This window comes from Amblyomma maculatum, chromosome 11, assembly GCF_055883805.1.
Source record: "Amblyomma maculatum isolate TAMU_Amacu chromosome 11, ASM5588380v1, whole genome shotgun sequence".
Taxonomy (NCBI): Eukaryota; Metazoa; Arthropoda; class Arachnida; order Ixodida; family Ixodidae; genus Amblyomma; species Amblyomma maculatum.
In genome coordinates this window covers 80468449-80593773 of record NC_139354.1, presented here as the reverse complement: position 1 = coordinate 80593773, position 125325 = coordinate 80468449, and the positions used below count along the sequence as shown (strand labels likewise).

Here is a 125325-nt window from a genome sequence, read left to right as displayed (position 1 = left end):
GATCGGTTCTGGCCCCTTGTTGGACACCGTGAACTCCGACCCGGCCTGTGATAGCTGCTGCCTCCTCCAAAACCAGCTTCGTGCCTCAATACCGCTACCGCAATCCTAATGACTAGCGTACCACTGACGATCGCCCAATCTGCTTCATTTGTTCCCGCGTTGGCCATATATCCCCTCACATCCTCAACCGCTAGTACTCGCCTTCGCGCCCAGTCTACTACTACATCAACCGCACTCGAATCTGCACCGCGCTATTCCTCTCCTCATCCCAACCCACCCCGTACTGATCTTGCTACACTTGCGTTCCCACCCGGTCCCCTTCCCCGCATGCCCAACGTTCAGCTCTACTCTTCCTCGCCGCAATTATTCACCGTCATATACAGGCTGCTTTTCGGAAAACTAGCCTATGCAGCTCCCCAGGGCGACGCTGCATTTGCAACCCGGACTGAAAATGCTCTGTTCACCGCTGCCACCGTCGAAGTGCCTAAGGAAACGGTGTTCCTATTACAGCCATTATTGACAACTGCCCATTCTCAGCTCCTCATTTCTTCACCGTACACTGTCCGCGTCGCTAATGGCAGCACCGCTGTCATGCTTGGCATTTGTGCTGCCCAAATACCCATTCCTGGTCTTCACTAACCAGTGTTATTCACTGTCCTCCTGAAATGCCCTCATGATCTGATCCTTCACCTTGGTTTGTTGACCGTTCACTCAGCTCTTATTCACTGCTCGACTGGAATTCTTTGCTTGCACCTTCCCGACTGCCATCACGACCCCGCCTCCTCATCTTGCCATCGCTCAAATCAAAATTTCCTCTTCCCTCCTGAAGTTGTTTACACTCCTATGTTCCCTTTCGTACCCATCCCTGATGGGGACTATCTGGCGCGCCCTATTACAGACGTCGTCCTGTAGCGTCACATCACTCTCCCTCAACTTACTGTACACGTTTCTCAGAATTACACCATTCTCCTAATCATCAACTTCAGATTGTCGCCTGGAATTCTCCCCAAAGGAATTTCTTTACCTAACCTGTCTCCGCTGAGCGACTCTGAACTTTAAGCACGAACACTCGGGCCTCCCCCGCACCCTCTGCTTTACCAGCCCCTAATAAGTCGTCCTCTTCCCATCCTGATACTGCTTCCAATATGATTTCGGCCGACCTGCAAACCAATTCTGTCGAGAAGCTCTACAACCTGTTGCTTTTCTATAGCGGCATTTTTAACTGGAATATGACCTCTAGACCAAACTTCTTTAATAAACCACCGCATCGACACCGGTGACACCGCTCCTATTCGCCAGCAACCGTACCGTGTCTTCCTTACGAAGCGTCAGGTGATTCAGCGTGATGTCGACAAGATGCTGGCCGATGATATTATTGAGTCTTCGAATATTCCTTGGGCGTCACCTGTTGTGCTAGTGAAGAAAGATCATAGCTGGTGATTCTGCGTAGACTACGGCCACCTCAAAACGTTGACAAGAAAATATGTGTGCCTTCTTCCGCGCATAGACGATGAACTTGACTGCTTACATGGAGTCAGCTACTTTTCCTCTATTGAGCTTCTGGAAACTGGCAAATTTCCGTCGATAAACTCGACCGTGAGAAAACAATGCTCGTTACTCCTGATGGCCTTCACCAAGTCAAGCCTTTTGTAATTATTAACGCCTCCTGCCACTTTCGAGCGGATGATGGACTCGTTAATACGCGGTTCCAGGTGGACGACTTGTTCCTGTTTCTCAGACGACAACATTGTTTTCTCGTTCATTTTCAATAGCCATCTCTCTCGCCTTTTTAACATTCTCGAGATTTTTGGACGGGCTAGCCTTGAACTCAACTCCAAGAAATGCTGCTGTGGCCACCGAAATCAAAGTTCATGGCCAATTTGTTATTGCTACCGGCGGTCAGCCTTTTATCCACATTTATCCAGCAATTACCCACATTTTTATATATATCTGCCGCCCTTTCCAAGCAGCTGCCACATTGAAATTCGGAATAATTTTATATCGTCAGTGTAGTTTCAATGACATAATTTTCTACATGGTACAGGTAGTTAAGTTGTGTGTTCTGAAAGCTATTGGTGTACGGAGAGTTGCAGGCTGTTCATGGCTACAGCAAAGAAGGCAAAGATATCCGTGTGTTGTGGGCGATTCCTCTGCCCGAGGGATGCGCACGACAAATACACAGCAGGCCGTGTAACAAACATCTTTAATCTCACAGAGGGTCGTCCAAGGCGGTGCGGGGTCATCGTTAGGGGGGCTGCAGCCTGCGGGTCCTCTTCCGTGGAGAAGCGCCAGGAGCGAAGAAGCAGGAACGAAGAGAGGGCGAGACGGCGGCGCGTGCCTTCCTTTATAGCCCCTTCGCGCGGGACCGGTTATTCCCGAACGAGTGGGGAGAGGGAAACAGGCAGCGCGCAGGGAGCATTGGGAAGTGGCGCGGCCTTCGAATGCGCGGCGCGCCACGGGCCCTACAGATATGTGGCGCAGGGCCCCACATCTCCCACCCCCCTCAGCGCCCGACCCGGGCTCCACCAACAGCCGGGCCGTGTCCATGTCCGAGCCCGGGTCGGCGTAAAATATGAAGGCTTATCGCCTGGCTCTGGCGGGATGCCATCTCAGCTGGTCCGAGGGACGGGATAAGCAGCAGGCATGGCGGGACTGTTCCGGCTGGTCCCTCTCCGGCAGCGGCCACATCCTCGGGGTCACAGCGCAGCTGGGCTCGGCCACGGATACACCTGGCAGCGGCCCTGAGCTGCTACTCCACATCGCTAACCCCTTTCCACGTGGTGCCGTGCTGGATGCACTGCGACCCCTTTGCAGTAGTCGTTTCCGCCCCGGGCACAACTGGCTTCCTGAGGCCCGTACTCCAGGACTGGGCAGCGGGCTCCAACCCAGACTCGTTCAAGATGGCCAGCATGGCCGCGCTGGTCACAATGATGGGCCACAAACCACTATAAACTAGGGGGGTACCCCCTGTTTAAGTGGGCCCTCCTTGAACCATGCGCTGGGTGCGGTTTCCCAGCCCGCACCGCGTTGGACGACCCCCTGTGAGATTAAAGATGTTTGTTACACGGCCCGCTGTGTATTTGTCGTGCGCATCCCTGGGGCAGAGGAATCGCCCGCAGTGATGAAGATTGGTTTTGGTTTTGTGGGATTTAACGTCCCAAAGCGACTCAGGCTATCAGAGACGCCGTAGTGGAGGACTCCGGAAATTTCGACCACCTGGGGTTCTTTAACATGCATTGACATCGCACAGCACACGGGTGCCTTGCTTTTCGCCTCCAACGAAAAGCGGCCGCCTAGGCCGGGATTCGGTCCCGCGTCCTTGTGAACAGTAGCCGAGCGCCGTAACCGCTGCGGCAACCCGGCGGAGTGTTTGATGACGATATTGTAGCGCAATTTACATGAGCGCCGCAGCCAGAGCTATAAAATGTTTCCATTCAAGTAAAGGTGCTTACACTTGTCAAACAAATCCCCTATTAGTAACAAACACATGACGGCACCATTATAAATTAGGCGTAGAAAGAACGTGTGCACATATATATGCAGACCCTCTGGTGGGTCAAACACCACTACGGTCAATGCGGGACCCACAACGGCATTGATTCGGCAGGCCTATAGTGGCGAGCGCTATTTTTCGCGAAAAGAGCTCGCATTTAGATTGCGTCACCACTCATTTAAACAGTTCTGATTAATGCAGTTATCATGCGGACACGCGAGGTTTAATAACCGCCAAAGCCGCTGAGGGACTTAAATCTATTTTGTGTTGCCAGCCTCAAAAAGGATCGGTGTTGTTTTTGCACCTAATGTCCACTTGCAGCTCGATGTGCCTTTAAATTGTCTCCAAACGACAGCTGTGAGTAGTATTCGGCCGCCTTCCAGCTGCATTACTCCTCGCGTGGATCTAAAGCGTTTTAGCCAGGCGTGCTCATTTGAGCTTGCCTAAATTTACCTCTCATTCTCTGTACTCTACTCTGTACTCTGTACTAGCTGTACTCTGTATAGTTGATCTCTGTACTCGATATGTGGAGTAGCAGGGGAAACTGGAGGGACGCGGTCGCACATGCCCTCAAAAAAGAGCCTACAAAAGATCCAGTTAGGCATTGTGTGGGCACATCCTATAGTTTTACCCCACTGTGACAAAAGTAGGGTGCACAGTGGTAATGTGGGTGGCCTCATTTTGGACCTTCGGGAGCTTTCCCACATAAATCCCAGATTTAGTTTGGATATATACCGAAAAATATCCGACAATTAGTTATTTTGGTCTGGATGCAGAAATGAACTCTGCGTTAGCGAAAGCAAAGTCGACATGGGGCCCATGTACAGAAACAGGGGCAAGTCAAGTTGGGACTCTCACTTCTTCCCCATTGCAGACCGATGCAGGTATTTTAATGGTTGCTCCAGCTCCACTTGCATACATAAAAGCAATTAGAGGCCCACATGGCGCGCTTCATGTAATCATGATTTTAGTTTGCTGTCTCGCACTTGTGATGTTTTCAGCTTAGGAAAAGCAAATTGGTCTTCGCTATTTATTGGCCTAATAACGTCGACCGCAATTTAATAAATGGGGAGAATTAAGTTCATTTTTCGGACTATTTGGAAGCTTGCACCCCTGGCGTTTAGAAGGGTACTAGTTTTTTGACGATGGAATCGGTAAACGAGGCAGGTCATCCGACGCTGCTGCCAGCCATACTTCGATTCCGGCGAAATGCTAAAGTTAAGAGTTTGAGGTTAGCGAAGAACGACGAGCTCCTTCACATCCTAGATTTTCTTTAGTATTGAACTTTTGGAGGCCTAAATATAACCCGTCCATTCTATAAATTTAACTGAGATGGGCACCTGATCTTTTTAGCTGCTTGCTGTGCGGTAAAGCCAAAAGGTGGGCAGTATCGCTAGGTAAGAAACAGGTAAAATAATTTTTTTCGTTAGCCGTTATATCTCGGATAAAAAAAGTTATCAATGTAAATGGGCATATGCTATTCCAAGAAAAGAGCACTGAGCGAAATTATTACCGTTGAGAAACCTACAGACTGAAAGGCGGTTTTTCAAAAGCCAACTAAGCATTTATTCATGTTACTTGGGTTTTGAACAGCAACAAGCAAGAAGCTGGTACCAAAGCCATTCGCTTTGAGGGTTCTTGATGGATGAAAGGTGGCACCACCACGTGTTTTCTAAAATTACCCACATTTCGTTTTCAAGCTAACACATGACGAATTCTCGTCTTGGTGGGTATACATCCGTGTTACCACTCCCATTCACTGGCTTAAATTAGATTTCGCGATGCTAACAAAAAATTGCTCACTAGAAATAATAAGCTTTATTATAAAAAGAGTACGGAATAATTAACTGCTGTAGCCGCATGCCAGCGGACAATGTCCGCCGCCGCACATTCTACCTCCGCAGCAGCGATTGAAATACACGCAGTTATAAGTCCCTGGTTGCCTCCACTTGTCCCTTGGACACACGCACACTTCTTCACCCGGCGAACAACGCCTTTTTTTTTTAATATCTGGACATATGTTTTCCGGATATTCATTTCCAGTGCATTTGGCCTTGACCTCGTCGCTTGAGCAAGCGAACACCTGCAGAACACAAAATACAAACATTACTCAATTTCAAAAGCAGTCAGCCGCTAATGGTTAAGCGTACCCCATTCCTGAAGAACATTTCTGCGGCAGTAAATTCCTTCGTTAGACGTTTTAAACGAATAAACGCTTTACGGCGCTTTCCTAGAGTAAAATCCCTGAGTATAAATTGTTTTCTGGAGTGGTTTACTCAGAGATATTCAGAGGTATTACAGCATTTTCCCCTTGAAAGGAAGACATTCCCTAAGCCCGCTAAGGGTCTTATTAAATCAGAAGAGGGTCACCTTCGAAGGTTACAAACTATGTTATTTAATAATCCAGCAACACTCCACGCCATTGAGCCCGAATCCTTTTCGGCGCAGTGCAAATTTTGTGGCCTGAAGGCAAACTTATACCATATGTTATGGGCTTGTCAACAAAATACCAGTATTTCTATAACAAATCAGACAACGTGGGAAGGCTGGGAGACGGCCCTGTCCAGCTCGGACCCCGAGGAACAACGAACCCTCGTCGAAATAGCACGGGCAGCAACTTTACCAACGGTGTCCCGGACTAGGGACCCGACCAACCTTCCCTTAATGTAAGCCAATGTCAATGAATGTTGTCATCATCATCATCATCCACCTTTTTTGTATTTGCCAAGATCCATTTTATTTTTGCTGTTTTCAACAACACTCGGCCGAACGGGGAGTTATTAATTTGAACATTTTGCTTACACCGCGCGGAATAATATTAGGATATTGTTTTTTTCACGCTCAGTGTAGCAGAGAGATGGCTTCATCACTCTCCTTGGAGTGCAACATACGCCGAGATGTGTCTGGAATCACTGCGTCTCTTGCGCCGTTGTTGCAGATTGCACTCGTCACCTTTAGTCAGATTAACTAGATGTTTTTCGCAGATTTTAAATACATGGCTCTCTAAAGCAACCGACATTCATAGTTCGAGGGATGCCGAGCACTCTTTCTGTTCTTGCCGCCACCAATTCGCTAGGTTATTAGCGGACGCAAGCCAGCCATGAAAAGGTACTTTAAGCACTACTCCAGTCCCCTGATTTGCCACCTTCAGCATTCACACATGAAACATCCATCTTAAGAGACTTGCCTATTAATGACGTAATGCCGAAGCTTTACAATGCGGAATGCTCCACAGTATAAACTACGAATTATGAGCCCTGCAATGGTGGTGCAGTGGTTAGGGCACTCCACTAATGTTCCTAAAGAGAGGGGGATCGACTGCAGGCCGCGGTGGGTGCTTTTTGATCGAAGCAATAAGCTAGGCGCCTGTGTGTTGTGCCATGTCAGTGCACTTTAAAAATCTCCAAGTGGTAAAAAATTCTGGAGCCCTTCCCTACGGTGACCCTAATAGCCTGAGTCTCTTTTGGACGTTAAACCGCTAAACCCAGTCCTAAGTACTAATCAAGAACAGGTATTTTTTATTATAGGCATATGTTTCAGTGTAACCCATATATTTCACAACAGATTTGAAAATCTGTTCTGTAGGAAATGTGGCTTAGATTTTGCGAGCTTAAAATAATGCGCATGCTTCTATCAGGTAGAAGCTTGAAGGCGATTTAGTAGGGAACAGGTTGGGCATCGTTGTTTGTGCCGTAACGAGCCCACGTCCCATGGACGTGTTGTTGGTAGCGGCAAGTTCCGAGTACGTCTTTTAGTTGACATGAGAGGAATGAGGTCATCTAGGACCTTTTTTTTTATCTGGAGGCAAACAGGACACTTTAGGTCCGAACTCCTTGGTTGAGAGACGTTTTATATGTATCTCTGGTGATCTTTCACAAAATGATGTAGCTGTATGGAAAAGCTTACGTCAGGTAATCATCATCATACAAACAAATACTAAGACGTAGCTGGATTACTCGCAACGCGCGGCATTTTGCTCGTGTTTCGGCGTGTTTTCGCGGACATACGAGTTTATTTATACCTATGTGCTGGTTATTTAGCGGTAATGCAATGACAAAGCCAAAGAACTGCTTTAAAAAAACGTCTCTTCTCCGGAAACCGGCATAAGTCGATCTCCAATGACACCAATTCTCCGCGACACAACCCAGGAGTGGGGGCCGCGGCCACCACGTCTGCGTCTGCACCACGTGCGCGTCTGCAGCGGTCCTTGAAGCAGTGAAGCCGGTGTTTCAGCAGCTCTCAAAGCCTAAGCTTCTCCGGAAATGTCTCCACGGAAAAACACAGAACGCGAATGAGGCGTTCAACAACGTTGTATGGGAGCGTGCTCCGAAAAATGTCCTTCTTAGTCTCAAGACGCTGAAAATAGCGACAAAGGATGCTGTGCTAACTTTCAATGATGGCAGCATTGCTCGAGCCGAGATACTGAGGTCATTGAGACTTTCTCCGGGACGGTTTACAGTCCAATGGTTGCGCGAAGCTGACCTGCGGTGACTGTACTTTGCAGAGAGGGCTACACGACTGGTCACTAAGGAGGCCCGGAAAACAAGGCAGCTAGGGCAGAAAAGAAGTGTTGATGATGGAGGGTACTACCAGGCTGGTGGCTATTGAAAAAATGCGTGAGAATTTGTTTCTATAGTCCTATATTGCAATAAAGCTCTTTCTTCCACTTCAAAGCCAATTATCTCAAAACACCAATGTTTGCTGCATTTGACCCTTTTTTTAAGAAACTACAGGCGCAAGGGAGATAAAATTTTCCAGACATTGAGCAAACATTACAGATAGTCTACTGAACTAGGATTATGAATATTGTTGCAGATGATGTTTATTTACAGGCTATTTACTGCAGATTATGGCTCTAAAATTTGGTGGGTCCAGTAAAAAAAACGATAACAAAAAACTAACCTTTAAAAAGAAATTATCCTAGTTCAGTAACACTACCTAACATTGCTGATTACAATGCCACCATTGTTAATGTTCTAACCCCAGCAGATCATGAGAAAAAGGGTCACGAACATAGCCTAAAATGCATGGCAAGAATAGGACCTACCCTGTTCCCTTAATGGCTTATGTGGTGAATCTGATTACAACACGTGCGTTTCAGCTAGTGCATTTTGGTAAGCATACTTTGCATTTCGGCTCGGTCTAGGGTAGTTCAACTTGCCTGATTAGCGTTTTTTTTTGCTTTACCTTTACTTCCTACTGTTTCAGAAAGAAAAAAAAAAGAAATACCTTGTTACGTGTTATTGCTTCACCAGAACATCAACTGCGTGCTAGGTTCTTTACCGCATACTCAGCCAGATTTGAAAGCGTGGCTTTCAAAGTGGAGCTTCTTCAGCAAAGTTTCTACCATCATTAATGGTGACTCATCTCCGATCTCATCGCTCTCGGCACAACTCGCATGCAACAAGTTCTAGACGTTAAAAAACTCAAACCTTTGTCCTGAGCCATTATCAGAAGTAGACCAAGCCCACAACGAACGTATTAGCAGTTTCTGATAGTGTTAATCAGCCACGCCAAACAAACTGAAATTCGCTGCGTAACATATGATTCTTGTTTTCTTCACCGCATGTTAGGAAAATAAGATATACGTGAGATTCGCAACAACCACCGTAAGAACTCACTAGTAACTCATTTCCTCTACAGTATCACGAGGTGTTTAATACAGCTAGGTAAACTAGGTTTCTACAAGTAGGAAAAGTTGATACTTCATATTATGAATGATTTGGTACTATTGTGATTTATATTTACATATTTTTTTCTTGTTTGTATTTTAATAAGCATGTCATCAGAACAATATTTCATGCGTGATGTACATTATCAAAACGAAATGAATGTGCTTGAAGAGAGTATAAATATCATCATATACCTTATTTGATAACAGTGGCGTATAAAATTTAATGCAGTAAAAATTCTCGACAATTCTGAACCAACTGTATTTTTCCCAGCTCCGTATGTAAGCTATAGGTGAAAGGTAGTTTGGACTAAGCAGACAATGGCTGCGAATTACATTTCAATAAAACAAAAACATAACAGATGTTTTTTAGGAAAGCCCTGCTGCTTTTATAAAAAGATTTTTAAGGTCAAAAAATTATTCTTTCGTTAAAAGTGTAACCTGTGCTGCCTGGCTTTATACAGTTGTGCTTCCCAGTCATTAGTGAGAAGGTTAACTATTATTTATTAGTCACTTTCAACTATTCTAGATAGCAGCTGGATCCAAAATGAGTTGTATAACAGAAGTCATTAGCCTTGGCTTTTTAGTGCATACAAGAATGCGAAGAAAAACTGCGAAGGAAAGGAAAAGACAAGCCACACATAGCACTGTTCGCTGATCGGCGTAATTCCGTCTTCTCAACGGTAGGGTCCCGCAACTTCTTTTTCGTCACTGGTTGGTTCTGAGCTGGTTAAACGGCGATTGTTACTGAGAGGTGTGTCTGAACGCAACCTAAAGGTAATATACACTCACTAAAGGCAGGAAATGATTACGTTGAAAAGTATTAAATAAAGTAAGCGTTGTCATTGTGTAGTCTCGCGGCTGTGTTCACGGCAGGTTTTGTGGCTATTAAGAATTAAAAACATACATGATGCAACCTAAAGGGGAACACCCTCCAGAAAGATATTAGTAGCTTATTTTGATAATACAATATAAAAAAAAATTTTTTTGAAAAAAAAATATACAAACGCATGATTCGAACATACATTTTATTCGCTAAGTGCTCAGGTAAGTTATGTTAATCCAATGCGCCACTGAGGCAACGATCACGCCAAGCTTAAATGTGCTCTTATTCATTTTTACTATATTTCCGCTATATGTTGCCAGGTGACGCTGCTCAGAGGACCCTACCGTTGAGAGAATGGAATCACGCCGCTGATCGTCTTGTTTCTGTGACTGAATTTTGTTGCGAAAGTAAGACTACGCTAGTCGCTGAACCGTTTCGCACAGCTCTGGAAACGCCAAGCTGCGCGTGCGCGAAGAGCGGGTGACGTCACGCGACGCACAGCTAGCGCACCAGGGCCGCCGCCGTGCGCTCTCCATCGCCTCGCGGGTAGTCGCCCTTTACCTCCCTCTCTGATGCACAGTAGCGATTGCGCATCGTCATTTGCGTGGCGTGTGGTGCATATATATGGCTGGAGGCCCGCAGCAGCTTTTAAGCAGTCAGCCATGGAGAAGAAAAGTAAAGAGGGTGCTGAACGGCATAGGAGAGCCGGAAAGTTTAAATATCAGATCCCGAAGTGGTTGCTTGGCAGAAGGCGCGGTGGATCGTAACCCTCCATTACGACACCTCTATCTCATCTCTACTTTCACTCCCACCTTTATACCTTCCGGGGTGGCGCAGTGGTAAGACGCCCGACTACTGTGCCTGAGTTCCCGGATTCGAACCCGACCTCGGCGGCGGCGTTTCTATGGAGGCGAAACGAAGTGGCGTCCGTGTGCGGTGCGATGTCAAGCGCACGTTAAAGATCCCCAGGTGGTCGAAATTACTCCGTAGCCCTCCACTACGGCTCCCCTTTCTGTCTTTCCGCTTTCACTCCCACCTTCATCTTTTCCCTTACGGTGCGGTTCAGGTGTCCACATAGCAAGTGTGACAGATACTGCGCCTTTCCCTTCCTGTGAACCCACCTTCTTTTATGGCATGGTACATGTGTCCGTGTAGAAATGTGAGATATATTGAGCGTTTTATATTCTGTAAATCATTTTTAAACACCGCTGGTACCTGCTGCATAACGCCCCCTAGACATCTTGGTCTGCGTCTGTTTGCTGTGTGGTGCGGCGTTTGAGGAAGCGGCAAAGGAAAGAGGCCGCACGGACACCTGGATCGGATGCCTGGCGGGGTCAGCTGCGCATATCCTTCAATGGCCTCGTGACGTCAACACTTGTCGTGACGGTACATCACGCTCCCCTTGGCGAACAGTAGTATTTCATTGAAGGCATCAATATTCATCGCCGTTCTATAATTCGTTTACAGGGAAGGAAAGGTAAAATATCTGTCAATAGCGGAATCCAGCTACCATTCTTACTGTAGACAAGCTGAATAATGAAGAGCGTTTCACAATCCTGGACGTGGCGCAGTTGGCAAAGCACTGGGCTCGAACTCCAAGGGATGGAGGTTTTAAGCAAAGCAATCCAAAATGAAATATGAATAAATCAATTCTATAATCACCATGTCTAGCCTCTTCAATGAAAGCATAAGCTTCAACCATACGAAACAATTTGGCCTAGCCATAACAAAACATAAGCGTAGCTATGCTGATGTTGCTTTCGCAATTCTGCAGGTTTAACCAGAGAAGGAAGAGGCGTCCGTGTGCGGTGCGATGTTAGCTCACTTTGAAGATCTTCAGGCCGTCAAAATTACTCCGTAGCCCTCCACTACGGCTCCTCTTTCGCTCTATCCACTTCCACTCCCACCTTCCTCCCTTCCCTTACGGCGCGGTTCAGGTGTCCACAGAAACAAGTGTGACAGATACTGCGCTTTTCCCTTCCTGTGAACCAATTATCATATCAATTAGTCGCAGATATACTACAGCCAATTTCTTGCGCTACGTGTTTTTGGTTTCATTTCGTGCCGTCAGTAATGGCCATAATTGGATATATGCTTATATGCAGCGCGGGTATGCATGAGCCAGCTGCCAATCGTGAGGGTGGCATGTTATCGGCGCGGAAAACGAAGGTAGATAAGGAAGTCTGAAGCAAGGTTCGAGGCTCTTGCCCGGCAGGAGGCCGGCGAGGAGCGGTGGCGGCAGCTTACGTGACGGGCCAGCGGGTTGTGCACGGAACACGGCACGGACACCTAGCTTTAGGCGTATTTGCGTGCGTTGCTGCTACGCGAAAAGCAGTGTTTCTACAGTGTTTCTACACCGCAGTGTGTTTTGTCGTGCCACGTGCCGCGACCGTCATACTATTTTATTGTTGATGTTGCATTTTCGTGAGACTCAACCGTATGTTTGCAGTGCAGTGGCGACCGATGTTGTTTCTTTCCTGAATTTTTTTTCTTTCACCCGAAAAAACTGGTGCTTTTAAGGAGACTGGATTTCTCACTCGTTGGGTGAGACCATGGCTCGCATACTCGTTTTCTAGAAATTCGAAACTATCCTCCTGACTGCGAGCGGAGAGCGGCATTCCACAGCTGGCGTCTTTCCGCGGCCCACAGACCACGTCTTTCGATCGCAAACTACATTGAGGTACTTGCTGCCAATTACAGCATATGCCAAGGTGGCGATGTTGAGTAAAAACAACACATGACATCTCTAGAGGAGCCCTTCGTCATAAACATAGCAGGAAAAAGTTTCGTTAAAATTCTTGGCATGCATTTTTTAGTTTATATCGAAATAGTTCTGAAAGTGTGAGAATTACCTTGCGCCTTACCGTTCAGTTGCACTCAAAAGCTGCGTCGGCAAAGTGAAGAAAATAATTTTATCAAAACGCGTGAAATGATACCTGGAGCAATAACAAGTTTATTCAAAAAATATTTTCCGTGTTTCAGCGTGGCTACTCCTCTATTGGCAATTTTGTTTACCGCTTACCGTCTGTCCAGGACCAAAACGTTTGGAGACGAACAGTCGTATTCTTTTTACGGCGCCACCGACATCAAGGGCGCCACCGATATCGTAACCCATCGGGCCATTTTGAACGCCCTGGTAGCTTCGGAGACCACATGTTAAGCTGGATGCACACCTAGCTGTACAGCGCATCGAGGAGCCTTTTCCTCCAGAGTGAAGGCGGACCAGCTTTTTACATAACGTTCGCGCGGAATTCCACAGCGTGGAGTGCTGAGACCAACACCCTTTAGCCAAAGCCGCACTATGCCGCGGGTCCCATAGCAAATAGTTCAGATCCACTGCTTCACCAAGGCCCCATATCTAAAGGCCACGGGATTATTTTTCAGAGGCTGTTGGACATTGCGGTATAAATGTAAATCACCTGTAGCACGAAGGAGACTGTTCTGCCCACAACGACGGAATCTTTATATCGAAGGTTGATGCAGCATGTGTGCTTCAGGCGTTGGCGCTTGAACACGCCCGTTCAGCGTGTAACATACGGGGGAGTTTTTCAATCGCCTACTCACGGCGTTGCTACTTGGACTACTCCTTTATTCTTCACCATAACATAGCGCATTGAGAAGCAACGTTGCTGCTCTGTTTGTGGCTAGATATTGGTTACGCATGAAATGTTTTCCGGATTAGAATGGCTAGCAGCCCTGACCGTGACAGTAGGCCTTTAACGGTGGATAAAGTCGTTGTTCTGTGGTCACAACAGTCGACTACCTCAAGGCCTACAAGACACTGTTGTTTTGCATGACATCCACAAGCTTGAGTGAGAAATTGTGAATGGGCTCCTTGGCCTTTTATTGCGACAGCAATACTACTCTAGGATTCGAGCCTTCAGCTTAGCGTGGCGGTAGCCAGATATTACCCACGTGACGCTGTGACGTCACACCCCACGTGGGCTGGCAGGAGCTGCCAACTTGGGTCTCTCGTTTCATATGGGACGGTTATGTCAGAATCAGCCTGCTAGGATACTGGCATTCACGTTACCCTTATAGGCCACTAAGGCAAGTTCATATCGGTTGGTTAAAGCGGAGCTTTATATGTGGGCTGAGGAACAAGAAAAAGAGAAGAGGAACGCTCGGTCACCCGCAGGTAATGCTTTCGCTCAATATTTGGTTCAGCAGCGTTAAACCCTTGTAATCTTTTTTTGTCCTCCCACTTCAATCCCCTCATCCTTTTCCCCGGTGTAGGATAGGCAACGGAAAGCCTTTATTTTTTTTTTCATACCGGCGTTTATTTCTCCTCTCAATGTATTTGTCTACCTGTAAATGCACCGAAATGTGTACTTAATTTCTTAAATACGGCATTGACATGTTAGGAGAGAACAATGTCAGCGTCAAAGCTTTAAAAAAATGCCGAGTTTAAATTTGCACTATAGAAACATCGTACTATATTCAAGGTATATGTATTAGTTTCAATATTGCGAATACCATTGATCAGTTTGCACAAACTTTCACATAGGTTGAATCGAGATTATATGGTGCAGTCCATAGAGAAGCTTTAAAATAAAATTCATATTTCAATAATACTGGAGAGTAGGTTAATAAAAACAAAATTGTCCCTAATGATTTAAACTGCAAGTCACAGTACTTTAGCGTATCTCATCGTGTGGATAAAAAAAGAAAATAACACCGAACACAAGCCTACCTCAGAGGTATTGACATGTCTGCATGCCACGAGGAAAAGCAGAAATACGCCCTGATATCGTTTCATCTTGTGGCCTAGCAACCTGAAAAAATAAAGGGAAATTTTTCTGCATTCAGATATAAATTCTCTTCCGTGTTCTTGAATATTTCAAAATCATGTCAACTGAAAACCAAAATATCATTTTTCTTTTTTTATACACGTGGCATAATAAAGTAACCAGTAAGGCATCTTCCAATAATTTCTCTTACTTACAAATTTATGGAAAGGAGTGCAAAGTAAAGAGTCAATAATAATAAAAGGAGAGCTTTATCCTTCATTTAAAAAAAAACGCGTGTAAGATAAGGGCTCTAGTTCCGGAGTTGCTGTAAGTGGTTCACCGGTTGTATTTTAAGTTTTGTTCATAACGATGCAAATATAAAATGTGTTATGTTATAAACGTTCTCATTTCTTTGTTACAACTAGTTTAGAATAAGGTCTGATTTCTAGTATCTAGCAGCTTTTATTAATAATTTATTTTAGAGGAAAACATACAAGCAGTACAGCGAAGCACTGCAGATTGAAGGAAGTGGCGGCCATTATAGCTTCGTGAAACGAAGCTTCTGCGCATTCCATTGCAGCAGGGGGCATAACAGGGCTTATTTGAAACAAAATGGCATATGCTATCCTCTGTCTAGACGATCAATTTAATGTATGATTCCCATTCAAGCTGCGGCGAAGGGAGTTCTATACTGGTATTTAAATTATCGGAGTTATGCAGTGGCATATGGACGCTGCATTGTATACCCTTACGTGCACGTTAAAACAATATAGATTCAGAGTTGAAATATTCAGCGTTAAAATACATACGGAGAGAAAAAAGGCTAAACATTCAGCTGTTTTACTGCTCCAACCAGCGCAGCTATCCTTTTTTAAAATACAGATTCATGAATTCTTAAAGCAAGAAACGCCTCCTCGTTGCAGAATAGTTTCTCCAGTGAAGCTGAGAGCGGGTAGCGTATTTTAAGACAAGTTTGAGTTAGTTCCTTTATGAAATAGTAGCTGCTTTCACCAGTGCTTCAAAGACTTGTTTAAACTTCACCTTCGGCACATCTGAAGCGACGGCCGAGATAAGAGAAAAATTAAAACCAATGGTGATATTCAGGTGCTCTTTTGTTCCCGCATAAGGCTACAATATATTTCGCTACAGTTGTGGAGCAGCATACATAGCGGGAAACTGAGGTGTTTGATATCACTACTAAAGGAGCCAATAGCCTCTGACTCTAAAGAAACCATACTGGATTGATTAGTTATTCAATGGGTAACAACTTTGTTATAATGCAAATACATAATCAGAAGTATACAAAAAACCAACCAGACACACACTGGGTACTGTCGTACACTATCCACAGGTTGCATCTCGTCCCCTGCAACTGAGTTATGGTGACGCCAGTTTAAACTTTTTTCAAATGTACTTATGGTACTTTCATGGATGGATGGGGAACATTTATATCCATCGGCTTTGAGAGGTGAGTGTTCAGTTCGCTTGTTGGCCGCGCCAGATGACCGCCAGTTGCGTCCTGTCGGCGATCTCTTCGGTCCTCTCTGTAGCCCGAGCCTGGATGGCCGGGTCCGAGCAGCGCAGCATGGCCTCCAACTCCTCATGAGATGGAGCTGGCAGCAAATCGGCGGGTGGCGGATAGGCCGCACACCCCCATGTCATCATCATCATCATCATCCTGACTATATCCACTGCAGGGCGAAGGCCTCTCCCATATTTCTCCACTCAACCCGGTTCTGTACTAGCTGCACCCACTTGACCCCTGCGAACTTCTTAATCTCACCCGCCCACCTAACTTTCTGCCGCCCCCTGCTACGCTTTCCTTCCTTGGAATCCAATTTGTTACCCTAAGCGACCATCGGTTATCCTCTCTTCGCACTACATGTCCTGCCCATGTCCATTTCTTCTTCTTAATTTCCACTAGAATGCCGGTAACTTGAGTTATTTCTCTGACCCACTCTGCACGCTTCCTATCTCTTAATGTTACCCCCACCATTTTTCGTTCCATAGCCCTCTGGGTTGTCCTCAACTTAAGCAGAACTCTCTTGGTTTAGCCTCCATGTTTCAGCGCCATAGGCGAGTACAGGTAAGATGCAACTGTTATATACTTTCCTCTTTAGCGATACCGGTAAGCTGCTAGACATAATCTGCGAGTGCTTGCCAAATGCGCTCTATCCCAATGTTATTCTTCTTGTTATTTCCTTTTCATGGTCCGGATCTGCGGTTACTACCTGTCCTAAGTAGACATATTCGCCTACTACTTCCAGTACTTCGCTACCTAATGTAAACTGCTGCTCCTTCCCGAGGCTGCTGAACATTACCTTAGTCTTCTGCTGGTGGTTTACCCATGGGTATCTCTGGATAGAAGGGAAATCATCCGCGGCTGCGATGCCGTGGAGGCAAAACAAAGAGGCCTCCGTGCGCTTTGAGACCCCAGGCGGTATTGGCTGGCTGCAGACCAGTGGCCGACCTTCAGCATCTAGTCGGCAACCAAACTGACCGAGCAAGGATGCTCGGCCAAATGACACCCAACGGTATGCCACGTACCAGGTCGGGCGGAAGTAGGCCATCGACGAAGGCACACGTTTGGGCACCCAACTTAAAGTCGACCAAATCGACCGCGGTTTCTCTGCCATTGGGCGACAGAAGAAGTCGGCCAGAGCTCATGGTTCGACCTCGTTACCGCGATTAACGCCTACCTGTTTGGCAATGGTTGCCTGGGCTTTTGGCGGCCCACGAAAGGCCACATTCCAGGTTAGCCAGCAGCCAGCCAGCATTCGCGACTCCAATATATGCCCGTACTTGATTTCCAATGCGGCCGTAAGACTCTGCAGGAATTCTTTGGGCGCCATTTAAAACGGCCATCCAGGCCAGCTTTTGAAAAAACCTTGGAACGCACAATGTAATCATTATCATTCACTGTTAAGTTTAATTCATTTTTTTTTTGTACGTAGTATGCCTTAAAACTGCAATTTTTGATTGGAGAAACCAGTGTAAAGAGGTATATGCACTTTATTCTACCAAGTGGACTGAATGAGTAGTATTTGGTAATGTGTGTTCCAGTAATATAAATGATAATTTGTGGAACGATCCCTCGTAACGAGGAAAATATTTGCGACCAGGAGCGAAAATTGGCCTACGGAGCAGATTTTTAAATTATGCGCGAAATAAGCTGCAGTTACGTATATTTTTTAATATTTCTCACCTCACTGTTCTTTCAAGTAACTACATCAATGGAGCATTACAATAAGTTTGGCATTATTTTCTATGACTAAAATGTTAAAACTAAAAATATTTTTTTAGTTTTTCACTTGTTGCTGTGTTGAATATCACAAATTACTTAAGTTGAGTGAACAAAGTGGTTTTCAACAGACATGCTGACACTAAGCAGAGTGACTTCTTGCTATTCAGTGACTTGAGATGGCTCCCATTGTACACACCAACGTCTTAACATCTAATCTGTGAAAGTTTATGCGATTTAGTTTTGTTTGATGAGATAACTTCAGTTCAGTTCAGTCGTTCAGTCGTGTCCGACTCTTCATGACCCTATGGACCATGTCACGCCACGCTTTCCGGTCTCTCACTATCTTTCTAACATCACATAACTTCATCTGCAGTGCCTAGAGGATGCCATCTAACCATCGCGTTCGCTACCGACCCCTTCTCCGGCGACCCTCAACGTTTCCCAACATCAAATCTTTCTCCAGCGACTCCTCTCTTCTCATCAGATGACGAAAGTAGCTGAGCTTTAACTTTAGAATTTGACCCTCCAATGAGCAGTCAGGGTTTATGGTCGACAATATTGACTGATTTGATCTTCTGGCAGTCCAAGGAACTCTCAAGAGTCTTCGCCAGCACCACAATTCAAACGCGTCAATTCTTCGGCGGTCAGCCTTTTTCACAGTCCAACTCTCGCATCCATACATCACAACTGGAAAGACCATAGCACGAGTTATACGGATCTTGGTTGGCAAACTAATGTCTCTGCTCTTTACTAGGTGGTCAAGGCTTATCATTGCTCTCTTTCCCAGAAGCAGGCGTCTCCTAATTTCATGGCTGCAGTCTCCTTCCGAGGTAATCTTGGAGCCCAAGAAGAGAAAATCTGTCACAGCTTCCACTTCTTGTCCCTTGATGCTCCAGGACTTGATAGGGCAAGACGCCATGGTCTTTGTCTTTTTAATGTTCAGTTTAAGCCCCAACTTCTCACTCTCTTCTTGTACGCACATCAGAAGTCTCTTGAGTTCCGCTTCACTTTCTGCCATTAAAGTGGTATCATCCGCATATCTAAGGTTGTTGATACGTTTTCCAGCAATCTTCACTCCAGCTGAAGACTCGTCTGAAGACGTAAAACCCCACAAACCAAACCAAACCAAAAATTGTTTGGGACACGCAGTTTGTCCGAATATAGTACACCTCACATTTTAGTAGATTTCACATACCGATGACTAGAACACCTTACCTCAGCACTGCTCACACTCACTACACTTTTCAAGGATGCAATATCGAATCACGGCCTCGGCGACAGCTTTTTGTTACAGGCGAATAGCAATTGGCGCCCGCCTGCTGTGCGATGTCTCTGCACAATAATAAATCCCAGGTGGTCGAAATTTCACAAGTCCTCCCATTCGGCATCCCTCATAGTCTGAGTCGCTTTTGACGTTAAACCGCACAAACCACACCACCACTGAAGATCCTTATAATAATGACCTGAGTGACAGCATTTTATCACTTTTCATGGGCTGAAAAAAACATTGTTCCTGTGAATGCAAAATGAAATCTGATTTTTTTCTTTTGTATATTTCCAAGGTGAGGAAGGAAAACAATCCCCTGTTTGTAGCCCTGTTCATTAATGTTGTAACGACCGCAGTCTAGCCACGGCCGCTCGATGGAAGCGCACTAGGTGCGGCCTGCTACGTCGCCCGAAACCAGCGGGAGGCGCTTACTTCCCGTCGCCGCCGCCGCGGCGCCACCGTTCGGGGACAGCCGCGCGCGGGGAGCTGCGCCTGGCTGCGCTTTCAGGGAGGCGTCGGCGTGGTAGAAGCCTTTTATTTTAAGGATATAAGAGCTCCGCTACACAATGAGGCAACACGAATTAGCATATACTGTCATGTCTAGTGTGACCATGTCAGCACCTAGCGCTTGCTCGGAAACGATGTATACTGGAGTGTACCCCGAAAATCTTAATGTGATGGTGGGTCAAGGCCACTCGATTGGAGAGCTCGCATTACCGGGATGTTGCATTCGGATCAAGTTGTTTGTCACACGAAAATGTCACCAGGCTGTGAACAATTCGAAGTTGTCCAGCTGCTATGGTAGCCTAATGCATAACCACTTAACTATGTCGCGAATTCCGTGGGTCATTTTCATACCATTTACTCCTTCCTGCATACAGCTTTTATACACAAATTTATGTAAACCTGTTCTAAGCTGACAGTTTCCTACTGTGAGCAACCTCTGTGAAAATACGACATGTAACTAACCTTTCTATCTCATTCTGACAAATGTTACGTTGGAAATATGAAGATGTTTGTTCGGTTAAATCTACATGATAACCTGGAATCTTCGACTCAGTTGGAGACATTAAACTTTTTACGCCAGAAGGCTATCCATCATGGCTTCTCGCATTTTGCATCACCGAACTAAGCGTGCTTCATAGAGCCGGTCTGCCTCAAGGTGCTACGTATATGCGCCGAAAGTTTTTATTACCATTTTTATTGGCAGCTCCCAAACCCGTAAAATTTTTGCAGGTTTGTAATTTCCAATGGAAGAACGCGCATCGATTGTTCGTGTTGTGAAACCCTTAGCTGCGATGACAAGAATGTTCACGCTTCAGAGCGCAACTGCAGCCGAGATTCAGCGAGCAGCCGAGTACGTTTATTAAATGGCCACACAAAAAAGGAAGAAAATTACCAATCGCAGATGGAAAACCTTTCATGAGAGAGGTTTATGCCATAGCCATAAATGTCGTTTCACTGTTGAGTTGACATTTCCAGCCCAGCTCGCAGTCAGTGGGTGCTGCAACTTAACCATATCTTGCATAGCGCCTCAGCATGGGCACGATCATTGTTTTCATAGATTAGCTACAGGTACTGTGTACAGTGAGAAAAGAATGATGAAATCAAAAGTTTAGACACCTTGCTACTTCGCCGGACCTCTTCAGACTTCATCCTCCTGTTAATGAAGGTACTCGTAAGCTGACAAAGCTTGATTACTTTCTTTGCGGGGTACATCAAGCCTCATTGTCTTTGGTTTTCATCAACCTGTAACTGGTTCAGTTGACATATTTCCTGCAACAGGCTTTTGCATGACTGACATGTCGCCTCAAAACCATCACCAAATATCGCATAAATTAAGCAACAACCTGGTAGTGATAAACAAAACTTGGGGTTCTTAAATCTCCTTGCAGAGCCTCGTTAGAGTACCCGCTCTTTGCTACCTGCTTATTCACCGTCTCCCGTAATTGCTGCCTCTGTCGCATATATCATTAGAATGCAGCCTTAAGCCACCGCATTATATGAAATAGAACCCTACACATAGCTATATAAAGCCCCTTTTTACTGAAGCCGTACGAACATGCCCTATAAGAGTATAGTGTGCCAGACTTGGGATTTAAGGGTCCCACTTTCAATAATTCCAATTTCACCCTTACATCATATTGACTCTCTCCAATTTGGCAACCACATTGAACACGTCGCGTTCTCAATGCGCCAAAGGTGTCTGGCCATATCACCAACGAACGTGCCTCTTACAAGAGAGGTATTTTTCCAACTTTCCGCCGGCAGAGCGGGCGCCGGATTTTCTGTGGAACGGGGCTTTTCAGTTTATCGCATCGGCTCAAACAGTCTCAAGAGTATAAACAAATGTTGTATGCACAGACTACTTTGCCTGCAAGGCCACTCAGACTAGCGCGGCAAAATATAGAACAAATTCTATGCTTATATAAAAAAAAAACGCTTCGTACCGTTTTCTGATATGTCCTCGCAGCATAACCTGCGAGAAAAGCTTCTGGTGCTACCTCATCATGCTCATCTGCTTCACAACACATAGGTAAAAATCTTAGTTCACTGGCCAGCTTTATGGTAACTAAATAGGTTAACAACGTGACGGGTACACAGGAAAAGAGGACGACACAACTAGCGCGGTTGTGCCGCGTCTTCTCCTATGTTCCCGTCACGTTGTTTGTACTGTTAACCTATAATTTATCACCAACAAGTCCAATCTGCTGTCCCTTGTAGCAAATTTAATGGCAGCTGATAGGGCATTATGCTTCAGCATCTGGAATTTTAACCTCAGCGCCGCTTTCATTTCAAAGGAAGCGAGTGCATTTCCACTCCTCGCTACAGCCTTTGTCTGAAGCGAGTTCAGCAGATAAAATTTGAGGGTCTCTTAGATGTCTCTTAAGCGGAGGACGGCGAAAGCCTACCCTTGTCTTAGAAAGCCTACCCTTGTCTTATCATTTGCCTCTCATCGTTTGCCACAGTTCATTTCAAGTCGTCGTTTGATATATTGGTCGTTTCCCAGTCATGATGCGTCTGCCTGCGTAGTCGTTGTAGCCCTTACCACTCATAACTAAGAAGGTTACTCATTTAGAATCAGCAGTGGTCATTAAAGATCATCCTTTCACATATTAGTAAATTCATAGTCATTAGCAGTAATGATGAGTCATGCCTAGCTATTATAGTCATCACCACACATCGCTAAGCACTTGTACTCATTTCTAATCAATTGTGGTCATTACATACCATAGTTTGATATACTGGTCATTACAAATCATTTTAGTCATTATTACCCATTATTAGTGATTAGCATTAGTCATTACCTCTATTAACATTAGTCATTACCGCAGACACGAGGCGAACGCGTCCAGAAAGGAAGCAAACCGCGCGCTCAGAGTCGGCGACCCCGGCGGCGACGTGTCCCCGAACGGTGGCGCCCTCAGCCGAAATAGCGGGCGCAACTGTAAACTCCCCAAGGACGCGCTTGCCCATTGACGGCGGCGCGACGCAACAGGCCCCACCCAGTGCGCTTCCATCGAGCGGCCGTGGTCTAGCGATGGCTTCCAACAGCGACGTAATAGGACGGCGGGTGCCACGAGCAAGGCAAAGTGGCATCTTCAACGCAGCGCGGAAGATGAAAACTGGAATACGGTGCTGTGAAGCCTCGAAAGCTTAATAATTTATGAAAAATGCTGCTTTTTATAAGAAACATTTTTGGCCTGTTTCGAGTATCTGAGAAAATAGCCAATGAAAAGGGCTTTTTGAATCCACCTTTATCGATGTGCAGCACTTTATAAGCTAGACAAGTACGGATTGCCTTTCACCTGACCAAATTTTTTTTTTACTTTATATTCCTCAGGCTATAAATACAGAGCCCGCTTCGACGAAAAGCTGCGCATCTAAGACTGCTGCTGCAGCAGCGATTTCTTTGCACAATCGAACTGCAGATGTTGCATGGGTAAACCAACGACTAGACCAGGCAGGAATGCATAAACCACAGGGAAGTGAGTAACGCTGACGTTATCTTACTGCGGCCGTTGCTGGGCGATGCATGGACATCCTTACATGATATGGAACTGCAAAGAGCAATTACAGAAATATAAAGGTCGAGTACTAAGTCAGGCGAACCACTAGACATAACCACATCCGACCAATCTCTCTCACATCATGCATGGGCAACCTTTTCGAGCATGTCATCCTTAACAGATTGCACAACCACATGCATACTCACAATCTCTTCCTACACACGATGCTGGGATTCAGAAGCCACTTTCCACACAAGACATCATGCTTCAAGTTTCCGAATAAATTCTACATCCGCAGCATCGAAACCGCACGAGAGCCTTACTGGCTGTGGACCTCACCAAAGCATTTGACAATATACAACATGGCTCAATCCTTGACGCCCTCTCCAGCCTATGGGTAAGAGAACGCACCCACTCATATATCGCAGCCTTTCTCTGAGACCGCACCGCGGAACTCAAACTCGGTCCTATAGAATCCCCCACCTTCTCTCTAGGTAATCCCAGAACACCAAGGGATCAGTCCTCTCCCACCTACTATTTAACATCAGCCTCATCTCGATGGCCCACAAACTAACACAAATCCCAAAAGACATTACCCTGTGGACAACCACAGGAAATGTAGGAAACATAACGGACGCTTTTCAAGCTGGAGCGGACGTAGTGACAACTCACGCAGCATCCATCGGCCTAGCGTGCTCCCCCACTAAATCCTAACTCCTGTTGCTCCACCCAAACCACCGCCTTACCAAGCAAAATCTTCCCTCCATACACATAACCATAGGTGGGCTCCAAGTGTGCGAGGTCCGCGAACTTCGAGTTCTGGGAATGTTCCTGCAAAACAATGGACTCAACACAGAAACTATCTTGAACTGATTATTACCACCCATCAAACTGTCAGACTCGTCAAACGAATAGCGAACAAGCACAGAGGCATGCCAGAGCACGATTTCCGGCGGTTTGTACAGGCATTTGTCATCAGCCCAATGGTCTATTCACTCCCGTATCTATCTTACAAAGGCAGAAACTGAGAAAGTGGACGCACTCGTTCGTCAGGCATACAAAACAGCACTTCACCTCCCGAAACATACTCCTACCACATGCCTCCTAAACATGGGAGTGCACAACACAATCCACGAACTAGAGGAAGCTCATTGTACTGCCCAAATCAACATACTTTCCTCCACAGAGACGGGCAGGTTAATTCTCGTAGCGCTAAATCTCCAACCAATTGGTCCAGCCTTTGAAAACAGCCACCTAGTCCCCCAACAGATCCGCGACAACCTTACCGTACAACCCCTACCTAAACATATGCCCCCTGCTCACCACAAGGCTCGACGAGAAGCTCGAGCCAAGGCGTTACACAAAGCATACGCGACTGACACCAAAGCGGCCTACGTAGGCGCGGCAGAATACAGTCACCCCATGGCATATGTCATCAGTGTGATTTCTTATAACTTCAATCACATAGTTTCTGCGTCTGCCAAAGCAAAAACGTCGACAGAAGCCGAAGAGGCAGACATAGCGCTAGCCATCTCCTCTTCCACTGCCACACTCATTTTCAGCGATTCTAAAACGGCCATTCAAAATTTTGTAGAAGGGAAAATACACCCAGTCGTCCATCAAATCATAACCTCTGGTTCCACAGCTCCCCTACCCACTCAGATCATCTGGGCACCAGGCCATGCAGGCAACCCCGGTAACGAGGCAGCCCACTCAACTGCTCGAGCGCACGTCAACCGACCGGTGCATACCGAGGACTGGGAAGCACGCGGGACAGACTTCTCACCTATCATGACATAACACTTCACTAACGAGAACAACGACTCTTATATCCCCCACCTCACACCTCTCTCAAAACCGCAACAAATAATCTGGTGACAGTTACAAGCCAAAACCTTTCCCTCCCCAGCTTGGTTGGCTTTGGCACACCTGGACCGGTACGACCCCACATGCTCTCTATGTGGCGTACCTAGAGCCACCTTCAATCACATAATGTTTCTGTGCAAAGATTTGAAGCCATCGCCAAAATGGGGCCTCACGAACCAAGAGGGTTGGGAGATTGCGGTCTCCAGCTCGGACCTTGCAGCGCAAAAGATGCTGGTTGACTGGGCTGAAGCGGTCGCTGCCAGGCACGGCCTGAGAGACACCAGCCGGGATCACGAACCGCAACAACCCTTGTAATGTACCGTGGTTCCCAAAAGAAATGTTTTACCACCACCTATGAGCAGCGCAGCCTGCTCACCAGGGCCCGGGATACAGCCCAGGCCAATGGTATCCTGGAATGAGGAAACCACCCACGCTATTTTGTTAAACGATTAAAGTTTACTCTCTCTCTCTCTCTGGTAAGCCTCGGCCTATATCTGGCCCGACCGCCACAGTGCGCTGGCCAAGTCGGCCGTACACGTTGCCCGAGGTCGATTGCCGAAGATCGGCCATTTTAAAGTCCCGACCTCAGGCTCAGCTGGGCGTCCAAGCTCAGCTTTTTGAGTTTCAGTTGGCTATTTTAGCAAGGATCGAGAGTGGTCCAACCACAGGCTTGCCGCTTGAAATGTCAGTGCCCGTTAAGATCCCCAGATAGTCGAAATTACTTCGCAGCCCGCTATTACAGCAAATCGTAAAGATCCTTTCTCTCTTAAATCTTAAAGATCCCTTTCCTCTTTCGCTCCCATATTTCTCCTATCTCTTGCGGCACGATTCAGGTGTCCACCGAACAAGTGTCACAGACACTGCGCCTTTTCTTATCTGTGAACCCATCATAGGAAAAGTTATGACCTTGAATTTTTTAATGTCAAATTTGCTTCCATGATAACAGCTTGAAAACATGTGAAGTTTTCGCTTCAAAGCATGGTCCGACAAGGCATCTAAGCCGCCAGTTCCCAAGGGATCGCGGCCGTCTCATGAGGACAGGGGGGCAGATCACCTCGTGATAATGGATCTGATATAATAAAACGTTTCTATGCTATGCTATTCGGAGCTGTTCAGGCACCTGGCCAATGCTTCACAGTGTGCAGGAGCACTGAGAAATGCGCGCCTTGTAAAGCCACACGACAGAATGGATTGTGTATCTTCCAATCTCATACTTGCACGAGCACAGCAACGAATACGCGGCAAAGAAAGCAAATTTCCCCTGTGCGGCATGAGCCCAGGCCTTGCTAGACGTCATCCTCAAAGGGTGCTCCTGGACTGATTGATTGATTTATAGGAAGGAAAAGGCACGCTAACTGTCTCACTTGTTTCCCGTGGACACCTCAACCGCCGCGTAAGGGAAGGGGGAAGGCGGGAGTGATAGTGGAGAGAAAGAGGAGCCATAGTGGAGGGGTGTGGAGTAATTTCGACCACCTGGGGATCTTTAACCTTCCGGCATGGCAATGTTCTCTGTTGGAGAAGAGGCGGGCGCGCTATCGCAGCTGTTTTGCTTCGCGCCACGTGCTCAGCACAGAAGGCCGATATACTTAATAGGTTCTGTTGTGCGGTGGGGGTGGTAGCAACTTCTAATGACACAAATGAAAGGAATTATTTCGGGCTGGGCGAGTCTAGGGTGGCCTCCAATCGGGGGCGACCTCTTGAGCTCGTGTGACGAGGGCCAGTTGAGTAGTTTTTCTTTGGCTGGCCAACAGCTTGTCCCATTCCTCCGTTGAGAGAGATGGCAAGACTGTCTTTGGAGGGGGATTGCTGGCGCATTTCCACAGTATATGGTCTTGATTGGCTTGCGTCCCGTCACCGCAGTGCCGGCATGCAGAGTTGATTTTTCTGTTAATTACGATAATCGGTAGCGGCTAAGAATGGCCTTTGTTGGTAGGCATCTAAGTGTTGTGGCTTGTGCCCGGTCCAGATCGGGGTGAGGGGCGGGGTACGTGCATCTTAGCTCGCGATAAAAGTTTATCTCCGCGTATGTGCGCGGCGCCTCGACAGGCGCGTCCGTTCCCGATATATATCCCGTCTCCCGGTTGGTTAAGCTTCAGGCTAGATGGTCGACCCCTTCGTTCCTGGAGTTACCCGCGTGAGCCGGAACCCATAGGAGATTAATGGGATTGAGAGATCGGATTGCTCAGAATTCGCGCCGTGAGTGCGCTTACAGAATTTTTGCCGAAATTTTGAACGGCGCTCTTTGAGTCGCTTAGAATAGTTTTGGTGCGGCGATCCACGATGGCCAGTGCGATATCTACTTCCTCTGCCTTGCATATGGAGCTAGCATGAAATGTTATGGCGTTAATGAAGGTTGACTTTGGAGTGGCCATATATGCCACGTATGCTCCGTTTTTGATGTGTTGAGCTGCATCCACGTACACTGCTTGTGGATCGTCCTTGTACTGTTTCTCAAGGTCCGTGCCCTTGTCTTCTGGCGGGCATCATGCCTGCCTGGTAGCATGTTTTTGGCTATTGGTTTAACAACTAGTCTACTAGTAATGTCAGCCGATAAATGGGATGTTGCGCACACCTCCTGAGTGGGGTGTATGTGGATCATTCGAGAAGTACGCGTCCCGCAAGGCTGCCTGAGAAGCGGGTCACCTGTGCTGTCTTATGGGCTTCAATTAATTCAGGTAGCGTGTTAAAAACTCCAACCGCAGTAGTCGATCTGAGTTAGCGTATACTGGCAAGGCAAGGGCCGCTTTTTATGCTGTTCTAATTATGCTATTAAGTGCGTCTTCGTCCCTATGACGCAGATGATAATACGGGCAAGCATACATGATTCTGCTTATCATGAAGGCTTGATTGATCCTGCAGAGGTCGGCTTCTCTCATACCCCTGCGACGTGTGGCAATACATTATTAATATAAACAGCTCGAACACGAAGACAAAGGACAAGATAAAAGAAAGCCACAGTACAAGCGCTGCGCTTGTACTGTGGCTTTCTTTTATCTTGTATTTTGTCTTCGTGTTCGCGCTGTTTATATTAAAAATGAATAAGTACCAACTCGCCCAACAAAGTATCTAGGTGTGGCAATGCGCCTCATCAGCCCACCTATCTCGTGCGCCGTGATGCGTAGCCGGCGCCCGAGACATGACGTTAGCGAGATTGGGCAGAGGTTCCCCATCTCGAGGATTTTGCCTGGTTTAGGTACGAAAATAATTTTAGCGTGCTTCCATTCCTCAGGGACTCTGCCCTTTGTCCAGTACCTGTTGAAGAGGTCCGTGAGAGCCTCTACTGATCGTCCTCTAAATTGTGCAACATCTTATTGGTGATGCAATCTTCCCCCGGCACCGAGGTGGTGTTAATTTGATTAAAAAAAGCTCTGATCTCTGCTACGGTAGAGACGCTATCCCTGTAAGGATTATCCAATCCTGACTTCTATCTAGCGTGGGGATATCCGGGGAGGTGTTAATGTATTTATCTTTTAATGTGGTCATGAGCTCTTCGTCGGTGCCTTGGAAAGATTGCGAGATCCTATGTAGGTTCTTGTGGGATTCGGCCTTAGTTCTCGTAGGATCCAGTATTTGTCAAAGTAAAAATCACGTGTTCTTTTTGCCCAGTAGCCCATTAAGGCGGTCGCAAGTCTGATGCCACTGTTCTCTGCTAAGTTCCTACGAGTAAGCCTCGATTTCCTTTTCAAGCCTTGTTAGCCGAATTTTTAAACGTCGGTAGTGCTTATTTTTACGCCATCGAGCATGGATACTTCCTTGTGCTTCAATCATGTGCACTAGCTTAGCGTCCGGGCTGGGACTGCTGTCTTCAGGAGCAGCAGTTTTTGAAGCGTTTGCGGTGTCTTGCAACAGACGCTCCATCCATTGTTTTATATCTTTTATACCTGCCGCTGGCCTTTGCGAGCGGACATATCTAGAGGCGTCCCAGTTGGTGTGTTTCATTTCCTGGCGACGCATTTTGCAATGCGTGGCGCGGAAAGTGGTACATAGTACATAGCGGTCGCTTCCTATGTTTATATTTAGATTTTCCCATGTCGTATGGGGGATATTCCTGGTTTGGTTTGGTTTGTGGGGTTTAACGTGCCAAAGCAATTCAGGCTATTAGAGACGCCGTGGTGGAGGACTCCGAAAATTTTGACCATCTGGGGTTCTTTAACGTGCACAAAGAACTGCATAAACTGCAGACTGCAGAACGAAAACTGCATATTCCAGAGCCTTACGCTCGGCTCGGAATCCCCTGCAGTTCCGCTGCCACACTATAACAGGTGTACTAGCCATCACGTATCGGGTAAGGTTCCACTTGCGCAGGTTGCATTACGCTGGGTCTGAGAATGCTGCTCGGGGATGGACGCGCCGAAGCGCTGTCGGCTGGTCTGAGAATGCAGTGTGGGCGGGAGGCAAAGGGTCTGCATTTGCGTTGGAGATGTTATAATCAGGTTGCTAGGGAATGCTAGGGGATGCTAGTGCGTCAACCCTGGTTGTAAGTGGGTCGAGTTTAGCTAGGACAGTTTCGAAAGTAGTTGGAAACTTGCCATTTGTCAGTTCCTTTGTTAAGCTGTGGTAGTAATTTCTCGATTGTTTCTTCCACCTTGGCGAGTCGTTGGTCTATTTTTGCAAATCTCTCTTCATAATTACTCTCTAAGTCATCTGTATCTGGCCGAGGTACCAAAGGTGCATTTCGTTTGTTACGGCGGTTTTGATCCACTTCCATGTCCTCATTGCGGGTTACTTCAAAGCGAGCGCAAGCCACAGACGACTTTTTTATTTTTTGATTGCGCATTTGCAGTTTCTAGCTGTTTGATTTTTGCGTTAGACTGAGCTAACTGTTGTTGCAGTTGTCGAACTAGCTCTGCCAGGTCCCTTACCTGTGGGTCGGGTGCTCGGCGTTGCTTGTTGCTGCAAGTGGCGTCTTCCATGCCAAGTGTTTGGTAGGTCTTCCTTATTCTCCGGAGTTGGAGTTGGTCCGCGAGCTGCGCCTTTGTGACGACGACCTGTTGCTATCTCTGCTCCCACTGCGTCCAGGTAGAGGGGGAAAAGAGTCATCCCTTGGTTCCTGTGGCTTAAGTGGTTGGATTGGGGCTGGGTCGGTTGGGGACTGCTGCTTTGCAGTGGCGGGAATCATTCATCCCTTGGGGGGGGGGGGGGGAATTGTTGGTGGCCGCGTTCTCAGGGACGGGACTGGCGGCCGCTTGGGTAAGTGGCAGTGTCCGTGAGGGATTGTGAGGATTGGGGCCTGTAACTAGGCGCGAAGCGGTATTTGCAGCTTCTGCTGTCTGTTGGATGTAAGCTTTTGCATACAATGCACACGGCTTGACAGGTAGGTGGTTGGCCGGCTTGGGGGGACTCGTGGGCGACGCCGCAGCGGCGGCAAGTAAGTATTCGTTGTTGGGGGCACACGTCCGCTCGGTCACCCATCTTGCGACAGTTGAAGCACGCCACTGGGCGAGACTTCAAAGGGAAGACTTCGAAAGTAAACCTCAAGTACCGCGCGTGTCGGGCAGCTCGGTGTTGGCGAACGTCACGACAAAGGGTCGTGTCTTGCCCATACGACGCGCAACAACGATGGGGAGATGGGGATTACGAGCGCGGAGCTCAGCCAGGATCTTGGCATCGTTTTCGTAACTGTAGGCTCGGTACAAAATCCCCCGTACGGAGTTGTCCGGGGCTGGGGCGTAGGCGGCAACCGGGACTACTGTTTTGTCGATAGTAATGATGCCGATCTTGGCGTAAGACACAGTTACGGGCATTGTCGGGCGTGCTCACTGTGATGGTGTTGTTAGTGGGGTGGACACGGACTTGGTCGGCAGTAACCGCCAGGCGGTGGTCGACCTTGGCGGCTGCGTAGATAGCAAGTGCGAGTAGTGCGGGGGCCTACGGTGTGGAGGTTCAGTGTGCCCTGTTGGCGAAGGACGATGTTTAGGTGTTCCGAGGGCAGGCGGGGAAGCGGACGCCTTTTGGTCAAAGGTGGATGGCATCCGCATGGCCGCGGAAGCGGTGGAGTCGATCTGGTGACTGGCGTCTGGGCCTCGCCAGGTTGTTTCTGGGGTGGAGATGGTCTTCGGTATCGGCGTGGCATCTCGAACGCCATCCATGAGCCATCAGATAATTCCACGGTAGTAATGTCGGTGCCTTCCACAGTGTAAGGCATAGTCAAGGCGTTGTTGGGCTTGGCGGGGCACGACGTCGCCACCGCCGCTGCGCGCGAACGCGCCGATGTCGTGAGGCAGCTGATAGGCTTAGCTGTCACAGCTGCTGCGGCCAAAAAATATTTGGTCGAGATATTATCAAATTTTGCTTGCCTTGGTCTGGAAATCACCACACCGGGTCCGGAGAGATAGATGAACGTCGACGGCAATGTTGGTGAATGCAAGTGGACAAAAACACGGAAGTTTGCTGGGAAATCAAGGAGCTCATGTGAGATGCATCCGCGCTCTCCAGCTTCCTCGTATATGATTCCGCAACCGGGTACTCTGGCACTGTTATCGGGCTTATTCTCTATACAAAAGGAAGCAAAAAATATTTGCCAGCCCCGATACCTGCTATATGGTATCTAAAGCACCTGAACTGGGGCGGCGATATAAAGAAGTAGTGAAGAGGTGGTATCCCCATCAAAGTCGGTGAAGTAAGGGCTGAAATTAAGCGCCGCAGAACCAAAACAGCTGCCAGACCGGACAAAATCAGCAACTTAGTGCTCAGAAATCTTGACGACGGTTCCATTCGAGATTTTGCGAGCTATATGCAAGAATGCTGGGACAACAGAGAGATACCGCAAGCGTGGAAAGCTGTGAAGCTGTTCTTCATCCCGAAGTCAGGGAAGAAGCTCAACTTTGAGTACCTCAGGCCCATTTCCGTCACAACGTCTGTTGGGAAATTGATGGAGCATGTCATCCAAACAAGAATGCATAGATTCATGGAATATCAGAACCTTTAGCCTGATATCATGATAGGCTGCAGATCAAACCTATCGGCATGCGATGTCATGTTACAGCTTAAGGAGCAGATTATTGATAAAGTACTGTTGATATTAGGGTCGCTTTGGTACACTCCTGATCTGGTTCCACATAGGTTCCAGTATTAAGCGGAACATTTTTAAATGTTCCACTTGCTATGTGAAAGCTGATTAAGAGTGTACTAAACGTCGCCAAAGCTTTTGATAATGTTAAACACGTAGCCTTACTTGAGAACCTTAATGCGCTAAATGTTGGCGTCAAGACATATAACTACGCAAGGGGCTTCCTCTCCAGTCGGACTGTAGCCGCCAGTATTGGTGGAAAGTCATAAGTCAAATGCAAATGACACCGGCATTCTTTAGTGTAGCAATCACTGGGCTACCAGGGCAGCTCGATGGAATCACAACCGGTATCACACTTTATATCCGGAAGATGTGACGCAGTAGGTGAATGGGGTAGTGATGGACAAATTGAAAGCACACTGCAGATGGTCATAGATGCCATAGTGATATATCACAAGCTATTTGCATTAAAACGTTCTGTACAAAAATCAGAGGCTCTTTATCTGTCACATCAAAAAAGGAGAAGACTCCCTCTTGCAAGTGCTCTGATACTATTTTAAGAGTCAATGGGCAACGCCACTTCTACCGTAGAAAGTATTACAGTGTTAGCACTGCGCATACAAGCGAATGATACCTACAATATAAATATTTAGACTTTAAGCGAGTACCAGCCAGACGTACCGGCTACTCAAACGCATCTCTACCAAGCATGTGGGGATGGAAGCCAATCTTCTTAGATTGGTACAGGATTTTGACATTATCGGTGGGCTATACGTTGCCCATATCTCAAACTGAAGAAAGCAGAAAAACCCAAAATTGAAATCATAGTCCGAAAAGGGATCAAAACCGCACTAGGTCGTCCTCCAAACACTTAGAAGGTAAAGCTTCTATGGCTGGGTGCCTCCAACCCTCTAAATGAGCTCAAAGAAGCCGCCACGGTGTCGCAGCATCAAAGACCTTTAAGAAGCAAAACGTGAGGAACAATCATTTAGCGCCTTGTGTTCGGACCTTCGGAATGTTCGGATAACGTGCATAGAGAAACTAGAGGTATACTCAAAATTTCACCGCGGTCAAAGAACATGCATTCGGTATTTCACAAAGATAGATGCCAAGATAGGGCTGTGGCCCTACAAGTCATATTAGAAGGTAGATCTAATGTGCTCAACACGGACGGTGCCGAATACGATTGCAGGGCAGCAAACACACCGCTAGTGGTTCGAAGGAGTGGAGACCTGGTTTCGTACTACGAAATTAAAAACACAAGTTCAACTGAGAGAGAAATAGTTGCCATTGCTCAAGCAGTAACACATTAGGGTACAAGAGTGATAGTGATTCTAACATAGCTACTCGGAATTATGATATGGGCAGAATCTTTGCTAAAGCCGCCAAACTTCTCACAGCTCCAGTACCAGCAGAGAAAATCGCGCCGATCTGGTCTCCAGCTCATCAGGGCCTAGAAGGGAACGATAAGACGCAAGCGACCGCCCGACGGCTTACTCTCTGGACAGTCGCTGTTGAAGCGCTGCCTACACGAGAAGAACCATTCCCTTCTGGTGACGAACTCCGAACGCTCATTCAAATTATTTCTCACTACATGGTCGGTCGTAAAGCCTACCGAGCAGCGGATAAACAGCTCTGCAAAATAGAAGAAATGGTGGGGAGGAAATTGCAAACCGATGTGTTTCCAAACCCTCAATTGTGCACTAGAAGACATCCGCAAGATTTTAGTCTTAGCTGTAATCACTGCAATAGCATAACAGATCTAGCGAACATAGTCTGGAACTGCCATTCCTATAACGATCTGAATAGAAAGGTAAAAGTCTGGGTGACCTTAATACTCATTCACTAAGCAAAAGAGCAACGCAGTCATCCGTCTCGCCCTGGCCGCCGCCGATTCCCAAGACATTCCAGCTGACGGTTAGGGCAATGCATGGCGGTTTAGGCTAAAGCCTTCTCTCCCCCTCCCCTCTGTCATTCTTGACAGGTGCGAATAAATGGTATTTATCTCTCTCTCTATCTCTGTCTCTCTCAGACTACACTCATATATAAGACGGATGACAAAGCGGTGTTGTTTGCGTTTGATTCGACTAAGTTATCCCTTTTTTAAGGAATAACAGCGCGGAGACGAAGGACAAGGAAGAAGACAACACCTGCGCTTCTTCCTTGTCCTTCGTCTCCGCGCTGTTATTCTTTAAAAATATGTACCAACTAGCTCAACTTTCTGTGTTATTGAACTTTAAGTTATCCCTGATTGTACTTCTAGACTTGAAATTAACATTGGTTGTCGTCGGCGGGAAAGTGACAGCTACTGGTCCTTTACTTTCCCTAAACCAATTGAAGGCCACGGATTCGTGCTTTACTGGGTCAGCTACTGTATGTTATGTGGTGCGGCGTTCGAGAAGGCGCAGATGAAAGGTGCATCACGGGCGCCTGGATCAGACACCCGGCGGCGTCCCATTCTTATTTGCGAAAACCACCAAGTGAAGTAATCAGTCATGACTAGATACATCGTCGTGATGATGCGATTGTTAAAAACAGAGTAAATGATTGTCTGCTCACTACACGCAAAGTGGTAATAGAGCATGCAAATTGTTCTTGACTGGAATTACCACATTACAATAGACGCTATAAAATACTTAAGTGCCAGACGCGCATTCATCAGCCAGCATGTTTACCACCTATTTTAGCACACGTAAGATGAAGAGCAATATCATCTGGAACTAACGACGATAAAATTGGAAACATTGGCATTTTTTTATTGTCAGATCACTCTGCAGGTTATTCATTTGCAGTTGAGAAACACGATGGACAGTGTTTCTTTTATGCGCAGTATCTTCCTGCACAGCATTGACCTAGATCGACACAATGCATGGTTCCTGGCTCCCTAATTTTGCCTTCTTTGCAAGCGCACAGCTCTTTTCCTTTTGTGCATGGTCTCTTTTTTATATCCGGACATACCTCTTCTGGGTATTCTCCAGTGCTGCATACCGTTTTCACTGCGCGCCGTTTTCGCAGGATGAGGCATGAGAAAGAGAACGCAACAATCATTATACTAAAAAAACATAATTTGTTTGCCGGCTGCACTGGTAGTTTCAATAAAACGGTAGGCAAACATTTTTCCTAAAGACACCAACAGTGATAACGCGCGGTTAAAACGCGATGCATCGCTCACTCTTGTTTCGCAGGTGAATTTCCACTTGAGATAACGCTGCAACATTGCAGTGACAGGAAAATTTCAAAACATACACTTCTATGATTTCAAAGGCCTGTGACGTGCCTTAGAGGTGAAGGTTTCTGAACCTAAGGACGCTCAACTTGTGCATTGTAGGCGTTGAGAAGGAAATTGTACGTCATTAACCGTTCACGCCAGAACTGGCATCAAGTATGCGACGATCATGTCGGACTGCGTGGAAATAAAAACACGTGGAAATTACGAAATAAAACTTAAGCGAAAAGTAGACGAACACAAGACAGGAGACAGGACAATGTACAAATTGGCAACTCATTCTTTTATTGAAATACACACATAATATATAAGGACATATTTCCACCACCTACAGCTGCCGTGAACGTCAGAAAGCCATATACATATCTAACGATTTACGTCTATTATTATTATCATTGTCGTTATCATCTGCCTGAATATACCCACAGAGTAGGGTGAAGGCCTCTCCCATAGTCTTCTAATTAACACGGTCATGTTCTAGCTGCCTCTACTTGACCCCTGCTAGTTTCTTAACATCATCCGCCCACCTAACTTTCTGTCGCCTCAGCTACGCTTTCCATCCATTAGAATCCAAATTGTTAGCCGAAGCGACCATCGGTTATCCTCTCTTCGCACTACATGTCCTGCCCATGCCCATTCCATTATCTTAACATGTACTTCTCTTCTCTACGTACCATTATCTTCAGGAATGGTACTTAAAATGGCATGCGGGAGCTGCTCGCACGGATAGATCACTTTATAGCAGCAAAGATGTCCTCTTGGCAACCAGTGTGCTTCTTATTCACCTAAGCAGGGTACGTTAGTACACAGCACTGTAGCTAGCAGTTTGATGAGGGAACGAATGTAAGCATAGCTTTTATTGAAATCCAGAATCAAAGCTCTGTCTTGCATTTGGTCAATCGCGGATGCCGGCTACTGATAAATATAACTACTTTCTATCCCAGGACGCAATTTGAATACATTCCAAAACGATGTTATTATCGTGTCCACGTAAAATTGCAGCTGCGCAAAGTAACATACCTGTATGAGTAACTGAAGTTCATCCTTTATTCCTTAGCAAATATTGCTCTTAAACGGTTCTATCCAGGAACAAATCCTGTGGTGTCAAAGCTTCTCAACCCCCCGCCCCCCCCCCCATATCAAGAATCCTAAAAAATGTTCCCCTGCCCGTTTTCCTTCCCTCGGAATCCGTTACCGTAAGCAACCATCAGTTATCCTCTCGTCGCACTTCTGTCACTAACTTCAGTTATTTTTATGACCCACTCTGCACGCTTCCTATCTCTTAATGTTACCCATACCCTGTTTTCGTAGCATAGTCTTTTACTAACAAGGTTACTAGGATACGATTTCACAGATCAGTAGTTAGACCCTGACATGCGTATGATATTCCCATCTCTCGTGTTAGTACATCTTCGGCACAGGTAATTTTCAGAAACGGTCATTTTCTTCAGTCTATTCCTTCATAACACAGGCCTAGCGTGGTCTCCAAAACTAATATTGATGCGAGACTCAACTTGGCTGTTTCACTAACATGTTTCACCATATTTTAGACAAAGCATTAGAGGTTGCTTACATTTACATTTACATTTACGACATCAAGGAAGAAAAAGCGGGCAGTGGCGCGGACTGGAGCGCTCGTGCCAGGCCCGGCAACATTTTCATTAAACGTCATCTCACTGCCATCGACCATCTCTCTGTCCTCTGTTCTCCTGTTTTCATCGGCTTGCCGTATCGTAACAATATATATAATGCTTTCGACAAGGCATATAAGTTGAACATTGATCAATGCGATCTGAAATGAATCGAATACTTCCTTGCTTATCCAGCACAATTTCTTTAGGTCAAAGTTATTATTCATAGTTAAGTAATGTTTATTCCGGCGTGCCTCAAGGCTCAGTCAATGGTCGGCTATTCCTTCTCATATACATTAACTATCTCGATTCCAAAAACGTGTAACACTCGCCTGTTTTCTAACGATTCCGTGGTTTTTCAGTAAATAAAATCTCCCGATGATGTTAACCTTCTAACAGCGGTCATTCCTAGATCTAGTTTCGGTGAAACGATTGGCTCATACAACTGCTCATTGTCAAAGGTAAAGTTATGAGAGTATGCCGACACACTAAACCACTTCCAGATATGTGCCTAAATAACCTACAGCCCAGTCCTAAATATACAGCCGACCGCAAAGGGATTCTGAGCGGATACGGGTGAGATCGGTGGGGTGATTGTCTATCATGCGCATTTTGCACAAGAGTATAGATTATGAGGGGAAAGGCCATAAGGCTACCTTTCTCTCGAACGAGGAATGGAGATGCAGTAGGCACCAGTGCAACAGCGCATTTCCAAAACTTTCAGCTCGGGATCACATCGTTTAGAGATGAAGCGGGGAGAGAAAATGTACAAGTTTTTATTTATGCCTCTGGCACCAGAGTAAATCCGAAAATGAACGTTCTAATTTTGCGGGTCATCGGCGGTGTGCTAGTATGATAAGGCTATCTGTAACGTAATATCGCTACTGAAGTTATAATTGCCGGAAACAACTCTTGCTGCAAAGGTTTGTACGCGTTCAACATTTTCTATACGTTTAGTGCTTTGAGTGACCCATACCGCGCCAGGCAGATAAATTAAGAGGAAATGAGGGTGCTCGTTACAATACATGAGGGAAAGAAGCCAACCGTCGGCGAGGTTAAGGAAAGCAATCTAGTACCGGAAGAACATTTCCTATGTAAAGCAGCTCTTTTACCTTCTGGGGGCATTATAAAACTTAGGTCTAATAAGGTTTAGCACATGAGATGACTTTAGGTTAAGTATTGAAAATGTCTGTTCGATATTAAATATTCTGAACAATATACCCCGAGATACTTGTAATGTTGGGCATTTTCAAGTAGTGGTCTGTCGAAATATTAGACTGATCTCACAACAAAGTGTTCAAGGGTGAATGACACAAATTGATATTTAGCACTGTTCAAAGACATGCCTCACTTAGTGCACCAAGCATAAGTTTTGTTGAGATCATTCTGCGAACTGCTAACACTAAAATCATCTCGTACATTCGTCTATATGCAACAATCATCAGGGCGAAACCTCATTTTGCATTGTAAATTTTGGGCAATGTCATTTAAAAAGACTCAAAATAGCAAAGGCCCAAAATAGAGCCTTGGGGCACGCCGGCGATTACAGTGAGATGTATTGATTTAGTTCAGTTCCTAAAACATGCTTTGTTAGTCCAGACAAGTTATTTATAATGCAATACACTATTCTGGGGTGTATACTGAGACAAGATAATTTGAATAACAGCAAGGGATAAGGAACGGTGTCAAAAGCTTTCCGGAAATGCAAATATCTGCAGTCTACCTAAAATATAAGGTCAAAAGAGTAAAAGAGGTGATGGGAGGGCTCTACCAGTTGATTTGTACGTGACAAGCGAGGCCTGAATCCGCGTAGAGTATCCGAAAAGAAATTATTTCTTTGAAGGTGTTTCATCACAGCCCTGTATTTAATGTATTCCTTTGTTTTGCAACATACGCATGTTAGAGAAAGAGGCCTGTTTCTTCAAGAAAACTTACAGGATTTATGAATAGGAAAGACATGGGCTATCTTTCACCGTGCTGGTAATGAAATAGTATTTATTGATTTATCAACCACAGGTATTAAACAAGCACAATTTCTTGTGAGCAGGATTTTAATACCAGCGATTGAATACCATCAGGACCGCATCGATAATTTGTTGTTAAAATTGAAAAGTAGCTTGAGAACATCTCTATATATAGTAACCATAGGCATATTCTGGTAGAATATCTCTTGTATTTAGGCAGTTCACCAGTGCATGTCTCGGAAAAAACAATCTTAAAATAGGAATTCAGACAGCAAGAATTCTCATACCCACCACGCAAGTTTTTCATGCTAACTGGTAAACTAAGGAAAAGTGGCGTTTTTTCTGAAATTTGTTTTCACAAATTTTCTAAACTGTTTAGGATTAACCTTCAAATTTGCGTTAACCTTCAAAGAAGGGGAGTCTGAAGGGCAATGGCGATGGCATAATTCGGAGCTCCTAACGCGAGAATATGTCTCAAAGTTGTCTCTTGTTGGCGTTTTCATCCAGACACGGGGTTTTGAACACATTGTTATATCTTTGCCTAGTGTTCAAAGATAGGGGGCTATATAAATGAGAAAGAGGCTGGTATAACTTCGTGGAGTTTGTGTAGTGCCTGCTGTCTGACCGATTGAGTTTTTAGCGTAAATGCAATGCTTCTAGCTACGACTAAAATCTCGCCGGAAGCTATTTTGCACAGTGCTTTAGGAACCAGTACGTACGAAGGAAGACTTCTGGCTGACTTCTGACTTGGGTCAAATAAAGCAGTGAGTCAGAAGACGCCACGTAGCCGCATCATCCGCGACAATGCATCTGGACACCGAGGGATTGTCGCGATGATGCCGCTACCTCGCGTCGTCCGCCTCCTTGCTTTCCTTGACGCCAGTCAACCAGCAGTCTTCCTTCGTACGTACTGTGCGTGATCGTCTGCTGTGAAGGCCTCCCAGGCACTGCTCCGCTTTAAGAAAAGCACAGGACTGATCGAAAGGCTATACTTTTTTTGTTATTTTAAGTGATATGAATGTGAAGTGATGTGATGTGACATGTCTGTGATGTGACAGTACTGACTTCACCCATTCCTATATTACCCACAACGTTTATATCCACTTACCCCTTTCCGCCTGTGCAGTACAGCAAATCGATTTTTTACCGCTTAACCTCCCTGCCTTTCCTCCTCATCTTCCTTCTCCTCCTCCTGGACACCGGATGCAGTTCCCTGCCTTTCGGTATCTCCTTCCTTGGGCGGGCAATCTGTTATGATCCGCGACCGTCACCTACGAGCGCCGACGCGGCCGCAGCGAAGTGCAGCTGACGCAAGACCATCACACCAAGCAATGGGCATTTCAGCCATTCCAGCGCCGCACATTCGGATGCCCGACGCTCCCTCCCGTCAGTTTATTGCGAACTATTCAAACTACACGTGTCGTTATGCGTGTGCGTGCCTGTGTGTGAAAAAGCTGGCCAAGCCCAGTGCTCTATGGAGACAGCGTTTCATCAACCGGTAGTAGGAGGTTCCTCCACGCCGCCGTGACTAAGTCAGTAAACCTTGATTTAACATCAATTCTTACCCCTTTCCCTCTAAACTGGGAAGTGTTTAAAAAGCAGCGGCTGCTTCCGCTGAGGGGGACGACGCCTAGACACCAGCTCTTTGAGCGCGTCAGTTCTCTATTCAGGCCTGCTTCTGAGGCCGTTCCTACGTGATGCAGTATTAAGCATTGTTCTTGTTTGTCGACGCCTCGTCATTTTCCGGGAGGGCTGATGCTTTCCGCTGGGCCCCCAGTTGCAAGACAGACACTTATGTTGGCGTTTCGAGCTTCATCTAACAGTCTATATACGTTTTTTTTTTTCATTGGAGTTCGGTGGGGAAGATAATGGTTTAGTGAATTTCGGATCAGCATGGTGCTCACAGCGCACTGTATGTTCGTTGTCTCTTTGCTCCTATCTCTCCTCCCCTTGCGTACACGAGTTTCCTCAACATGTGTGCGTGGCTTGAGGGGCCCTTAGGTACCTGGTTGGGAAAGTTAACGGGGCGTCGGGACCCATGCCTCTGCTTCTGCTCCCGACCCGAGATCGGGCTTGTTTGTCGTTGCCTGCGGGGCTGGAGAAAAAAGGAAATGCACTTGATTGCCGAAACGTCGAGGCCGTCCTTTGCTGCGCTTCTCGAGTAGTTATGTTTTAGACAGAGCAATTATGTGTGTGCCATGTCTTTCGCCACTCGCTCCTTCTGTAATTCAAAACTTAGTTTTCGTTCAGTTGACGAGCGCTTCCCCGTGTCTTCTGTGCATCCTCCAGCAAGATTTAAGGTCGCACGATTCAACTCAGTATACACGAGGCTGTTCCTAGTCTGCAGAAGCAAAAGCCATCTTTGGCTTGTAGCGAAAGCTCTAGCGTGCCTCATAAACCCGTCCTGCAAGACATTATGTGTAACACCTTCCTTTCGTCGTTTACGTTGTTAATTGTTTAGAAATTAATGTATTATATGCACCAGTGGGTTTTTGTTCGACACGAAGAGATTTTGAGACGAAAAGCTGAGAAAATCTTTTTATAGCAACTCTGCGAAATTTAGAGCTTGACGTCATACGTAAATCAGCGCTGACCAAGTGGTGAGAACTTCATCTCTCGTATTTAATATTATTTATTAATACTAATATTATTCATTATTATATTCAAATATTTATTATTTTACTAAAAATAATATCACAATCAATACTATTCCTCAAAACTGAAAACTTTTACCCTGTCATCAGCCATCAGTTCTGTACGTTGGTGATCTACTGTTCGTATATGAGAGGAATAACAAGCGCTACCTCTTCTAATGCAGAAGTCAGTAACCTGTTTAGTTCACAGGCAAGTTAGCAAATTTCTCCACAACCGGCATCAATAGGCCAAAATACTTCAAAGTAGTGAGACCTCGTGGTTATTCCAGCCTGAGTTGCTGCAAACACTCGGAATACCTTTTTTGCGACGTAGCCGCAGAAATGGCGACCGCGTTCACTTGCATGCGAAATAGCTATAAGGAAGTGTTTAATTCTTTCAACTTGTTCCTTTTCTTGCATGCCGACTTTTTGGCGCGCAATTTAGTTTTCCAGATTATTCTGGAGATATGTTCTACTGTCTTCCCCCATGTATACTCTATGACACATCATATGAAGGCCGTAGATGTGCTATTTACTTTCGTTTATGCTACACAAAGCGAACCTGCTCTCAAATTCATGCGTTCAGCTAGTGTACACAGCTGTGCTGGAGTATTTGTATAGAAATAACAAATAGTTCAAATAAAGTAAAAATGTAATGCCTATACATGGTAAAAGAGTGTCACAATGTTGAGACACGTAGTTCGGCATTTCGGTTTGCAAATGGTAATTTGGGTTTGTCACACAGCCAATTCGGTTTGGAAATCGGAGGGATTAGGCACAAGACAAAAATATATTGTTTTCAACTGCCGTAAGCTTGAATTTCAAAAATACCAGGAAATATTCACTTGTACAGAATTTAAAAGTTTGCTGAGATAAGTTTTTTTGTTAACTGATTTCTCACACCTGCAATAATTTTTTTTACGGCATGATAAATGTTGCCCTGGTGCAATTAATGATACAGTTGTTACCTGAGATTTTACGACTCGATACAAGATAACTGTGAAAGAGCTGATACTCTTCCAGCAGAGCAGAAGCTTTCAAGCCATTTGAGTTCATCTGTTGACAGCACACTGTAGCCGACTGCCTTGCACCCGCCAGCCGCCTACTATGTTACCTCGACATCATTAAATAACAGCATACCCAACTAGCGCAAGAATCTATATTAGTGGTGGTCACCGCGACGCTACTGAAATAGCTCAACGCAACAGTGTCTCATAAGTTAGCGTGAGAGTCTACTGTACGTTGCCAGCAGGATATGATTATGCGCAATAACACGTACAAACAAGCTATCCATTTTTCTTTGCCTGATATGCTTGTCTATTTAAACAATCAATCTTATTTTTACTTGGTGCTGTAAGGCGTGCGTTTTGATTTTGTTATGTATATTTTAGAGATGCTATGGCACGAACGCGGAACAGACATTTTTTGTTTCCGTGAGTTTCATCCAAAATGGTCTCCAGGTATTTCGTTATATCATGGTGCTCTAGAAGAATGGGGAGCACTGTAGTTGGGTGTAGCGTTAACCATCAGAAAGCGAGGAGAGTGGGTCAGAGAGCCCACTCAAATTAGTGACACTATTCCAAATCAAGAAAAAGAAATGGGCATGGGCAGAACATATAATGTGAAAAGAGAACAACAGGTGGTCGCTATGTGCAACAAAATGGATTTCAAGGGAAGGCAAGCGGAGAAGTGCGTTCCGAAAAACATAGTACGGCTGATGAGCTTTCCAATTTGGCATCAATAAATTGGTGTAGCTAACTGAGGACTAGGATAATTTAGAGCTTATTAAGAAGATTTTGCGAATTATGATTATTATACAAAAATATCTCCTTACTGAGGTGAAGCCAGAAACTTGTTTCCAACCACTGCAGATTTTTATTCTATGTGGATGAAGTTTATCGAAGAGTAGATAAATAGATCTTGAATTGTTTGTAAATATAACTTTTCCACACTGTACCCCTTTATATTCCTGCTTCAAAGGCCCCTAGATGGAATATAGGCTAATTTGGTCCGTAGATCCCTTCAGTACTTTACACGTGTTAAAGATAATACTCTCTTAGCTTCTTTGAATGGCCCTTTTATTACTCACAAATTCGGTGTCGCTAAGAAGAGCTATTAATTCTTCCTATGTTGATTTCCGCAGGCAGCAATCATAAACAATGTCTGGGTGCACGATCATCGCCCTTCAACGAATATCTACCAGTCAATGTTTCGCTGTAATCTAATGAGAGGTTTTGTATTTCACAGCCGTAGAAATCTTGTAGCCTCTGTCGTTTGGTATTTTATATGCTGTCCTTAAGGTGGAATTGTTTTCTTGATGGCAAAGGTTTGTTGCAGACACATTTGGTGCGCTCTTCAAAGGTGAGAAAAAATGCATCCTCAGTGGGTGCTGTGAGGGTTTGGTTTCTGTGAATCAAGCTTTGCAAGGATGGTTACTGCTGTCTATATAATAAACCAATATCCTTCAGTAGTAATAAATTTTTCGCCCGCTCCACCTCTCATGCCATTGCATGACTGTGTTAACGGCTCCCATTTTCTGGCTCAGGGTGAGGATCTTTGTTTCCTAAAGCGTGGAACAACGTTTCGATGTCCATAAAGTAGTAGTCTTTAAACTGTGTCTTCTAATTACCCACCTATACTCATTACCTTGCATTCGACAATTAGCCTATTATTTAGGCGAGCATGCGTCACTGATGAAGCAAGCCGAATCAAGCTGTCTGCGTGGCCTTAGAGTAGCTGTTCTGACACCACATTCACGTCACCTAAAAAGCTGAAATTTGGTCTCACCGTCTCACCTCAATAGTGGGAAACAAATTTGTAGCATCTCCAAATTCGGTCGCGTCATCTCGTGTGGTGACGCCAGAAAACACGATGACCAATCACTTCTCCTTCATGTCGTATACCGGCAACCACCGGGGATGAGTTGTTCATTTTTGTTTGCTCACAATGGCGACTATAAAACGTCAACGCAGATTGTTCTAAAAGGGACAATGAAAAGCTAATATTACGGACGAGGAAGAAGAAGCGGGCAGTGGTGTGACCAGGAGCACAAGCCAACGACCATTTCTCGTAGCGCCATATCTGCGACATGAACAACCTGTGTAGGGGCAGGGGTCAGCACTTTTCGCATTTTGCAGCGCAGTTCAGGACTCATTACAGAAACTCTCGGACCGGTATCAATGTGGGGTCCAATGCTATTCTATCGACGATTACGTTGAGCGTTTTGCAGCACGCACGATAAGCTAGGCGACGATTTCAGATGATTTTACCTATTGTAGCATCATCTCTAGACGCTGCAGCACTTAGTTTTCCGTCGGGGAGCGGCCATAGAGACTTGGAGGTTAACTTTGACGGCGCTGTGGCGAATGGGACCGAAGCGATGTGGGCAAGGCGTTCAGGTTTTGTGGGAGCGCTCGGTATCCACGGCAGTGCTTGAAGGGTTGTGATGAAGCAAGAATGGACGGGAGCGGTCATCGTAGATAGACGAGGGTTGAAGGCATGACGTTTTTGCTTAGAACCGTTCGTTTTGGCAATAACTGGTGATATGGCCGACACAGGAGCAAGCAAATCAAATTCGCCTGTTATCGGAAGTGCGCCAGTCGTCTGGATTATGTCGACGTGGTTCGACATAAGCAGGTCTGCCTGGATAAACTGTGCGAATGTCGGTGTCATAAGGAGGACAGCCAGGATAAACTGCGCGAACGTCCGCTGCAGTAGGCAGGCTGATGGCAACAGCGAAGTTGAGACGCAAGTTGGCCAGCTATTGGCGGACAACGGCCTAAATAAGGCCAACGTCCGGATGGGGGCCGTCGGCAAAAATATTTTACTAAACTTAGAAAACGCAGACAATCAATAAATATCACATCTATTCTCTCCGCACCAAAAAAAATGTTTTGAATCTTTATTAGCACCGAAAAAGCGAGCCATACAAAATGACGCTCCTCCTCGAAATCTGCTAGCGCAAGCATGTGGTAAAAAAAAGCAATCAACTGGCCTGTTTCAGTCGGCGTACGTTGGACGCGTCTCATGATCGGGCACGACCAGCAAGCCCCAATGACTTGATTGGAGAGGTTTGCGAGCGGGAACGTGTCGCCGAAATCATTTCTGGCGGTCGCCAAGAGCACATTTTAAACATTATTTGCAAATTACATTCTGCAAGGAAAGCTTTTTAATATCACTCGAATCCTCACAGAGGCCACCTGTTTGGAGTTCTTGCATTAGAAAATAACAGCAAGTAGATTTCAACGGGTCATTAAGGCAGTCGCGTGAAATGGCATAGACTGTCCGGCAAGCTGATTTATATTGACAAAATCATTTTACCCGTACATAACCAACTTTCCGTTTCAGTGGCATAGCTCACCCTGCAAACCAAGCCGAATAAGACAACAAAGCAAGTGACTAAACAACAAAAAACGAGGCGAGTAAACTTGACAAGAAAATAGTTTAGAACTAACCACAAAGCATCATAAACCTAGTTCAAATAAGCACTGAAGCAAAAAAGATTAAATTGCTTACCTTTTCCGCTCCAGGTTTACCAGCAGTAATTCTTTGTGCCTACGCAAAAAAAGCTTAGCGGAATGGAAAATGATGGTTAAGTTGCACCATTTATATTCGCGCATAGTCGGTTATATGTATTATATATTATTTATTTATTAAAGGCATTTACATAAAATAATATATATATATATATATATATATATATGAATCCACATTACACACTTAAATTTCCGTAAGAGTGAAGCAAGACAGTCTGACTTTAATTAGGTAATATCTTATGTGATTCTAATAATTTATGCAAATACCTACCGGCGGTACCGCAAGAAGACTAAAATATTTTATTATGTAAAAGAAATTCTTTAAGTACCGAAACATGAGATCAAAGTTTTTGCTGGCGTTTTTTTAATTGGGGTAATTGCGCAAACGCAATAAAATTTGCGTTTGCGCAATTAGTCGAAAGACTCCTGGAACAATCGTAGAGTATGATGCAGTGTTTGCGAAGATGTATCAGTGTAAGTATTATTGGAAGTATTTTTTGCGAGGTTCATTAATGACCTGTGGCTTTTGGAATTTGAGTTGTGTATTGAAAATTGCACATTTTCTCTTCATCTTGTGAGGCTAAAGGCAATGCAGTAAGGGTGACCCTTTGACAATTTGGACATTTCAAGCTTATTCAAAGCCTACTCGCGTCAGACAGGAACGTGGCCTCTAGAGATTTCACATGAATGAAATCAAAGTAACCCCGCTAAAGACGTTGTGACGAATACATGCACTTGCGCCTCAACGTTTTTGTGTTTTTCACAACCGCAATGCGCCAAGATTCAAGTTATTGAAAATGGAACAACTATAGGCAGAAATGTGCACACAGCTACATATACATTTCTTTTATTTGTTAGTTGTGCAGTTGTTAGTTGTGCGTTTTACTTGTGTTCTCCAAAAGTTTAGAGAAAATAATTTTTAAACGCCTCACCTCTTTCACTGAACGCTACAACTTAATAACATCTGCTCAGTTTGGCTTCCGCAGGAACAGTCTACGGAACTCGCACTGCTGGCCCAAGAGCAGTTCATTCTCGAAAACTTTGAATGTAAAAATATGGTACTTGGATTGTTCCTGGTATTTTCCAAAGCCTTTGATCTCATTAATCATAAAATTCTCCTTCAAAATATCGAACACCATAGCATAAGCGGCATTTCGCATCAATTAATTACGTCTTACTTACAATATCGTACTCAATTTGTCGCCATTGAAGGAAAACACTCCACAATAAAGTCAATTAAAACAGGTGTCCCGCAGGGAAGCATCCCGGGCCATTTCTTTTCATACTGTATATTAACCAGATAGTTCGCGTTGATGCAACGTCATATTACATAGCTATGCTGACAACACAAGTTTATTCTTTGCAGGCAAATTGTGTATTGATCTAGGTATCCGAGTGAATAAAACGTTGTCCGAGATTATTGCCTGGGCTCAAATTAACTGCCTAAAGCTAAACATTAATAAAACGAAGGCTATTTTATTTCACCCCCGACAAACACATGTCGAGCGAACTTCCATTTTCATAAATAAACTGAAATTGAAGTGGTAAAGTGCTTTAAATCACTGGGCGTGTATTGCTCAGAAAACATGACCTGGGATGATCATGTAAACTATATTGTTGGTAAGCTATCTAAAACAGCTGGCATTATGCGCCGTTACTGCTACAATTTTCCTATACATGTTAATGTGCTCATATATAATTCTTTATTTTCCTCTTTATTAAACTATGTGTTTTATGTATGGGCAACAACAGTCGGAAATATTAGCAAACTCACTGTTTTGCAGAAAAGGGCTTTACATCTGGTCTGTAAAGTTCCATATCGCTTCCACACAGCAGGCCTATTTAAGAAGTACCACATTATACAAGGTACATCGATGAACGATCACAGACTATGCCGCTTATATAAACTGAGTTTAATAAAAAATAATGATGCCATCACTACACTATAGCATGGCTAGAGAAAAACATCTCTGCTTATAATGTGCGCCATCCTGAGGTGTGGTATGTTCCAAATTGCAGAACCAATTATGGAAATCAAATGTAAAAATTTAAATTGCCTACACTTCTGAATCACATGATAAAAGATGCTAACATTGACATATCAGATATATCACCAAAAGAGCTGCGTTTATTGTTTGAATAATGTTGTCATTAGATTTTCTTGTTCTTCTTGCCTGTTTTATTCTTACTTTTTTTAAGCGATCTCATATCTGACTGTGTTCTCTTGCCGCATGCTTCTGTACTACCCCGTGTGCTAGGGGGTCAGGGCTTTTCAAGCTGTTCACACAACTTTTTCCTGTCCTCCTCGCAGCATCTTTTTTGTTGGGGAATAAAATTTCAAATTTCAAATTGTGTTGAAAGTCAGGACTTGATGCCCTTGCTGCGTTGCGTTTGCGTTTTTATATAATGCACAATATGCTGCCATTAGTATCAATGTAGTCATTCAATACATTACTGCTCATGACGCTCAGGCATTACTCTCTGAGGTAGCTCTCTGCTGTGCCGGCGGCCACCATGTGGCGTCGTTGCGGTCCGGCGGCCAAATGTAGCTGCATTGCCAGTGCGTCGTATCCTGCAGCGTCAGTAGGTAGTCTGCCCATTCTGCCCTGTCGTGTGCCTGATTTAGTGCATTATGGTTAGTTTCCCAGCAGAGTACCTGCGGTGTCGTCTGCTGCAGTGAAACAAAGCAAACTAGCGGTGTTTTGCCTATTCACTGATAGCGATAGCTGGAAATGCGAAAGAGCGCTGTACCATCGGATAATAACAGTTGTTCACAACAATGATTCCCCGTAAACGCGTGTCTTCAAAGAACAACCTAACACGAGTGACATTTTTTGGTGAACCAATGACTATAATTTAAAATATGGTTCTTACGTCAACACGGTGTTCGAACTCGCCCACTACACACATAATTTTTCTGGGCACCAAGCTTAATTCTGAACTTTAAAGCAGGCTGGAGCAATCCCACCATCTCACACAAAAGTGTGTGTCAAGTCTAGCCAGGAACCGCCAGACCTTCAACGCTGCTTCCACTGTGAATGAACCAATCTGGGAAATTTACATGTGGCGCGGCTAATAAACTTTACAGTGCAGGGTCTTTTGCTCAATACTTTATTCATGGAGGGCAAGTGCAGATAGCAATGGGACGCTCCAATGATGTCCCATCCCTAAACGATGCCTATCTCACATCGGCTTATTAGACTTTTGTAATAGTGCTTTTCGATGCCGTCGCTGTGCCTCTTCAGAGGCGAAGCATTCGCGAGGCCTACAAACTGATGCCTTGCTTGTAGACGGTTCACTTTCTATTACGAGCACATATGGCTATCTGAAAACGACTGAAATGGTCGAGGGAGTGTGTGACCTGGCTGACAACCTCCTATCTCCAGTACCAGCAAAGCCATCTAGTGCATTGCCTGCGTGAAACCTTGCCAGTTCACCCCTGTCCGTCCCTCTCCAGCGCGCCAATACAAGTCATAATCACATGCACCTCGGCTGCGTTTACTCCACCTCCAGCGGTGCAACTCGTCTAGGAGAAGATACTTTAGTTTTGGGTTACTATCGAGTCTGCAGGAGCGTACGACGGAGCTGCATCAATTGTTAGGTCTGCTTTGCACGTTCAGGCATTTCCTCAGTTGAGGTAGGCAGCGCAGGTGCCAGACTCTTGCCTTACTAGTTGACGATCAAGCAACGACCTGGACGCCTTCAAGAACATTCGTGTGTTCGGTAACGCTGTTAGCATCTCTCGAAACCCGGACTCTAGTAACACATACATACATACATACATACATACATACATACATACATACATACATACATACATACATACATACATACATACATACATACATACATACATACATACATACATACATACATACATACATACATACATACATACATACATACATACATACATACATACATACATACATACATACATACATACATTTATACAATAAATATATATGTATATACATATATATATCGTAATATTGTAATACCAGAACAACTATCAAGCCACCTCTTCCCGCAAAAACTCTTGTATTTGCTGAAGAAGCACCTGGTGATACTGAGGAGCACCGGGAAGATCCAGTGTCGATATAGTGTTTCATCCGAGGAAATGGCACGGCGCGTCATGAGACGCTTTTTGCGAAGCTCATCATAGCTCTGGCACGAAGAAATGACGTCAGAAACGGTTTGGGTGGGATTTGGCGGCGAGCATGTGGAATGCGTCCCAAGCAATTCCTTTGAGGACATGCTTGATCTTCTGTGCTTCAGTCATAGATGGATCACGACGTTTACACAGGTTGACAACAGCCTCAATGTAGCTTGTTAAATGTTCACCTGGCTGCTGGATGCGAAAAGCCAACCGTTGCTTAGCGCGAAGTTTCCGAACAGCGGGGCGGTCGAAAACCTCCGTGAAGCTAGTTTTGAGTGTTGCCTAGGTTTAAATGTCAGCTTCGTGGTTTCGGAACCACAAGCTGGCGACATCACTTAAATAGAAGATGACGTTGTTGAGCTTAACGTGGTAATCCCACCTCTGTAAGCACTCACATGCTAGTATGTAGTCTGCCAGTCCTCTACGTCGGTGTCGTCCGTGCCGGTGAAATACAGGTGGGTCACGCTGCCGCACTGATCCCGAGCAGATGATAGCACTGAGAACAAGCGGGCCAGACTGGGCTACTTGGATCTGTTACTTGGAATGCTTCGATAGGTGAGTGACCCCGAAGCATTCCAAGTAACAGATTCACCGCGAAGATAACCTTAGCCCTGTGCATCTGCATTTAGTTAACTGCCTTCAAGAAGAGACACAGCCAGCGCCATTGTCTGAGACCATACCAAAAGTGTTCTGTTCATTTTCTCCCCATTCTACCCCACCTCTTGCTTTTCTACTTCCCTGCCAGCACCTTTTTGGCTAATCTGCTTGCCCCCTCTTTCCGGGCCTTCAGAATCTTCACGCTTCCAACATTTTCTTGGTTTGGTCGCCGACCCGTACTCATGTTTTGTCCTCTCCCTCTTTTCTAGCATTCAACAGATCCCACATGGCCGTGTTTCATCTCTTTCTTTTTTTGTGTGGTTGTTCTTTCCTGCGTCTGTACAATTTTCAAACCTTTAGAACTGAAACATCAGCAATGTAACCACAGTCTTGAAAAAGACCGTACAACGGACAACGTCGACGAATAATAAATGAAGTGTTAATGATTTCCTCTATTTCTTCTGCAGCCAAGAACGTCCTTTTCGCAAGCGCATTTATATATATATATATATATATATATATATATATATATATATATATATATATATATATACAGGGTGTTTCATCTAAGATTTTACCTATTTTTTTAAAATAGGAAAGTTAAGTTTTATTGTCGATTCTTCTTTTAGCTGTTGTATTAAGAGTAGAGAAAAATCAGGAGTACTAAAGCGTACTAAGTAGCTTATAATTAACTAAGATTAGCTAATTAACTTTTTCTTTACACAAGCTAGAAGCTACTTTCAAATTGCAACAGTGAGCTACCGGTGTGAGAATGCCAAATGGTATTTTAAACGACAAGAAACGTGCATTTCTTAAGGACTGCAGCACTGGCAATTCTGGCCACTTTCGACGCACGAAAACGAAACCTAGCAGACGAAGCGCGGAATTGTACGCGCCCACGAGTGACGCAGTCGTGACGTCGCCGGGCGCATCAAGCTGTCTGAAGGAGGCTGCTGCCGCTCGTGAACTACTCGTCTGGCGCTGTGTTATCACGTTCAGTGGTGCGATATCTGTGCATGCACTGCTTTTCTTTTCATTTCACCCTCTGGGAGCCAAACCTTTTAGTCGAGAGGGAGGGCTGATTTGCCCATACCATCAGCGCTACGCCCGCACCATGACAAGCTTCGTGCGCAATGCGTTGGTGATATCTCAAGATCCTACAAGACCATGACGCAGCTCCAGGCGCGTATTTCGCGGGCGGCAGCGGCCGCCTCCAGATGGCTGGTTTCTCTCGGTGACGTCACGGCTGCGTCACTCATGGGCGTGCATAAGCGCGCCTCGACTTCTAGGTTTCGTTTTCGTGCGTCGAAAGCGGCCAGAAATGCCAGCGCTGCAGTCCTTAAGAAATGCGCGTTTCTTGTCTTTTAAAATACTATTTGGCATTCTCACACCAGTAGCTCACTGTTGCAATTTGAAAGAAGCTCCTAGCTGGTATAAATAAAAGGTTAATTAGGTAATCTTAGATAATTAGTAAGCTAATTAGTGCCCTTTAAGACTCCTGATTTGTCTCTACTCTTAATACAACAGCTAAAAGAAGAATCAACAATAAAACTTAACTTTCCTATTTTTAAAAAATAGGTAAAATCTTAGATGAAACACCCTGTATATATATATATATATATATATATATATATATATATATATATATATATATATATATATATATATATATATATATATATATATATATATATATGAAGGAAAGAAGCCAACAGTCAGCGAGGCCAAGGAAACCATTGGGGATTATGTTTTACGTCTTCTTTTTTCATTTTTACTTGGATAATCACAGAAATGAGTAATGTAATCTGCTTAGGGGAAAGATAATTAAACACAAATTAGAAGAAAAAAACAACGTGCCGATGGTGGGGACCGAACCCACGACCTCCGAATATCACGTCCGGTGCTCTTCCAACTGAGCTACGTCGGCTGCTGTCCCCCCTGCTACTTTCTCGGGTGTTAATGTTATCTGTATACGAACCTTGAGAGTGTTCACCAGCGCCACCCTCAACCATAGCGGCGGACGTGGAACGTCCTGTGTTCCCGCCAGCGTCACGTAGAACGTGAACAAGAGCGAGGGCGAAAGCTTTTCTAGAACCCTCTTACGCTACCTATGGCTTCAAGACTGCCAGAACCGAGACCCCCGTAAGCTACAAGCAGATAAATGAAGGGGAAATGAGGGTGCTCGTTATAATATATGAAGGAAAGAAGCCAACAGTCGGCGAGGCCAAGGAAAGCATTGGGGATTATGTTTTATGTCTATTTTTTTTCATTTTTACTTGGATAATCACAGAAATGAGTAATGTAATCTGCTTAGGGGAAAGATAATTAAACACAAAGTAGAAGAAAAAACAACGTGCCGATGGGGGGGACCGAACCCACGACCTCCAAATATCCACCCACGACCGAACCCACGACCTCCCAATCCTTTCCTTGGCCTCGCCGACTGTTGGCTTCTTTCCTTCATATATTATAACGAGCACCCTCATTTCCCCTTCATTTATCTGCACATATATATATATATATATATATATATATATATATATATATATATATATATATATATATATATATATAATTATATATATATATACATATATATATACATACATATATATATATCCAGCACTTCGTTGTGGGGCAGCGTAGTGATTATTGCGCCGAATGGGTCACGGGTTCACCGCATGCCTTACTACGGCAGTTTTGGGAAAGGTATTCCCTTCGTCAGGGAAGCTTCGCAATTTCAACTGATTGTAAAGCTACCTGATGAAGGGTATACCATTCGCGAAACTCTCGGCGCAATAATCAGTACACTGACCCACGGCAACCTGCTGATACATATACACATCCAGCAGGTTGCCGTGGGTCAGTGTACTGATTATTGCACCGACAGTTTTGGGAATGGTATACTCTCTGTCAGGTAGCTTTACCATCAGTCGTAATTGCAAAGGTTCCCTGACGAAAGAAGCACCATTCCCAAAACTGCCGGAGTAAGGCATGCGGTGTGGCCGTGACCCAGTGAGGGCTGATTACAGTTGCCCATCCCAATCTTCAGAAAACGAGCAGTTACGTTGTTTCCGTCATGCTACGGTTTACGCACATCTATTTGTAGGCTTTAAAAGGAGATGTCACGAGACCAGCTATTATTTTAAATTATACCCCAAGTGTGTCACACAATATCTGAGCGAGCACTAAAAAGAAAAGCGAGTTTGGTTATCTCAGATGCGTCTCCGATCTTTAAAGTGGCACTGCTGTTAGGAGCGTTTGCTGTTTTTTATTGCTAGGGATCACTGTTGGCTGATGAAAAAAAATTGCGTAAAGGCTATCTTGATTAAAACAACATATCTAGCCGTTTTCCTGGAAGGTTTACAGCTTTTGCTCGACCCTTTTTTGGCAAGGCAATAAATAGAAAAATACCTAAAGACCTTTTTATTTTATTGAAATTTGATGGAGGAAAAATTGGTGCATACTGGATACACTAATATGAAGCGCTATTTGTTGGTTGGAATAAGCCTAGGGCTCACCGTATCTTGTAAAATATTGGTTGCACTTAGTTTGTACACGGGGAATATATTCTTATACGCGAGTTCCTCAGGTTATTCAGTAAAAAAGAAAACGAAAAGACAAAAAGGAAAAGTACATTGAGGCCATCACGGAGCCTCACTGCGCCAAATGGCTAGCCGCACGTTCAGCGTCGCTACGATAGCAAACCTAGCATTTTGTGAGCAGTAGAAACTGCTCAGAAACTATCCGCTGCTTACCAGAAAAAAATATTCTAGCTATATGACCATTTTATACTAAGACTATATGGTTAATCGATTGGAAAATGTTATTTTCATTCAAAACAACTGTAAGGTAGTGTACACGTGGTTATAGTTGAGTCCTGCACCGGAGTTTATTTAGAGTTTCTTATCGCTTTCAGCGTTGCATTCGGCATGATACTGTTTCGCGTAGTAAAATCTTAATCTATTCCATAGTTATCCTTCAGGCCAAGGTTATATACAGGCTTGCAAGCAGAAGAGTAATTCTAGATTAAACTGCAGCAGCCCAGACGGCCAAAAAATTCTGGACAGAACTCATATTATCCCCTAGACAGCTCGATTAGTGTAGTTGCCGCCAATTATTTTAACAATGAAGTTACGGCAGCACTTTTAGGTTATTAATGCGATGTACTGCTTCAAAGTATTATGCAGAAGCCAATCGCCTATGAATGTTTTCTTGATTATAATGTTTCAATCTCTAACGCAAAACATAAATTTTTCACCTTATCTTCGACGCTTCCAAATTTTTCATGACATTCTGAGCAGTTATTAAAATTATGGCACGGTATTATTTCCAAATTGCCTTTCAGCTGGAGGTATATGAAAATTTTGTAGCAGCAAAGTTTGTGAATTTCTTATCTTTTTTTTACGTGAAACCTTTATTCCTTATTCTTAGGCAATATCTCATCAAGTGAAATTCATAGTAAGCTACTAGGAGCCTCAAACACAAATAATATATTTTACTTGCTTCAAGAAATATGCTCATGCATTGGTTTTAGAAAACTACCTTATTAAAAGTCAATAAAACAATTGTAATTCAACGAAAAACTGGCGTAGGAAAAAATTGATTACTACGATTAATTTTAAGCTGTAATGTTATTCCTTCTTTATTACGGATGTGAATGTACATATGTAAATTTAATCAGTTATCACGCGTTGTTCTTGAATACAAGTAGCTGTGGTCGTGCGGCTCGGAATATTGATTTTTTAGCATTTAATTTACTTTCATTATTTTTCATTATGCTGCGTTCATATTCACTTCTGCCCTGTATCTTTCTGTTAAACTGCACTGTGTCTTAGTGGTCATAAATATGAAATTCTGAATTCATTTAAGTGCTGCCATCATTGTTGAAGTTTATATTCTGTCACATTCAGCGTCACCCGAAATTTACATCCAAAGAGTGCTCTGATTTTTCTGCATCGACCGTTTGCCCTCAGAAAGATCAAAATCCACGTATTCATTTAAGGAGCTTGTTTTCTGGGTCCCATATATTACACTGAATTTATGGGTTTTATATTGTAGATACTGTAGGAATCGTATGGTTAATGAATACAGCGAGCGCGAAATCACTTCGGCCGCGGTACCCTAATTCAAGATCAAGCGAATTAAATAATTTTGTATCAAATAGACACGTTCTTCCAGAAAGTGATGGAAGTGGCGCACAGCAAAGTACATGGCGAGCAACTTCTCGCGTGACAAACTATAACGGGTCTGAGTAGGAGTCTTCTCTTCGAAAAAAATTTGAGGAGGCGATTTGCACCGATAAAATGCGATGAGTCGGAAGCTTTCGTAGCGCGGTGGTTCTTGAGTCTTTTGCGCCGTCTTTACTGCACTCTGGCGGACTTCTCACCGCCTCATTAGTGCCTGTTAAATGATTTCACAGAGTGATATTAGAGTTGTATAACGTTTATTCGAGTTTGGCACAGTGTCTTTAGAGGGACGCGCATAGATATACACTCTTAAGCCTAAAAAGATTTTTGCATTAAAATGCGAGGAGCTGCCATGCTCCATAAGTGGGCTGTTTTAGAACAGCGCCCACAGCACACTGGACATCACGACTGCCAGGTAGTGTAGGTTTGCCAAGCAGTGCGACTTCGGCCAGCGCTTGCTTCACGGTGGCAAATGTTTTGTTGGCATGTTCATTTCATTTTAGGCGGTGTGTTTTTTGCTTTGTTGTGAGAAGACGATTCAAGCGCTCATCCAAATTTGTAGAGTTATGAATAAAACTACGGCAGTAGTTTACCATGCTCGGAAACTAAAGCAGCGAAGTAACAGGAGTAGGTTGAAGAAAATTCGTCATTACTTGCACCTCGGACGAAAAACGTCGAATGCAAACTAAGTCATTATCATGTCCAAAGAATGCATGCGAACGCACAACTAATTAACTTTTAGCTCTGCTGATGACTATGTCATGGTCAGAGAGATGAGTGATTAACTGTCGCAGGTGATACCGGTGCTCGTCAATGGAGTGGCTGGCCAGAGCAGGGCGTCCACGTAGGCGAAAACAAACGTCAGACAGGCAAGAACAGTGTGTATATAGAGGACGATGTGGATCCTTGATATATGGTCATGCCATTGGGGAATGCAGTGAAGCCCTGCATGTGTTGGAGTAGGGAGTGACAGAGTATGGTGTGGGTTTTGAGAGAGGAGTAGTCATCACATGGCCTTTAGTCGATAGTGTTTTGGGCTACCAATTGAAGTGGAGAGTACCAAGTGCTAAAAGATGGTTGAATAATTCCAGCGCAAGCATGTGCTTTCTTGATCGCGAGCTACCTTGAGCTTGTCCGGAGCTAGAAGGCGTTAAGGGGAAGACACGTAGTCCCGTGGACACCAGACTGTGGTGCACCGCATGGCGCACATGCAGGATCGTATCTAGTGGTGCTGTAGGGGGTCGGTATTAATGAAGTAGAGGGCCACATAGTGTATCGCCAAGTGCTGTAGATTGGAGCCGCATCATGATTTACCCATGTTGCAAGGCCTCGTACGAAGGGCGAGTGGTGGAACCCAAGTCAGCGATACTTGACGTCGACAAGGACACCATGGTGGGTGCGGAAGACTGTGCCGATAACAGACGTGCGGACGTCAGCAAGTACAAAATCAATCGAAACAGTGATGGAAGAACCATGTTCAGGGTCTGAGAGCTCTTTTTATGCACCGGATGCTTCAGCCGTTCGCGGGTCGAAGATGCGTGAGCGGTCGCAAAGTACTATCAAGGCGGGTTGCAGGAAAACACTGATTTAGGCCCATGTATCAATGAGTACGGTGGTGCCGATGGCGTTGTTAGATGCATACAAAAGGGGACAAGGTGCGAGTCCTTGATCGCCCTTGGCCGGTAGTGGTAGAAAGGCTGGTTTCTCACCCGACGAGAGGAAACCTTATTCTACCGCTCGCGTGATCTAGAGAGAGCATTGCTACAATGTCAACACAATCTCAAGAAACACGCAGAGAGTAACGTAGATCCGTTAGAGGTTTGAAAACAGCCCACTCGCGTACATGGAGTGCACGGGAGTGCAAGGAATGACGGGTAATTCCTCCCTTAGCCCGTCGGGGCCACCTGCTTGCTCCGGCCGTAGGACTAGTATTCCAAACGCACAGTCAGGAGGCATGAACTGTGCCGATTCAATGTGCTCTGTCACGAGCGTGCAGACCACGCCATTTGTGCAACTGAAATTCACGATACATGCGGTGCAAAGCGACTGTGTCTCTCTTCTGGGATATTTCGCGTGCCTGCAAGCCGTCGGTTTTGCTTTCACGATGTTCTAGTGGTAGCAGGATACACATATCTCCGGCACAGTGGTAGTGCCGAGATGTTAGAATGGAACGTCGTTTTGCACCTTCATGAAATTGCCTAAATCTCAGCTCCTCGTAAGCGCATGCAAATACAATCTGCTATATGTACATCAGCCAAGACTTCACCCAAGGGCCTGCACGAAACAACCTTGTCTTTAAGAAGATAAAATGTGTGCGTCCGACGTATTTTTGGACTTCATAAAAGAAATCTTTTTTGTCAAGAGCCAAAGTAAAAAGGGAAGCAATTATGACACTGTTCCGTGAACAAAACTGGTATTAATAAGTCAAATAAATTTTGCATTTCAAGATCAGTGATGCTTAGGGTCGTGGGTAAAGAGCGTCTGAATTCTCTAGACTAAGCCCACAATCCTGTAATATATGTCAGCGTGGCATATACAACATTAATTTTAAGGTTAACTGTACAGAACTATGAAACTAAGAAATATGCACATAAATGGATCGTCACACAAGTTAACGGGACAGAACCATTGAGAGGTGCTACACTTATATGCATGGCGATAAGAAACACTGTATAACACTGGTAATGAGAGGTGTGACAGATATATTGTTACGAGCAAATGTATCTGATTATTAAAAACACATGGCCCGAACACACATATTCGAGGCACATGTATCAATAGCAAAAAACTCAGCAGGCACATGTATTTGATTATTTATGAAGGCTTGGGTGTAGTTTTAAATCCGTAATTGTTTCATGAGTGTGTAACTTCCTGGGTTTCAGAATGGCGGGTAGTACAAACATTTATTTAATGGCAATATTAACTAATGTGTAACTTTAATACCAATTTTAGTGCTTTAAAACGTTTTCTTTGTACATGTCTGGAAGGGGAAGTAATTCATTCCACTAAAATGGCGTTCTGTATGACTATAGGATGGGATATTGGTGATCTCACGGATTGATTTCTTTTGTAGAATACAAATTTATTTCATTTGGCAACAGTAGGAAGGCTTCGTAATGAAGGACAGCAATTTATGCTTGCCGAGATTAGTGAATTATATATAAGGAGTTTGACTCGTTTTCGTAAAAATATCGTAGTTTTCTAAGAATGCCAGGCACTCCACAAACGTTTGGTTGCACTGATTGCACTTGCGGGTGCCAATTCAAATGTTTGTCCAACAGTGCATCAAGATACTTAGCTGCAGGCCCAACATAAAGTTTTGAATCGTTTTGTTTTAAAGCAGGTAGATGACCAAATGACTTAGTATTTAAACATTTCTACATCGAACGCTTCATTCCAGGCATACCATGACCACTACCAAATGCAAGAAAAGTGTGGTACCTAGATGGAAGTCTCTGTCTCCTGTACAAGCTATATTTAAAGACTCCATTAGGATCCGGTATGATTTTAATGCTTCTATAAACAATAGAGTGTATGGGTCGCGAAGTACCTACGAAAATGTATCAGTTGTCCTTACCTACCACTGAAATAGCAGAATACTGGCGATGTGCCAGAATAGTTACTATCAATAAATCTGAGACCAAATTGCACAATAACTACTATAAACAAGCACCACTAAACACGCATATGCTGCAGAATTCAGAAGCATGTTGTATAGAAAGTTTCATTATATATCAGGAAAAAATAGCACTCTCAGAATAGTCGACAATTCTGTGAGGTCTATTCACAGTTACACAGCGTGAAGAAATAACTCACAACTTGAGTAAAGCATTTAACAGAAGAGGTCAAATGGAGGCAAACTTTTTAGATTTCTATAAAGCATTCTACGTCGCTCCATACCACGACGTAATCACAAAAATATTGCTGCAGGGATAGAAAGCAATTCTTTTATGGATTGCTTCCTACCTAATTAACCGGAGGTTGTGCGTGGCTTGGATGGTTGCGTGTCGAATAACGTCAATCTCCCCTCAGGTGTATCATGGGTTTGTGATTGCTCCTATTCTGTTCCTAATTATGGCAGTGATTTATCTTTCTATGATGATTAACCAGTGAGCATTAGGCCCTTTGCCGAATTTTGGGCATTGAGCACAAACAAAAGGAAAATAGAGGAAACAATTAGGCTTAATGATTTGTTAAAGTCGATTCGTTCTTGGTGTCGCAAAATAGCGAATCAAGCTTAATACAACTAACAACGCGAGTACAAGTTTTACCAACAGAAGCGCGTGGAAGTTGTCCTACCCACTAGATGAAAATGAAATAACAATGTGCAATCATGTCAAATATTTGGGTGATTTTATACCAGCGACGTAAGCTGGCATCTTAATATAGACTATATTTTACAAGGCCGAATGGAAACTATGGTTTCTCTGGAGGAATTGTTAAAGCTGCACAAGAAGTCAAATTACATGCGTAAAGAATACCTGTAAGGCCTTCAGTAGAACACGGTGATGCAATCTGGACCTTCCATCAAAAGCATCTGATAAATATAGTAGAGTATTTCAAAAGTAAACACCGTGGCCTATATATCTATCTCATTTACGTCAATTTAGCGTCAATAATGTGCGAAAGAGAACCTGTCTGCACAGACTCTGGCAATCGAGAACCATTTCCCGATATAAATTCCCCTTTCAACTGTGTCATTGACATTTATTAATCCCATTATTCCCCTCAGTCGTCGTCAGAGACCTCTTGTATTACGGCGGCAGCCATGGCCTGATCTAAGACTCTACGCTGGTCTTGATCTTCCCGTTTGAGCAGCAGTGGCTTTCAGAATCACCAATTCTGTTTGACTTGCCAAAGCTAGTGCATGGCCACACAATATTCATCATGTTTTCGATTTCATCGCATTTGTTTCACCGAGCGATAAGTACCTCTGTACCATCTACTTAAAAAGGTGTGGATTCAGCAATACTCCAGTTTTCAGTGTCCTCCACCTACCTCTTCTCACTCATTGTCATTTGTGCAGTTTCTTATGGCTGTCATTCTAGCTGGCAATGTATAAATTCACCGAATTGTGGGGGCTGCTCGCACAGAGACTAATGCTATCCCAAAAATAATCACCTCGGGCCAGCCTATGCGCATTCTCTTTGCAGTAACCCTTGCTGCGCAGGCGTCCAAACTAACGCGGCCTGCTCTGTCGTAGCCTCACCGAAGGCGAGTTTTACTGCTGTAAAAAATATTCTACCCGCGTCGTTGAATACCGATTTGTTATCGCTAAAATATTCTTGGCACGATATTCCATCTTGGCCCGATATTCCATCAGGGCCAGCGCTGCGGCTACCTCCTCCAGCTCGGTTGCTGTAATTTGATGCTGCACCAAAAGATCAGCCCTCCTTTCTCCCTGCAAACTACCGCGGCTTAAGCTTGCCATTCGCATCCTCCATAGCATCTGTGTGGAATGTTTGCGACCTATATTCAAGCCTAACCTGTAGGATTCTGCCTCTGTCGCTACGTCTGTGGTCGTTAAGCACCTGGTGCACATTTCGGGAGAGCGGGCGTACATTTAACATCTCAGTGACATTTGAGGATATGTTTGTCTGCACTCGTAGGACGAGCTCTGGGCTTGTGCCCCCGCATCTCAAGAATACAGATAAGAGTACGACTTATCATCATGTGTTGTTATTTGGATGCTCTAGCCGTTTCTATCAGCGTACTGAGAGTGTAGATATTGCGAGACTGAAGCAGGCCAGGCTGCGTTTTGTATATATGTATCTCCTCCGATATACGTGAACTGCTCTCAGTCTGATGCATTATAGATTTAATAGTCCAAGCAACATCAAGTCAATAGGATTTGAAGATGGTTGTAGATGATTTCCGCTATGCCCGTTGATGTATGAGACTTCAGTTGGAAGAGTGACCTGTGCAATCCATGGAATCTAAGTGGTGAACGGATGCCCTTGGTAAGATGTGAACGGAAATTGGATGAATTATCGGTCTGTTGACTAGCTAGCTTCAAGGACGAATAAAGACAACTGTGAATTGCATTCATTAGAATGCCTGTTGAAAGTTGACTATTGTCTACCTTAATTTTTGGTGCGGTTTCACTTCATTAAGAAGGTTTCTGAAAAGTTTCCGTACACGCAGTTACGTGCCACTAGCCATTGCAGGTGTCGCAGAAAGGTAACCATATCTTTGAAGTGACATACTTGCCATGTGCTTCACGCTATTGGTGTTGTTGATGAATGCGCATTTACACTAAGCGATTTATTCTGTTTTTTTTTCTCGTTCGCGCACATATGAACAGTCAAAAGGCTGGTTGACATGAAGGTAATGCGATACTATATTCTCCTTATTTCAACGACCATATCACATCACCCCTATAGGCATGTGATGCATATAGTACAGTTGCGTGCTGTTGAAACAAACACGTGCAGTACACGCTCAGGTAAACCTTTTTCGGAGTATACTCTTCCCTTGTGGGAAAGAATGTCACTTTAATTTAATTATTGCCCGGATGTACTTTGAGCAAATATATTCACTTCCCAGTGGGTCCTTTATGAATGCCCCTAAAAGATTTAGTGTTCCCTTGCTCAGGTCATGTATCATGCAATTTTTGCTTATCACATTGTGCCGAGTCACATGAGAGACGGCGTAGTGGAGGAGTCGTTAAATTTCTACCATCGGGGGTGTTTTAACATGCACTGACATCGCACACTGCACGGCCGACTTGCCTTTTGCCTCCATTGAAAAGCGACCGTCCCGGCCAGGATTCGATCCCGCATCCTTGGGCACAGTATCCGAACGCCCTAACCACGGCACCACCACGGCGGGAGAAACGTTATAATTGTGTTGGTGTAAGTATCTTTGAAGTTTTATTACGTAGGACAACATTGATTTCCAGCTTTGTGGAGGACAGATGTCAAGCGAAAGTAAGGTCAGTGGCATTATTTTGCGGCTGTTTGTAGTCATAATCCCTTGGTTTCAGTTTAATGTATCAACAGTAAAAGAGAGTTAGAAACCTAAAGTAGGAGAGATGTAATAGGTATGCGTTGAACTAAACATGCTAAATTATAATTTAAAAGTGTGCTTGTTAAATATGGCTAATACTTAAGTAGAATTTTATATTTGATTGCCTGTATATATATACCTATTAGGGGACACAAAATGTATATTTATCAATTATATCGCCTAATGGTAATGGTATTTAAAATGGAGGTGGTTCGAGCAGCTTCACGATCTCACCGCGGATTGCAGTGTTAGAGGTCGACAGCAGGTGCCCCCTGTACCATGTTCTTCGAAGACTACACCCGATCAAACCGCAGCGAGAACACCAAAGTCACGATTCTAATCCATGTGTCCATTGTCTGAGTCCAGGAGACGATTTGAATGAACGATGGCTTTATAGAGTGTTTCCAGGCATAGTACACGATAGAACAACATCGCCACAGGGCTCAGATGACTGGTTACACGCAACTGCTTTCGCAAAGCGCCGGCCAGGGAGAATCCGCCATGCCCCCTCCGGCCGAGTTGCACAAAACATAGCAGAAGCTCACAACGGTCTCTTTTGACCACCAGCCGAGCTAATTCTTTTATGGGCCACAAAGCCGTTGGTATTCGAACAGTCTATTCAGTATGCAGTAGTTGGTGGCGGGCTAAGAGGAGCAATAGCGATCGCGCTGGTCTTCCGCCGCGGATCTGTCGCGGCGCGATGTGGGAAAGGAGGGCGCACCTTCATAGCTCCTGCGGTCGCAGAGGTGCCAGAGTGTTTAACTCGCGTGTCCGGGCACTCGCGATGCCGAAGCATCTCAAAGCACCGGTGTCATGTGGAGAAGCCCAGGAGCTTGTAAAGGAGCATCCGCCGCCTTCCTGCATCATTTCAACTCCATTCGTCGGCCACTGCAGGAGCCGTGCGAATCGCGACTAGGAGGCCGATCCTAACAATGCATTCCGTTTGCCAACTCCCATTGGGTTAGTTTAGTTTATAGAAAATGAAACGATCAGTATCTGTCACACCTCCAGCTGGACACCTGCAGTGCTTCATAAGGAAGGCAGGAACAAAGAAGTGAAATATGAGGCAGCGAAAGAGTTGGCATATTGTAGCGAGACCTACACTGCGCAAATTAGAGCCGAATTCGCATGGTTAGTCGTAGCCAGAACTGCGCAAGCACTACTTCCATGACCACATGCTGTGCCTCTGTGTGGGTGCTTCATCTGTGAAAACATAGATTGTGAGCGCGTGTATGCGCGCGGCATCTTCGCCGGTTTTTAAAAGCTGCTTTGGAGGAAGCCGAAATCATTGCTTGACGTGAAGAAGCCGGTCAGCGTAAGGATGCAGGCCGAAGGGCTAAGCGTGCTTTAAAAGACGCCTGAAGAGCGCACAAAATGACTCGCCAAGCGGCGACGTAGAGATGTACAGCGACAGTTGCGTCGAGTCGATGCAGAACACCTACGTCAAAAACAAGAAAGTCGAGAAGAATCACAAACACAATTAAAGAGCCCTGCACCTCAGAACACACCAATGGGCTGGCGGCCAGCGCATCGGTGACGAGCACGTTCAAATCTCCCTTTCTAAATAACGAGTGCAGCTATTTCTTTTCCGCATGCTAAATAGTGTGGCATGGACGGAATGTGAGAATGGTAATTACATTCATCATAGCCAAATTTGAAGCTAGCTTTCCTCGAATGGCATGCCGAAACGCCGCAAGTAGTTAATGCTTGCACTCCGTACTAATGTTTACGCTCTTGCCAAGTAACGGATGCCCATTTACAGCGTTAGCCACGGGCACTGGTACCCGTCGATGCCGCTCGGTTTATCAATGCTCAACAATGTTGCTGAACAGTACCTCTCGCTACGTATATCCTAGCCGAATTGTGCTGAGTTACTACAAACTTTTGGACCGAAAACGTTCGACCAGCAGAAACTCAGTAGCGTGCAAAGGCATCGCTTAGCAAGAGAGCGCCTTTGCGTTTTGCCTTTACAAAAACGTTGCCGCCTTGGCTGGTTTTAATAGTGGGAGGCGGGCTGGTTGGTGACTAGTATTGGAACGCATCATGAAACTGCGCTAAAAAACAAGGGACAGGAAAGAAGGCGACCTTGTCTTTCTAGTTCAATGGGCCCTGTTCTACCTTCTCTTCACCGTGCTAATCCTTCTATTACCCTTGTTTACTTGACTACGATGATGATTTGCCGTTAGCGTGTGTGTGCGTTCGCCATTTAATACCGCCTCGTTCTACCGGAGGTTGTGGCCCTTTTCTTCCCATGTACTCTGACAAGACATGCTTCAAAACTGAAGATGATACTCCGCTCTGAACTTCCGCCCTTTGTCCCGTCTCCTTCTTCCCTGTCCCTAGTCTTTTTGAGCTGTTTCATGATGTATTTAAATACTTGATCGGTTATCAGCCCGTTTACTCCGGTTCAATTGCTGAGGGCCTTAACTACTAAGACACCGCGACAGGTGAGGCTCCAATTTAAGAATCGACTTTTCGTTTAATCAGTCATCGTATATTTCTGGATATACCATCTCACACGTAGCTTTTAGCCCACAGTCGTTCCATACCTTCTTACAGGAAAGAAGTCCAGCACATTATGACATGAATGTGACTAAACTAAACCACCCTTTATATTTTTATTGTCCAACGTAGTGTCAGCTACGAGGGACATTACTGTGGAGGGTGGCGGATCGAGCTATACGCGATTTCCCAACTTATTGTATTCAAGGGTATAAGAAAGGAGGCAAGTCCTAGCCCCATTGAAACAAGCTGGAATCTGTTAGCGGTCCTGTTTCTTATTGAGCACAATAGTAATCATCTTTTTATTTTTAGTAAGGAAAAATACCTACGCACAAATTTTTTACGCGCACGTTGAACATTATCTTGACAACCTGACAACTTAATGTTTACGCCAACAGTTATGGTGAAGCAGTATTTGCAACTTCAAAACAAAATCATGAGCCAACACCGAGAAAGAGATCGAATATTGAGCGTGAGCTGAAAAGTTTAGTTCATTTTCTTATTTTCGAGGCATAAACTGATTTAGCAATGCTCTGATCAGCTGTGTTTATATCTGGAGTAAATTGTGAATGGTGGCACCTTCGTTTTATCCTATAATCCGCCGTTATGTCTGAAATGAATGGTGTGGGCCAAATTACGGCAGCAGTATTTAAATGCTTCCTCCATCTTTCCGAACTTTAAAGGCCTCCTCCATCCAGGCATCAGACCCGGCTCGTGCCGTCCACACCGTAATATCGTCGCTGTAGAACGCGTGGTCCACGCCTTCGATTTGCTTGAGTAGATTGGGCAGGGTCAGGAGGGCCAGATTGTAGAGCAGGGACGTCAAGACCGTACCCTGTGTTTGTGTGGGGGGGGGGGGGGAGGCCCTCATCAACGAGCTGGACAAGGAATATCCAAGAAAGAGCTGCCGCCAAACGTTATTGTCACCATCAACAGAACGGCCATGAAGCTAACACAGAAGATTAGGCTCCCCGGCCTACTACTTCAAAGCGACGGAAAGCCACACGCTGCCGTCACAAAGATCAAGACTACAACCGAGCAGATACCTAGTATCTCTCATCTTAGTATCTTTAAGGCCACAGTTTTTGTTAGATACCCAGTTTCTAACAGAAACCAAAGCCTTAAAGAGTACGATGCCAAGCGTCTGATACGCGCGTTCGTCGTGTCGCGGGTCACCTACTCTGCCCTCTATCTCCAGCTGACAAAGGCGAATAGGAACACCCTAAACACGATGCTTCGTAAGGCAGCGAAGCAAACACTGGGAAGGCCAATATACTCGTCCACGTAAAGTCTGCTTGACATGGGTGCCCACAACACTGTGGAGCAGCTCATTGAAGCCCACCTCTCTAATCTGAGAATCAGACTCAGTCACACGGCACACGGACGAACCATCTAACGCAAGATAGGATGGATGGTCGAGACAGTACCCATCAAGGCAGCTCTTTCGGAAGACTTGAAGACTACCATTCAGACCAAACCCCTTCCGCGGAACATGACGTCGGGCAAGGATGACGAGAGGCGCACCGCGCGGGCCAAAGCCATAGCCCGGAAGCTGGAAGAGAACCCCAGGGTCCTCTACGCGGATGCCTCACTCGAAATACAGTAAACGTGCAGCAGGGGTGATTACGCCAAAATGCAGACAGATCATCAGCGTGTCGATTAAGAAAACAGACCCCATCGTTCTCGAAGAAGCGGCCGGGGCCCTCGCGCTCGCACAGCTGAGCGTGGACACCATGGTCACCGACTCAAAACAGCCTATGGAAACTTCCGCAGGGAGGTAATCTGCACCGCGGCAAGAGCCATTATATCCAAGTGAAAGCTTCCGGGATGAGGCAGAGATCGTGAGGGTCCTGGCTCACTCGCAGGTAGCAGGCAACACCATTGCCGACTATCATGCCCGCGCAATGTCAATCCGGGCCGAGCAATAGCCGGAAGAGCTACCGCACCCGGTTACCCGCATTTGGGAGATTATTCGAATTTACCGAGAGGAAAGATGCAGACTGCCAGAACCGCACCCAAAACTCACCAGGCAACAACAGACAATCCTGCGTCGAGCGCAATCGGGATTGCTTGCGCATTACGTACTGATGAATCGCATGTACCCTGGAGAACACGATATGCTCTGCCTTTTTTGAAAAAAGAAGAGTGCGCCCTGCTGCACTTTTTTTCAGAATGCACAAAACCTTAGACCCCCTCCTCCACTTTCCGCCAATACGCACAATCCCTTGAGGGATGGGAGACCTTGTTATCCAGCCGCGCCCTATCGATTCAGCTCGCACTGACAGACAGGGGCCAGGAGCTGCTGGAAACATATTGGCCCCGCTACTTGCGAACCACCACATCTAGTGCCTGCATGCACCACCGATTTATTCCAGGTACAATAAATGCTGATTCCTATTAATCGCTAACTACGCCCGGTCCTCAATTCGTATCAGAAGATCGCCAAACCTATGCCACTCGACGATTACATTTCCCAGGTCTCCGATCGCTTACTCCGATGCTGTGACGTCTTACCCGCGCCGTTAAGGGAAAGTGCCGTGAAACCTTTAAAACTGTATTTGTTGTTTTTTAACAGCTTCCACCATTCGGCCTTATCACTGTCATTCTGGCACGCGTATCAATTATGTAACCCGTGTTTGTTCATGCTCGTTGTCGCGATACGACGCGTTATCATTTTCTTCGTCGCGAACGATGCGCCGAGATCTGTCTCGAAGATTCCGATCACTTCCGTATGTTTCTCGAATGTTGCTGGCTGTGCTAGGAGCAGTTTGCGACGTTATCTAGATTGTTCTGAGCATCCTTTAAATTGAGCGTTGACGAGTGTGACGGGCATTCTTTGTTCGACGATCGACGAGCACGTTTGCTGCTTTTGCCGCCGCCTAGTTGCTTACTTTTTGCTTAGCCAAATAAAGATTTAATTTCAGTACCATTAAGCCCGTGTCTTCTTTTGGTTTCTACGGCCTTGTCAGCCCTATGTGACATCTGGTGGAGGTGCTGCCTTTGATCCTTAAAGCGAAGACCCCAGCCTTGTTGCTGTCGCCATGGGGGACCAGCCTACAGGTCACTGAGCCAGCCACCGACTTCAAGGGCTCCAACTCGAACGCGGTCTGCTGCCTGACTCCGTTCGACACCGAAATACATCAACTTTGGAAATGGTCCACTCAACAGCACCGGTTTTCTTCTTCCAGCCCCATTAGCCCTCATCTTCCAAGGACTAGCCATTAAGATGCGGAAGACTGGATGGACCTTTTCGACCGTGTCGCCGAATTCAACGGCTTGAACGACGAAGCGAAGATAAGGCAAGTCTATTTCACTCTTCAAGTATCTGCCCGTACATAGTTAGAAAATAATGAGGCAGCTTTGAAGGGCTGGGATATTTTCAAGAAAGAGTTATTGACTGCCTTTGCAAATGTCGTTCGAAAGGAAAGAGCCAGGGCCATCCTTCAATCAAGACTTCAACTCCCAAATGAGCCAGTCTTGGTTTACATCGAAGAGATGAAGGCCTCTTTCGCCGCGCTGACCCTAATATGACTGAAGGTGAGAGAGTGAAATTTTTGATGCATAGCGTTAAATAGTCGCTTTTTGCAGGGCTTGTCCGGAAACCGCCAAAAACTGTGGACGAATCTGAAAGTGAAGCATGACCATCGAGAAGACATTGCATACCCGGATGCGCCACTACGAGCGACCACTTCAACCGGTCGCTCCTCAAGTCCTCTGCATCGTCCCGATAATGGTAATAAAGTGTCTGTTGAGGGCGACATAATTCTCGCTCTCGTAGACCCGGGAGCAGCCGTCTTTGCCATCAGTGAAGCATTCAGCCGTCGACTTCATAAGATGACTACTCCTTGTTCAGACTTTTCACTAGACGCTGCTTCATCACAGCACATCACCCCTCAGCGTCATGCAGAGCCCGTGTTCTCATTCAAGACGTTTTGTAGCCCATCGAGTTTATTGTTCTACCTATCGTATGATGTCTTCTTTTGATAAAATTTCGAATCGCCTGTTCAGGCCGTTATAGACTGCACGTGGCTTAAACTGTCTTCGGCCCCTTTGTGACGCCCCTTCTTTGACGCACTTTCCAGACTACAAATGGTATTGTCGCCCGATACCGTACCTCCTTCGTTTTCTTCTGTACTTCCGCCTTCCTTTTCTCCTCCTCCTCTTCTTCCTTCTCGTCCCACTCTGTTGTGATTTTGTGACACCTCTGACTGCTATTTTCACATCTTCTGAAGCCGCCTCCTGCCACCCCTGCCTCCTGTTCCGGTTCGCAGTCCCCGAGATTCAAGACTGCGAGAGTGCAATTTACGCCTCGAACCCATTTTCTTGCCCAGTAATCCTGCTCCATGGCGAATTCATCGGACGATTTGAAACAGTTTATCCAGCTCACACACACAATCTTTTTGACATTTCCACTTCATTCGACGGTAGTGTATTATGCTCTTGCGATGTTGCGACCGCTTCGACACCATCCGATGTTTTCAAGCATGCCATTGACGCTGATCTCCCGCTTGCGCAATGTGATCAACTCGTCGCCCCTTGCACAGTTTCACTTCTTCATTCGACCTTCCTCAAACTACCTTAGGCCACACTTCTGTCGTACATTACACCATCGATATTTTATTTATTTTTTTTATTTATTTTTATTTCAAGTACCCTCAGGGCCGTTGGCATTAGAGAGGGGAGTGGTTACAGGAATAAATAGAAATTAAACAAAATGGACCAATTGTCGAAAGGTTACACATGTGGTTAATCATACAATGTTAGCTAAGGCGTCCTTGAAAAGCTGATGATCTTTGATGGTTGCTGTTGGTGCCGGAAGGTGATTCCACTCTGCTGCAGTGCGAGGTAAAAAGGACTGAAAGATTGGTACAACATGCCTTTGCGCCAGTGCCCCTATCGCTGGCGTGCTTCTGAGCGCCAAGTATTTGCTGATCACATGAACGGCATGCTTTGCCGGGGTGTCATCCGGCATCCCACAGTCCCTGAGCGTTTACAGTTGGGTTGGTACCGTCTGTTGCAGAAGTTGGCAGCCCAACGCGCCGGGCGGAGGAGCAGTATCGCTCTCGAGAGGCGGCGCTGCGCCCGCCGGCGCTGCCTGGTGACGCAGCTATAAAGAGTGAGGAGGCTTGTTCTCTTCCCCTCATCGCGCGGCTGAGAGCAAAGATGTGCGATATCAACCGCGGGATGAGGGGAAGAGAACAAGCCTCCTCACTCTTTATAGCAGCGTCACCTGGTCGCGCAGGCGGGCGCAGCGCCGCCTTTCGGAAGTGATACTACTCCTCCGCCCTGCGCGTTGCGCTGCAAACTTCTGCAACAGACGGTACCTAAGAAATATGGTTCCTTCAAGTTTTGTGTCGACTACCGCTGGCTCCACACAATCACGCTCAAAGATTTTTCTGCCCCGCCTTGATGACGCCCTGGACTGCCTGCAGGGAACTGAGTGTTTCTTCTTGTTAGAATTGCAATCTGGTTTCTTGCAGGTGCCAATGGATAACAATGACCATTCTAAGACCACCTTCATCACATGGGCGGATTATATGATGATATAGCATCAAGCATTTTGGACTTTTCAACGCTCCGGCTAGATTCGAACTCCTTATGAACGCTGTTCTTTGTGAATACAAGTCGCAAACCTGTCTTAACTATCTCTATGACACCGTAGTCATTTCCACCAATGTTCAATCTCATCGGCTCCGACTGAAGGATGTCTTCACTTGTCTTGCAGCCGTGGGCCTTCAACTGATTTTCAAAAAGTGCAGCTTTGCGGCTCGACGACTAACTATTCTAGTTTATGTAGTTAGCACGGCATTTTTCCTGAGCAACCCTTCCACCTCAAAACCCAATCTCCACACCCAAAATCAATGAAGCATTTCCAGGATTCGTTGGACTCTGCTCCTACTTTCACCGCTTCGTCGTAAATTTCGTTTCTAACATTTCCTCTCTACTCATCTACACGCCTGCAGCTTCTCCTTACGATTATGCCTCGAATATTTTAGGCTGCCTTTTGTCGTCGCCTACCATCCTACGCCACAGATGCAGTTCTCAGCCAACGCAAACCTGGTTTCTGCAAGTATGTGGTGGAGTACGCTATGCGGACTTTCAGGAAAGCGCAGTCCAATTATCCTATTACTGAAAAAGAATGCTTGGCCATTACTACTACTGCGATCCTTCTGTGCTTTGCTACCACAAGTTGCCAGGAGGGCTCCTTTTGTACCACGAGGGAAACTACTTCAGCCACCGATATGCACCAGTTTGTGAGTGCGACGAAGACAAAGAGGTGCGCCGAGCGCTCCGCTGCAAGGTAACTCCGAACCTAGGAAATTCATCTGATTAACCTTATGAACACAATATTGCAGTATATATTATGCATGAAAGGGTTCCGAGAACAAAGCCCTGCATCACACTCGATATAATATGAAACAGTGACTACTGTTTTTGGTTGAAGCTAACAAATTGGGTTCTGATGAGAATGTAGTGTATAATCCATGGAAGTAGTTTATCACTACTTGTGCCTATGAGAATAGTGCGAAGCTCGGCGAGAAGTTTATTATAGAATACCTTGTGGAAACGTTTGGAACAGTGTTTGAGAATGACATCGACGTTTTTACGATTATAAGTAGTGAGGTAATACCGTGCGTGAAGCCAATCAATACAAAAACCGGCTCGGAAACCAAGCTGATGCTTTGAAAGGCCTGTTGTTAGTAAGTATTGAATAATGTGCTTATGAATCATGTTTGCAGCAGGTAGATGTTACTGAAATAGTCCTGTAGTGGGAAATAATTTGTCTGACTTGTGAGTAGGAACACTGCTAGCGACCTTCTCAATTCACAGCACTGTTCCCGAGTCAAGTTGTTTTTGAAATATTATTGTTAGATAACCTGCACACCATTCGGCATAACTTTTCAAAGGCATAGGGATACTATCTGGACTAGGGTGTTTAGTGTTATCTATACCAAGTAAGGAGCATTAAATTCCAGAAGAAGATATTTCAATGCTTATAACACTGGTGTTGAAAAATTATTGGCCTAAGGAGGTATTACTGCCATTATCAATGGAAAACACCGATGTAATGTACCCACTGAACGCTTCAAATAAAATTTGAGCGTGAGAGGGGTACTTACGTACGGTGCTGAATGCATCAGTGTTGTGAAAAGGCGGCTTGATTGTCGTCCAAAATTTGGAGCTTTTACCAATGAATATTGAAAATGTAATGCTGTATTAGACGTCTCCGCAGCCTCATGCATCATAGTTTTGAGCGTTTTCTTTGGCATGCTGACATGTATATCTTGATTATTTTTCTTCGACCGGCAACGCAGATTAAGTCCCTTGGTGCGACAACTATGCTGTATTATCTCTCTATTATACCATAGGTATTTAGGATTGCGTTCCACACGCCTACTCACCCAATACTTTTATATGCAATTGGAAGCAACTGTGCAAACGGTTTTCGCTAACACATCCAACGCAAAAAGATCGCTTGAATGCAGGAATTGATCAAAGCTATCCCTAAGCAAGGACATAACGTCATATTCATCAGCATTTTAAAAAGTAGGGATAAATTTGTAAACTGGCTTTTTAGGACTACAACATATGAGAATTCAACAAAGAGGGCATTATGAATGGACAGACCTTTACAACTTTACAATAAAAATCTTCGCAAGAACCAAAATGGAACGCTCTATTAGGGCTATCAACAACTTTGATAAGTAAAATCAGACAGCTAAGTGTATCACCATATTAAAAAGAACCTTGTCGTGGCCAGTTGTGACCAAAGACTTTCAGTTGATGAGCGATGCATTGAATTCCTCAAAAACAATCAATAAGATTTGTTGCAATGACATAGTGACATCCAAAATAGAAATTCCGCTCCCACCTTTCGGTCGGTATACAGCATCAATTCCTAAAAACAAATTACCCTAATCTCGAACCAGACTCTGTTTTAGGTATTTAAGGCTTCGCCATGTACTCGATGCCATTTCTGATAAAAAGCAGTACCTCATCAATGCGATAAAAGAGCCTATTGTTTCTAATAGCCGAGTACCCGGGAGCAGTAATTCTGTGTAAGAAACTGATTCAAACCATTTTCAGAGACGCATACGGCTGACGGCCAATGACACTCTACAAGGCAGTTCCAATTGACACACCTATTGCCAATCTTCGAGCGTTTGCATTCAAAAGTGTTAGATTTTATTTCAGTGGATGTCAAGCATAGTTTTTCGCAGTTATAATGACGAGCTCTTAAACAAGGAATTTATTAACAACATTCCATGAGTATCGAACATTTTCAATAAAAAGACGGTCAAGCTGTAAACGAGATTTGCTGGTGTTCTTCCTAAGTTTTCTTGAATGTTTCCATAGTAGTTTATGCACAGAAAGTACGTGTGCCAAAAAGTTATTCGTTCTGTATCCTCATCATCCCTTTAGTTTACGAAAGTTTGCATCATATTAGATATTGGTCGAAGGTCTAACAGCTTTTATGAATTCAAATCTTTATTTCCACAAAATATATGGAGGAGGCCAAAGAAAAAAGCTGCACGGAAGCAGCTTTAGAAGCCGTTTACCCCGTTACAAGCAGTAGCGCAGGAGGGATGCACGCACGATCTCCGAACGCATTAACAAGAATTTTCTTTATATGATAATTTCTCTAATTATAGACACACAGTAAATTAATACAGAATTATAACCACGGCACTGAAGCATTTTGCACCGCTATTAAAAAGATAATTGAAAAGTAGTGTTTTTTGTTTGGAAACATTCCGAAACATTTCTTCACACAAAACCTTAATGATCACAGGCCTTACTTTTCCCTCTATTAGACCCTAGTCGGTGCCCTCGCTAGATACTATCGCACATAAACCATAGTATTGTGGTTCGCAGTTTTGTTACTGATCCCAGTATCGTTTCAGATGATTCGCAGGCTGCTTGAAACAAGCCATATGTGATTGCCGATTATCAACATTATCATTTTTTTCTGTCAATGTTATGCATAATACATTTCAGTCCAGACGCAGTTTTGTTCTAATTTTTCTGAACGCACAGCCGAGTCTTTAGCAGCTGCAGATGCCGCCTCTAGTTTTGTCAAGCGATCGTCAAACGAGGAAATCTTAGCAGTGAGGGCCATGTGTTCATGGCTAGTGCGGGCTTGTCCAGCCAGTAATGTACTCACAATTTTTCCTGACCTTGATTCAACAACTGGTGCTGGGAGAGGTTTCAGTTTGCCCTCAACATTCCCCCAGAAAGAAGCACGTTTTTAGCGATCCCTGCTATCCAAAACATGCTAGTTTCAGAAATCAATACAAGCACAGTGGTATTCGGCAGCAGCAATAAGAACCGGTTATTCCTTCATAACATTTACAGTTGTGAAATATATCCACCTATAAAACAAAATAGAAAAACCTTAGGTAGTGTCTATGCTACCGGCAGGCTCATTAAAGCAGTCCACGCAGCGGGATGAACTTTTATTCCACTGTATGAACTGAGATGTCACTGTTGTCTTGGCCGATAAGTTTTATCTCCGGCAGATCGCAAACCAGATAACGAGGTGTCCTTCTTCCTGTGGCAACACATTGAAGTAGTCCAGTGATGGCGTAAATGAGGCAACTCTGGACAGATCAACATTCACCGAGCACTGGACAGCTTACGGTTTTTGCGAATGTGCGCCATTTCCATGCCACTGACATCCGACAAATGCAGCAATATGTAAAACGGAGCAGAAAATCCGCAGGCGCCTGTCCATGCTGTCGCCAGACACACTGTCAACGCTAATATCATGTTTTTCATACTCAATTGTGCTCTTCAAGTAGCTAACGTCTGAATGTGTCGCTGTATATAAATGCAAATGCATCCCAAAAGATACGTTTTAACCACTGGCTGTGTCCAATTTCGAGTTCTCGGGGCGCGCAGCCAAGTCAGAACAGCATCGGCTCTGGTTTTGCTGTGTTATTTATTGCCAGCTGTCCTGAAATCTGTCGACATTAAGGCAAAGCAGTTTGCGTCCCGTGTAACAGCTTACATATTAGTGCACTTGAAAAGGGTTACGCTGTCTCATTTCAGGCGATTATCGACTCTAAATGTGATTTATTTTCATTTTTTATCCTTAGCTCTCCATTTTCTTATGAACAAATCTCCAGCATTTCAGCGCTTGAACCGTTAGTACGATATAAAATGGCCCTACCTGAGTACTCATATCAATTCCTTGAAGCGGACTTATTGAAGTTTTTAGCGGTATAAAATTTCAGCATGAAATGTCAAAATCGTAGCCGGTTAGAAGGGGAAAAATGGCCCTACCTGAGTACTCATATCAATTCCTTGAAGCGGACTTATTGAAGTTTTTAGCGGTATAAAATTTCAGCATGAAATGTCAAAATCGTAGCCGGTTAGAAGGGGAAAAACTATAGTTAACTATACTGCATTAACCATAGATGCAATATTGAACCATTACATTTTCAACAAATACATATTTTTCTGTGCTGCGATTTTGGAATTGGCTGCCAAACTAATTTAGTTCACATTATATTATTCGTTGTTCCGGCAATTGCACCCTGGCGTGTTTTACTTAATTAAAGATAATACCTCTACAATCTTCCTCCAGATTCCAAACCTTTCAGTATGCCTCACACAGCATTCAACGCACTTTTCGTTTTACCTACTTATGAAATATTATTTTGCCGATAAATTATGGTCCCTTCACGATAGCAGAGGCTTAGAAAATTATTTTTAATGCAATTATTTTCATGAACCTCTGTCAAAAAATATTTAGTCAAACAAATCTTGATAACTCACGTCCGTTAGTATTGCTCAATGCAATGTGATGTGAACATACCAAACGTACAAGCAGCTTTATCAATATCCTTCTTTATCTTTCTGCTCATGATTTTGAGAAAGCGGCTCCACGGATTACATAAGAACTATAATTTAAGGTTGTGTCACGTAAGTGCTCCGCTGGGAAGTAACACTTACGGAGATCGCCGCTGTGGTTGAAATGATAAAAAAAATGGCGGTTAATTCACTGCTACGTCTAGATTATTCCACTGCATGAATGCATCTGCGACAAAGTACAAATGTTTCGGAAACGTAGTTTTTGTGTACGCGTTCTCTCAGTGTTGTCGTGGACAGGACAGCCAGTAAAATCTTATGAGAACTGAACAAACACACAGAGTTCGTGCTGGTTACATCGACATGTCGTTTAATGATATTTTCAGTTAAATATATACTTCTGGTAGTGGCTTGAAGGGGGCTATTAAAAATTGTAATCCCATTTAGTTCGCGAATGAACATTAATCTAGACTGAATTCTTAGCTTCGAAATTAAATGAAAAGGTCGCAAATGAGGAGGGACCATCAGGTGCCTGCCTATTGACTATGAGCACACCCGCTTAGCCGCCTGTCGGCGGCTCTCGCCCGCATCTTGCGAAGGCGTTCTCATTCTCGCTAACCATCGACATCCGAGGCAGACACTCTCGCCTACTGCTGTCGAAGGTGTCATTGTTCACGTTAGGTTTGAGGTTAGAAGTCCCGCTTGTCATTTTTGAAGATGTTGTTACCCTTGTTACTATCTGTCCTCCAATCTTGCACCTGTCGCTTGCGAAGGCGATCGTGGTTTAGATAATCGGCAGGAGCACTATTGAAATGTGCATACGAATGTTGCCATAATGTGACGTCATTGCGTATGACAGTTGATAAGTGGGATAACCAAAAACGAAATGGCCGTTCAAACATTAGCTGAGCACCAGTCCTTTTTTGGACATGTGGTGCCCGTCATCGCATCTGAAACACTCTTGATGTGCATTATGTGCCCCAGATGAAACCATTTATCGAATAAGTGGTTTGCAATGCTGTCAGGATAGGCGCCGTAGAGCCTGTCCCAAATTAACAATTGTTATCCTCGCAATGAACCTCTTGGCGGTAGGGAAAAAGTCAGACGTTCCACCAGTGACGAAGGACGAGGTCAAGAAAGCACAAGAAACTATGAAAAGGGGGAAATCAGCTGGAGAGGGTCAGATAACTACAGATTTGCAGAAGTACGGGGGGATATTGTGCTAGAAAAATTGGCCACCCTGTATACGCAGTGCCTGGTGTCATCGACGGTACCGGAACCGTACCGGTACCACAAAGGGGCCTCTAAGGACCTTAAAACTTACAGAAAATCAGCTTACTGTCTGATACGTATAAGGTATTTACTAAAGTAATCGCTAATAGAATCAGGACAACCTTAGACTGCAATCAAGCAAATGATCAAGCAGGTTTTTTGGAAACGGTACTCTACTATCGATCATATCCATACCATCAATCAGGCGATAGAAAAATGCTCAGAATATAACCAGCCCTTATACATAGCATTTATTGATTACGAAAAAGCATTTGACTCAGTTGAAACCTCGGCGGTGATGCAGGCATTGCGAAATCAGGGGGTAGACGAGCCGTACGTGAAAGTGCGGGAAGATATATATAGTGGCTGCACAGCAACCATAGTTCTGCATAAGGAAAGTAAAAAAATTCCCATAAAGAAAGGTGTTACGCAAGGAGACACAATCTCGCCAGTACTATTCACAGCTTGCTTAGGGGAATAATTCAGAGACTTGGAATGGGAGCAGTTAGGGATAAGGGTAGATGGAGAATACCTCAGTAATCTGCAATTTGCTGATGACAGTGCCTTGCTAAGCAACTCAGGGGATGAACTGCAAATAATGATTGATGACCTAGACAGGAAACGTTGAAAGGTAGGCTTGAAAATCAATATGCAGAAGTCTAAGGTAATGTTTAACAGCCTCTGGAAGGAACAGCAGTTTATATCAGGTAGCGAAGTACTGGAAGTAGGAGGCGAATGTGTCTACTTACGACAGGTAGTAACCGCAGATCCGGTCCACGAAAAGGAAATAACAAGAAGAATAAGATTGGCATGGAGCGCATTTGGCAAGCACTCGCAGATTATGACTAGCAGCTTACCGGTATCGCTCAAGAGGAAAGTATACAACAGTGGCATCTTACCTGTACTCACCTATGGGGCTAAAACGTGGAGACTCACCAGGAGACTTCTACTTAAGTTGAGGACAACCCAGAGGGCTATGAAAAGAAAAATGCTAGGGGTAACATTAAGAGATAGGAAGCATGCAGAGTGGTCATAGAAATAACTCAAGTTACCGACATTCTAGTGGAAATTAGAAGAAATGGGCATGGGCAGGACATGTAGTGCGAAGAGAGGATAACCGATGGTCGCTTAGGGTAACAAACTGGATTCCAAGGGAAGGAAAGCGTAGCAGGGGGCGGCAGAAAGTTAGTTGGGTGGATGAGGTTAAGAACTTCGCAGGGGTCAAGTGGATGCAGCTAGCACAGAACCGGGTGAAGTGGAGAAATATGGGAGAGGCCTTCGCCTTGCAGTGGGTATAGTCAGGCTGATAATGATGATGATGATCCTCGCAGTATTGTTATTAGCTGTAGCGAATAAATTTATTGTTGACAGTGAATGTGCGTTCATCTTTGAAATCTCTACCACATAGCAAGCGAGAGTTTTGAGAAAATTCTGTGATAGTAATTAGTGCAATTGAAATCAATTTACTTTGAAGAATGAAACAGTGACGGACAAGAGGAGATGAAAACGTAGCCGTTAAATGCATTCCTGGATTAAAAATATTCATGCCATCAAATAAAATACACCTATATAAAATCTAAAACGAAAGGTAAGATTGATGTGTGTCAGGAGTTCACGTTTTTTTTTCTGGGGTGTCTTGGCTCCTAATACAGACCTGCATGTGAAACAAAAGTCACTTTTCGCCTAACTTAAAACATTTTGTTCTATATCTGCTTCGTTGAACAAGTTTAAATTAGTTTAACATTCAATACAGAAACCTAAAGCCCATAAACATTACCATGGTGAGCCCTTGGGCTATTTTGTGCGAACATAACATGTTAAACGAGCGAGATATACAGAAACACAAGAAAAAAGTACGCGTGTCAGCACTAGATTCCCTGAGTACTGGTTCACTGTGAAGGAACCATATTACATATGGCCATAAAACGTCCTCAAAAGGACAAGTAAGTGTGGCGTCAACACAGTATAGCGATGACGCTGATACCCATAGGCACACAAGTCTTCACTTACGATGCTTACTAACTGCATGCGCACAATGTTGCTTAATAACCTAACCTCTTTTTGGTGCACTATAGACACGATGCATTTTTGCATTTGTCACTGTCTTGCATTCTAATGTGATAAAACTCGATAAGCTCTCTTTCCTGCCAGCCCTTTATTTTGCATTTACTGAAATACTGTCAAAGACATAACCATAGTTTTCACATTCTCTGGAGTGAAGAGAGAGATTATTTTCGTGTCACGTTTTCCAGTCAGTTCACATGTTCATGTCCGCAGTCATTCATGCATGTGCTAGTTTGACCAGGACGCTCAGGAAAGGACGCTCAGTTGTGGATGTGTCGGGAAGCGACCGGAAAGTCCGATGTTGCAAGGAGATATATCACATAGCAACATGGAATGTAAGATCTATTAGGGTCAAATTCTAAAGTTAAAGCTCAGCTACTTTGGTCATCTGATGAGACGAGAGGAGTCGCTGGAGAAAGATTTGATGTTGGGAAAGGTTGAGGGTCGCCGGAGAAGGGGTAGGCAGCGAACGCGATGGTTAGATGGCATTCTCGAGGCATTGCAGATGAAGCTATGTGATGTTAAGAAGATAGTGAGAGACGGGAAAGCGTGGCGTGACATGGTCCATAGGGTCACGAAGAGTCGGACACGACTGAACGCCTGAACTGAACTGAGTTTGACCAGTATATACCCTACCACAAGAGATTGGAATCTTATATATGACTCGAGTGGCACACTTCATGAACGCGTTCGTATGCTTGAATAGTATCCATTGGTAGCGTATGCTCTTTTCGTGCTCTTAGAAATTCTTGAACATAGGCCGGAAAACGTATAGGGTGCCGAAAAGACCACTTTCACGTCATGCAGTTATGTTACCATTTAATGTTATGGGAAATGCCGTTAACAACGGGCACTACTTGCCATTTTCTTTCTCCCGTGTAAAACCTTTCAAGCCCCTCCTGTTTTCAATTTTCATTTCCTGCAACAGCGGGTCGACAACAGCTCGCAGCAAGTGATCCGGACATACTGCGTCAATTCACAAAAGGCTTGCTGACGAATGCTGTCATTAACTATATATATGTAGCATTTCTGCAGAAATTGATCAGTTAAGTATGAGAGGAGGAATACGACCAAGTGGCTTTCTGGATAGCTTCCTGTTTCAGGGATGATAATATTTCCCTCGTCAACACTAGTGAGGCTGACACCCAGACATTTGGCTTTCTGCATACCAAACAAAAAAGCTGCCAAATGAATAATTGAGCTTTAACCTGGTGACCATTTGGTATTGTTGACGCGGATCTAACATATTGAGCCAGCGAAAGACACAGAAACACAAGAAAAGAAGTACACGCGGCAGCGGTCGCTAAAATTGAGGTTTTTGAAGAAACTGTCGGCCACGGAACCAAACATACGGCGTGAGCTCATACGAGACTGGCGCCACTTAGTTTCAGAACTCGGGTGGATTAAGTATAGATCCTTTTATGCAATTTTTATCTGATATGTTCGTCAATTTTATTCCACTTTCAAGTAAAGTATCTGCAAAAGAAAGTTATTTGCATTGGTGCTAGTGCAGCTCCTGTGCTATGCAACATTTTCTATGGCCAGGTTTGATAATTCTGTTCATTACAACATATCCGATGTACGTGTTCTTCTAGCATTCATATATCTTGACAATTTTTGAATTCTTGTGAAGCTGACATCAAGTAACGTGCTGTCAACCATCATTAAGGATGTGTTCAAAGCATTCAATTATTATACGCCGGCACTGTCTTTTATGTATGAAATGCGGAGTGACACTTATTTGAATTCCCGACTTAACGCTAAGTTTTAAAGAAGGCCATATGTGTGAAACTACTCATCCAGAAACAAAGCCTTTTTGCCGCATACCTCCTTTTACTCTAAACTTATCAAAAAAGTTAAAGCAAGTCTATGCCTGGTCAATGACCTGCAGAATAACTACTCACATGCAGTGAATGACAGTTTTCGCCATGAAGCCGATCGTCTGTGTGAGGCAGTCTAACCGGATGACATGCAGCGAAGTGTTGTCGAGTTGTTGCTGCAGAGAATAAAAACCGAGAGCAGAAGGGATTAAAAAATTACCATGCCGGAGAAACAAAATCTCAAAGTAGTGCCCTATCTTCACGGCATTTCTGATAACCTAAAGTGGCAGCACGACGGCAAGGAAAGAAAGTTTTTTTTCGGCACCCTATAAGCCTACAAGCCAGTGTTGGGTTCTCTGTCAAGCATACGAACAAGTTCGTGAGTGGTTTCACTCATGTCATATAACATTCCGCTCTCTCGTGGCAGAGTATATACGGTTCAGACAGGCAGATGCGTAAATGATTATGCACATGAAGACGTGAACTCACTCAAACATTTCTCAGGCTAAAACAAGCGCCCTTGTCACTGCAGAGAATGTCAAAACTCTATTATTGACTGAAAGAACTTCGGTAAGAGAAAAAGGAACGGGCAGGCAGAAAGGGAACTTGTCCAGGGCTACCACATTAGGATACAGCTGACTGACAAGTGCAATAATACACCGTAACTATTGCCCACCAATTAAGAGGTTAGATCATTAGGCACCAATGCGCATAGGTATGTAATAAGCGACATAGTCACCTTGAGCTATTCCATGCTAGGCTGTGCTGACTCTACACTCACATTTCTTCTTGATAGCGTTTGATAAGTCTACCTCATTTCGCTCCTAGCCCGGAATTTCTTCAAGTAACCTCAGTCTAGCACTGTCTCGTGTACTCTACTTGTGTTTCTGTATTTCGCAGGTTTAATATGTTATATTCGCACCAGTTATCCGAAATGGTCACCTTGCTAAAGTTCATTACTTCAGTGCTCAACGTTCTTTGTGTTCCTTCTTCAGAGAGCCAAATGGTTGTCAGCCTCGTCGCGCTCAAACTTACCATGCCCTTTACTTGCCTCATTGCATAAAAAACCGTTCATGCCCACCGAAGATCGCCGCGTCCCTTGGGTTCCTTGCACCTTCGGCGAGCCATTTAAAAGCGGAGTGGCAAGGTTTAAAAGTCTGAGTGGTAGAGGTAAGTGAGATTTCTAGGCGACTGGTACATGTTTTGTGCCTTGAAATGGCATATGGCTCAAACGATCCATGGTGCCTACAGGAGCTGCGCAGACTGGCGATGCAGTTACAGAGTGGTATGGGAACGACATTAGACGGCGGCTCTCCGAAAAGGAAAGGAAGGCTTGGGGACAACAGCACCGTAACATACCTGAACGACATTGCAGTCCCTCAGGATACTGATTCTCTCCTAAAGAAGGCCCGAAATTGAAGTTACCACCTCGGGTTTCAAACCAAGAAATGTTGGCATGCGCCCGAAGAATTTCAAACAAGGCTCCAACCGAAGTACTGTCAAGATGGCCCTCTGGAGCGGTCAATTGCCTCTTAAAATACGAGGCTGTATCTGGCATAGAAAGAAAATGGCAAACGAATAAATGGTCAAACACTTTAGAAACTGGACTTAGCTTGTTACAATACCGAGGGCAGGTTCGAGTGGTCTTCGAAGGCGAATTTTCTAAAGACAGCGGCTGAGGCAAGAACTTCGTAGCGACGAAGTTCTACCGTTATTGAAATAGTAAGATATACTACTGCTAAATTATTTAAAACTGCCGAGGTTAGAGAAGGCAGTCGATACAGCGGAGCGGGACAGACTTGTGGTGAACAAGGTTTAGCTCTTCTACTCAATTCTCCATAGTGAGCAGCTTTGCACAGTGCGCGAGCTCAATCAAAACTGGCTCGTTTCAGAACTCGAGTAGATTGAGTCTATATTCCTTAATTGAGCTTTTGGCCATTCATTTCTTCGACTACATTGCACTTTCAAGGGAAATGCATGTGCAAAAGAAAGGTATTTTGCATAGGTGTCATTGTTGCTCCTTTCTTGACAAGTTGTCTTGACCAGTTTTGATAAATCTCTTCATTGCAACTTATCTGACTAGCGTGTTCTTCGAGTGTTCAGATAATGTTGATTTTTAATCATTCTGAAGCAAACACCTAGTGACTTGCTGTCAAGAATCGTTAGTGATGTGTTCAATGTGCGTAATTATTGTGCACGTGTACGGACTTTCACGTACGTTGAGTTGAGTTATCCTTTCTGCAGCGAATCCACAAGATATGCTCTCACTTCTATAGGCACTAATGTTCGAAGGCAAAAGAAATGGTTGAAATCAACTTGTCATTTACGGCCTTTGACTGTAAGGTCAAGATTCCCCATGTGAGTGCTAAGCGTAGTTCTCCTTTAGCGGGAACACATTGGCTCGTATCTGAACTATTTAAAAGAGAGTATACCTGCCATCTCAACATTTTCACTGATTTTTCCGTAGACAAAACCAGAAAATCTAGGTAAGCGGATTTTTACATTCCTTCTATGAAATTAACGTGGTCTACTACACGCTTCACTGAAGGCGTATTTTCCACAATGGACGAAAGTTTTGCTATTGGGGTGGTTTTACGGAAGCTAAGCCACCTGTTTTTATCCTAACACATTCAAAATCTGCCCTTCAAAGGTTAGAGCCCGGGTTCGTTTCCCAATTGATGCCTTGTCTATAAGCTCCCTAGGTTTGGTGCAGAATCTGCATAGCAGATGCTTTAATTTACATCTTCAATGGATGACCTCGCACATAGGTGCCGGAGGCAACGAGGTGGCAGACAGTCTCGCCCATATGCGCCAAGAAAAGTACCTCAAGATAAACAAACTCTTCAGAGAAACGGTAATCAACCATTTTAGTACCTTGTGGAGCGCGCCCAATAAGCCAGGTGTCTCCAAGGGTCTGAGAAGACATCAGGCCACTCTACTGCATCAAATTCGCACGTACTCAGCTGGTACTTCTGCCTGGATGCATAAGACGAATATGGCATCGCCTCTTATTCTCTAGATGTGGTGTGTACGGGGATATAGAACAGTGTATAGTGTGCTGTCCAGAGAGCATTGCGGAAAGATGTGCGATTCTCGCTTCATTCCAGGCAGGAGCCCTTTCCAGTGAACTTCAGGACATTGTCGTCTCGAGTGGAATCCAGACATGCAGAAGGGAGGCTTCAAGCCTTCTTTTACAGTTTCTACAAAACACTGATCTTGACTCTAGAGTACTCTAGGTGACAGCTGAAATGGACTATTCTCTACTGTGAGTGAATGTGTGTGTAGGTGGTGATGTCTGGAGTGTGCTATGTTATACTGTTAGTGAATGGGTGGCAGCTAGAATGCACTGTGTTTTACTGTGAGTGAATGTGTGCATATATGGTGTCTTCTGGAGTGGACTATGTTATACTGTGAGTGAATGTGTACATAAAGGGGGTAACTGCTCGAATAGAATATGTACTATTATAACTGCGTGTGCGCATAGTGGGGCAGATTTAACAGATATTAGGACTTTTTACACATAGGTAACGCTACAATAGAGCGATTGCCGGCAGAATAAGCAAGGCTAATCCCACCTCTAGCAGAAAACAACTCAACTCACATTTCATGTATGAAATGCCGAGTGACAATTCGATTCAATTTCTAGACTCAACGCTAATGTTTAACGAAGGCCGTATGTGAGGCAGCTACTAACCTAGAGCAAACAAAGCCCTTTCGCCGTATGTTCCCTTTCTCTCTAAACTGATCAAATGAGATAGAGCCAGGCATTGCTTGACCAATGCCATGCAAAAGATCTGCAACTGTACAGTGAATGATAGGTTTTGCGAAAAACACTTTTGTCTTAACTATCCGTCACACTTGCTTAAAGTAGTTGTCGAGTCGTGGCTGCAGAAAATGAAACCCAAAAATAGGAGGGGCTCGAAAGGTACTAAGCTGGAGAAAGAAAATGCCGAAGTTCTGCCCTATCTTGACGGGAAGTCCCATAAACTAAAAAGGTAGCACAATGGCATGGTGTGGAGGCGGTCTTTGCACCAAATAAACATTCAGGTCTGTGTTCAAGAATTGCCAAAACCATAAAGAAAAGGAAGCTAGCAATTGAAGCATACCAACTATTCATGAATTGTGCAAGCTTTTTTCTCTTGCGGTGTGGTATTACGGGTAGAACAAGCAGATGCTAAAGTGACCATGCACGTGTGCACGCGAACTCATTAATAATGTGTCAGACCAAAATAAGCTCCCTCGTCAGTTCAGAGAATGTAAACACTGGTGTTTTTAATTTTGAAAACATTTCAGTAATTGGAATATAAAGATCAGACAAGAAAGGGAGCTTGTCGTGGCCTATCACAATAGGATGCAAGGCAATGAGAAGGGTGTTAGTGCACCGTCATTATTACTCTCCAATAAAGAGGCTAGATTGTTAAGCAGCAGTGTGGGCATTTAGGCTATAAGGGAAATAAGTGGTCTTGCGTGCCATTGGCTGTCAGCGTCCTTCTAATACTATGCTGACTCGACGACGCTTATGCCTTGTGAGCGTTCGATACGATGTCATTTGGTTCCTTCGTCATCCGTTCTTTCAAGTGAACCTCAAATTCTAGTCCAGCGCTGTTTCCTGTACCTATGTTCTAGCGTAAACATTGTTTTAGATCAAAGTAATGCATAAATCCTTGCAACTTCTGAATAGTTTTTCAATTTTATTTTCACAAATGAATGCATAAAATTCTTATATTGTTGCATTTATGATGGTACGTAATATAGCGAAAGAGAAATATTGCGAGCCCTCTCTCGTCCTCCACATTGTCCTCCCTGGTCTTGTTAACAGCATGTTTACAAATGATCTCCAATCTCAATTCGCCACAGAGATACAGAAGCTCTTGGTCAGCTACAGTGACCTTTTTGATTTCGGTACCCGCCCATTAGGCCAAATTGCATTTAGCCACCGCATTCACACCGGTGACGCCGATCCTATCCACAGACGGCCCTATTGTATTTCGCTTGCCGAGCGACGCATTGTTCAAGTGGAGGTCGAGAAGTTGTTGCTGAACGACATAAACAAGCCTCCCAGTAGCCCCGGGGCATCCACTGTCGTGTTGGTCAAGAAGAAAGATAACAGTTGGAGATTCTGTGTTGACTACCGCTATTTGAATAAGATCACCAAAAAACGATGGCTGTCCTCTTCCGCGTAGTAGCCAGCTACTTTTCATCCATCGACCTTCGTTACCGCTACTGGAAGATCTCTGTCGACGATAGAGACGGTGAAGAAATAGCGGCCCTCCCCCAGACGGCCTCTATCAATTTAAAGCCATGCCTTTTTTCCTTATCAATGCCCCAACAATCTTCGAACGCATGATGGACGTTTTGCTCAGAGGCTTCAAGTAGACTACTTGTTTCTGTTATCTTGACGTAATTGTTTTCACCCCTACAAATGACAGCCAACTCCATCGCCTCTCTGCGATCCTTGTGCTTTTTTGCCGCACCGGACTTCCACTAAACTCCAAGAAGTGCATCTTCAGTCACCGAGAAATCAGTCCTTGGTCACTTGGTTAATGCTGCCGGCATTCAGCCTTACATTGAGAAGATTTGTGTCGTAAGAAATTTTCGCACTCCGCGATCATCCAGCGATGTTCGAAGCTTTTATTGGCTTGTGTTCCTATTTCCTATGATTTCTCCTGAACTTCGCATCCCTTCCTAGTCCTCTCACTGACCTCCTCAAGAAAGACGTTTCAGCTTGGAGGCCTCAACAAGTTGCAACGTTCGCGGAGTTTATTGCTACACTTACTACTCCATCCGTCTTGGCCCATTTCAACCCATCCGCCAATACTAAACACTGTATCGACGCAAGTGGCCATGGCATTGGAGCTATACTCGCACAAGGGTGATGGCGTATGCCAGCCGACTCCTGTCCATTCTCGAACAAAATTATTCTAACACAAAGCGAGAGGACCTGGCGCTTATTTGGGCTATTACAAAATTACGCCCTTACTTGTTTGGCCGCCCTTTAAGTGGTATAACAGACCATCATGCCTTGTGCTGCGTTTCTACCCTCAAAGATACAACTGGCCATTCGGGACGCTGGCGCTAAGACTCCAAGAATATACCTTTTAAGTCGTCTACAAGTCCGGCCGGCTTCACCAAGATGCAGACTGCTTGTCTACTATAGTCCTACCGACTATGACGATGATGTGTGTGTCTTGTATGAATCGGCCTTTTCTAGCATTGCCGACGAACACCGCTTGGATCCTTTGCTGTATTCCCTTATTCTCCGTCATACCTCTGACCGCCCTGATTCATTCCTCGCCTTATTTGTGCTCCAAGAGAACACCTTATGCGGACGTAATATGTAACCACGTGGCGCAGAATGTTTGGTGTTCGTCCCACAAGATTTGCGTTCTACCATCGATGACAGTTCCATGATGATCACACGGCTCGCCAACTAGGTGTCACTCGCACATACGACAGCCTGTATCGACGATTCTACTAGCCGGAACTCCATTACTCCGTACAGCAGTACATTGCCGCATGTGAACTCTGTCAGCTTTGGAAGCAACCCACAATTTTGACTTCAGGTCATTTGCAACCAATCCACATACCAACTGACCCGTTTTCCAGTGTAAGCGTTGACATTCTTGAGTTCTTCTCAAGTTCCGCCTTGTTGAATAAATTAATCGCCGGCGCCACCAATTACGCTACGCGGTACGCTATTACCGAACCCATCGACCCATCTCGACCAACTGCGCGCGAACGTCGCTGACTTCCTTCTAGAAAACGTGATTCTTCATTATGGCACCCCTAGTTAACTACTAAATGACCGTTGCCGCTGCTTCACCTCGTGAGTAGTTGACATATTTTTTTTTCCTGCGTCCGCCACGTATTCACCATCGCTGATCACCCTCAGACCAATGGCCTCGCGGAACGTCTAATGCGTACACTCACAGACACGCTGTCTATGTGTGTGTCTGATGACCACCAGGATTGCAGCGCTCATCTACCTTGCCTACAACTCATCTGCCCATTCTACCACTGCATACTCTCCATTTTATATGTTATTTGGCCGACAACCGTTACTTCCCTACGATACCTTACTACCTGCGGCAGACTCCACCAGTATTTACGCCAGTGATGCCGTCGCCCGCGCTCATGATGCCCGCTGGATTGCTCGTGGAAAGCTAGCCATTATAACACGAGTGGAGAGAATGAAAGAATCTATTGCGCATATGTCGTCTATTTTTGAAGCACTAAAAATTACTTTTGTGCAAGAAAATGAGATCAAAGTGCTGAGAAAGAAGGTGAAGTAACTGGTGGAAGTGGAAGGAGTGAAACAATCAGTAAAGCTAACTTTCGACGAGAACTAATTGAGCCCGAGTTCAGAAATAGGCAGCAGAATTTGGAAGTTCATTGTGTTATTTTTATACAATGCGAAAGTAGGCCATCTGCTGTGACGACTGCAGTCTTCTCGCGACCACTTTCGCCGACCTCAATTTCCAATAGTCCCCTCTTCAGGTCCATCTATATAAAATATTTATAGTTGCTAGCCGTTCTAGTGTGTCGTCGATGCGGGGAAGGAGGTAGGCGTCTTTTTCTGTTGCGCTAGTCAAGTGATGCAATAGAGGCAGAAGCGAAGGCTGCCGTCTTTTACTTTACCAAAACGACTGCCGCCGCCAAGAAGCGCTTTGATGGCTGATAACCGTCGTCGCGAGCGTTTTAGTTTCTGAATCGAGAATGGCCTGGCGTTCTAGTAAGAATACACGTCAGGGGCTTTGGCGCAGAGGGCTGGCATGTTCATCAATGGCGTGCTCATCCGACAAACTCCAGAGGAGGAGTCTGTTGCACTTTCGGAGAGGAACAAAAGCATTCGCTGTATTATTGTAAGCTAACGCGAAGGTCGGACTTGAAAGATCAGGTTTTATTGGAGACCTGAAGCCTTGGTGCACACTGCAGCCAACCACACTCCGCGATGACGATGGGTATCTACAAGAGGGAGCGGGATGAAGATGAAGCAGCACGTGCAGCCGAGTGGAAGATGAAGCGCCACACAGTGCTCAAACTATTTCCGCAGGATTGCGCCGAATAAAAGGCTTCATGCGTGAAACGTGGACAACTTCAGTGCCACGGTAACGACTGTCCGGAGGGGGGTAAACAGGGGAGACGCGATAGTTGACCGGGGAGGTTTTTGCAAGAACTGTGTAAGGGCCAATGTAACGGTGCTGGAACTTGGCACAAAGGCCAGGAGTGCGTAATGGGGTCCAGAGTAACACCTCGTCGCCGGGACGGAACCAAACTTGGCGATGGGTTGCATTATAGCGGCACTTGCGGTCTTCCTGGCTAGCTTCCGTGTTGACGCGAGCAAGCCGGCGAGATTTGCCCACTCGGGAAAGAAACAGGTCAGGAAGAGAGGATGAGGAACTGGCAAGTGTAGAAAGGAAAGAGGCATCTAGAAGGGTAGCGGGAGAACGGCCGTAAAAAAGGAAAAACGGGGTGTAACCTGTGGTCCGCTGTACAGCCGTATTGTAGGTGAACGTAACAAAAGGAAGTATTACGTCCCAGTTTCGGTGGTCCTGGTAGACGTACAGGGTCGTCCAATTCTAGCTCTAACACAGACACTGCTTTCAAATCAACATTACGTACGAAACAGCCACATATCGATGAAAATCGATTCAGGCCCACAGGGACCCGGATGTGCTGCGTCACATGGCCCGCCACTTAGCTTTATTGTGTGGCCGGGTCGAACGCAATAGCGCTTTGAAGGCGGTGAGCGTGTTACAGCTAGAAGTGGACGAGGCTGTACATAGACAACATGTCAGAAAGCCGGCGATGGAACCGCTTAGTCAACCCATTGGTCTGCGGGTGATAGCTGGAGGTCAATTTGTGATGTGTGGTTGAGGCCTCAAGAACTTCGCCTACAATCGTGGACAGAAATGTCCGACCACGGTCGCTGAGAAGCACTTGATGGGCCCCATGGCGCAGTACGAGCGATTTCAAAAAGAAGGTCGCGACATCATGTGCTGAGCCATTAGGCAGGGCAGCGGTATCAGCGTAGCGTGTTAAGTGGTCGACGGCGGTGGCGATCCAGCGATTACCTCGTGCGGACAATGGAAGTGGCCCGTATAAGTCTATGCCAACAACGGCAAAAGGAGTAGCAGGGCAAGGTAGCGGCTGTAGTAGGCCAGCAGGAATAGAAGTCGGTCGTTTGCGGCGCTGGCATTGCAGACAAGAGGCGACATATTTTGCCACGCTTGAGGCGAGGCCTGGCCAGAAGAAACGGGTTTCACGCGATGGTAAGTTTTATGAAAGCCTAAGTGACCGGCTGTAGCATCATCGTGGAAAGCCGCTAGGATACGGGTGCGAAGCACTCTCGGAATAACGGGGACCCAACGGGTGTCTTCAGAGCAATAAATATAACGGGAGAGCACGCCATTGTCAAGTTTGAATTTTTGGAGTTGCCTGCGCATCCTAGCGGTAGGGGGGTGAGAAGCACCGGTGAGAAGGTCGATTAGGGAATGATAGTAGGGATCTGCTCGCTGGTGTGAAATAATGACGAAGTGATCTGGAGCAGCGGCAGGAGTAGCACAGGTGATGTTTGGAGCTCTGGACGACATTGGGACGTCGAGGGTGCACGCAGGAAGGCGCGAAGAAGCACTAGTGGTGATTCTGGGAGCGGGAAACAGGAAAGAGCATCGGCATCTCGATGTTTGCGATCCGATTTGTATGTGACATCGAAGTGGTATTCCTGCAAACGCAGAATCCAACGGCTCAGGCGTCCAGTCCAATTTTTGAGGATTGATAACCAACACAGACCGTCGTGATCGGTAATGATCGTGAAATGGCGGCCGTAGAGGTAGGGGCGGAATTTCTGAACTTTTCAAACGACGGCGAGGCACTCTTGCTCAGTGATGGTGTAGTTGCGTTCCGCTGGTGTTAGAGTTCGACTGGCAAACGCAATTACCTTTTCCCAAGAAGCGGTATCACGTTGCAGAAGTACGGCGCCAATACCGAGGCTGCTGGAATCGGTGTGGAGAATGGTGGCAACAGTGTCGTCGAAGTGAGCGAGAACAGGGTCCGAAGTGAGGGCATTCTTCATGGTTTGAAAAGCTTTATCGCATTCTTCGGACCAATTGAAAGTAGTACGGTCGGTAAGGAGGGGGTGGAGCGGTGCAGCAGTGGTAGCGATATTGCGAATAAAAAGGCGAAAGTATAAAGATAGGCCAAGGAAACTGCATAGATCGCTAGTCCGGTGAGGGCGTGCAAAGTTCAAAACTGCAGCAATCTTGTCAGGGTCGGGTAGAATGCCATCGCGGCGGGCGAGGGGGCCCAGGATCTTGATTTCTTTCTTGGCGAAATTACACGTTTTGGCGTTCAGCTGGAGACAGGCGGATGCTAGGCACGTTAATACTTGATCAAGGCGGCATAAATGATCAGAAAACGTCGCAGACAAAATAACTATGTCGTCCAGGTAGCACAAGAATGTGTTCCACTTAAGTCCTCCAAGAACAGTGTCAATCATACGCTCAAACGTAGCGGTTGCATTACAAAGTCCAACAGGCATGACATTGAATTCGTAAAGCTCGTCGGGTGTAGCGAATGCGGTTTTTTTCTTTGTCGGCTTCGTGCATCGGAATCTGCCAGGAACCAGAACGCAAATCTAAAGTGGAGAAATATTGGGCGCCCTGAAGACAGTCGAGGGAGTCGTCAATTCGTGGCATAGAGTAAACATCTTTGCAAGCGACTTTGTTAAGTGCGCGGTAATCAACGCAAAACCGCACGGACCCATCCCCTTTTTTTCACCAAGACGACCGGAGGTGACCAGGGCTAGCTGAGGGCCGAATAATGTCTCGTCGGAGCATATCATTCACATTAATAAATTCTATGATTTTACGCTCTGATAAGAAAACACGGTAAGGGCGGCGGCTAACAATAGAAGTACCTTCTGTAATAATGCGGTGCTGTGCAGAAGAAGTTCGGCCCAAGGTAATTCGAAGTAATTCCTGCAAAGCTTGGCGGTGAGTCGCAGGAAGCTCAGGATTGACGGTGCCAAAGAGAACACAGAGAGGGGCTGCGGAAGAAGCTGCTGGTGAGGAATAGGGGGCGGGAAGGGTGGTGAGGGACACCGGGTGAATGTCCAGGACACAAGGAAAACATGTCCCTTTAGTCAGCACAATGGGCTCTAGGGAAGTGTTCGCAGCAGTGACAAGTGCTGTGCCATGCTCAAACCGAACTAGACTTGGTGGTAACGCGATTCCATGGGTTAGATGGCCATCAGAAGGCACGATTAGCACATCTCCGTTATCAATGTCAGTAGAAGTAAGCGCGAAAAGTTGTTCGCATTCAGGGGGCAACACTGAGTCAGTAGCGGCAAGCAGGCGATGACGGGGCTCGGGAGGTTCAGAAGACGGATCGCTCTCGTTCATGTAAATGACCCTGTCACGACATGAAATGATGGCTGATGCGGCAGACAGAAAATCGCAGCCTAAAATAATTGCGTGAGCGCACGGTGACATCACGGCAAATTGAACATGGCGGCGGACACCGTCAACAAAAAACTCGCACAGTACACTTAGCAAAAGGCCGAATTATTTCACCATTAGCTCCACGGAGTTCAGATCCATCGTAAGGCGTTTTCACTTTTCGCAAGCGGGAGCACACGTCAGTGTGTATCACAGAAACAGAGGCGCCCGTGTCAACCAAAGCCTCAACAGATAAACCTTCAACCCAAACTAAAATAATATTCCAGGGACGTTCCGGAGGATGCAGTTTTCCCTCCTAAAACTGCAGTGGTCAGTTTTTCAATAGGAGGGGGTCGTCAGAGAAGCTTGCCGGAGAGGCGAGGTTGAGCGGCGAAAAGGCGAAAAAGAACGGCGTCTTGAAGGCCTGTAACCACCAGGCGGAGCGGGAATTTCTGGCGGGGGTGATGAACACCGGGGATAATCAGGTAATGAACGGTGGTTAGAGCCGGAGAAGCGAGGAGGGTAGTCTGCTACAAATGAGTTGTAGCCGCGGCGTTCATTTTAGAGCCTGCGACGACAGAATCGGGAAATATGGCCTCGGTACCCGCAGCAGTAACAAACAGGGTGGGCTGGGCGCCAGGTGGGGTAGTATGTCGGCGCCGCGGCAGGTGGTGCCAATGCAGCGACATGAGCAGTGGTAGGCGCGGGTGGTTTAGGCGCTCCAACTGCAGGCGGCAAGGACGTGACCTGGGCGTACGTTGGCACATGACAGATGGGAGGAGCGACTGATGTTGGGGGGAAGAGGTCATTGAGTCCAGCTCTTCCTTCACAATGCTACGTAGGCCGGCACTTGAAGGATGTGGCTCAGATGCAGGGCGGCACAAATTACCTTGAGCCGAGAGCTCTTCACGTATTAATCCGCGAATGAGCGTACGGAGGTCAGCGTCGGCAGTGAAACCAAAGAAAGTGGGGTCAGGCTGCAGGCGTATTGACTGTAGTTTGTCAAGGCGTTGCCAGGTCGATATGATGGCATCGATAGTGGTAGGGTTCTGCACAGCCAGGGAGTTAAATGCGAGCGGCCCAATACCTTTAAGGACGTGACGAACCCGCTCGGCCTCTGGTATGGTGTCATTTATGCGTCGGCAAAGTGCAAAAACATCTTCTATATAAGAGGTATAGGCCTCATTGGACCGCTGAAGTCGGGCTTCTAGCTTCTTCTTGGCGGACTCCGTGCGAACAATAGGGGCGCAAAAAATCTGGTGTAACTTTTGTTTAAAGGTAGCCCAGTCCGCAATCGTCGATTCATGATTTAGGAACCACGATTAGGCCACATCCGCAAATAAAAGGACACATTATTAGTTTAAAAATCGTCCCACCGGTTGAAAGCACTTACCCGGTCGTAGCTGTCGAGCCAGTCATCAGCGTCGTCGCCGCGGAGACCGGCAAACATCTGCGGGTCGCTCTGACAGCTACTGACAGTCCAAGTGGCAAGGGGAGCTGGGGTCGAGTTGGAAGAAGCCGGAATAGCGGAGTGGCCCTCTCGAGTCATGACGATGGTGGTCGGGGTCAAACGACGGCCAGAACGGAGCTCCAGGTGGATGCAGGTGACGAAGCAGCGGGGAAATTAAGGCGCACCTCCAACACGTGTAGGGTAACGCGAAGGCCGGACTTGAAGGATCAGGTTTTATCGGAGACCTGAAGTCTTGGTTGCACACTGCAGCCAACCACACTCCGCGATGACGATGGGTATCTACAAGAGGGAGCAGGATGAAGACTAAGCAGCACGTTCAGCCGTGTAGAAGATGAAGCGCCACATAGTGCTCACAATATTGAAGAATGGTCCCTAGCTGATCTTGCCTGCTTCAAACCTTTGGTTGTGGCCTTGGTCACCTTTGTCTTTCGTGGGCTCTTCGGGGATAGCAAACACATCTCAGACGTCTCCTATTTCGTCAAAGAACGAGACCGTTATTCTGTTTTTGACATGCCGATTTTCTTAGGCGATGTTGGTTACCAGCAACTGAGCTTGCCCATTTCGAATATGGACAATTCCTCTTGCAATGCCAAGTCTTCTATCCAGTAACAACTGAGAGTTTCATTTGACAACCCGTTCAATGATTTTAATTTCGTTTTTATTCACAGGGAGAATATTGCTTAATCCGGGCGGGACGGCGAATTCTCCGTCGAGGAAGTTGGGAGCGACGTGATGCGTCGAAGTTGTAGCAGGTATGGCTTTGTCCACTGAGAGCTCTATGAGCTTAAGTCGGAGGTTGATGATGGCCTAATATTCGTTCAGAATGTTGGTAAGGTAAGTACGCCTATTTACTGTAAACATTGCGGTGCATCGCTCCAGTGGCGTATTAAGCGAGTCATCCCAAGTGGTGGTCCCTTTCTTGACCTCAGGTGGCGAATGGTCCACTATTGATAGAACAGTCAGCTCCGGTGTCCACTAAGACAGTAACTATGTGACAGTCAATATACACTTCCAGGTCATGTGTTCGTGTCTGCATTGCGTGTGGTCCTTGGTGTCCGATCTCAGATCCTTTGTGTGTTGAGGTCGCCGGCAGGGCACACCATTTTCAATTTGATGTGCGGCGGTTTCAGCCTGAAGTGTAGTCTGAAATCTGGTCGCATCATTATTGAGGCTATCGTCATGCCACTGCTCTGCGCAAGTAGTTCTCGATTTCTTCTGATTGTTCGCCAGGACGCTGACGTGGGGCATCGAGACGAAGCCGCGCAGGCAGATGCGTCTGTATGGGCAATGACGTACAACGTGGCCTGCCACACTGCAGTGGAAACAAAATAGGCGGTTGTTCACAGTCCTCCAGGCGTCACGCTTCCATGGACTTGACGGAGTTTCGCAGGCTAGTCGGGTGGGGACTAAAGGTTTCTGTTCAGTACCAGCATCTTCGCATCGCGGGGGCGTCTTGAAAGGTCTCGTTGGAACATAGAATGTCGTAAAGCAGCAGCGTTGTTCATCGCTTTGGGTACTTGGGGTGAGAATGTTGGAGCCGGTGCCGGAGGAATGCCCAGTGCGTGTAGGACATTTTCACGGATGTCTGGAAGCGTTGCTTTTCGGGTCTGTCGGGCCGAAGGCAGGATCTGTCAAACAGACAAGCGGCATAGAACAAAAAGTCATTTATTCCTATTGAAATGTGGATTTAATAGTTGATTAGAACGTCTAGCGCTGGCAGTAATTCGGGCACAGCAGGATAGGAATACCAGCCGCAGGGCACAGCTTCAGCGCGAGAGAGATGGGCGCCGGAGACCAGCGATGATGATGGCGATGCCGCAGCGTTGTTTCTTCTTCGTCTTCTTTACATTTCCCCCGCGTGAAGAAGTCGCCATCCTGGCGACTCACGGCGAAGAAACAACCAGAGGGTTGTAATACGGCTTGAGGCGGCTAACATGGACAACCGCACGGCCGCGGCGGTGGTGGTCGGAAGAAGGGGTGACTGGCTCGATGATGTAGTTAACAGGGGATGTGCGTTCCAAGACGCGATAACGTCCGTGGTATTTCGTTTCTAGTTTGCTGGTGGCAGGAACGCATAGCCAAACGAAGTTGTCAGCCAGGAACGTCGGAGCAGGAGTATCGCTATCATGCTGATCTTTGCGATAGCCTTGAGTGTTGGAGGTAAACATGCGAGTTAGCTGACGGCATTCCTCAGCCTTCTGTAAAATATCGGAAAAAGCACTGTACTTAGAGGCATCTGGATGGTATGGCAAAATTGTGTCCAGAGTACAAGATGGTTCACGGCCGTGGCAGTACCTGGTCCCAGTTGGACCTCCCAGATTCAGATGTAACATACATTGCGAGCATGTCCCCAAGCGTACGGTTGAAACGCTCCGTGAGGCCATTGGTTTGCGGGTGGTACGCGGTTGTAGTCCGATGTATCGACTTGCAAGACGACAGGAGCTCTTGGACTACTTCGGAAAGAAAGACACGACCTCTATCACTGAGTAGCTCGCGAGGGGCGCCGTGTCGAAGAATGAAGTGGTGCAGAAGAAAATGGGCTTCCTCTCGGGCTGTCGCCGCGGGAAGCGCAGCAGTCTCCGCATAACGGGTCAGGTGGTCGACGGCGGAGATGACCCATCGATTACTGGCGACTCTGCATGGTAGTGGACCATAGAAATCTTTCCCACGCGATCAAACGGGCGAGCTGGACACGGTAAAGGCTGGAGAGGACCAGCGGGGTGGCGAGAAATCTTGAGTTGTTGACAGGCGGTACAAGAGCGAATGTAACGACTTACGAAATTGTACATTATCCGCCAGTAATACCTCTGACGAATTCGATCATAGGTTTTCAGGACACCGGCATGAGCGCTTTGCGGGTCAGTGTGATGGTGGGCACAAACCTCGGAACGGAGGTGGCGCGGAATGACAAGAAGCCATTTTCTGCCGTCTGTGTTGTAGTTCTTTTGGTAGAGGAGGCCGTCCCGAAGGGTACAATGGGAGGCCTGTCGGCGGAGTGCCCGAGGAATCATAGCCGCGGAAGTAGTGCCAAGGTCATCTAACAGGTTAGAAACCCAAGGATCTGGTCGTTGCTCGAAAGGCATATCCTCAATGGCAAGGGCTGACAAGGAGGCTTGAGGAGGGGATGATGAGTTAGGCGAACGCATCGGTGATCGATACAGAGCATCGGCGTCAGAGTGCTTGCAGCCAGAGCGGTACACTACACGGATGTCGTATTCCTGAAGCCTGAGAGCCCAGCGCCCGAGACGGCTAGACGGATCCTTGAGAGACGCGAGCCAGCAGAGAGCGTGATGATCTGTAACTACCTCGAAGGAGTTGCCATATAAGTAAGGGCGGAACTTCGTTATAGCCCACATGATCGCTAAGCACTCCTTTTCGGTAACGGAGTATATGGACTCGGCTTTGGTAAGAGCACGACTTGTGTAGGCGACAACGTATTCGGAGAAGCCAGGCTTGCGCTGGGCGAGGACGGCGCCGAGGCTGACACCACTGGCATCGGTGTAAAGTTCTGTAGGTGCAGTAGGGTCGTAATGGCGAAGGATTGGCGGTGACGTCAAAACATTGCGCAGTGTCGCGAATGCATCATCGCAGGCTGGCGACCAAGAGGAGAGGTTAGGGATGCCTTTAAAGAGCTGTGTAAGGGGGGCTATGATGGTTGCGAAATTGCGAACAAAACTACGAAAGTACGAGCAGAGGCCCACGAAGCGTCGAAGCTGCTTCAAAGTGGTCGGTTTCGGAAAGTCAGCAACGGCGCGGAGCTTCTCAGGATCAGGCAGAACTCCATTTTTGCACACATGTCCGAGCATTGTGAGCTGGCGAGCACCGAAGCGGCACTTTTTGAGGTTCAGTTTAATACCGGCGCGGGTTAGGCAAGTGAAGACCTGGCGAAGTCGAGTCAGGTGGGTAGAGAAGTCGTTTGAAAAGAGGACGATATCATCGAGGTATCATGAACAGATGTTCCATTTCAGGCCACGCAGTACAGTGTCCATCATTCTTTCAAATGTGGCTGGGGCGTTACAGAGTCCGAACGGCATAACATTAAATTCGTATAGTCCGTCTGGAATAATAAAGGCGGTCTTAGCGCGATGCTCCTCTGCCATGGGCACCTGCCAATATCCAGAGCGCAAATCGAGTGAGGAAAAGAATTCTGAGCCTTGCAAGCAGTCTAGGGCATCGTCGATTCGTGGGAGGGGATACACATCACGACGAGTAATTTTGTTGAGGCGGCGATAATCAACACAAAATCGTATGGAGCCATCGTTCTTCTTAACTAGGACCACAGGAGATGACCATGGACTACAGGATTCTCTAATTACTCCGCGTTGCAGCATGTCATCGACTTGTTGGGCAATAACGCGGCGCTCAGTCGGGGACACCCGATACGGCCGCTGATGGAGAGGTGGGTGAGCGCCAGTGTCAATTAGCTAAGAAACAGTCGTCGTGCGGCCCAAGGAAGATTGCGGGATGTCGAAGGAGGAGCGGAATTGGTGTAGAAGGTCAAGAAGTTGCTCGCGGTGGTGCAGCTCTAGAGCGCTGTCCACAAAATGGTCAAAAAGGTCCCGCTGTAGCGGATCTGAAGCCACACGAGTTGGAGTCAAGGCGTCAACTTGGCAAACAGGGAATGACAAATCATCAAAGGCGAACAGAAGGTCGACGGGCTCGATGCGGCCGAGGCACTCCCCTTCGATCAACATAACGGGAGACGCAAGATGATTGGCTACCAGAAGTGTGCAAGCGCCCTTGTTCATGTCAAGGACGGCAAACGGCAGCGGTAAGTGGCGGCGGCGGCCGACAACGTTAGAGGGCACGAAGAGGACTGTCGCGGCGGTGGTAAAAGGGGCAGTGAGGGGAACCAGAACAGCGCTAACGGGTGGGATGGTTGTCATGAGCTACGAGGAGTTTGGCCGCAAAACGAGGACACGACCCGTGGAGCAGGGCATCAGACGGTGCATCACTTGGTTCAATGAGCTATACTTAAGGATTGCCTCAGTCAATGATAGCATGATGCTGGGACAGGAAATCCCAGCCGAGAATGACGTCATGAGAACATGTGGGGAGAACGACGAATTCGATGATGTACAAGGCTGCAGCAATGACGACGCAAGCAATGCAGACAGCTGTCGGCTGTATACTGTGAGCGGATGCGGTACGAAGCGATAGTCCCTCGAGGGGCGTAGTCACTTTTCGGAGGAAGCGGCAGAGTGTTTGGCTGATAACTGATACAGCGGCACCGGTGTCGACGAGCGCCAGAGTATAAACACCTTCACAGATGACAGCAGTAACATTCGCGGGAGTAAGACGAGGGCTTTGAAATTTTGTCGAATACGCAGTTGGTGCCTCGCGAACTTCGGCGGTTAGTTTTCCGGCTGAGTTGCGAGTCGTCGGCGCATTGGCGAAATGAAGCGGCGACGTGGTGATGGCGAACGACGCGGCAGGAAGTCCGGAGGATCGGTTGGTGCTGTTGGAGAACCCCATGGGTGGGGGGACAGATAAGGTGGCGCAGGCCGTGCAGCAAAGGCCATATTTATTCGGCGCCGGCAGTAGCGTGTAGTGTGTCCAGGGATGCCGCACTGGTAGCAAATAGGCCTGTTGTCTGACGTGCGCCATGGAGATAGTGTCTGACGCAAGGAGGGAGCAAAAGCTATTGGTGCCGAACGGATAGGGGGCGAAGCATTGGTATATGCTGGCTCAGGAGGTGGACTTGAAGTAACTTCGGCATACGTGCGACGCAATACCTGAGGAGCCGGCGCAAATGCTGGAGCGTAGCTCAGTCGCGCAACGCCGGGCGATGGAATTGTGGGCGTGAGGAACGGCATTGAGGGTGCGACTGGAGCTGATTGAGGAGGATTAGGGACGACTTCAGATATATGTTGCTGGATTGCGCGGCGAAGCTCTGGAACAAGGCCAGTTGGTGTCGACTCCTTAATATATGGCTGCAGAGACAGTTGTCGCGCGACCTCCTGACGTACAAAAGCCTTGATGTCTTCAGAGAGGCTAGATGACTCCCTCTCCGCGGCTAGTCCAGCGAATGATGCATGAGGCGGCCGAATCAAAACACGCTCCTTGCGGATCTCGTCGTAGCTTTGACAGAGGTCGTAGATTTCCTTGACCGTAGTGGGGCCTTTGGCGATGAGCATGCTGAAAGCGCCGTCATCAATTCCTGTGAGGACATGACGTATCTTAACGGCCTCGGTCATGGTCGGGTCAACGCGGTGACACAAATCAACAATGTCCTCAATGTAACTGGTGAACGTTTCACCGGGCAGCTCTAGTCGCGATCGAAGACGCTGTTCCGCGCGGAGTTTTCGGACGGTGGGGCGGCCAAAGACATCAGAAAAATTTGGTCTTGAAATTCGCCCAGGTGGTAAAGTCCGACTCGTGGTTTCAAAACCACAGATTATCGACGTCGCTCAAGTAAAAGATGACATTATTCAGCTTACGATTGGCGCCCCAGTTATTGTGACGGCTGACTCGTCCGTAAGTGGACCGCCAATCGTCGACGTCGTCATCGCTGCTTCCACTGAAGGTAGCGGGGTCCCTTTGACGAAGGGCACCTGTGCAGGTGACTGACGAAGGCAGGTGCGATGAAGTAGGCTCCGTCATTGGGGTATCAACGTTCTGCTGCGAAGTTCCAGGGCGAGATGGGTACAGGGAACATCAGCTTGGCCTCCACCAAGTGAAATGTGGATTTAATAGTTGATTGGAACGTCTAGCGCTGGCAGTAATTCGGACACAGCAGGATCGGAATACCAGCCGCAGGGCACAGCTTCAGCGCGAGAGAGATGGGCACCGGAAACCAGCGATGGTGATGGCGATGCCGCAGCGTTGTTTCTTCTTCGTCTTCTTTACACTATATTCAACTAAGGACGCGTGCGATACGCGGTCAGCGCTGAAAACATACGCAGTTATCACAGACATGGCATTCCGCTCTTTCACATCTTCCCTTCTTTGGAAAGAAAAAAAGACGGAGCAGGAACAAAATATACAGGAATATTATGAACTTCTGCAAAGTAGGCTTGCTTCACTACGTTTTACGTTCTAGCAGTGGGTAATGCAACGGCTCTAGTAGTATGCGTTCACTTCTCCGAAGGATGCCATAAAGTATCTCCATAGGCTGGCTACTTGAATAAACAGGCCCTGGGGGCTCCTATTTAAATCCAGAGGCCTGCTCCGCGGCTTGTGTGGCTAGATTCTCTCTCGTGCTGCGTAACCGCTGTCCACTCTCTGCAGCCACGACGTACGATCCCATGACGTGGCAGCGCCAATCACTATGGCCGGAGCCCATGGTCTGCTGTGTGTGTCGTACACAGACACCCGGTTTCCACTGGGAAGTTCTGCTAGACTGCATGCCGGTCTAGTGTTCCTACGCTGTTTGTTTGCTATTTCTTGTAGTCGCTGTTGTACCACGTTAGGGGGATCCGGCTTTCTCACCAAATGGCATTTTAGGACCAGAAGTTGTATACTCGTGTGATGCACCATTAGTCTTTGAGCTGAGGACTGCAGACGTTCCTCTCTCAGAGTGTCCCTCCAATCCAACAAGGAACTGTAAACTTCAAGTGAGGGAAACGAACATTTATTGAGCAGCTTTTTATCTTCTTGAACGGCGTGTTCTGCCAGCCGGTTTCCCCGGGGGTAGTACGGGCTCAACGTGTTATGTTTGATGGTTAACCGACTTGCAAAGAATTGAAAGCTTGCACTGCTGAAGGGAGGGCCGTTATAATTCCATATCGTGCCTGGGATGCCAAGAATTGCGATTTCTGCTCTTGCCTCGATAACAGCAGTAGCAGTGGTCCAATTAAGATTGAGAACCTCGAAAAAAGAGCACAAATCTACTAGTATAAGTTATTCATTGCATTCGTGGTGGAAAAGGTCACTTCTCAGAATTTGCCGCGGCGAATTCGGTAACTCGTTGCTAAGCATGGGTAGTTTTCCATTTTCTCTTTCTATACCTATTGCATACGAGGAATGACTTTTACAATTACTATGTCAGCGCTCATGTTTTGCAAGGAAATTCCCTGTCTGGCTCTCGCGCTCATTTTGTCTTTGCCACAATATGCAGCGTGGCGCAGTTCCTGGACTTCTCCGCGCATGGCTGGAAAGAATGATAAGTCTGTTCTTTCTAAGAAGCAGCCCATCTTCGACGTGCAACTTATCACAGTAGCTGCTCCAGTAGGTATTTAAGGAATCCGACAGTGGCTGGTTGCTTAGTGGCCACTCAGTGCAGACATAACGGCAAAACTTGGTCATTGAGCGCGTCGTTAATGGCTGCATATTTTATACTCAAGAGCTGTTGATCTTACATAGGTGGCGAAGAAAGAAAGCTGACTTTAAATTGCTCTGTTTCGGCCACGGGCTGCTTTATAAGGAAAGCGCGACAGGGTGTCAGCCAAAGCGAATTTTTTTCTTGTTTGTACTTTACGCTGATTGCGATTCTGAAACACAAGCCGCATGCGCTGAAGGCGTAGAGGGCTGCCACAAAGCGGCCTTTTGAAAATTCATTCAACAGGTCTGTAGTCGAACGCCACTGTGACTACTGGTCGCCAGAGTATGTAGTCTTTCAATTTTATGAAGCCATGAGCTACTTCCTGGTTTTCAATCTGTGCGTACAGCTTCTGTGTGTTAATTAAGGAGCGGGATGAATAGGCTAAGGGATGGTTGTCTTGTGAAATCCCGTGCAGACGCGTTCAAAGACAGCTTTTCAGGTTATGATTGGTAAACGTAAGCCACGACTGGTGGTCTACAACGCTAGCTCTTAACCTTTAGAAACCGCATTCCTGTACTTCAGTCCACCAACATAAAATTCATCAATAACAAGAAGAAAACGCTCTTTCAAACAGCGAGATGAAATAACAACTCTAATACATGGCAGCAGTATTACGAAGCCGAACAACTACCTAGCGCCCATGTCTTTGAAGCTAAGCAATCATTTTTGAATACGACACTGCTAGAAATGCTATGCACGAACCCTCGTCAATTCTAGAGTTGCAGGAACCGAATGATACTTAGTGATGATGACATGATTTCAGTTGCAGACCTTGATGTTGGTGAAGTAATTAATCGCACCTTTAGTTCTGCGTTCACTCGCGATCCAGATGGGGACCTGTCTGATTTTCCGCCCTTTTATTTCCCAGCTCTTCCTGATATCTCATTCGAACCCCACGGTATTGCTAATATAATCGATTCTTTGAAGCTAACCTCATCACCAGGTATTGGCAATAAATCAAAGGCATTGAAATACGAAATATGCCACAATTATCCTATTATCCCAAAACTTTCAGCAATCGCTTTCTTCGGGCATTCTACCGCACGACAGGAAAGTGGGCAAAGTCATTCCACTATCACAAAAAAGGCCTCCATCTTCCCGTCATGATTACCGTTCAATATCCATTACTAGCGTTCCATCTAAACTAATGGAACATTTATTCTTTTCTCATATCATGAAATTTCTTGTTTCGTTTCATTTCTTTCACGCTAACCTAGAGGGTTTTATAAAGGGCTTTTCTTGCGATACTCAGCTTTTTTTAATATTGATCTAAGCTCCAATATTGATCACAACATTTTAGTGCGTGCCCTCTTCTTACATTTCGAAAGGGCATTTGAAACTGCCCCGCAAATGGCCTTTTTTAACTTTCACGTCTTATACTCAATTCCTTGGTTCTTGACTGTCTTCATAACTTTCTAACTAACCGGCCATAGTGTGTTCTCGCTAATAAATGCTCATTGTCTCACTCCTCTGTTATATCTGAGGTATCGCAGGGCACAGTTCTAGGGCCCCTGCTTTTTCTTATCTATATAAACGACATGCCAACTGACGTATGGTTTAAAACAGGCATATTTGCTGACGATTGTGTTGTTTTACGCCCTATAATCACTCATAGTGATCGTCAGGTTCTTCAATTCAACATATATCGCATTTTAACTTGGTGCAATAAATGGCTACTGTCTCTTAACATATTGAAAACCTCTTTACTTCAATTTCACAGGCGTCCCATTGAACCATCTTCAAAGTACTTAATTGCTAACTCACAAGTCGCAGCTCTCATCACATATAAATACTTTGGACCTCATTTAAAACAGGATCTTAAGCGGACATACCACGTAACACAAATTTCTAAAGAAGGAAATAGATTTCGGGGGTATGTTCTGAGAACACTACGCCTAGCACCATCATCGTTAAAATCACTACTTTATGTAACATTTGTACGGCGCAAACTAGAGTATGCACGCGCTATTTGATACAATAATCATACTAATCTTTCTAACACACTAGCAGCAATAAAAAACCGCGCCGCTAGATTCATTTTCTCTGGCTATCCTTATCATGTAAGTGTCACCAAACTAAAATACAATGCTCATCTCTCAGATTTAGCTAACCGTATAGCATCGCTAGACTATCTATTGACTAAAATATATTGTCATGTTCCGCACGAATCTGTTATTGTCCCTGCATAGCGCACCTCCAGCCGCACGAACCGCGGAAAGACTACCCATCCTCCGCAAGCCCGTACATCTGCTCATATGTATGCATTTTTTATGCGCACAAAGAAAGACTGGAATGACTTGCGTGCCGACGTTGTGCTCCATACTGCCCGATCAGTATCCAAAACATCAATCGAAGCAATATTATGCCCTGTAACCCACTCCCTCATGTTATGCCCCTTCAATGTGGCCTTTGAGGTTGTAATAATTAAATAAATAAATAACTCTTTATTGGGCTGACTTGGTCTCTGAAAATACCTGCACAATTCGGCGGCGCTGATAGCAGCAATCGTGCTCGCTTGCCATAGAATTACTGCCCCGTCTCACCTACAAACGCTCAATTCAAAAGCGGCAAGGAACAACTAGATAAAGCCGCAAATGGGGACGAGCTTAATCTGGAACATTGTAGCAACTGAGACGAGTGGCCGCATTCCTCGAGATGCATATCAGCGCACTTTGCGCCATAACCAAAGTGATAAAGCAGTCATCATCATCATCAGCCTGACTATACCCACTGCAGGGCGAAGGCCTCTCCCATATTTTTCCACTTAACCCGGTCCTGGGCTAGCTGCATCCACTTGACCCCAGCGAACTTATTAACCTCATCCGCCCACCTAACTTTCTGCCGCCCCCTGCTACGCTTTCCTTCTCTTGGAATCCAGTTTGTTACCCTAAGCGGCCATCGGTTATCCTCTCTTCGCACTACATGTCCCGCCCATGCCCATTTCTTCTTCTTAATTTCCACTAGAATGTCGGTAACTTGAGTTATTTCTCTGACCCACTCTGCATGCTTCCTATCTCTTAATGTTCCCCCTACCATTTTGCGTTCCATAGTCCTCTGGGTTGTCCTCAACTTAAGATAAAGCAGTATCTCGCGTTAACGAGAATGAACAAACAAAAATACAATACTGATCTATGCGCTAGAATCCCAGTGATTAGGTTGCATGCCGGGGGCTGTCTATAAACAACAAATATCATTGTCAACCATCCGCGGCAATATTAACGAATTGCCCGTCAGAACTTGTGAAAGCTGGTGCTCTATACGGTTGCATTACTGACCGTCTTCCCGTGTTGTTTCTCATGACGGTATACCAGCCCTCTAAGCCTTTCGCCTGCTGAAAGCTTGCATCAACTGACACGGCTCGTAAGGCGCTTAGAAATGAGGTGCTTTAAGTAGACTGATGCCTATCCTGATTGTGCATGAGGCGGAAAATTCCTACAATATCTTTTAAAATATTTCAAACGAATGTGCAATGTTCCCTTTCCACTTAGAAGACGCTAACGAAATAGGAAAATTCTAAAACCGTGGGTCGCATATGAACTGTATCAACGAAGGACAGTAAAAGATAGGCTATATAAAGAATGTTGACACCTACAATCCTGATGGCATAAGCGTTTTTAAACGGTATCTGAACCAACTAACGAAAAAATTTGGATGTAAAAACGGCTTCCGCTGGGTTACTTTAACACAAATTAAACTTGAACCTGCGTCCTGACAACCGACTGAGCTGCATATCCAAACTATTCATAAAAAATATTTGCTTGAGACAGAAAAGGGTGACACTTTCAATAGTTCCTTTAAAATATGAGTAAAACAAGACGTTCATCAAATTCATATCGTTATATCAACTTGAGCGATGACAAATCCTTAATTTTACAGTCGGCCACAGTAAAGTAAGTAAATTTGCCAATCGTGATTTTAAGGAACAGTAGCAGTAGGACTAACAACGACATTCAAATAAAACCAGTAAAATAAGTCGCAGATGTCATAAAACCAGTTCATGCCTGTATTTTAATTAAATGGTTGACGTTAGTGACATTTCCGATGAAAATGAAAATTGCGAAGTTAGTACGCTCTTTAACATGAAAGTCGAAACGAAATGCTGTTACCTTGCGTGTCTATGTTTCTTATACTTTTAAATCCTTTTAAAAACAATACACTATAGCATCTTAAATTTTGTTGACAGCTGCAATTTATTAATGAACCACCAGTTTGGGATCTGAAAGAAGAAATCTACTGAATTAGCTCTGCTTCACCAAATAATATAGTTTAGCAATTTTCAAAAACAAACCAGTAGTCGTTGGCCTATTTGTCGATTTCTCAAGGCTTTCGATATGGTGAATCACGATGTTTTGCTGCAGAAGATGGCCGTTAATGTTATAGGAGGGTGCGGTTTAGAGTTAGTAGAATTACATTTATCAAATGTATTTCAAGTACTCACAAAAACCAACTCGCGCCCACGAGTGATGTCCAGCTATGTGGTGTTTTACAGGGCAGCAAATTGGGTCCCCTGTCATTTAAACTTTAATTAAGGACGTTGTTAATATTATTCAGAACGCAATAATTATTATATATGCAGATGATAGTCGCATATTGTTTTCTGTTAGTAACATGCATAAACTTATCTCTGATTGTAATCACACCATAGCTAAACTACAACAATTGTTCTCATCGAAACACATGAAGATTAACAAAATTAAAACAACTGCCGTTATCCTTCGGTCGAAAAATAAGCGTGCTCCTCATGATGCTGATATTATTTATATTTTCATTATATTCTATTGATCATTTCATGTGTCTAGGTGTAATATATACTGCTAATAAGCCCTGAGAATCGCATATAAACATTTTATAAACAAACATGCTCGAACTGCCAGTGTGGACGGTAGTGTCGATACATGCTTTCCAATAAGACTTACACACAGGTCTGTAATTCATTTTTATATTCACTCATTTACTATTGATAACGTATCTGGAGGACAACTACATTTGCTAACCTACACAAAATAGTTTTAATCAAAACCGATAACTACGCCATGTATACAGTGCAAGTTACAACGCAACCACAGTAGACTTTTTTCGTAGTACTCACGTAATACAGCTCACAAACTACAGCCCCTATTGGTAGCTTTTTCTTTCAGTAGTTCTATCTCTTGAAGACCTCGTTGGTATAAAGATTTGATTTGTGTAATCTAGAGGGGGGATAATTGGAGGTGATCTTCGCCATCAACTCCCAGTTATATTCTAATCTCAATATGGGTAAATACGCTGAAATTAAAATAGTAACAGAACCTTTTCTTTAGCGGTCAAGGTAGTTGCTGGTAATATACTTGATTTTCTTCGCCTGCCTGTCAATTTTTGTATTTTAGCCCTTGCATCAAATCTTCTGGGAAGCTTAGTATATGCGTAAAATAGTACAACACATATTTCAGCTCACTTCAGATATAGTCCGCAAAATAAAACACCGAAATTCAGCTTAGATTGCATTGCAGTTCCTTGTAATAGTGGCCTTGGTGACGCTGTTAACACGCTTGAAAATCATTGGTCCTGTGAATAAAGAATGAAAGGTTATCGTTTTCTTTCGTTTAATTTCTAGGGTGCGTAAGGAAGGACAGCATGCCCTAGAGTGGGTCCTGCCTGTGAGGTTCGTGACTACAGCGGTCCAGCGATGGCTTCGGACTGCGAAGGAATCGGATTGCTGGTACAACGAGCAAGGAAGTAACATTTGAACGCGGCCTAGAAGCTGAAAGCCAGAATTAATTACTGTAAAGTCTCGCAAGCTGAATAATTTTGAAGAAAAGGACTGCTTATTGTATTTGAAGAGCTTTGGTCTTTTTCAAATGTTTATTAACCATCGCCAATAAAAAGTGCTCTTTAAATCTTCCTTTTTCGATTTGCATGGAGCCTTTCTTTACGCTATTTACATATGGGTTGCCTTTTGTTTACCCAAACAACTTCGTCATTACATGCTGTCGATGCTAAAAAGTTAAATCCACGATTCAAAAAAAAGCTATGCATGTAGAAATTCTGCCGCAGCAGGAATTTCTATGCACAAAAGGACTTCAGAGGTTGCATGGGTAAACAAAGGGCCATGAATGAGTAGACCTCCGGCATGGCATGAGCAAACCACAGAGCAGCGAGTACCGCCGAAGGGGCAAAACTACGGCTTTGGTTGAGCCGAGTGGGTAAGCCATGACCCATGCAAGTCCCTGCAGCGGCAGTAGTCTGGCCAAGTCCGCCGTACTCGTCAGCCCAAGGTTGACTACAGACAATTGGCCGTTCTAAGGCTACTTGCCAATCTTGTCCTCGGGCCGAGCCGGCGGCCGAGCTCGCTGAATGAGTTTCAGTTAGTTTCAGTTGGTGGAGTCGAGCGCAGGCGGACCATGTACTTGCCGCTCGGGAGGACTGGAGTTAAATGGTCTCCTCGAAACAGACCGACCAGAGGCTTATGGTCTGTAACCAAAAGAAACGTTCTGCCTGGCAGGTAATCGCGGAATTGAGTCTGTTGTAAAATGTTCCGTCTGGCGAACGCCAGCCAGAATGTCTTCCACCCTTCCCCCCGTTCCTTCTTTCCTCCTTCCCCTTCTCCCGGTCAGGCTATATAAGCCGGTTGTACGGCCTGAATAAACGCCTTTCCACTTCGAGCGTCCGTCTGCGGTTCATGGAAGCATGGAACGCGCAATACGTGTATTTGTGATGTAGCAGTCGCGATTAGCCCAATACGAACCCACGACGAGAACCAACGTGAAACAACGGTCAAGACTGAGACGCTGGATGCAGCCAGTTCAACCATGGCACATCACCAGCTTCCCGAGTATGACGACCGCGGTGACGAAGGTTGAAGCCTACTTCGAAGCAAGTGGAATCGAAGATCCAATGAAGAAAAGGGCGTTGCTCATCCCTGCGCTAACCACACGCACAGTCCAAGTGCTTTCAGGAAACGTTGCACTGAAGAAGCCAAATGCGATGAAGTACGAAGAAGTAATCAAAACCTAAGTTCGTACTTTGACCCAAAAAGCCACGAAATAACGGAGAGTTACCGCTTTTCCAACCGGCGCCAGCTGGAAGGTGAGTCTATTCATAACTTCATTGACTAAATTCGCCAAATAGCGGATAGCTGCAACTTTGGGAGCATGCTCGATAGAATGCTTCGCGACACGATAGTATGCGGCGTCCGGTCAAGTGCCCTGCAAAAGCCGCTTTTGGCAAAAACAAACCTCGCCCTGCAGGAAGCCGAAGCGATAGCGTTCAGCTCTGAGGCAGCAGAACAGGGTGCCAACGTGATTTCTTCGGACTTGACAGCTGTCATGAAGATAAGCGCGCGTCGACAGAGCTTAGACGAGCCGGTATTAGAGTGTGGACGGTGCGGAAGCACTAAACACAACACAAACGCATGTGGCTGGACGAACGCTCGATGCTACCGCTGCGGCAGGTGCGTGCACCTTGCAACACCGGTAAAACTATGCTCGGGGCAGGTCAAGCCAAGCTTTAAATGTAACAAAGGAGATTTTGGATGACGCGGCCGACAGCATGCACATCTGGACTTTAGTTGCGTCTCGGAAAGCTCAATTGGAACCTCCGATTCGCCGAACGTTCACGTGGTGTGACAGTGATATACAGATGATCGTCGATACTGGATCGGCTGTGTGTGTTGTGCCTAGGGACGTTTTTGAGCAGCACAAGAAACAGTGGCCACCATTGTCGTTGTGCCACATCAAACTTTCCTGTTACTTAGGAACCTTACCAGTGCTGGGCAGTTGGATATGTTTGTTTCGTACAACGGAACCAGCGTCGAGGGCTCATTAATTATTGTTCACTGCTCAGGACCAAGTCTCTGCGGACACGACTTGATATCAAAGCTCAGCAACGCAGGGTCGTCAGTCCTCAACGTCGGGGCGAAGCTGGCGGAGAGCTTAGGGAAGAACTGCACATCAACGGTGGACGATGTGCTCTCGGACTTCTAAGATGTTTTCAGCACAGAATTGGGCTTGATAGACGGACCACCAGTGCATCTGCAACTAAAAGAAGGAGCCACACCAAAATTTTGTAAGGCCCTTTCTCTTCCATTTGCATGGCGCGACAAGGTATCCAAAGAGATTGAAAGGCTTGAATTTCGGAGTATTGTCCCCAGTAACGAACGCAGTGTGGGCTACACCGATTGTGCTCGTACTCAAAAAGGATGGAAGTGTTAGAATCTGTGCAGATTTCAAACTCTGAACCCTGCATGCGAGCTGGAACAGTGCCCGCTACCTGTTATTGATGACATTTTTGCGTCTTTGAATGGTGGCGAACAATTCAGCACTCTTGACCTTCGTGAAGCCTATAATCAGACCCCTCTCGATGACGAGTCCAAGAAACTTTGCGTTATCGATACACACCGTGGGTTGTTCTGCTACAACCGCTTGCCTTTCGGTATAGCTTCCGCGCCTGCCATTTTCCAACGGAAAATCGACACGATATTGCAAGGCATACCAGGTGTTCAGGCATACCTCGACGATATTCTGGTATCGGAAAAACACGGCGAGACTGATACATAATACTTTTTCTTTCAAAGAGTTTGCCACAAAGCATAAGTTGAGAAAGGGGAAATGGGATGCAGGAGACAGAAAGGTAAAAGGAGTGAAGTCCAGTTGCGCTTATGTATTCGAGAAGGTTGGCAGTATAGCGATTGTCCATTGTCCATTTCTCATAATCACTATCGCGATTCCACCGCAGGCCCACCTTCATGCTGTGCTCCAGCGTTTCGAAGAGCACGGCGTCAAACTCGGACGGGACAAATGTGAATTTCTCCAGGCATCGGTTTCCTACTTAGGTCACCGAATTGACCGTGAGGGCTTACATCCGACAGAACAGCATATTGAAGCAATCATGCAAGCTCCTAGTCCGCAAAATGAGGAGGAGCGGCTCGCATTTTTGGGCATGATCACATTTTACGCCAAGTTCATGCCAAATTTATCATCTGTTCTTGCACCGTTGTACAAGCTGCTAGAAACGAACGCACGATGGGCGTGGGAACCTGAACAGGAGGCGGCATTTATGCAAGCGAAACAAGGCCTTTGTCTTGCGGAGTACTTGTCCATTTCAGTCCGGCTGCAGCCCTCAAGTTAGAGTTTGACGCTTCGCAACACGGGATTGGAGCCGTGCTGTTCCACACGTATGGAAAGGTGCAGAAGCCCATAGGCTTCCGTTCGCGAACCTTAACAAAGGCTGAACGAAATTACTCGCAACCCGAACGCGAAGCCCTTGCCCTTGTATTTGGCGCAACGAAGTTCCGGGATTTTCTCGTAGGTCGAGAGTTGACACTTGTTACTGATCACCAGCCTCTCCTGGGATCGCTGAGAGTGGATCGACCGACCCCATCGCTGGCAGCCGCGCGCATACAACGTTGGTCTCTGTTCCTGGGTGGTTTTCGTTACAAGCTCCAGTACTCGCCGGGTAAGCAACTTCTGCATGCCGACGCCCTGAGTCGACTGCCACAACGTACGACAGAGTTGCAATCAGAAGATCCCCCTGATTACATTCTTGCTCTAGCAGGACTCGATGACGGAACGGTGTCCTTTGAGGAACTGAAGCAAATAACTGCGAATGACCTGCAACTACAAAGGGTTGCGCAGTCCACAAAGGATGGCTGGCGGTCGATGGCAAGATGTATAGCTGATAAGAACGCTATCCCATTTTTTGACAAACGACAAGGACTGTCTTTGGCCCACGGGCTGGTGTACTGGGGGCACCACATAATAGTGCCAAAGGAAGCGCGAGATCGTATTCTATACCTGCTGCACGAAACACATCAGGGGTCTACAGCGATGAAAGCAGTTGCCAGATCATCATTTTGGTGGCCAGGATTGGACCACGACATAGAACGACTATCAGCAACATGTCAAAACTGTGTCCAAAACTTGTCCATACCAGCCGCAGCACCACCAGAATGCTGGCCTACTGCTCCAGAACCATGGTCCCGGATACATGTAGATTTCGCAGGGCCATTGGCCGGGAAGCATGATTCTCGTTGTAGTTGATGCATAGAGTAAGTGGATTGAGGTAGTTCCCATGAAGCAAGCTAATGCTACTGCGACAGTGAATTCTTTGCGCGAGATATTCAGCAGGTTTGGAATGCCAAGGACTGTGGCATCGGATAACGGGACTCAGTTCACCAGTCTTCAGTTTGACAGTTTCATGAAAAAAAAATAATATAACTGATCTACGAACGGCTGTGTTTCACCCATCGTCAGATGGGTTGGCGGAAAGAGCAGTCAGAACGATTAAGGAGGGCCTCAAAAAGATGGGGTCTGAAAGATTAGATATCCACCGATCCAGACTGCTCTTCATTACAGAAGGACACCTAACAGCTCGGACAAGTCTCCGTCAGAGGCGCTTCTTGTTTATCGTCTCCGCTCTCGCCTAGATACATGCTTTCCACCCATCCCTACAGGTTCAGTCTCTGAACCACATGAATGGTCACCCACTCTTCCTGGAGCTGCAGTGTATGCGCGCAACTTTTGCATAGGAGAAAAATGGCGGCCCGGAACAGTCACGTCTATAAGAGGGTCACGGATGGTCACCATAGAGACACCGGCCGGACCGGTCAGCCGTTACGTCGACCAGGTGCGTGTTCGACACACAATTCCTCCACGTACGCAGGATCACAGCCCAGGGGAAGATAGCGCTGTGCAAGCTGGTATACCAACGTCTGTAGCCCATGACAAAGGAGTGGAGTGCGCAGTTCCTCGAGCAGATACCCCACAGCCAGCCTCAACGTCACCGGCGAATTCGTCAGCGGCGCAAGACGCCGAAAGCTGTCCACATCAACAGCAAGCAGGAGCCGCATCGACGCAGCCATCGTGTACGACGCCGCCACTTCGACGTTCCACGCGCCAAAAGAAGCCAGTACAGCGACTTTCTTATTAAGGGAAGAGAAATGTTGTAAAACGTTCCGTCTTTGGCGAACACCGTTTGGCGAACGCCAGCCAGAACGCCTTCCACCCTTCCCCTAGTTCCTTCTTTCCTCCTTCCCCCTCTCCCTGTCAGGCCATATAAGCCAGTTGTTCGGCCTGAATAAACGCCTTTCCACTTCGAGCGTCCGTCTGTGGTTCATGGAAGCACGGAACGCGCAATGCGCGTACTTGTGATGTCACAGAGTCACACCGAATACCAGTCGTAATGCTTCACGTTCCAACTGCGAATAGTTGTCTCGGCTTGTAATAGGCCCCATGAAAGAAATGCGGTTAGTCGGTCAACGTCGGATGCACTTGCTCAAGCAACAGTGCGCTGCTCAAGAAAAGTTAAGTTGATTACCCCCGTTTGTCGCAAAATCTGACGCAAAACTCACGGGTCAGTGATAGACACAGAATCCCCTATGTGCTCGATACATTGGGAATTAGACCGCACGAATCGCGGTGTGTGGCCATCTCTGGGTTAACCCGAATGTGCTTCGTTTCTCTTTGCTCTTTGAACGGCACACGACGGCATGGTGCCGTTTTCGCCAGAAGCTTTTACTTTTTGAAGCTGAACCTTGTTTGGTTGTTTAACTGGCTTCCGCGTCGTTAGCATGCTGCTGGCTGTACTTCACAGCGCTGCCTTTCCTTGCTGAAGTTCGTTGCATTTTGTGCAGGCCAGGCTCTGACTTCACCTTGGGAGATTTTATGAGGTTCATTCCTTGCCCCACAGTTTCTGTCACCACAAAGTAGTCTCCCGATTGCTTCAGTCAACTTCGGCAGTGAGAGTAGTGCTTTTTGAACCACAGTATTTTGGAACATACACACTATTCTGTCCCGTAGCATGCGCTCAAAATTATCACCGACGTTTCAATCGTTGAAAAGTCTTTAAATTTAGAAAGTGAATTTCTGTGCTAGCTCATTTTTGTTTTGGACGCGGGTAAAAATTTCATGCGACGCAATGCCTCGTTAGGCTTTGGATCGTACTTTTCCAGTACTTGGACAGTCTCGGCGTAGGCCAACTCTTGGACTTTCTTTGGCGCGTTACGCCCAGTTAACACACTGACGGTACTTGAGTATAGTGCTGAGGCAAGATTGCTGTTTTCTTCGCGTCATCATTGATAATGTTCCCTCCAAAATACGACTTTATCCGAATGATTTCCGTCGAACATTTATGGATTTCTGCGTCGAACCACGGCCCTTGATAAACCATTGCAGTTGCGATTTATATTTTCGGTGAGTTCGGCCGTTAGGCGTGACCGTTGCTATACCCCTACTTGCGGAGGGAAGAGACAGTTCAGCACTATGCAGACAGGACGATGCCTGACAGGAGATTGAAATGTATTTCTCAGCCAACGCATTGGGGACGCGTATACAGGATAATATCGTTCTTGAGCACGAGGCACTCACATAACCGTCGGCGCCAGGGCTGGCAACTGGTATAATCGAAACACGTGTGGGGGGCGCACTCCTTAAGGATCGCATGACAGGTTGGGCACGCCCTGATGCGATGCTTAGGGAAAATATATATTGAACTAGCTCAATATATATTATATCAAGCACATTCTGATTTGATAACGCCGCAGTACTGAAGGCATCACTTACAAAAGCGATTGACCAAATTTATCTTTTGACAGCAACTTATATCCTAAATGCTTTCATTCTGAATTGCTTTATATGCGGAGAACGTTCGAAAGTAGTGCACACTTTTTTGAAATAGGACGCCTATATGACGTGAGGAGTTGACATCTGGATGCTTCTGGAACTTATTATATCCACGCCTCCAACTAACTATCCAAGCGCAGCCTACTTCCTCTTATCAACTGCACTGCCGCCAGCGCTCCGAGCGGCTGGTCAGACCGCTAATTATGTCGTCCGAGATTTTAGGCTCGTGCTTTTCCTCTGTTTAGGTCTTGGTTTGTATACCAATGCTGTTGACAGGACATCAATGATGGCAACAGAATATTGATTAACCTATGTGAAGATGTATGGTATTTTGGCAAGCCATTATGCTTCGTCAGGCAACATCGACCACTATAATTGCAGATATAAAATGCTGGGAAGCCAATACGACTGGCGGGAGCATATTGATCATTGTGTGCCAAGATACATTCGATGATGACAAGTTCAAAACTGGCATTGCAATATTCATCAATGTATGTCATGATAGGTGCAATGCTGGCCAGTCGCCACAGCTCATTAGGCAATATTGCCTACTAGACCAACAAGTATACATTGTTGGGAAGCCACTACGACCGATGGGATAACATTAAGCAATATATGCCAAGATATAATAAATGTGGACAAGCCAGCTATACTGGCAAGACAATATTAACCATTGTATGCTATCCTCGACCATTTCTGACGGCTATCTGATGGCTTCCCAGCACAATGTACGGAAGCCGTCACGATTGGCAGGGCGATATTGACCGATGTTTGCCAAGATATATTCGAAGTTAGCAAGCCGCCAATACTGGCTGGACAATGTTTACCAATGCATGCCATGATATGTTCAATGTAGGCCAGGGGCCACCACTCGAGCAATATCGGCCACTAGAACTGAAGATGCATACAATGTTGGCAAACCACTAAGACTGGCGGGATGATATTGACCAATGAATGCCAAGCTATATTCAATGTCGACAAGCCATATACACTGGGAGGAAAATATTTACCAATGTATGCCATGATTCGCGACTTATGGACAAGACATTGCCGATGGCTGAGTAATATTGGCCTTATATATCATTGTGTATACAATGTTGACAAGCAATTCTATGCGCAAGGTCATTATTGCCCGTTCATAGCCCATGGATGCCAATCATGGGGGGAACATGTAAATTACTGGTCCAAGAGTGGTCAATGTTATCGCATGCCTGTACCCTTATTGGTACCGCATTGGCAACGCGGGCCCACTGGTGGACCTGATGTCGCCATTCAATTTCCAATATCGGGCCGGTCGCATATGCTACCTCGGTAGATTCTAATAGAATGCACAAGGGGCACAAGCAGAACTAAAATGAAAAAGGTCCGTGTCTGAAAATTAAATCTTCGCGAGGATAAGATGACCCGCCCTTGGTATACAAATGCTTCAAGGAAGTATTTGGGAGCCACAATTTTCCGCTGATCTCGTCTGCATTTAACTAATACTGTTACGAAGTGGCAAGCTGATAAAGACAGAACAGGGAACAGAGAGATGTTCGATGACTTTGAGATGTTTAATAAATGTTACCGGACCTAGCACGACCGCTCTTGTCCGTGCCACTGTCCGCTTCTTCTGTCTCGAATGTCGGTAACATGACCCGTGGCCACCGAGCGATTGTCCCGATCATGGACGAAAAAGTTTACCGATGTTGATAATTCCATGGCGTGGAGATGCGTGTGTCTGGATGCTTGAAGAAGAGGAAGAAGGAAGAGAACGGCTTGCCGGCACAATGATTCCCGATAGACCTTGGACCAGGACACTCTCGGGCCACACGTTCCCACGACTCGATGGCAGAGGCCAAGGCGCGCACCGCATGACATAGGCAGGGGAGGATGTCTTGAAGTGTAGCAGTGTCTTGTGTCGTGGGGTCTTTGGTCGGTACATCGGTACATCTGGACCCAGCAAGACTTTGCCGGACCCGGCAAGGTCTTGCTGGGTCCGGCAGGCTGGGGAACAGCCATGAAATGCCTCCTAACCTTCAGCCGACAGCGCAAGAAGTCGTAGGGTACTGAAGCTCCGGACCAGGATGAGGGGGTGATGATGAAGTACCTCGCATCTCCAACTAAATGTTACGAAGAGGCAAGCTGATAAAACAGGAGAACAGGGAACAGAGAGATATTCGATGACTGTGAGATGATGTTCAATGAATGTTGCCGGGCCTAGCGCGAGCGCTCTTGTCCACGCCACTGCCCGCTTCTTTTTTCTTGATCTTCCGTAACAATATGTTAGTATTGAAAAGTAATATGAAGTTTTCATGCTCCAGAATATCAGCAACGCACCGCCCCGGTGTCTCATTGATTTGGGCAGTCGCATCCTGAGCACAAGAACGTGGCACCGAATTCCGGCTTTGGCGGCCGCTTTCAGACGGAGACGAAAAGCATGCCTTCGTTTACCATGGAAAGTCAGTGCACCTTACGTAATCCGAGGGGGTCAAACATTCCGTAGCTATCCGCAACAGTGCCCCTCGACTTGGGACGTTGGCACCCTAAACTTGATTAACATGTTAAATTGGGCATGTTCAAATTTGTTCAAGAACACTAAACCCTCCCAAAAAGAATGTCAGCTACGAGCGCGGCGCTTTCCGATTAATGCACTTTCGTTTGCATAGACGACCCGCTGTGTAGATGAATTTAGCCGCGTTCTCTTGTATAATAGCACAGTTCTTGTTACTCAGGTAATAAGATTATGTGGCGGTTCCAATCGCTCAGCACAATAGCAGTGTAATATTTCGGTTCAAGCATGCAGCATCAGCCGCCATAGTTCATTAAGTCCCACTTAAGGTCAAGTATATTGAGAACTTACAATATTTACATATCTCACGTAGAGCGCAATGTTTCGGCATTCATCATCTATTCTCTTGCAATATTCCCGAAGACTCGTTTAGTTTCCCCAGCTCTGAAGACAAAAATTACTCTGTTTCATGTAATACTTGCGATAGCTATATTTCTAATAAACTTTTACCAAAGTGTCCTCAACATTATTGCGGGAATGATTCTTTCAAGCCGAACAACAAGTTTTCATTTAGGACTTCTAAGCCCTAGTGACAAAGTTTAATTAACTTGTGTGTAATGCATCATCCTCTCTCTTCTTGCCTCTACCTGAAATTTCCCAACTGAATATTTGCATAGGTTATCAAAATAGATTTGGCAATCAATCACTTTGCTCAGTTTTTTGATGCCATGTAATCGGTGTAGCTTTCTTTATGGGAATAATGTACAAGCTGCACTGCGGTTTCTGGCCACCTCTCTAACAGCCGAATTTGCTTGTATTTTTTGTTATATGCACATCAATTTAACGTTGAAGCAATTTTTTATTCTTTATTTATTCATGTACCTCAGAGGCTTCTACATGAATAATATGTGATAGAGGTCACAATGTACCTCGTATAAAAAAGCCAAAGGAAATCACTGATATGTGAACGTGCTTATGCATTAGTAATTACACAAAAAATGATACAAGCAGAAAACACTCCTGAACAAAATACAGGAAATTGTTTTTAGTGAGCTAGGTCGCATCTTTGAACAATGTGGTACGGAAGGGTATTCTACTAAACGATTGTACATGGCAGGGATTAAAGTTTAAACCCTGTTGGTTCCTCAATAGCCACTAAACTGAAGGGCTGTGTAATCTGTGATGTGCGACGTGGTTGCGTTAGAGGTAACGGGAAAGAAGGACGATCGTAAACAATTTTGTGACATAGGCAGCTAAGTGGATAACTATGCTGGATTCTGAGGATGGGATGGACAGCTATGCCTTAATGGTCGTAGGGCGTGAATGACGGCTGTAGACTTGAGAGAAACGAGCATTATTGATAAGGCGACAAAATGTAAGGTGCATAGAGACACTTTAGGCGAACAAATGATTTATTAGCGAGTTTGCGGTATTTAAACAAAAAACTGGCTTCTGGTTTCACGGAGCCAGCTGCTACCTGTAAAGAGGTTTTCTTTCAGGAGGAGGGGGGAGGGGTATCGTAGGCTAATTTAGTTTTGAGTTCCAGACATAACATAATTGCACAAACGCTGAAAGATTCGGAGTTTCAGAAATCAAAGAATATTTTGTGCGCACTACATATGCATGCATTCCTTTATTTATCTTCAGGGAACGTTGCCTTTTCTATCCAATTATAAATGGGCTCATTAATCGTAAATATAAAATGATTTTTCGCTATGTCCGGAACCGCAGCCTGAAATAGTACACCAGCGTGAAAAAGATAGACACAAAATATATGAAATATTTATGCGAGTCGCAGACTCCTCTATATGAGTGCAGAGTACTTGCTTTCCGTTTGTTAAACTTGAGCAAAAAGCAGTAAAGTCCTGGACTAACCCATATTATAGGTCAAAAATTCAGGAATTGGTCTAAAGTTTTCAGCTGTTATGCACTTGTGCTTTATTTTTGAAACAGGAGGGACAATGTTTACTCAATGCACAAAACCTGCCGCCACAGCATCTGTCTAGAGCCACACATCTCATCGTTCCTGGCTGCCTGATTCTGTCATCGTCACATACGCAGACTTCTTCCCCATCTCTGCATACCTTCCTTCTTTTTATATCAGGACATATGTTTTCCGGGTATTCTCCATTTACGCACTTCTTTTTGACTTCGCCTGTTTCGCAAGATGATGCCTGCAAAATTGAAAGCAACTGTCACTATAATTTTGAAACCCATGCATTTCTGCACGAATTGGATATCGAAAAAAGCGCGAAATGAGGTATTTTAGATATAAGAAATATTTTAACAGTGAGAAGGCACGTATAAAATTGCTGTCCAGGGCAAGCTATTTGATATAGTTGTTTTCCAGGTGCAGACCTTGAGGAGCCTGGGTCAGTAAACCGCGGAAAGTGGAAAACTGAAGGAGCGCTTTCCTTGTGTAAGCTACCTGTTACGTGGCCAGGTAGAAGGCGTTGGACGAGTAGTGGCCATGCGGTGAACGCTGTCTGACACAGTTGCGTACTGCCTGGAAACGGTCGGGTTGAGACATAATCTATGCAATAATTTCACATCCTCCTCCATCATGATGCTGGAAGTGGCCACGACGCTAAATGCAGTGATGCGCTCCTGTAATTTGTTAAGAAAGCATAACTAGAGGAGCATTAGGCACTAGAGAGAACCAGACACAAAGATTATTAAAAATGACAAAATCAGAGGGCGTGCAGTCAATTTGTTGAGCAGCGCACAACAAAAATATAACATACGCAGTGGCGCTACGGAACTTCGAGAATCAGTCCACGGATATACTTTTCGGCGTCGCATTTTCAGTTACCGACACTCCCATTGACTTGGAGAACACTTGTGTTTAATCGGTTGTGACAAAACGGCGCATCCTAGACATCAGCATAACCATGAGGTCTAATCAATCGCGGCTGTGAAGATATGGTGGAAGTAAAGAGGTGGGGAAAGCTGCACCAAAAATGATTTAGCGCGAGCAGCTATGCTGCAAACTTAGCTACGTGCTCAGGGGAGGCTATGTGGGGCTTTTAAATAAATAAAATAATGCTATGGGTTGACTCATTAAATATGAGGCAAAAGAAGTGTGTGTGCGCATGGCGTGGGCTCGGGGCTTGAATGCTTGTCAGCGGTCTGTGTTTTTATTATTCGTGCGCCGTGTGCTTGCGTCGTGGTCGGCGTGAGTTTACCAGTGTTCTACGTCATGTATACGCCTCCACTTACGTTACATCATGGTAGAAGTGCGGACTTTCCCATCGTCCGCGTCATGGCCTATTGTACCATGGAGCTTCGCAGCGGCCGCTACACCGGCACTGCTACCATGACTGAAAGCGGCGAATCCCGAAGCGTCACTGTCCTTAAATGCTTGGTCATGGCTCATCCCCGTGACCCTTACATTTTTTATGATGTCCAAGGTGACAACGTGGACAAATTTATATTGATGTGCGAACGTGGCACCCGCCATAACAGGTGGGACACGACCGTCATGCTGGCAAACGCAATTTTTCATTTGTCTGGCAAAGCGAGGCAATGGTACGTCACCCATGAGGACGAATTAATGAGTTGGAAGATATTCAAAGAAAATCTTCGCGCTGTCTTCAGACCATGACAAGCTTTGAAGCTGGCAGCTAGAAAACACCCTGAGTCGCGTGCCCAGTTTCCCACTGAAAGCTACGTTACCTACATTCAAGGCGTGCTAGCCTTATGTCACAAGGTTGAGACCGCTTTGAGGAATTCTGCAAAGGCTGGCCACATAAAAAAAAAAGGCATTGCGGACGAACCTTTCCATTTCCTCCTCTGCAAGGGCTGTGATACCGTGAATGCGTCATCACGGAGTACCGCCTTTTCGAAAAATTGAAGAGCAATTGTATATTTCCACAGTTTCAACTACTTCTCCATATGGCGGCCACATCTTTGCGCGTTATGTACCAGCCACCAACTAGCACACCTTTCGCTTCGCCTCTGAAATTCATCGACACCGTCACCCGGATCGTTTGCCGCGAAATGGAGGCCTTCACACCCGCACCACCCGCACCACCAAAACCCGCCATCCCCCACCACGCCTTGCCTGATGTCTCCCTCATTCAGAACGTTGTGCAAGAACTTGCAACCTTGTACCTCTCAATGCTGTCTGTTCAATCGGAAACCCCAACGTCCATCGGCCAAGCACGAATGTTTTTCGTCCCCGGACCCCGTACTTTCATCGATACCAAAATCAAGCAGAGTAGCAGACACTTATGCCTTGGACGCCTCGCACTGAGTTTTGTTATGACTACCGTCCAAATATGCCCCGCCGTTTTCCGTCTGACCACAGTCTGACCAGTCAGACTGGGCAAACGATTTTGCCAGCTCCCGACCACGTTGTTCTTCCAGCTCTCCATCTCCATTAGCCCGTCGTTTTAGAACACCACAGCCCCTTCGATCCTCAGAAGTAGCCTCATACGGCCGACCTGGCTTGGGAAACTTGCTAATGCAGCTCCCGGAGGTGACGCTGCATCCACGACCAGGCCCATAAATCCTCTACAGATCCCGTTTGAAACAACTGCACATTTGTATTGATGGTGTTGCTATGCGTGCGCTTGTAGACACTGGAGCACATATCTCTGTTAAGAGTGCAACCCTTCGTGGTTGTTTACGTGAAGTTCTCCCGCCGGCTCGGTCGCGGGAGCGTGTTGCGGACGGTGGAACAGTTAGTATTGACGGTCTGTGCATAGTTCGCGTTTGTGTTGCTGGCCATGATCTTCCTGAGCAGTTCACTGTTTTGAACCCTTGTGTCCATGACCTCATCTCGGCTTCAATTTTCTATCAGAACACTGCTCTCATCGACTGCTCGCGAGGCATCATCAGCAATCCGGGACCCTTGTATTCTTCTCCCCGACTGTATTCGCCCGACCAAGTTTCTCTGACCTCACTAGACGCCTCATTCGCTCCCTTCGCCCTACTTCATCTGTCCCCGACGGTGACTACTTGCGCCTATTTCTGATCTCTTGCTGCGCCGGAACATTGTACTGCCCAATACCATCACTACAATTAAAGGTAAAATTGTGTGACTGCGGTTGATCAAGTTCAGCTTTTCGACCCAAGTGCTTCCACCTAGCATATGCATGGCGACGTTCTCACCTCTTGGATTCTGTAAAGTTGCCCCATTGGTCATTGACCCTTCCCCTGCTTCTGCGGACCCTGCGCGCGATCTTACACCCGCTGACGCGATCAAGGCAATGATGCCTTTAGATTTGCACCCTGCCCAATCTTGGGAGCTGCGCGCGCTTATAGAGTATTATTTTGACATCTTTGACCTCATTAACAGCGTCCTCGGCCAAGCTCTTACTGTCACGCACCGCATCGACACCAGCGACAACTCCTATCCGCCGCCAATCATACCTGGTCTCCCATGCAAAACGACAGGTAATACGAGTGGTAGCGACGAAATTGCTAGAGAAGAATATTTTGAGCCCTCTCACAATTCCTGGTGTTCCGCCCGTCATCCAGAGCAAGAGAAAGATGGCTCGTGGCGCTTCCGTGTGGTTTACCGTCACCTAAATAGACCACTAATAAGGTGTCTGTCCTATTTCTCGAATCGACGATGCCTCAGTTGACCACAACAGAGCCAAATGCTTCTCTCCATTGATTTATGGTATGGCTACTGGAAAATATCTGTGGATGACCAGGAACGGAAGAAGGCTGCGTTGTTCATTCCGGATGGTCTATATCAGATCAAGGTTATGCCTTTCGGCTTATGTAACACCCTAGCTACTTTCGAACGCATGATGGGCTCCTTGATGGAAAGATTTAAATGGTCCTCTTACCTTATTTAGACGATGTCATTTTGTTTACACCTACGGTGTCGCCCGAAATGAAACACCTCTCCAAAGTTCTTTCACTCTTTCGTCATACCTATCTACAACTCAACTAATCAAAATGCCATCTTGGTAGTCATCAGCACAATATATTCGGCCATGTCATCGATGGCCCGGGAGTTAGTCCTGATTCAAACAAGATCCGAGCAGTCAAGGACTTCCTGACGGCTAGGTTTTTGAGTCTTTGTTCTTACTTTCGTATCATTCAATATTTTGCCGACATTGTTCAGCCGCGCACAGATCTTAAAAATGGACGTACCGTTTTTTCTGAGAGCAGTCGCAAGACTAAGCTTTTGCCCACCTTATAAGAAAGCTTACCACTGCACCGGTGTGGACACACCTTGATTTTTCAGCTCCTACTGAAGCCCGTACAGATGCCAGTGGCCATGGCATAGGGGCGATCCTTGTCCAGCGTCAATCCGGCACTCATTTTGTAATTGCCTATGCCTGCCGCCTCCTATTCGCTTCAGCAAACTACTCCATTACAGAACGAGAGTGCTTGGCGCTCGTCCTGGCTGCTAAAGCTTTCGACACTACCTATATGGCAGGCCGTTCACTGTTGTTACAGATCATCACACATTGTGGTGGCTTTTTCCTGAAGCATCTATTGATCGCCTCGGGCGTTAGGCACTACCACTCCAAGATTTTCAATACTCTGTCATCTACACATCCAACCGGTTACAAAAAGATGCCGACTACTACCTCTCTCGTTACTCTGTGACCCTGACTGAGACTCCCATGAGTGCATGCGTCATTGTCCTTTTAGAGTGCAGCTCTTTGGCACTCGTTCCTGGGTTTCACGTCGTCGTCGACGTCGGCGTTGGCGTCGGCCGCGGTGGGCTCGTAATCAGCTCCGCCCCCCTTTCATCCCCCAACTCGAGCCAGCGCTACGGCAACCGGAGTCTCGCAGGAAGAGGGGGAGTAAACTCACTGGTGAACGATGGGAGCAGAAGCGCGCGCAGCAACCGGAGAACACGAGGAAAGGAAGGGAGCGGGTGCCGCCGGAGGCAGCGCTAGCAGCGACTGACCGATGCCGCTGCCACCGCTAGCGAGTCACGACAACGTGACTGCGTAGAACACCGTCGCCGCCATGCAGAAATAGGAGAAAGGGGTCCCCCCCTCTTCTTGCGTGGCGGCGATGCTCTACTGCTGCCGAAACGCCGGCTCACTATCAGCGGATCACGGTGCATCCCATTCTCACTCGCTTCAGTCGCTAGTGGCGTCAGCGGCATCAGACAGTCGCTGCTATCTGTTCGTCGCGTAACGTTCCTATAGGCCCACTGCTGCTTCCCGCAACCTTCCGATAACTCAATTGCTCTCTTCATTTCGTCTAGCACAAAGCTTCTTTCATGACAGCCAAGAACTGTTATTGGGGGGGTTTCTTGATAGAATACGTGTGAAAAATTTTAAAAAGTTGTCTGTAATTGTACATACGTGTGTTGCTCGATATCGTTGCCTCAATCTATCGCAAAGGTGAAATAGCTGATAAGCTTCGCTCAAATTTCGCATTAAGAAGTAACGTAATCGTGGAAAATTTTTCTCTCTGTCACCGTTTACGACTATTGGCGAAGAACACCGTCGAGACGCAGAGCTTCTCTCCATCATTAATCACCTAACGGCCACACAAACCGACCCTTCACTGAACAGATTTGCTCTCGTCGATGTAATTTAGTACTTCTTGAA

The 125325-nt window shown here is 45.8% G+C and overlaps 1 protein-coding gene, 1 long non-coding RNA gene, 1 other non-coding gene and 1 pseudogene across 3 annotated transcripts; 2 read left to right on the top strand and 2 right to left on the bottom strand.

The window, feature by feature from the left end:
- Positions 1–5288: 5288 nt before the first annotated feature.
- LOC146174251 (uncharacterized) lies at positions 5289–46189 on the bottom strand. Its single transcript, XM_084585361.1, has 6 exons — positions 46086–46189; positions 23246–23292; positions 17420–17559; positions 14684–14765; positions 12855–12874; positions 5289–5576 (listed from the first exon to the last, which is right to left on the bottom strand). The coding sequence occupies exons 1-4, from the start codon at positions 46187–46189 to the stop codon at positions 14685–14687; spliced, it is 372 nt and encodes a 123-aa protein (XP_084441487.1). The 3' UTR covers positions 5289–5576; positions 12855–12874; position 14684.
- A 311-nt stretch (positions 46190–46500) lies between these two features.
- Positions 46501–108576, top strand: LOC146174249 (uncharacterized). The gene is made up of 5 exons (XR_014702250.1): positions 46501–46579; positions 59451–59549; positions 62802–62904; positions 95109–95192; positions 108297–108576. It is a non-coding gene; the product is annotated as an uncharacterized LOC146174249 (long non-coding RNA).
- On the bottom strand, positions 52716–52788 carry TRNAS-UGA (transfer RNA serine (anticodon UGA)). The gene has a single exon. It is a non-coding gene; the product is annotated as a tRNA-Ser (tRNA).
- A 1657-nt stretch (positions 108577–110233) lies between the features above and the next one.
- Positions 110234–124489, top strand: LOC146174248 (uncharacterized; annotated as a pseudogene).
- The last annotated feature ends 836 nt before the right edge of the window (positions 124490–125325 follow it).

Coding starts and splice junctions, on each gene's coding strand:
- LOC146174251 (XM_084585361.1), bottom strand. CDS start 46,189: ATGCGCGAATATAAATGGTGCAACTTAACCATCATTTTCCATTCCGCT. Junction 17,560..23,245: donor ATCGCCCAGCAACGGCCGCA/GTAAGATAACGT, acceptor TGGCGCCCAAAG/AATTCCTGCAGAGTCTTACG. Junction 14,766..17,419: donor AGGCAACCATTGCCAAACAG/GTAGGCGTTAAT, acceptor TTATTTTTTCAG/GTTGCTAGGCCACAAGATGA.